We start from the raw sequence: 128,411 nt of genomic DNA on the forward strand, positions 1-128,411 counted from the left end.
GCTGCAGATTTCTTTTCCAGTAAGGTACTTGCTTTGGAGAAACTAATTAAACCCTGAATTTTTAGAAGGTTTAGGATTTTGTCAACTTCCAATTATAGATCCTTCCCAGCATGTTCCCTGAGGGAAGGACTCTGCCTGTGCAGAGGAACAGTCGACACTTCTTTGTTTATTCCTCTTTCTGTCTCCCCCAGGAGTCATCTTCTTAAGAATAACATCTGTGTTTTGTGGTGTCTTGACTCTTCCATGATTGTCCTTCCTTTTGTTGCATTTGAAACTCAGGCTGGAGACTGAAAACCTGGAATAGAAACGTTTTTGACAGCTTGCATGCAACAACTAACTCAACAAGAGGTAAGCACACTTAAGGGCTGGAGGGAACATTACAATACCACTTTATTCAATGTCTGAACCACCCCCAAGACCTAGAGTTCTTCCAATATCTTCCAGTATCACTTTTATAACAGCCTGTTTGTTCTTTGCTTGGCTTTGGTTATTCAGAGTTCTTTTCTTTTTTCATTGTTATTATTATTATCATTGAGACGGAGTCTTGCTTTTTCGCCCAGGCTGGAGTGCAGTGATGCAATCTCAGCTCACTGCAATCTCCACCTTCCGGGTTCACGCCATTCTCCTGCCTCAGTCTCCCAAGTAGCTGGGACTATAGGCATCCGCCAACACGCCCGGCTAATTTTCTGTATTTTTAGTAGAGACGGGGTTTCATCATGTTAGCCAGGATGGTCTCAATCTTCTGACCTTGTGATCCACTCGCCTCGGCCTCCCAAAGTGCTGGGATTACAGGCATGAGCCACCGCGCCCGGCCCAAAGTTCTTTTCTTTTTTTTTTTTTTTTTTTTTTTTTTTTTGAGACGGAGTCTTGCTCTGTAGCCCGGGCTGGAGTGCAGTGGCCGGATCTCCAAAGTTCTTTTCTTATTGGTGTGCAGTTTGTTCCCTTATAGATTTCACCATCAGATCCTAGTTCTTCTCAGTCACACAGTAGAGTATGTCTGTTCTCTCCTTTCCATGACAGATGTTCAGAGATTTTAAGACAGAGATTATGTCCCTACTTATTATTCCATTTTTCTTTCTAAAGAGGTGGAGTTTCTGGTTTCTCACTATCCTTGTGGTCTAAATATGCTCCATTCTAGGATGACAAATATATTAGTAAGACACATATATTAATTGAGTGGAAACTTCTTTCCTAGTAGGCCTGGTTGTGATCCCCGAATCCTTTCCAATAACTTCCAGGCAGTTACTGTACGTTTATTTCTTAATAAAGAGATCTTATTTGTGCAACTACTATGTTCAAGTCCTATGTACTGGGGATGCAGCATTGGAGATGGAGTGCTGAACACCACAGCCTGCTCTGGAGCTAACCAAGACTTACAAAAGAAAGATGAGCACTGAGTTGAAGCCTCTTTGATACCTTTGAATGTGGCTTTTTGGTGGAGACACATTTTTCAAATCTGACTCTGATGATCACCCGGAGGGTGTCCAGGTGGAGAGTGGTCCTCAGCGCCTGCTGAGCTGGGTCTACTGTGTCTCTTTCCCAAACCACTTTCATACCCAGAAGATCTGCTCTGCCTTGTTCTTTGCTGGCTGCTCAGAAGGCCCTGGTAGAAAAATACATGAAAAGCTGATGCCTCTGGCGATAATCAAAGCTTCATTTTACACTGGGAAACAGAGGTCTTTATTGGAGAAGCTCTTGAGAACATAATCAAGTAAATCCAGTGTAGCTACGCTCCTACCGTACCTGGGGAATTCCCCCTTGCTCTCTCCCCCCATCATCTGAGTACTCTATTTTAGTTAAAGACGGTAAATCAAAGCCTTGAAAGGTCAATTAATTTTGCCCCCTTTCCCACTGATCCATGAGAAATGGTGATTCTCAGTGTAGCTGGCTGGTAGGGACCTCTGTCCTAAATTGGAAGAATGCTCCCCAAGAGACCACGTATGAAGTCCCTGGATAAGTTATTCTGGTTGGAAATATAACAGGTTCTGTTTTAGAAAAGACTGATATTTACGGTATTTTTTTCTCTAAATATCCTGCTGGATCTCTCAGTTGTCAAACAATCTCTGCCCATTAACTTGTCCTTCCTTAGCAGAGGCTGCCTCTGTCAGTTCTTGGTAGAACAATTCCTTTGCTGTTTCTTTAAATTACATTCTTAGGCTCCTATCTGTTGAGTTCATGGTGTGGGTGAGTGGGAACTGAATTCGAATCTACAATGATTACCTGGTGGCTTCAGGAAGATCACTTCCTTTCTGAGTTGGCACTCAACAAATTGATGATCTGGGAATATAGTTGGCACTCAACAAATTGAATAGACAATAAGTGAGGCTACAGAAGGCCGCATTCTCCTCTTAGGTCATATATTCAGTCAACACGGAATGATTGAGAAATAATAGAACAGGCTCTCTTCTGGGTGCTGGGGACACGACAGAGGTGAAACACACAAAGTGCCAGCTCTCATGGAGCTTGACTCCTAGAAAACATGCACATAAATAGGTAAGCCAGTAGTGTGTCAGGTGGAAAATGCACTATGAGTACTGGGAATGGGGAGGGTTGTGTGTGTGTGCATGTGTGAGTGTGATTTTACACGTATAGGTGTGATGTGTGTGTGTTTATGTAGGATGATGAGGATGGTCTCACTGAGGAGATGACGTTGGAGACGCCTGAAAGAAATGAGAGAGTGAGCCATGCATGTGTTAGAGGAAAGAGTATTCCAGGAGAAGGGTTTGCTGTGGGAGTGTGCTTGCTGGGTTTGAAACAGCAGGGAGGCAGCGTGCCTAGAGTATCATGAGAGAGGGGTTGAGGTCAGGGAATATAGGCCTTGGAGGCTACTGTGATGTCTCAGGCCACTTTCCTCTGAGCCATAAGGCCGGCATTGGAGGGGGTCAGCAGCGGAGTGGTAGATGACAGCTCAGTGTTCCTACAGGATCACTCTACAGCTCTTTGGGGCATAGACTGGCTCTAGGAGGCAAGTGCTAGGGACATAAGGCTCTTGACTTTATTCTCAATGTTGCACAAGCTGCTTAGAATAATCCACAAGGATCACCACCTAAACCAGACTTCAGAGATGAAAAGGAAGACAGAAGCAATAACAACAGGAGCAAGTGCACATTTTTAGATGTGCTAGTGAGTTAAGTGGCAGGGAGGGAAGATCAAAGTCTTCTTGCTAAGGGGCCAGAAACAAACCAAAGGGACAAGCACAGAACAACAAAAAATGTGCATGCTGGGCCTTCACAACCAACAATGAGGGGCTGGCAAATCAGGTTAATGAGTGACGGGGCATGGATACGATGGAGGCCTTAAACATGTTAGACAAAGGCTGGTAGTCCTTGAACTTTAGAACAGGCCAACTTTAGAACTTTAGAACAGTGCTGGGATTATAGGCATGAGCCACCGCACCCAGCCAGAGTTGCTTATTTTGACTGCATGTGTGTGGTTTTATTTTCCTGTAAAATATTGAAATCTACATTACATCCTGGTGGGACTGAAACTTTAGAAAGGCCAGAAACTCCCTGTGTCTCATGTTCCTGTGCCCCCACCCCAGTGTACATCTGCAAGAGGTGATCAGTGAGGCGGTGGGGTGGGGGTGCTCATTTTTGTGTAGCAGATGGGGAGTCAAGAACATAAGAGGAGGCCTGCCAAGTTCCTTCCCACTTCTGGGAAGGGTTCTAGCCTCTTATGGAGAGAAGAATTAGCATGAAGGCAAAGTTGTTTACCTAAAGGTGTCTATGAGCCGAAGAAGTGCAGTAGTCATCTGCCCCATCCACTTCAACACATCTACCAGGAGTGCCCAGTTAGTGCCCTCCCGAAGCCGGGTGGAGGCTGCCATCTGCTGGTTGACTTGAGGATTTTTTTACCCAAATGTTTAGTTTGTCTTTCAATTTTTAGGGAAATCTGTGTTGACAGCATTTTCTCAAGACAAGATGCTGTCCGTTTTCTCTTTTAAACTATCACAGATTCTTATCAGGGTGGGTACTCTTCATGATCATTTTGACGGATGCTCAGAAGAATTAATCAATTAGACCAAGATGATTCCGTAACTGGAAAACATGTGATTTGAGCTCAGCTCTCCCTACAAAGATGGTGACTGTAAATAAATTGTTATAATCACATTGGCTTTGCAAACTGTCAAGTGTTATGAAGGAACCAGTAAATGGAAGGTGCTCTGAGTGTCCTAAATGGAAGAGTGGAGAAAAGAATAAATGTGCAGATGGATGTTCCTCAAGGCATTGTGACTTAAGGAGTCGGAGAACCCAACTTTGACACTTGGAGGCTGAGTGAACTTGGGGGAAGTCATTTCACTACTCTGAGAAACAATTTCTTAACCTGTAGTTGCAAATGTGTGGGCAAATGTGAGAGCTTTTTTTTTTTTGACTGAGTCTCGCTCTGTTTCTCAGGTTGGAGTGCAGTGGTACAACCTCGGCTCACTGCATCCTCTGCCTCTTGGGTTCAAGCGATTCTCCTGCCTCACCCTCCCGAGTAGCTGAGATTACAGGCATGCACCACCACGCCCGGCTAATTTTTGTATTTTTAGTAGAGATGGGCTTTCACCATGTTGGCCAGGCTGGTCTCCAACTCCTGACCTCAAATGATCCGCCCTGGCCTCCCAAAGTGTTAGGATTACAGGCCTGAGCCACCGCACCCAGCTGGAGCTGCTTATTTTGACTGCATGTGTGTGGTTTTATTTTCCTGTAAAATATTGAACTCTGTGTTACATCCTGGTGGGATTGAAACAATTCTCAAGAAAGCCTTTTTACTTACTTTCCAGAGATTGTAATTCCTTTGGGAGCTCCCTAGGGAGGGAAGAGGATAAGGGGAGTGAGCCCTCTGCAGGTTGCTAATATGTCCTGCCAGCCCAAACCTGGGCAGCAGGCACATGCAGGGCACCCCTGGTACCCCACGGAGGCCGGGGGGCACAGGTGGCCAGGGGCAGATGCATTTCTACTGATGAAGCAGGCTTTCTAAGGAGCAATTTTGATGATGCCATCTGGGGCTGAAAACTCTTGGCAACTCTCAGCTGGGCTCCAGGACCCCAAGCCTTCAAGGCAAGGGCCTATCTCCACCCTCACCTCTGCTCCCCATGCCTTCATCCCTTATGTCCAGCCACAAGCCTCCCCTTGGCCTTACCACCGTTCTTCGTTTCTAGCTGCAGTCACCTTGAAGGAGGCTTCCTGATTCCTTCCCCATCCTAAACTACAGCTCCAGGAGTTAATGGGCCCCTGACTCCAGTTTCCCATATCCCTAACCAGCCCACCTCAATTAAAACTGACACCCACATCCAGGAAAAATTAACTATAGGAGTTGAGGGCTGCTCAGGAACAAGGGTGGGGACATAGAGAGCTCTCTGGGGTTGTAAGTCCCATGAGTTTTACTTTCTAAATATCTCTCAGAACCATAGCTCTGTCTACACGACACCACACTTAGCCAAGTTCCGTCACCTTTCACCTGGATTCCTACAGTACCCTTCTCGCAGGTCTCTTCCCACTTTGCACCTCCCAGCCAAAATCCAAATGCAACAAAAATGGTGACTTAAAGAAACAGACGTGATCACAATGCTCTCCTCCTGAAAACTTCTCGGTAGCTTTCCATTGTATTGGAGAAAAAGAGCAAAATTTTCATTCTGGACCAGGAAGATCTGCATGGCTGGGTTCCTACTGACTCCTGAAACCTCATCTTCCACGATGCATCTTTTGCACCTATGCCTCTGGCTTTCTCTGTGCACAGCATGACAGCCACAGGACTATAGAGATACCTGCCTTCTGCCTTCTGCCTCTCCCGCTTCCTTCACCTGGTTAACTCCTACTAGCTCTTTGGATCTGGGTTCAAATGCCTTTTCCTCAGAGAGCCTTCCTCATCAGATCCCCTTTAGACATCTTCATAGCTTTTTACATTTGCTTCCAAAGCACAGCCCTCAGTTTGTAATCATACATTTGCTTGTCTGATCATGTGTTTGTCACTGACCTCTCCGGGGCACAGAGGCTGCACGGAGGCAAGTAATGTGGTTGTTTTGCTCACATTGTGCTGAGCATAAGCGGGGAGGTGCTCAACATTGATTTTTAAGTGAAAAGAGAACTGAGAATCTTAGGAGAAGGGGACCGATGAACACAGCCCACAAAGAGCTCTCGGATTTTCCAGGCTTAGGCAAGGCATGGTGGGAAGACCAGCTGGGGTGGGGCAAGATGAGAATGGGGAAGGAATGGGCTGTGTAGCCAGCAGTTTTGAAAGCATACAGGTCATAGGAGGCTCAGTGAGGAAGAATCTGCAAGGTGTGTCTCCTTCTGGAGAACAGACAGTCATGCCACACTGCAGAGGAGTATGTAGCCTGGGTTTTCATCAGAATCTCCTGCCCGGTTGCTGTGGTGCTTGGGGCAATCCCCAACCTCCTCTGGACTGCTGCTTCCTCAGAAGGAAAGAAATGAGCACGAATTCAATGCAACAAATATTCATTGAGCACATCTTCTGTGCCTCCTTAGGGTTTCTCACAGACCCACCCTGTGGGATCACCCTACTTCAATACTGCAACCCTGTCTCCTTACCCTGGTCCCCTTTGTCCTTTTTTCCCACAGTGCTTGCTACCCTTGAATATACCATTTAATTGGAGCATTTATTACATTCATCGTTAATTGTTTTTTGTTAGAATATAAATGCTGTGACCGCAGGGACCTCTTCGTCTTTTTTCACTGACAAATCCACACGGTAGGTGCTCCACAAGCATTTGTGAAATGAATAAAGTACTGTTTTCCATATAGTGTGGCTTGTTTGAAATGAATATGATATCTTCACTGAAAAGAACTTGGATTTTGGAATCAGGCAGCCTGGCTGTGAATCTTGGTCTGACCCCAGTGGCGTGGCTGCGAGAAGCCACCTGACCCCTCTGAGGCCTAGTTTTCTACATGACATGGAATAGTTTGATTTGTCTCACAGATGACTGTGATGTTTAGAAGACTTTGGATATTTAAAGTGTCAAACACAGTGCTGGGACTACAAGAGGGTCAGTAAATGTCATGGGCTCATGGTCTAGGGAGGAAAGTGTCAGCCAAGGTATCTGGCTTCAAGCACCTGAAATAATCTAGGACTACCTAAGCAGAAAAGGAATTTTCTGGAAGGATATCAGGACGCTCATAAAATTGACAGAAAGTTTGAAGAAGCAGGCACAGAAAATTATCAGGAACCAAAAGAAGCCAGGTAGCAGGAACCATCAACCAGTCTGCCTTTGTCACTGCTGGAAGCAGCTGTCACCATTAGAGAGAGACATGGCTGTACCCTGCATGGTGCTGGGCCACAGATCCCACGGATAGATGGCCCCATTGCTAGATTCTATGGGGGAGCCAGTCTCCTACACTGTTTGTTTTGCATTCCTTGCTAAAGGTTAGAAATCCCTCTGTGGGCATCCAATTAGCAAAGCCCAAGTTACATGCCCATGCCCTGGCTATCAAGGGGAGGAGGAAAAGAGTATTTTCCTCTATGGCTTCCTTGCTGGGAGGTAAGGTTCTCAAATTTCCTAAAACTGGAAAGGTGTTTGGATGCTGGGAAGCCACTAAATGACCAATAATTACTATAGGAAGAGAGGCAGGAAGTAGAAATCGTAATGGATAAGGCCAGCAGGCAGCTCTAACAGTGGCACTCAGTGCTTCCAGGGATGGGAGAGCCTGCCGGTGTCCCTGAGGAGAGTTAAAGGAGAGGGGCTTTTCCAAAAGCTGTGGGCAGGGTGGAGTAGAGCCACAGAGGCTAGCACACATGACCACTCCTAGGCTAGAAGGAGCAAGTGAGAGAGCAGTTTTCTAAACCTGAAGAGAGAGTTGCATGGAGACAGCCAGTTGACAGTGGCTATGGCTCTCTTATATAGATGCTGACAGCCCACTGTGATGCTGTATAGACGGAGCTGGGCAACAAGTGTCCTGACCCACCCCCACTCCTGGCCTCCTCCCTTCAATGTCCTGCTGGCTCCTCCCATTTTGACATCCACCTGGAAGCTGGGAATCATGGATGCAATCCAAATAGGGTGGTCTGGAAGTGCACAGAGCAGGGAGAAAGGGAGCAGATGAGAGAAGGAACAAAGGGAAGGTCGAACACCCTGGCAATTACTTCCTAATAGAGGTATTTAGACTGTTTCGTGGGGGCAGAGGTAGGGCCCAGCCTTGAGGGTGAAGTGGAATTTTAAGAGAACTTTCAAGATGGAGGAGGTTTCCTGAGCCAAGCCACAGCGCCAGAGGTTGAAGGACACGTTTGAGAAATGATTAGCTTACACTAGAGACTGTGGTCTTTGAATGCCATGGCCTCAGACCCTGTGGCCTGCCCTGTCCCCATTTGGATTATTACTGACTCCTGTTTGATGTGGCTTCTTCACCAATCCGAATGTGATTCTTGTGTGGCTTGTGGGAAATACCTTCAAGCTTAGGTACATCCACAGTTCTGTAGAGGGGATAGGGCTTGGGTTTAGAGACTTACAAGTCAGCAGCCAGTGGAGAGGTACGCCTCCAATTAGAGGCCTGGTTGCTACAGGGAGCCCGTTTGTTTGGATTTATACAGCCAGGAGAGCGTTGCTATGACTGAACTGCATTCAACAGTTCTTATGATCTGGAACAGCACATTGTGTATATAACATGACAGCATTTATTAAAGCAAGATAAACTCAGCAACAAAGGATATGGCTGAAGCCATAAATTCCTCTGATCCTTGCTCCAGAGCCATCACATTCCATTTGAATGAGGCCTATCAGCCCAAACTTGACTTATTTTATTAAATAAGTCGATTTTCTGAAAATCCCTAAGAGAGTAAACTGGGAATTACTCTCCTCCCATATACCCTTGTTTCAAAAGAGAAATGCTATGTGTTGAGCAGTTCTGACTCACTATATTTGCTGAGGACTAACACACCTGCCATCCGGACAATGGGTTCCCTGTCACTGGATGTGTTCAGTCTGAGGTTGGGGGAATATGGGCTTGCTCCCTTTTTGGGGACTGCAATGTAGGGGAGAAGGCAATATTCCTAACAGACATTCTTCCTAGTTCTAAGAGTTCAGGATTGTAGAAGCCTGAGGAAGCATCCAGTTGAACTTCCCCCCATATCCCATTCTGCAACCTTCACTCTCTTGCCACAGCACACATTTCTCCAAAGAAGGAGAGATTTAAGGGACTGGGAGAGAGCAGGAACATTGGAGCCAGAAGACCTGGGTTTAAATCCAAATTCTATTATTTATTGAGTAGTAACCACTATCAAGTAAGTCATTGAGTTTCTATGAATCCCAGTTCATCTCATGTAAAGTGATAATGGTGATAGCTAACACATACTAGCACTTAATATACTCCAGGCACCATTCTAAGGGCCTCAAATGGATAACATAATTGATTCTTCACAAACATGTTCTGAAATAAGAAGTGTGAGTATCCCCACTTTACAGAAGAGAAACTGAGGCATAGAGAGGTTAGGGAACTTGGGAACGGTGGAGCCAAGAATTGAACTCGGTAGTCTGCCTCTGGGGGTCTTAGTCCATTTGTGGTAACAATCCTTACCTCAACTATATCATAGAATTTCTAGGAAGTTGCGTTAGAAAATGAGTATAAAAACATCTTTTAAACCATAATCTATTAGCGTTAGAAATACTGAGTAAGATGCTGAATCTCAAGTTGTAAGCTTTTTTTTTTTTTCTTTTTTCTTTTTAGAGACAGGGTTTCCCTCTGTTGCCCAGGCTGGAGTGCAGTGGTGTGATCACAGCTCACTGTAACCTCGAACTCCTGGGCTCCAGCGATTTTCCTCCCTCAGCCTCCTGAGTAGCTGGGACTACAGGTGTGCACTACCACACTTGGCTAATTTAATTATTATTATTACTATTTTGTAGAGACAAGGTCTCACTATGTTGCTCAGGCTGGTCTCAAACTCCTGGGGTCAAGCTATCTCCCACTTCGGCCTCCCAAAGTGTTGGGATTACAGGCATGAGCCACCATGCCTGGCCCGTAAGCTTTTCACAAGCGTGTTCAATTTTGTCTATAAAAGTGCTTTCCTTCCTTCCAGTCTTTAGTCTCCTTTCCACCCCTCCTGCTTGACCACCACCTCTACTTACCTTTCCTATCCTAACATTCCCCGCTTTGTTCAAATGATTGGCTTTGGTGAAATTCAGACTCAACAAATTAAAAGCAAAATAACAAACTCAAAAGTACTTGTGCTTTTATTAAAAAAAAAAAAAATACAATCAGGTACTGTCCAGAAATGTTTTGGAAAGAAAGATCTCTTGAAAAACCCTTAGTTTTCATTACCATCATCATTATTATATTAATAATATTAATCATATCCTTAAAATGAAAACAGTATTGCTTTTCTGGTTTCTGTTGTATGAAATGTAAAAAGAGGGACAGCTTCCAATGACACATTTAATCTTTGCTAACAAAAATAATGACAATTAATTATATAGCTTCATGTAAAATATGGCTGGTTCTAAAACAAACTACCCCTGTACATCCTACCCCTCTCCCATTCCCAGAGCCACCCAAGAGAAGTAAAAAACTATTGTGATGTTGTCACTGGAAGATTTTTGCTGAATCAAACAACAAAACAGAAATATGTTGGAGACTGATGTCTTTGGTGCAAAGAAAGAAATCACAGAGGAGGTGAGGCCCATGCTGTCGCTGTTGGCCCCAGGGATCCATGGTCAGCTTTGACTCTCACCAAATGCCCAGGTGTGGACCGATGGTTGGGCTGGTTGTATTGATGCTTTGGTAAAATCCTTTCCTCTCTCTGGGCCTTATTCCTCTCTCACCCAGTGGTCCCTGGAATTTATGCCCGTTTGCGCCTGCCTTCAAGATTTCTGAAGTTGCTTGGTCTCAGTTTCATCTCAGCAAACTGGATTGAGTGTTCATGGCCCTTCCAGTGGAACCAGTTAACGCCCTGTAAAAAATAAATAAATAAATAAATAAATAAATAAATAAATAAATAAATAAGATGGCCTCCAGGTTGGTTACTGTTAGGCAAGGTATTCACTGATGATTGCTATTTAGTCAAACTAAATGAGTTCTGCTTCAATTTGACCATTTGGTATATCACAGCTGCCTCTTGCCTATTTCTCTGTTGGTCTGGGTTGTGAAAACTTTCAAAGGAACTGACTGAATCTGACCCAAGTTTTCACCCAAGTCGAGTTGCCTGAGTTTGCATGGAGCCCTGGTTTTCCCTCTTGAAGCAAAATGGTAGCTGATGAAACCTGCCATCCTTCAGAATAGGTTCTGAAGGAATTCAGATCATGATCAGAAGTTCTAGAATTGAATAGCTATATACAGGGTGTATGTGTGTGTCTGTAATTCACAAGATTCCTATGGAGTATTTTAATAGGGGTTTGGTAGGGAATAGCAGAAAGAACATCAACAAAACACAGTTTTACAACTTGACGTACAGGGTTAAATGTTAGTGCTCTTACTTGAGAGATAAATAGTATTAAACAAGTTCTCAATATTTTCTGAGCCTCGGTTTTACTATGTTTTTTTTTTTTTTTTTTTTTTTTTTCCTTTCTTTCCTAAGATCTGACAATGCTAGCCTTAAAAGATAAGACGAAGATTAAATGAGTTTGTAAAGGAGCTATCACAGACCTGGGCACATCATAGGTACTTGGTAAGTATTACTTCCCTAGTCTTAAGTAGGGGGAAATATCCTTGAAATTTTGGCCAAGGCTTTCTACAAGAAAAAACTGTATTTGCGTCTTCGCATCCAGGTTCCAAGTTTGACTCTTTAGCGAAGTCTGCAGATAGTAGAGTCCACCCATGAAACCCCACATGGCCCCTTGCCCCACTGTGGGGAAGTTAGTGGCTAGTGAGATGGGAGAAAAATAGAGACACTTTATTTGCTTCTAATTGTTTGGCATTCACTGACATGGGCAGTTTCTGAGTCTTACAGGGATGTGAGGTTTAATAATGGCTCATTTGGCCAGGCGCGGTGGCTCACGCCTGTAATCCCAGCACTTTGGGAGGCCGAGGTGGTTGGATCACAAGGTCAGGAGATAGAGACAATCCTGGCTAACACAGTGAAACCCCATCTCTACTAAAAATACAAAAAATTAGCCCTGTGTGGTGGCGGGCGCCTGTAGTCCCAGCTACTTGGGAGGCTGACAAAGGAGAATGGTGTGAACTTGGGAGGCAGAGCTTGCAGTGAGCCGAGATTGCACCACTGCACTCCAGCCTGGGCAACAGAGCGAGACTCCGTGTCAAAAATAAATAAATAAATAAAAATAAATAAACAAAAAAAATAATAAAAAAGGAATGACATTCATTTCATGGACAAATCCGCTTGTAATCACTCAGTTACAGTGAGTATGGTAGTCCAACAGCTTGGTGCACACACTGCCTGCCTTTGCCCTGGTTCTTTCCTCTGACAGTTCAGGGATGGAAGCCACACCTTCTTGTACTGTGGCAGGCACTAAAGCCAGAGAGGGAGAGTGACTTCACAGAGGCCACACAGCAGCGGGAGCAGAGCCGGAGCTGGGGCTCTGCTCCTGTGGCTCCTTTCCATGTCATCTCTTTCTTCTTCCATAATTGAATGGAAGGATGGAAAGAGAGGCTTGCTTTCTGACATGTAGCTTGCTTTTTTTGTTTTTGTTTTTGTTTTTTTCCCAGAAGAACTTTGTATTATACAAGTATTTTGAGACAAGGCAATAAAGATGATAAAATAGTGCTCAGAATGGAAATATTGATGAAGTAACATAATAAGATGGAAACAACACAGGACTGCTGTCAAGAAATGTCCTGTGACTCTTACCTGCTCTGTAACACAGGCATGAAAAACCACATCCTAATTCCTGCACAGGGTAAAAGTGATAAGCACTTGAGGTACAGAAGGTAAGAGTGCTTTGAAAAGTGCCAGAAATTATGTAAGGTAAGGTCTACACTTAAGGTCGCAGGTGTCATTTGTTAGCAGTTAACTAGAGCATAAACACATGTATCAAAGTTACTAATATTGAAAAGCAATACGTCCCAACATCTGCTGTATGTCAGGAATCACTTGTGGAGTATATCAACCCCCCATTCCCGCTGCAAAAGCATAACAACAAAAATGCAAATATGCAACAAAAAAAAAAATGAGATGCTGTGTCTTGCCTGAGATCATTGAATCAGAATCCCTGAGGTTATCATAAAGTGGAATTTGGCCCTTTGCATTTTTATAAAGTCCCGGGGATTCTAGTCAGCAGACCTCATAAGAATCCTTGCGGTCCAGGGATCAGTGTGGTGTGGCCTTGAGGGAAGACCCATCTCTCCTCCCTGGGATGATGACTAAGTTCTGTAGAGGGACCTGGGCAGGAGTTTGGTTATGATTAAGTGGTTAGTCCCAAGCAGCTTTATACTTTTCAGGAATGTGCCAGTGTAGGCAGGGCTCAGAGTAAGGGAGATTACTGAATTTGATCCGTTCGCCTGTTTCTAAAGGGGATTGAAAAAAATCTGTTTCTATGATTGCAGAACAAATGCTAGAGGTGTGTGTGGTGCAGGGAAAATGCCAGGGGCTGGAAGTGGGGAGAGCTGGCTCTGCTGCCAACTTCACTCTGTGACCTCAGAAAAATCAGCTTTTTCTGGGCCTTGGTTTCTTCACAAAAGGTGGAGATTTAAAGTCTGTGGACTTCATTTCAAGGTATTCTTGGGATTCCAAAGGTGTCCCAGGCAAGGGATTCTGTGTCATCAACCCTGCTTCGTCTAAACGGCCTCCACTTTTATCTGCTTTACTTTTGGGGTTCAGACAGAGATTTTGTCTGAGCAAAGCGTTCTGTTTTTGGAATCCATTTGACCAGTGTTTGTCCTTGGGATCACCAGGGGTTAGCCTGTGCTGTTTCTATTTTACCTGGCCTGCAGTGTCCTTGAGAGTGCTCATTGTCTTGGGAAAAACATGTTGTCGTGTAAGTAGGGTTCCTGCCTCCTAGTCTCTGCTAGGATAGGGGGTTAAATTGTACTTCCATCAGCCCCCTCCTGCTTCCCAAGCCTGGCCTGCTCTGGGCCCTCATGGTCCACTCACCTGACTGTGGTTATTGTCCCCATATCTCCCCATCAGGTTGACACGGTGACAGTTCCTGTACCAGAAAGCCCCCTTGTAGGACAGAGCACAGTTGGTGATGGCTGAATCCGTGTCCTTGTCGAAGGTGGAGAAGGACCTGCCGTTGTGGTAGGCCATGGAGTCACCTGGGAGAGACAGAAAATATGTACCTGAGAAATCCCAGCTGAAATTTCCCTCCTGGACTGTAAAGGGCAGAACCAGAGGTGACAATTGAAAGATTCTGGGGGTGGGACTGGCCTTGAACATTGAATGCAGAGTCAGCATTGAATGTGGAACTGAATGGGACATGAGTGTCATCCCGCCTATTTATTTCCAACAGAAGCAGCTTCATGTGGTGGGAAGAGGGCTGTAGCTGGCTTTGGAGAGTCCCACCTTTTCACTTTTTGGCTGTGACTTTGTACAAGTCAAGCCTCTTGTTGAACCTCAGTTTTCTCATCTACACAATGAAACTAGCACTGTGATTCTATATACTGAGCAGTGCCATTGTGACAATAGATACAAAGGCGTATGCTAAACAGGTGGCATGGCATACAAATACTTACTTTGATTGTTGTTATTTTTATGACTTTTCTGCATTCCCTTTACATAAAAGATTTCAGAGAGTAAGGTGAGAAGTATGCATTTAATAATGGTATGCTTTTCTCCCACAGACAAATATTTATTAGTCATAATTAAGCCCTGCAGACATTAGATGTCCCTAAATAACCTCTGTATCACATAGTTACTTTTTAAAGTGTTTATCAGACCAATGTTCTGTGATTCTTAGACAAGAAGCCCATTTACATGTAGTACTATTTGGAAATCTAATTTGTAATTTAATATATTGAATTTCTGAAGCATTTCAGTGCCATTGCTTTGTGGGTCTCCTCACTCCCAATCCAGCAATCCAAATGTTTTGTTGTGCACAAACATTTCAAGACTCTGAGGCATTCTACTGTGATAATTTGGAGCAAGTTGTCGAAGGGACCCAGATACCTTTTTAAATGATGATGCTACCCAGAGCATGAGGACAGCATGTAGATATTAATGAAACAGGATGCTCTCCTGCAGAGGGCATAGGTGCAGCCAAATCATGCAAGAAAATGCAGCCTTACAAACGTTATCTCAGTAAAGGGAAATATTATGGCTCATTCCTCAATGGAAGTACAAAGAAGAACAGAGGTCACATTCCTGCTGCTTAACGAATTTGCTTGCCCTATAACATTATTCTGCTTGCCTGAAGCTATCTCAACCAAAGAGGTATTTATTTCCAGGTAATAAAATGCCAACATTCTTTGAAGGATTCAAGAACTAAAGCAGTGTTTGCCCCTGGGTGTCTCTCTTTATTATCACTAAATTGCCATCTCAAAAGAGCTTTGTGCCTCCTTAGGCTCAGCCTGGCTTTTGGCAACCTTTAATCTGGCAACCTTTTCACTTTATGGTTGTTTTCTTTCAGGGCTCAGGGAGGTTGGAAACGTGCCAAGCATGTGTCTCTTCTGCTCTCACAAACATTACAGAAAGCCACCGAAAGTGGGCATGGGTTGCATGAGGGTGGTCCACACTCTCAGTCCTGACCCTTCTTTGTCACCAAGAACACCATCGGATGCAGTTTTCTGCAGCTGGGCTTGCATCCACGTTCTACAAGCTGTTTCACCTTGGGCAAATCACTGAGCTCTTCTGAACTTCTTTCCTCTTCTGTATAAAAATAACATCTTCATAGAATGGTTTTATGAGGAATAAATGAGATGAATGCAGGTGGAATGTCTACAAAAGAGCATGGTACCTAGTAGGCCTTAATACATGTTGTTTCCTTATTTATTTCTCCTCTTATGTGGAGCCAGGAAACCACACAAAACCACTTCAAGTCCAAGAAATCTTCAAAACCGGAATGAAGGTTATGAGCCAGACAAGGAACGAAGGGGCCACTTGAGAGGCAGTGACCTTCTATTCATGAGGATGTAGGCTGAGACTAGATGATCACATGGCAGGAATGTCTTGGAAGAGATTCAAGCAGTTAGGTGATGGAGTGGGTGGTTTGCTACTCAAAGTGTGGTCCACAGACCAGCAACACCAGCTACATCGGCATCATCAGGGAACTTGGAGAAGATGCAGAATCTCAGTCGTATCCCAGACAACCTGTGTCAGCATCTGGACATTCACAAGATCGCCAGTGGGTCCATATGCCCAGAGAAATTGAGAAGTGCTGGATTGGATGAATATTAAGGCCTTTGGGGGATTTTATTTTTATTTTTATTTTTTTTTTATCAGTTTACAACTGATACCTAAACCTGGGTAAGGAAGACACACTTTCTCTGAAAGATGGTCATTAGAAATCAATCCTGATTTTCCTGATTCCCAACCTACTCAATGTTTCAGGATCCAAATATCTACCCAACACTTTTGAATTGCAATGTTTCTGGATTGGCACTCAGTGGGTATTCAAATATTTGTTGATTTAATAAATGGCTGGATTAATGAGGAAGGAATAAAAGTTAGAGAAATAAGCTGTAAATGCCAAGGTCTCCATGACTTTGTAGGCTCTAAGTGCAGCCACTACTGTACCTGCTGTCCCGCTGTACCCCTCCACCTTCAGCTTGTAGCGAGTCTTGGCATCTCCCACGCTGAACTTGTCATAGACAGCAAAGGCTGTCTCCCCATGGTCCCGCAGGTCCACCCGGAGCTCGTACTGCCCTTGGGCTGTGATTTTGTTCAGGTTGTCCAGCCCTGCGGATGACAGGCAAGGGTTGCTAAGAAGCACAGGTGACTGAGGCCCTCATTTCTATTTCACTCTGTAAAAGCAGCAGCTGGGTACACTTAAAAGGGGGCCAACCGGGCCTGGTGGCTCATGCCTATAATCTCAGCACTCCGTGAGGCAGAGGTGGGGTGGGGGTGGTGGGAATCACTTAAGATCAGGAGTTCATTATCAGCCTGGCCAACATGGCAAAACCCTGTCTTTACTAAAAATACAAAAATTAACTGGGTGTGGTGGTGGGTGCCTGTAGTCTCAGCTACTTGGGGGGCAGAGGCAGGAGAATCACTTGAACCTGAGAGGCAGAGGTTGCAGTGAGCCGAGATTGTGCTACTGCACTCCAGCCTGGGTGACAGAGCAAGACTTCATCTCAGAAAAAAAAAAAAGAGGGGGGGTGCCTATCATACAGGCCTGGGCTGGAAGCTCGGTCTTATGCTTGCTGGAGTAATACTAGGCCAAATATGCGATGTTTCTAAGTCTCAGGTAAAATTGGGTTGACATTTTTGCCCCACTTCCAACCTTCCAGTGCATTAGTGATGATCCAAGGAGATAAGGTGGTGAAAGTACTTTTTAAACTCTAAAGTGCCTTACAGGCCAGGCGCAGTGGCTCACACCTGTAATCCCGGCACTTTGGGCAGCTGAGGTGGGTGGATCACCTGAGGCCAGGAGTTCGAGACCAGCCTGTCCAACATGGTGAAACCCCGTCTCTACTGAAAATACAAAAATTAGGAGGGCATGGGGAGGGTGCCTGTAATCTCAGCTACTTGGGAGGCTGAGGCAGGCGAATTGCTTGAACCCGGGAGGCAGAGGTTGCAGTGAGCTGAGATCACACCACTGCACTCCAGCCTCGGTGACAGAGTGAGACTCTGTCTAAACAAACAAACAAACAAATTAAAAAAAAAATAAAGTGCCTTACAAATGAAGGGCAATGAATAATATGGATAAATGTTTATTATAGTATGATAAACATTTTCTGACCTAGGCAGTGGTGCACAGAACAATGTTCTCTGCAGTTAGGTGGTTGGAAAGTGTGGGTTGCATGGATGAATGGATGGGTGATAGGATTAGAGTGTTGACTTGGGAGATGCCAAATTTCAGCTCAGCTGTTCATTGGTTAGACTCCTATGGGCAAACCACTCAGCCTTTTTGAGGCTGTGATTTCATCCATGGGAGGTGGTGAGGAGAGCAAAAATCACCTGGTGACCATCAAGTAGGCCTCGGAGACAAAAACTCCTTAACTGAGGAATTTAGAGGTAATTAGGCTTCCCTATATCTCAAGGAAGCATCTGGTTCCAGGTTTATTTCCTTAAAATGTATAAGTAACTAGAATTTCTATACATCTCTGGAATTTGTGCATATCGAAACTCATTTTGCAACCCTTGCTGACGTTAAGTCACCAAAATGTCCACAAATGTAATCATTTATCATGTTCTACATGGCCAATAAGGTCCAAATTACACTTAAGCTCCTGCCTTAAGGTCCACAAATACCCCTAAGGAAAAATCCACTGCAGAGCTCTAAGGCTTTTTGCAGCATTCTTTCCTTCTAATAAACCTTCCTTTTTCAAAGCTATATCGTTGTTGGTAAATTCATCTTCCCAACCTGCTAGTCAACCACTTCTGACACCTGACACCTTGCCCACCAGGTGGCAATTGAGTACTTTGTAGGGGTGCTCTGGGGGTTAAAGGTTATGGCTCTAAGAAATCCATCTTAGCACCTGGAGCACAACCTGGGGCACAGGAGGGAAACGGTCAATGATATCAGTGAGGAGGGTTCTATGACTGGTCCAGAGAATGACTTAAGGCTAACACGTAAGTTTTGGCTCTTCCTTAATCAGATTTTTATTTTTATGTGAAAGGAAAATAAAATCTTGGGACCCCAATTTAACTCTGGCAAAAGGAAAAAAATAAACTGAAAGCCGAGTCATGCAAGAAACTGCCTCTTCTTTTGTCCCCAAGCAGATGCTACAGATAAAAGGCCAGATATCTCCACAGGTCTTCACTTTATCTTATGTAAAGTGCCGATTTATTGAGTGTGAGATGAATACATAATTGACCATTCTCTTTTTTGTCATTCTGCTTTTTAAAATCATTCTGCTTTTTTTTTTTTTTTAATCTTGCAACATGTGGTTTCAGTAATGTGACCATACCCTCCCTCTTTCCCCTCCAGCCCACTTTTCCCTTTAAATACTAAAGCTCTCATTATCATCTTTCAAAGAAAAAAAAAAAGGCATGGACCACAGGTTGTACCTGTGGCTTTTCCCCTTTAAATACTAAAGTTCTCAATACTATCTCTGGGCGGGGGGGGAAAAAAAAAAAAAAAAAGGCATGGACCACAGGTTGTTCCTGTGGCTTTGTGTTCTTCTTTTCTGGGCATGCCTTTAACGTTGGCTAAGTAAACCTCTAAACTGATTGAGATCTGTCTCAGATAATTTTTGGTTTACATTTTAATGATTCAGAGCATTTAAGTAATAGTCGTTTTCATTAAGAATTCGATATTCTGTGTCTGCCACCAGAACTAGTGCTTCTTCCTCATCTCTTTCTCTCCCATGGGTCCCTGGGGGTTAGGAAAAATGACAAGGAGGGCAGAAATGGGCATTTTAGATACAAACATGCAAAGCTGCATTACCAAGCCAGAATTCTTCTCTGCGGTCCCCAAATCCAGCAGCATAGGCCTTCCAGTTTTGGTAGAAGTTCTCATGTCCGTTTTTGCGTCTCAGGAACACCTATAAACATATCAATGAATCTGGGTGTACTTAAGCTATTGCAGGAAAGAGGGCATCGTTCTGAGAGGAAGGAATGTGGCACTGTGGAGAGAGCATCAGGCTCTGCTCAGTCCATCCCTAAATTGCCATGCGACTTTGGGTGGTCACCTCCCCGTCTCTAACCCTTGGTGTTCTCACCTGAAAAACAGGGATTAAAAATACCACCCAGTTTTGGGTGATAATGATGTGTCAAAGTAGGTTCATTGATTGTAAAAAATGTACCGCTCTGGTGCAGGATATTGATAATGAGGAGGTTGCGTGGGTGGGTGTGGGGTGTATATGAAAACTTTCTCTTCACTTAATTGTGCCATGAACCTAAAACTGTTCTAAAAAAATAAAGTTTATTAATTCAAAAATATACTACCCAGCTCCTATGGTAATGGGATTGGAATAATTCATCTAGAACTCTTAGCATAGTGCCTGGTAGATAATAAATGCTTAGTCAGTGCTGATTAATGTAAGCAATGGGTTCAATGATCAACTGTCATTTATACATCACAGAGTTATTTGATGAGGATCTGATGAGATAAACTACAAGAAACTTATCTCCCCGTTTCAAAAAGTACCCAGCGTGTTTCCCATTCTTTTGTTTAAGAGAGAATTCCTGAGTGCCTCTGTGTGACAGGCACTATCTTGCAAGGCCTCACACATGTGGGTATCAGAGTGCACCAGGAGGAGATCACTCTCTTCTCCTCCCCTGCTTTGCCCTCTCCCTTCTCCCCTAGGCCTGAGGGCTCTGCAGTCCCTGGTGGTACTCACAATCCATCCACCCCCATCAGAGGTCATGTCACAGAAGACTTCCAGCGCCTGGTCCTTATCACCATTCAGATAAATGGTGTAGAGGCCAGAGGTCGTGTCTCCATTCAGCATTGCTTGGGAGCAGTCCTTGGGGAAGGGGTACAGGAGTCCAACTGTGGAATAAGGAGAAATGGTGATGCTGTCAGAGCAGGATGACTGAGCTGGAGCTTAATTCTCAGCTTAACTCTATGGACTAGAATGCCTGGGGAATTTCCAAGTGCAATTATGTGATGCAAACAATTAAAAACTTGTAGAAATGGACAATTTTGGAACTATGCCTAGTAGATAAGTCTTAGATGTGATGATCATAGCAGTTCTTCTTTCTGATCCGAGGACATTCATCTGAAGTTGTATCATGAGCTGTTTTCTTATTTATTTCACAGCCCTAGTACAAGAGCATCTTTAGGATACAATCATAGCATCTGGCATAAGATCTGGCAAAGAGGAAGCACCTTCTTTGGCAGATGTGTGCAGAATGACTGTTCCATGAATTGTAAAAGGCAGGGCTCTCCAAAGACCAGCTCCTCTGATCCTCGGGAATGGATGCTACTCTGACTTATGAAAGGAACAACTTGCAGGTTTGCTATCTGCAGAAGATACTTTGTGGCAGGGAGGCTCCCTGGGCATGGAATATCTGAGCCAAACTCTGTAACTCACAAGATAGTCTTGAACACGTCATTTCCTCTCTGAAAGCCTCTGCTTCCCTACTAGGATTTTGAGCATAGGGCCCACTATACCAGCTTGGTGGAAAGACCATTTGTGATTTCGAATGTGGATGGGCTTTGTAAACACTGGCATGATGAAGGAGAAAGAAAGAGACTTTGAGCTCATGTTGGACTCTGACAATAAAAGGACCACACACTTATATGGGCCACATGCTGGGCTAGGAGTTCAAATGCAACACCTCACGAACCCTTGCAAGGTCCTGGTGACAGAGGGATTCTTATTAATTGCCCTGTATAAATGAAGAAGGTAAAGATTATAGGATGGAAATAGCGTTCTTAAGGCCCACCTAGCAAGTGATAGAAATGCGGATTGAATCCAGATGGGCTCCCTCCTTTCCTTTCACCGGGATGCTCATTACCCTCCCATACTTGCTTTCATCAGGCTTCCAAGTATTAACAGTGAATCAATTCTTTTCAGAAGTTTGTTTGAAAATTTTAAGGTAGAAGTCAAAGGGGAGGTCGAGGGTTGACTCAGTCAAAGTTAGATCTCAAGGCTGGGTTGCACCCAGGGCCTCCTTACTTGTGGTGAAGATGGTCTGGATCATATTGCTCCTTAGGGGCCCATTGAGTGCCTGGATCTTGGCAGTGTAGTGGGAGGACGGACTTAGGTCTACCAGGCTGTAGGAGGTGGTGTCTGGACCCACAATGACTTCCTAAGAGCAGAAGAAAGAATATAATGGCTTTTGGTCACAGAAATTCTCAGGGTATAGATAACAAGTCATTCTGTTTTTAAGTTCATTTACCCATCCACTCACTTATTTACTTGACAAGAATTCATTGAGTACCCACTCTATGCCAGGCTCCATGTGCACTGCTGAGATATCAGAGATGGGGAGAGTGCAGCACAAGCAAAGGTCCTTGGGCCAGAAGGTGCAGAGCAAGTTAAAAGAATATGAGGAGGGAGGGACTACATCTGGTAAGCATGAGAGCACTGCCGTAGACTCCAGGGCTGAGGCTACCACCTGCCCAAGGCCCTGCCAAACTACGTTGGGAGAATGGGATTGTAATGGTTATATGTTAAATTGGCTAGCCATGGGGCCCAGATATTTGCTCAAATATTATTCTATGTTTCTGTGAAGGTGTTTTTTTCTTTTTTTGGATGAGATTAATATTTAAATCAGTAAACTTTGAATAAAGCAGATTTAAAACATAAAATGAAATAATATAAGGAGGCAATAAGTGACCTCAACCATACTTACTTCAGGTGTTAGAACAGTGCAAAATGTTACTAGATTATGAAGGGCCTTTAAATGACAAGCTTTGAAACTTAAAGTTTATCATTAAAGGGAGTGAGGATCCCTGTAAAGTATAAATGCTAAGCTTTGGAACTTGAAGTTTATTATTATAAGGAATGGGGAGTCTTGAAAGATGTTTGGACATGCCAATGACATAAACCAAGCTGTGCTTTAAGAAGCTTAATCTGGTGGCAAGATGAATCACACAGGGTAAGGGACTTTGAGGTCAGTTAGGTCAGTGGTCACTAAATATAGTTCTTTATCACTCTGAGAAGCTTTCAAACAATATGATGCCTGGGCCTCATCTCAGACTGACTGAATCGTCAGAGCCAGAAGTTGGGCCTGGCTATATTTAAGAAACTTCCCAAGTGATTCGAATGTGCAGTCAGTTTGGGGATCTCTTGTGTTAGGAGATGATTAGAATAGCCCCATAGGCGTGGTATGATGAAAACTTAAGCTGACCCCACGTGTCTCTCTTCTAGAACAGGGATATCCATGAGAGACAGATGTTGACCAACTCTAACTACACTTACAGTCTGTGGCTGGTCTCTGGGCTGCCGTACAGAGGAGGTGATTGGTTTCAGTTTACAGGAGGTCCTCTTTCCACATCCTCTTGCTAGCTTCCAATTCTTTTCAGCAAATGACCTTAGTGTCTGGGATTGGAATTCAACCTACACTCCTAGTAAACCAAACACAACGCTGTTCTCTACAATCTGCAAACAGTCAGCTGAGTTTGGGCAGTTATGAATCAGTGCAGATGCCCCGGAAGGTTCTCCTGTATCCTGGGAACTGGTAAGGTACCTTATCCTGTTTTTATCAATGGGAGAATTGAGCTTCAGAGAAGCTAAAAGACTTGCTCTCATTCCATAAATTGTTGGAGGCAGAGGATGCTCTTCCATCCCGGTTTCCTAACACCCTGTCCAGGACTCTTTTCTCCTATACCAGGTTGATTTTTTTTTTTTTTTTTTTCTAAGACATACAAAGCTGGTGAATGGACCTGCAGAAAAGTAAACTTGGATGAGTGCTTGTTTAATACCCAGAGGCCTTTGTGCGGCCCTCCAGTTCTACTCCCTGGGGGAAAGATCAACTGTCAGGGATAAAGCTGGACTCATTGCATTACTTAGGAATGCAATTACCTGTCAGCTCTCCAGGCTTCTGTGCAAAGCCATTTTCTAGGCAATTAGGGTACTCTAGATCAAAACGAGATTCATGATTCAGGTAAACACAGAATCCTAGAATGCCTGACCAGGAGAAGACCTTAAAGATGGGTAAGTTCAAGACATTCATTTTACAGATGGGAACACTGACACCCAGAGAAGATAAAGGACTTGCTTTAGCTCACACAGTGAGATAGTTCATTGTTATATCAACTCCAGAAAGGGGCATGATAGTAATTAGCAATGTGCCCAGTTCTTGTTAAATATGACAGATTGGATATAGCCACTCATCTCTACTTGCTTCTGAAACCCACTAAAAAGAGAGCAAGAGAATGTGAGGTATAAATCTACAAAGATGAGGGGAATGGGAACGGAGACAGCACCAGGTGTGCTGTGTCAACAGAATCTTGGTAGATAGAAAAATGAGTGGTAGAGAGACCATGGAGGGGAATGAATGAAGAAGGCTGAGGTTAACTAAGGAGCATGGGCAGAGCTAGTCAGAGGCTGCTTGGTGCAAGTCACAGAGTCCAGCAAGTTTAGGAAAGGAATGTGTACAAAAGCAGAGATGTCTTTAAAGGCCAATGTGGAGTGTGGTTGAACAGAAGTTTGGTTTGTTTGATTTTTTGTAACAAATAGACTCTGAGATCTCCCCATTCCCTCCAATAGTCTAAATGACTGCCCTTTCCCATTCAGATGGTAGGCTGAGGTTTACTCTCTGGAGAGGATGAGACAGAGAGGAAGCTCCGGATTCAAATCCACCAGGCTCAGCCTTCAAGGAGGCCGAGGTGCTACACTGGAAACATAGTGAGATGAAAGTTTGTACACAGTGAAAGCCCAGGCTTTAAGACACTGTTATTTGGGGGTTCCCCAAGAAAGCTGTTGGGTACTTGCCCAATCATTCTGCAGGGAGCCACAAAGTTTACAAGCCCTGCCTGTGCAGGTGGAACTCCCAGTTAGCTCTTTCACTCCTAGTTCAAATACAAAAAGACAGACCATGATCAACAGACGTTGGGTGGATGTCTCCAATGTGAAAGACAGACACCCAAACCAAACCAAACCTAACAACAGCAGCAAAGCAAAGGAACTTAGAACAAACACTGTGCAGGATATAAAATAAAATACCAGCAAAATATTCTTAGAGATAAAGAGATGATGATATATGAAGCACAAACAAAATGCCAGAAAAACATCAATGTGTGGAGAATAAGCAAAAGATATTGGAAATATAAAGTAAGATAACCAAAATAAAAAATTCAATAACAAGTTTGGAAGGCAAAGTTTAGGAAATCTCCTTCACTTGTCTGAAGATCTAAAGTTATTTCAAATTAAAAGGTAAAAGAAAGAAAATTCTTGGGTAGAGAATATAAATAATATAAACACTGGATAAAAACAGTATTAATAGTTGATATAAAAAGAACATGGTGAAACATATTACAATACATAACATAAAGATACCATCTGCGAGATAATACATATGGCAAACATGCAGAAGAACCTTTTGGCCTTTGTTCAACAAAATATTAAAGGATCAAGATTCCAGCTCCTAAAATGTCCTCAAGTCTTGTAAGCAGTGGTTCTTGATCTTGGCTGGCTATCAGAACTGGAGTCTGGTTAAAATGAAAGAGACTGGAGAGTATGATTCAGAAGGTCTGGCATGCCGTCCAGTCTCTACTGATTTTTGTTGTTGTTTTTTTTTTTTTCCAGCTCCCCAGATGCACTGGGGTAGAAAAACAGCATCAGGTAATTCTTCTGTACTTTAAAGATCATGAAAATGCTTCAACTAGCATTGAGGAGTTGTTGTATACTTAAAATACCTTGACTGTGCCATCCACCGATTCATAGACCAGCAGGTAACCAGTGACTGATGCCCGGGGGGGTCGCCAGGTAAGGAGGGCAGTTTCTGACTGAACCTCAGTAGCAGTCAAGTCTCTTGGAGAATCGAGGTCTGGAGAAGATAGGACAATTAATATCGGATAAGGTCAGCAAATGTAGGGCAGAAATTCGGGCTAGGTATCAAGAAGACCGGGTTCAAGTCCTTTCTCTACTACTGAACTATGTGACCTTTGGCAAGAACCTCCTCTTTGTATAAATAAGGTGGTTGAGCCAGATGACCTCCGAAGACGAATTCTCTATGGTTTATCTCGTCCTAAGGGCTGGATGTTTCTAGCTGGCCTTGGATGGATTTAGAGAGAAATATACAGCTGTGAACATCATTATCAAGCCCCTTGTTTCTAAATAAGAGGACAGATGAATGCTAATATCAATACCCCGACAGACAGGATGGTTCCTCTGTTTCCCTGTTTGCTATAGTTTGTAAAAAGCTCTCAATGTATAGAAACCTAACAAACATCTAGGAAAAACTGCCTAAAAAAATCTGCCTCTTCAAAAATATTTTCCTGCCTGGAACATGGATCATTAAATACTAGGTTTAGGGCCAGTGGGAACTGTTTTTCCACTTACAAAGCCCTCCTCTTAAAATCTTTTCCTTGCCCGTGGGGAAACCAAGGTCATTTCAGTTCAAAAGGAAATGGTGTGTTTCTTCAGGCCTTGACTGAGTGGGCACTGGTGAATTTAAGTGATGCTGATGTAATCACATTGCAAGGCCCTGACTTAAGAAAGAACTGGCTAGCAGTTCCCGTTTAAGATGCAGGCTGTGGGTGGGCATCTCAGAAGGGAGAGCTTCCAGCTCTCAGTGTCTTTGTACCTGTTGTGAACTTGGCAGTGACGGTTGAGCTCTTCTGGGGCCCTTTCTCTGCAAAGATTCTCAGTGTGTATTCCGTGGCAGGCTCGAGGTCGGTCAGAGCATACTCCACTGTGTTCCCGGACACCGTGCGTGTAATTTCTGGCACTAAACATGAAATACACATACCAAGGCAGTCACCTCTCACTGTCTGAGCCATGAGTGGGCTTGGAAAACCACATACACACCTCCTTCGAACATCAAAACTTTCAGTGACCCTGCAGAAAAGCGGGTCTGATTTCTGAAATGACTCACACTCTCTTTCTCTCTCTTGAGCACTCACCTCATGTGTAAAGGATTTATCATATGGAGACTTAATTTTTCCAGGCCCCAAATCAGAAGGAAGGGGAACTGGGGGTCAGGAGATTTTTTTCCCACATGGTACTGGCTGGAATCACTTTGCCACTGAGACCAAGGTAGAGGACGGTCGGAGGGACATCCCTAAGCCTTGTGCTGCCCAAGCTTAATTTGTCCTGGGGCATGCTCTCCTCTCTTTGTCACTTTTTCACATGCCTTTTTATAATTTACTAAATGTTTTCAAGTCATTAGACTGAGGGGCCACAAAAATTGGACAGCAGGCTGGGCACGATGGTTCATGCCTGTAATCCCAGCACTTTGGGAGGCCAAGGCAGGCGGATCACGAGGTCAGGAGATGGAGACCATGCTGGCTAACATGGTGAAACCCCGTCTCTACTAAAAATACAAAAAATTAGCCGGGCGTGTTGGCAGGCACCTGTAGTCCCAGCTACTCGGGAGGCTGAGGCAGGAGAATGGCATGAACCCAGGAGGTGGAGGTTGCAGTGAGCCGAGATCACGTCACTGAGCTACAGCCTGGGTGACAGAGCGAGACTCCATCTCAAAAAAAAAAAAAAAAAAGAAGAAAAGAAAAGAAAAAAAATTGGACAGCGGTAGCTGCAACAGAGCCTGACCACTATGTCTCGGGCCTGCTGGGTCATGTCCAATGGTGGAAAGCAATACCGATCGCTGTGCCCAGGGGCATGTGTTTATTTTCTATTCACAGGTGACAAACCATCCTGGTTTGCCAGGGACTGAGGGGTTTCCTAGGTGTGGAACTTCCGGTGCTAAAACTGAGACAGTACCAGGCAAGTGGGGACAAGTTGGTCACCTTACCTCATCATTTGTGAGCACCCCCCCTCTTCTGAACCAAGCCCCTTGTTTGCCCTGAATCTGCAATCTCCATGGTTCCCATGAACTATACCTGATTCATTTTAGGTGTAACACCGTCTTTCCTGACTCAGAAGAGTTTGCTCACAGGGACTATTTAAGAATTAAAGAGTAAAAAGAATAAACCCAGCATCCCTCCTCCCTGTCAGTTACCCACCCCCACCCGTGCTCTGTCCTCAAAAAGACCTCTCTTAGTTGGTTACCAGAACTGAATTAAAATTTTCAGAGCTCCAGGCACAGATGCTGGTGGCTGCTCATATTGTCACTGAGAGCAAAACAATACCAAACCATAAAATATGAAACTTACCTATACCTGGAAAGTAAAATTATACAATTCTTTCTAGAGTAGATCATTACAAAATGATGGACGGGTTCATTGAAAAGGACTCTCTCTTTCTCCTGTCTCTTACTTACATTTGATTTTACTTTCTGGCGGCTGTAGTTTGCTGGTGCTCAAAACAAGTGTTTAATCTGCCAACTGGGTAAATTAGCACTGGTGGTTGCCAAACAAGAAAACATTTCTGATTTTTTTTTTTTTTTTTTTTTGTGAGACAGAGCCTCCCTCTGTCGCCCAGGCTGGAGTGTGGTGGTGCGATCTCAGCTCACTGCAGCCTCCGCCCCCCAGGTTCAAGCAGCTCTCTTGCCTCAGCCTGCCGAGTAGCTGGGACTACAGGCATGCACCACCACACCCAGCTAATTTTTTTATTTTTACAAGAAACGGGGTTTCACCATAGTGGCCAGGCTGGTCTCAAACTCCTGGCCTCAAGTGATCCACCTGCCTCGACCTCCCAAAGTGCTGAATTACAGATGTAAGCCACTGTACCTGGCCTAAAATTTCAGACTTTTTAATAGAATCTGCTAAAACTAACTTCTTTTGTGATCTCTGAAAAGTTGAGACTCCTCAGTATGGCCTGAAGTGGTCTGGTTAAGATTTTAGATTCTGGTTTTCTTCTTTGTAAAAGATGACAGCTGCTTCCTAAATGGGGTGTCTCACACTGGTGGGCAGAGAGACTAACAGGAGAGGAGGAATGGCCCAGGAAAACATGTACAGGCTGGAGATGTATTTTTATTTTTATTTTAAATGGCCTACCAGACTCCCTTGAGGTTTCAGTTGGGAGCCACAAGAACATTACTGGACTTTTCAACCTACCCATGCATTTTTATCATCTTGTACCAAATGTGGCAGGGAGAAGAGTGAACGGGAAGAGTTTACAGCAGGAAAGACACTCCTCCTTAGAGTGAGGAGAGACTTGGACAAAACCTTACCTTTCTCCCCTGTGTAGGAGATGACATAACTGTCCACAGTGGCAATGGCCGGCTGCCACCTGGCCAAGGCTTCCGAGTCAGTGATATTGGCTGTCACCAGGCCAGATGGGCCATCCAGAGCTGCAAAGAAAGATGGTGGACAGGAGGGAAGTCACTGGATGGAACATCAGACCTCAGCTGCTCAGCTGTCCACACTGCTTATGGAGTCCTGATGTTAGGACAGTGTCAGCTGCATGGAATGGTTCAGAGACCTGAGCCTGCAGCCAGGCTGACCTGGCTTTGAGTAATGACTCCCTCCCTTGCTGGCTCAGTTACTTTGGGCCTCTATGTCCTCATGTGTAAAACAGGGATAGTAATTCTGGCTGGCTTCATGCTCTGTGTTATTTTGATTTTTCCATTATATTATTGGTGGAAAGAAGCTACATAAACTGAACAGGGCTGAACACATGACAAGAATTGTTATAGTTTATATTACTTTCCTCAGGGAAAGAAGAACTTACACAAACAGAGGGGACTTGCATAGTTAAGACTGCCTGTGCCTTTTTCTTCCCTTCCCTTCCTTCCTTCTTTCCTTTTTTTTTTTTTTTACACAGTCTCACTCTGTCTCCCAGGCTGGAGTGCAGTGGTGTGATCTCCGCTCACTGCAACCTCTGCCTCCCAGGTTCAAGCAGTTCTTCTGCATCAGCCTACCAAGTAGCTGAGATTACAAGTGTGTGCTACCAAGCTGAGCTAACTTTTGTATTTTCAGGAGAGATGGGTTTCACCATGTTGGCTAGGCTGATCTCAAACACCTGACCTCAGGTGATCCACCTGCCTTGGACTCCCAAAGTGCTGAGATGGTGTGAGCCACCACGCCTGGCCCCGAGCCTTTTCTGAGCTTTAAGTGGTATTTCTCATTAGATGGCTTGCAGAGAACATAAAGCCAGGCTCTGGAGGCCAGTGGTCCCGGGTTCTACCACGGCTTCTCTGCCTGGTGCCTCTGTGCCTTGGGAAAATTCATTTCCCTTCTCCAACTTCACTTTCTTTAGTTGCCAAAGGGTGACTGTTTAGTTAATAAAGACTAGCTAAGGAATGTGTGGTGTGTAAAATGTACCAGGGAAAGCTCTCAATAATTGAGTTGTTATTAAGATCTCTATTAAAGGTATTTGAAGTCTTAAGTATGGTTTTCAAATGACTTGTGCTGAGAAAGGATGGATATTCAAAGGGTATTTATCCCTGGTCTCTTTTAACTGACCTCTCCTACTACCCAACATCACTTTCTCAGAAGCCAACCTGAATCTGACCATTTCCTCTTGCTTTTGCACTTACTACTGAATTATGCCCATGCCAGCAGCCCTGGCGGGGGTGGAGGGAAGCTATCCTCAGCTCATTTCACAGAGAGGCACCTGAGCCTCGAGGGATGAAATGACTGGCCTGAGAGCCAGGATGTGGCAGGGCAACTGGGGAGCCCACATTGTCCACTCTCAGTTCCTTCCTGCTTCACTGTGCATGGATAGAATCTCCTTTAACTGGTGATGACAATGGGGCATTGGGAGGAACTACGTCCAGCTCTTGCCATCTGTTGCCGTGGAGAATCCATTGATGAAAGATTTCTTTGGGGAAATAAGGGCCTGTGAGGCAGGGTGGATGGGACTCTGGGTTCAGATGGGATGTTTTAATTGTGTGTTGTCAACTCTTTTAGGCTATGAGGATATTTTTAAAATTTCCTATGAGGCCCATTCTTTGTATCCCTTAATGAGTTGGACTGGATAATTGCTCATATATCAAAGGATAAATTGTTTAGAGACATGGCTGTCTGAAGAGAAATTTTCCACTTCATTCTCCTTCAATGCAATTCATTATTTTCCCCTCTTTACAGTGTACTGTACAAATCAGGTTATCCTAGGAAAGGAACTCTTTATTCTAGAAGGATAGAGAGTTTAGAGTCAGACCGATCTATGTTCAAATTTGGTTCCAGCCTTTACTAATTATGTAGGCTTGGCCAAGGTATTTCATTTCCCCAAGTCTCAGTTGTCTCCTCTGTAAAATGGGGATGATAATAGCTGTGGGGATTAAATGTGAAGGGTTTAGTAACAGTGCCTGGAATGCAGGAGCCACCAAATAGACAGGAGCTACTTTGTGGCTGTCACCATCACATGCTCATGTGAAGCACCTGCTTTGAAGGACCCTCACAAGGGTTCCAGGCAATAGGCGGGGAGGGGAAGGAGGTGGTGGGCTAATGTGAACAATTGCATTTACAGATGCTTTACAAATACAGCTTCATGTGATCCTTACCATACCCTGTGAGGGAAGCAGAATTGTGTCTGTTTTATAGAGGAGGAAAGTGGACCCTAGTAAAATGGACTGATAGCTCATGTAGTTGGTAGAATTTGGATATTAATTCAGGTAAGTATGACGCCCAAACTTGGACTTTTTCTTTCACAATAGTCCAGGAAATGGAGGCCCAACAAGGTTAAGGTTACCCAGCTCACCAGAGGCTGGGATGGGCCAGAAGAGAGGAATCTGGCATTCCAAATCCAGTTCACTTTCCACTAGGATCTCATAAACAAACCCCCCCTTTTTATCCAGCTGCTGAGTCATGAGCTACAAGGTTGAAGGTGAGAAATGACGTAGGATGCACAAGTGACCTCTGAAAAACAGTAACACACACACACACATACACACAACCCCACCAACTCACCTGTGGTGAACGACCCTGAGACAGGTTCACTTTCCTCAAAGCCCTTCATGGCAATGATGTTGACAAGGTACTCCACCCCAGGTACGAGTTTCACCAGCCTGGTCTGAGTCTTGGTTCCATCCACAGTTACCATGGAGGGTGTACCTGGAACACAGTAAAAGCAAGATGAGGAATAATGAACCTCATGCTTTTTCCATTGGTGCAGATGCCAAAAACAAAGCCAGGAGGTGGGAAAAAAAAATATGAAGTCACAACGTACTAAAAATGGCAAGTTTCCATTTAGTAGAGAGCTGGCACGTTGTGCAAATTTTATTTTATTATTTTTCCCCACAAAGAATATGGGAAGCTTACTATGTAACATTTATCAGATCTATTTCACCCATTATCTTGGCTTAGGATTATACAGACTCCCTTACTGGAGGAAATTCTACTTAAGAAAAGATAGTTGATCATAGTCAAGTTTGTGCTGCAGTTTTTATTAATAAACACAGAAATTGTATTTCTTAGAATTTGGGGGCTAGTGAAGAGCTTGCACATCAGCTGGTCAGACTTCCCACAGAGATGAAAGAGCATTCCTGTGAAGAGGTTATTAACCATCCTCTCTTTACACACTTCCAGCAACAGGTAGCTTACTACCTGCCAGAGTGTCTTTAGGCAGATTTGACTGGGCCTCCTCCCTGTGGTCTCTATTATAGCCCATGTGCTTTGAATTAGAATTCACAAATTTTCTAAGGCACAACTTGCCATCATTTACTGAGACAGACAGATTTGGTACCTAAAGGAAAAAATCACATACATCCAAGACTAGCTTTTCAGATGAGTGTGCTCAGGAAGAGAAATGTCAATATATTTAGAGTCTTTTGTCATTGTGTGCAAACAATACTAGAGATGTATTTCTCATGGAATTTTATAATTTCAAGACTAAAAAAGGTCTTGTTCAAATGACCCTTCACAAGATAGTTTCTTCTAAGAATCTCATAGCACTTTATAAATGAGATCTCTTCTTTCCAGATGGTCTCACAAATAAAGAATTCATTTTCTTCGATCATGATATTGGGGTGATGAAAATTATCAGGGTCTCTTTCATGCATCCGTCCAAACCCACAACACTCCTCCTCTCTCTCCCCTTTCTGAGTCTCCTACCTCCTGTAATGGGCACATAGGTAATCCGGAAGCTCTCCACCTGGGCAGTGGGTGCCCTCCAGCTGACAGTAGCCGAATTTTCAGTGATGTCCGAGAAAATGACTTCCTTTGGAGAGCCCATGGCTGTGAAGAAGAAAACAAAAGAGAAACCCAGAAACAGTTAACTATCTTGTTCATCAATGGTTCTTCTTGAATTCCTTATTTAGGAAAACTCAGTGCTTAGAATTCATGTCTGAGCCAAGCCCTTAGGATGGAGAATGTGGTGATCTGTGGTTAAGTTGTGACTTGCTAGGACCAATTGTTGTTTCATTTCAGTTATAGGGCCCAGGGTTGTAGAAGAGTAATTTGGTTTAATTCAAGGAGAGTGATAGCACCATAGCTGACTTCCAAGGAATTGAGGGAGAATGGTTTCCCAGATTGGAATATGTCCCCCTTTCATTTTTGATTTTTAACATTTTCTTAAATCTTTGCTTTCTAGTTCTTTTTATTAAATAATACTAAGACTTGACAACTGTACAGTTCTTTGCAATTTATAAGGCTTAATCCTCACATAGAAACCCCCGAGAAGATGTGATTGTAGCCATTTTACAGAGGACCAAACCAAAGTTTCCATGAACATTCTTGTGATGCGATCTTTCTGGGTCCCAGGAGTAGGCAGCAGAGCCAAGCACAGCCTGGAATCCTGGAAATAATGTTCACACAGACACTGACCCGGACAAACCCATTCCTAGAACTGGAAGGAGGTCCAAAGCCAGGAGAACAACCTCAGGCCCATCACCAAAGCAAACATCCAGTGGACACTGGGTCTACCTGTGAGGAGAGCCATACCCAGGGGAAGCTTCTGCCTCCCCAAATACCTCCCCTCAAAACCCAGTTTCCTTTGGCTTTTCTCTGTGTATTTTTTGGCTTCGATTTTTGCCCTCTTCAGCTGACCATGCCTACCCAGAGAATTCAGGAAACAATTTTCAGGCTCTGGGGAGCTCACTTCCTCATCTTTTCCCCTCTCCAACCCACAGGGATTATTACATGCTGAAACCCACAGAAATTCAGAAAGGGTTTTTTTTTTTCTTCCCCTTTCTGTATTTTTCTCTCATCCAAGACATCTCCTCCTACAGCTTTCTTCTGTGGCCTGGTAGCCACCCCCAGACTCTGTGGCTGCCTGGGTTTTTGCCCTGTCCATGGAAAGTTTCAGAAACCACATGGGTCTCTGGAGCCTGAAAGATCTTAATTGTCCAAATACCACTGAGAGGCTGCGTGACCTGGGGCAGGTCCCTTCACTTCTGTGAACCTCAGTTGCTCCATCTGTCCAGAGGGAAAAGTGGTACCCACCCACAGGGATGTTTTGAGGATTAGCGGAGATAACAAATGTGAAACGCCCAGCACAGCATCTGGCATGCAGTGAGAATTCAGTAAATATGATTGCCCTCTCTTTATATTCTTTCCCATGTCCGTCTTTCCTCCATGGGCCATAATAGACTTTAAGGTGTCCCCTACGAAAGATCGAGATGAGGCTACTGGGAAAAAACAAAAAACCAGTGAGGTGTATAAACTCAGGCACTGAGGACCTCCCTCTGCCAACCTGGCATACTCACACTTTTGCTCCGACTGAAAACCTCCTTGGTGTAGGAACATTTTAGTAAGTGTATCTTATGGCCAAACACATTAATAGCTAACATGGTTACTGTGGGTAAAGAAATTCTGCTAAATACTTGATATTCATGATCTTATTTAAATCTCGTGGCTGACCTTTGAGTTAAATTCTATTTTCCAGATGAGGGAATTGAGGTAGAGCCATGATTAAATTCCAAGGACACTGCCCCACGGTGGTTGGCTTAACCAACAGGTAGCACTGTCTTTCACCGCCCTTTCTACTGCCCTGGGCACCCAGGGCTGGCAGCTTTTGCTGTGGAGAGGTACCTTGTGAGTGACAGGAAGAGCTAAAGCAGGGCCTTCTCAGGAGGAACAGGGATAGGACATTACAGAGAAAAGTTTACAATGGTATGAGGGAGGAAGAAAGGAGAGGAGAATGGATTAAAAAAAAACACACAAAAGGGGAAATTTATAAACTTAATGAGGTGAAGATAGAAATTAGGCATCTTCTGTGCTCAAGAGCCCCCTTTCCTGTCTTCTCCTGGTCCTGGAGCACAGGCATGTAGAGAGACACACACACACGCACGCAATTGCACACACGCGTGGGCTCCTGTCTGGCTGTAAACTACAAGGCTCTAGAGAAGAAAATCAAAGAGAGGGCTTTCCAAAAGAGCAGGGTCTGCCTTGCCTTTTTTGTTGTTGTTCTTAAAAAAAATTTTAATTCATGATTATTCATTCTCTTTTTTGCTTTAGAACTGCAGGGCTTCTAGAAAAAAAAAGATCAGCAAAACAAATCAATGATCAGAAGTAAACTTTGAAGAGTACTGTTTACAAACCAGATCAAAATCAAGGCTCTGTCTCTGATCTGGAGTCGTTTTATGGGCAGTCACAGGGAGGAGGGTACTGAGACCTGCATCCCAGGATAGAGTGTCCCTGTTAATAAGAAACAAGATTTTTCCCTCTTACTAGGTTGCTGCCTGGATTCTAGCATTTTCTCCAAGTCTATAAATACTGATTATTATTTTTACATGGGTGGTTTGTTGCCACTTGTTAGGTCTTGAAAACCTGACAACATAGAATATCTATCTTTAGACAAAAAGGAGAGGTTTTGGCAAATGTCATGCCTATACCTGGCAGAGATGGCAAGCAGCTATAGGCATTGGTTTTCTCTCATCCAGACTGCTCATTTTTAATAGTATTAGAATAAACTGGTCATTGGGTTTTACTCCAAATCTAGTTCTATGACCATAGAAAAATAATCTCATCATTCTGGTCCTCAGAGTCTTCATGCACAAACAGAAGAGGTTGAGCTACATCACCTCTCAGGTCCCTTTTATCTCTCCTGGTGATTTTGTGGTTCTGTTCCCTGGTTCCCTTTGAAGCAGCTGTCTCCAGCAAATGCTATGTCTGTGCATCTCCCTCAATTTCATGAAAGAATTTACTCTACTTGTTGGAGGTCTTTCCTTTTCTCTTTAAAAAGTCATGTTCATCTTAGTATTATTATTATAAAGAGTCATATTATTACTACTGTTATTATTACTATTAGTTGAGACAGGGTCTTGCTCTGTCATCCAGGTGGGAGTGCAGTGGCATGAACATGGCTCACTACAGCCCTGATCTCCTGGGCTCAAGAGATCTTCCTGCCTCAGTCTCCAAAGTAGCTGGTATGAGGCACCACACCTGGCTAATTTTTTAATTTTTCTTTTTTTTTGTACGGGCAGGATCTTACTATGTTGCTTAGGCTGGTCTCAAATTCCTGGACTCAAGTGATCCTCCTCCTGTCTCAGCCTCCTAAAATACTGGGATTACAAGTGTGAGCCATCACACTGGGCCTAAGAGTCATATTATTAACCATCTTTTTTTTTTTTTTTTTTTTCTGGAAAAAAGTGATTAAACTCCAAGGACACTCTAGGTGCCTTTCAGAGTTGTTATGAGTATCAAAGTTAAACAGCTTCATAAACAGTAGCATGTTAATCTTGCCAGCTCTCTCCTTTATCCTTGCTGATCACCGTACTGATTATTCACATGTAGCATTTTATAAATGTTAATCTTTTTAGGTAGAGGTGCCGCTTCTCCATTATCTCCCTGCTTGGTGTAGCTCAAACGTTTGGCCAAAGAACAAGGAGGTGTATCTCTGGATAAAATATGATGAGATAATAGATAGAAGGAAGAATCTTTGGAACATAAAAAAAAAAAAGACGATAATTGTAATGATGATGATGCATTAATGATAATGTGAATAGCTCTCATTTGCTGAGCCCTTGCCATGTGCCAGGCCCTCCACTATGGGCTTTACATAAATTATCTCATTTAATCCTCACAACCTTATTAAGTAAATGGTATCATACTTTTTTTTGCATAAGGACTTAGCCAAATTGTCCAAGGTAACACAGTCTATAATTGAAAGAGCCAGGATCAGAGCACCAGCCTGCCTGCATCCAAAGCTCCTGTGATTACTGAGCCCTGTGAGAAGAAGACCCCTGAGTCATGACTTTTCTCTGTTCTCTCTTGTTTATTTACAGTACCTGTTGTTGCTATAGCACTGACTGGCTGGGATCGCCTTCCTTTGCTTATTCCATACAGTTCAATTTCGTATTCAGTAGCCTCTCTGAGACCTGTTATGTCCCTGGTACGTTCGGGGGCAAGTAGGGTTATTTCCAGTGGCTCAGACTGCTTTTTGGTATCTCTGATTTTGAGAACAAAATTGTCGAAGACCCCTTCATCAGCTGTCCAGGACAGACGGAAACCGTCTGGGGTGGCATCTGAAACCAGAAGGTTGTCAACTTCTGGTTCGGCTTCTAGAGGGAGAGAAAATGGTGGGAGAAGGAGGAAAGACAACATCATTTACCAGTCCGTACAATCTTCTCTCCAGTGGGGGTATCAATATGTAGTGATGCCCCGGCTTTCAGAGATAGAAGTGTCCTGAGATACCAAAAATAAAATCATTCAACATTAACAAGTCCAGTAGAGTCAGGAGAGGGGAAAGATGGAGTAGACACATTCAATACAAATCAAGTATGTTTGCATATGTGAGTTTTGTCTAAAAGCAATTCTGTAAATCCACATCTGGACTCAGTATCGGCCCCTCCCACATATTATTAAATAAGTTCAAAGCCAGTAACTTGTTTACATTTGCTCTCTGTCTTCCAGTGGCTGAGTGCCCATCCCCTGCAAGACCCTTTTCTTTTCTTTTTGAAAAGACAAATAAACCAGCATTAATGATCTGTAGAGCTGCTCATGATGATACTGCTGATTACATTCCCCTTGAGGCTGCCCAAAATGGCTTTTAAAATGTTATGGTCTTTTTGCTTTGTTCTTAGTGCTGTTTCATTAAAGAAGGCACCTACCCTTGACATTTTTTTTTTTTTTTTTTGGCATTCTTCCTTGTTATTTTATTAACTATTAGATAAATGTTCAGATGGTAGAACTGAGGTTGGAAACTTTTGTGCTACATATTGTAGACCCAGGGTTTCATCTTGTATTGCCTTAACTAGACAAAACTCAATGTCAACGTAGATGTAGAGCTGAGTTTCCCAAAGTGCGCTCAGAGCGAACTATTCCTGTTTGATCCTCTTCCTTAAAAAGTATCCTTTGTCAATTAAGTTTGGAAAATACTGCCTGGATAAGTACTTCTTGGAGAAAATGCACATTAGGGTGTTCTGAAAAGCCTCGCAGTTAAAGATCCTCTTTAACTTTGTTTAACTCAATCTTTCCAGACTTATTTGAATGTGGAATTTCCTCACCGAGTAGGACCTTTGAACATTCTGTGGAGCTAGTAATCTCTAGAAAGACTTTGGGAAACACAGATGTTTGACTGTTACAGTTGTTAATTTCTGTAGGAATTATTAGTCTTGAGAAAATTATGGATTTAGTCTGTGTTGCAGAGTCTCTCTGATATTAGTGATTACCAATAAAATAAGTTCACATTTGGTTTTCCAATGGCGAGCCCACTAGGTAAGTTTGTTAAGATCGTGGTTGAGACTTTGAGATGGCAAAGGTTTTAAATACGTTTTGGAAATATACTCATTGGTATATTTCTTTTGAGAAGGCTGAAATGTAGCTGGGGACCAGCCAGGTTGATCACAAGGGAAGATGATATGAGGTAAGCACACAAGAGCTATGGACAAGACAAGGTCTAAAGGATTTTGAATACAAAGCAGAAATATTTCGACCTTCTCATTTCTAGGGTGGGAGTGGGGCGTGTTCATTAGGTACATATGACAAGAGGGAGTATGGGGAGAAGGTGAAACAGTAGACCACATGTATGGATTAAGTAGGCAATGTGAACAAAGATGTTAAAGTCATGGCGATCTGGCAGACAGATTACACAGAAGGGGACCAGGAAGAGGAACGAACGGCTCACTTGATTTGAAATACCTGTAACAATCTCAGCCCTCAAGGGCTTGGTTTGGTGCCCTTGGGTGAAGCCAGAGACCATAACCTCATAGCCAATGCCAGTTATGAGGCCTCTAAGCTCCAGCTTCCTCTGGGTTCCTGAAAGTGTAAATTCCTGGGGGTCCAGCAGCTTCCCAGAATCCACCACCGTTACTAGAAAGCTGTCAAAGGCATTCTCCGATGCCATCCAGGAAACTGTGAACCCGTAGGGATTAATGTCGGAAATGGTTAGGTTTTCCAGAAGGGGCAGGGCCTCTGAAAGAAGGGAGGAGTGAAAATAACTCAGGTTAGCAGCACTGACTCTGTCAGGATAGCACACGTTTCCAAGAACATCAATAGATACCCAAGTCCATCATTCAATTTGTGTTATATGCTCAGCAAATTAAAATTCAGCAAGAACTTATTGGGCACCAGATAGGGTTATCTTGTGCAATTCTCTTAATAGCCTATGAGGTAGGTATTATTCTCATTTTACATGTGAGCAAACTAAGTTTCAAAGAAGTTGATTGACTTGGCTAAAGTTATAAGCTTGTAAGAAGAGATAGAGCAAAGTTTTTAGTCAGGTCTGACTCCAAAAGCCATGTAGTTCTCTATGCAAATAGGATGCATTGTGTTGAGTTTGGATCCCTTTGTCTACTTCCCACTGCTTTCAGGTTTTTTTTTTTTTCCAAGTATAATTTATTTCCGGTATACTTCTTGTGTTTCTATCCCACTTCTAGTGCACATTTTGAATCAAATTAATGAAGTCAATTAGTGACATATCCTCACAAGCTGAAATAAAGGGAGGAGGTAAGTTTTTTCTTAGGTGTCAAAATTAATAGCTCATGGTTATAACCCACTAAGAAATTATAAGATTTGCTAAATCTTTTGCTGTTTATTTTCCTGGATAAAGTTAGAAAACAAGAACACATCTGGGTCTCAGTAAGTTCTGCCATCATCTTTCCTTCCTTCATTCATTCACCAAACATGTATGTCCCAGGCATTCTGATTTCTCACGTGCTAAATGGCCTATTCACACATCGGGATATCCAAAAGGAGTGAGCTAAGTTTCCGCTGATACTTTCCAACTGACAAAGCTTCACATCATTATCCTAGTTAATCTTCAAAATGATACAGTAGGGTAGATATTGTTACCTGCTTTCCAACCTCTATCACATCTTAAAAAACCAGAGAGGTTAATGACTTAACCTAGGTCATACATCTACTAGGTGCCTAAGCTGAGATCCAACCAGGTCTTCTGACTCCAAGTTCTGTGTTCTTTCCATACCCAAAGTCAACCCCAATCAGTGATGGCAATCCTAAGGGAAAAGGAGGATTAGTGGAGAAGGTCCAGCGTCTCTTTTCTAGGTGTGTGTGTTTTTTTTCCAACAGTACTGGTAAATGCATTTTATTTTTTAATCAGAAGAAAAAAAGGAGACAAGAATTTCAAATTAGCTGCATCTAGTTTAGAGACTTCTTTTCCATTGCAGCTAAATGGAAACTTTCAAAGCTCTTGCATTAATTCACTAATGCCTAGGGTCTAATCCATGAGACATAAAGAAAAATGTTTAAAAAAGAAGTGTTTGGTGACTGAATGAATAAGGGAATTAATACCTTCATCTCATAGAGATTTAAATTTTGTCGTGGCTTGGACTTCCTGTACTTATTTTGAAACACTTGGTGTTTATTCTGAGGCATTTTTTCCATGTAAAAATTTCCCAAGAATCATAATTCTATCAAAAGCGAAGATGAAATATCTTATACTGAGAAAACAATCTTGGTCTGAGAAACAAGGGTCTCAAATTCTGTTCCTGGATTTTGTTTAGATAAGTGGCGTCTTCCTTTGATAGTTGGCCTCTTAGCACCTCCACACCAACAAAGCAGTGAATTCCAATGAAAGTGAGGGCATTCAGGATAATTAGTCAATCGAGGGCTTGTTATTTAAGAGTCCCTCCTGTTTTGTTTTTTTCTTTTTTAATATGCTTCTTTTAAAACACAATCTTTTCACATCATGGATTAGCTGAGGCAATGCTGTAACGGGATCTAGGATTCCCGACTGGCTCTCTCAGCTTCCCTTTCTTCTGTTATGTGGGAGGTCCTGCAAGCAGCTACAAGCAATGGCCTGATGGGATCTGTGGCCATTTCTCCTCTCCTGAGCAGTGAGAATCTCATCTCATACCTCCTTGTCTCAGTCCCTTAAGAAATTACCATGTTCTGCATTTGAAGACTTATCTGAATGATTTAATTCACATTAGGTAACTGGATAGGAAAAAATAATCACTTTTTAATCTTACATTAAAACGCATCCAATATTCTCTTAAAAAGGAGAGGGAGTTCATGATTGCATAGGTCTATTGTTCTATCTAAGCTTATTGGTTATTTTAAAGAAAGCCACTTTCCTAATTATGTTGGGAGACAGCAGAAAGAACCTAGCATCTGTAAAATTCTTACTGGATGCTAGGCAGTTAAATTTCATCAACTCTATTTAATCTCTGAGACAAGGCTCCCAGAAATACCTGTGGTATCCTCTCTCCATGCATAAGGAAATTAGGGTTCAAACAAGTTAAGAACTTGCTAAAGTTATGTAGCTAAAAAACTGTGGGAGAGGTTTAGAAACCATGCAAGCTTGATCTCAAAATCCTCATTCTTCCAGGACATCATGCTGCCTATAATTAAATATTTAATTGTAGTAATTAACATGTCTTAGTTATGACAATTTAGACCCTGGGAGAGACCTAGTTTAATGTGAAAATCAGATGGCAAAGTCCATCTTCTGAAAATTATCACTAATGAAAAAGGAAGAGACTTCTAAATATTTTCTGAGGCTTTTTGGGCTAGAGATTTAGTAAACTGACACCATGTGCAGCCTTTGCCATTGAAGTTTGTGCTGCCACCATTTGGAAGCATTTGCCAAATTGAACACTGGCAAATGTTCAAGAAGTCAAGTTGAATGAATGGGTAGGGCTTAATTAAACTTGAAATTTATCTGTCACCTGAAGTTGAACCTTCATCAATCTGTTGTTTTGTCAATTTTAAGAATAATTATTTTCTAAAGAAAAAGATGATTATACTTTTGGGGCACATATATGAACTGCCTTACCTAGCATGATTTATGAACAGAATTTCAATCTTAGGCCTTTACTAACTTAGGAGTCACTTTTTTTTTTTTTTTTTTTTTGAGACGGAGTCTCGCTCTGTCGCCCAGGCTGGAGTGCAGTGGCCAGATCTCAGCTCACTGCAAGCTCCGCCTCCCGGGTTCACGCCATTCTCCTGCCTCAGCCTCCCCAGTAGCTGGGACTACAGGCGCCCGCCACCTCGCCCGGCTAGTTTTTTGTATTTTTTTAGTAGAGACGGGGTTTCACCGGGTTAGCCAGGATGGTCTCGATCTCCTGACCTCGTGATCCGCCCGTCTCGGCCTCCCAAAGTGCAGGGATTACAGGCTTGAGCCACCGCGCCCGGCCAGGAGTCACTTTTTAGGCAGAATCTCTAAACTGTGGATAAAACAGCCAATAAAACTGGGCACAAAAAACCCTAAAAGCTTTATACAACTCTTGAGAACGTTGTCTCCACTTCCTAAGAGCAGCTGTGAAAGTCCTCTCCTTTATAATAGTATCTGCTTTCTCTTTACTTAGAAGTTTACATATATTATCTTGGCTGTCATGAGTAATGTAACCTGTGTCTGTCAATGGATGAAAGGATAAAGAAAATGTGGCATATAAATAGATCACATTTATATATAAATAGATCACATTTATATATAAATATATACATTCCGTGTGTGTGTGTGTGTGTGTGTGTGTGTGTATAATGGAATACTTTATAACCTTAAAAAACGAGGAAAATTCTGTCATTTTCAACAACATGGATGAACCCGGAGGGCACTATACAGAGTGAAATAATCCAGGCACAGAAAGACATATGATGATCTCATATGTGTAATCTAAGAAAACTGAACATATAGAAGCACAGAGAAGAATGGTGGTTACCAGTGGGGTTGGGGAGATGAAGAAAGGGGAGATGTTGGTCAAGTAGTGCAAAGTTCAGTTAGACAGAAGGAATAAGTTTTAGTGATCTACTGCACAACATGGTGACTGGCCATAGTTAATAATAACACATTGAACACTTCAAAATTCCTAAAAGAGTAGATTTTAAATGTTCTCACAGCACAATAAATAAATAAATAAGTAGGTGAGGTGATTGATATGTTAATTAGGTTGATTTAACCAATCCACAATGTATATGTATATCAAAACAACACGCTATTCTTCATAAATATATACAGTTACTATTTGTCAATTAAAAATAAAAGAGTGTACATTAGGAGTGAAGATTGTATTTTTGTTGAATTTTCCTTTAAGATAACTTATCTCCTTTTCTCTCTGTGTTAGACAAGTGAGAACCTCTGATTGAGTACCTGTAATGACAAAGGCAGTGAAGGGTCTGGTGGGATCCCCAGCCCAGGTGGTCCCTGCCACACTGACGTCATAGCCAGTGTTCTCCACCAAGCCTGTGACATGAGCTTGCTTTGCATCTCCTGAGACTGTGAATTGCTGGGACTCATGCAGTGAGTGAGTGTCACTCACATTGATAACAATCTTTGCAAAAAGCCCAGCTTCAGTGGTCCACGACATGTTGAAGCTGTTTGGAGTAATATTGCTAAGGATTAGCATGCCCAACTGTGGCTCTGGTTCTAAAGAAGGAACACAGGCAGAGAGAAAGAGAGAGACATTATTAGAGGAAGCAGTGGATTTTTCCAGAATGTAGCCATAGAACATGAAAGCATCAATATCTCCAAATACATGCAGAAGAGACAGTATGTTAGGCTGTGTCTACACCTGCATTGAATATGATGATAGAAAATATATTGCTTTCTCTGCAGGCATAGATTTGTGTTCTTTTCTTATTTTTATTTTTATTTTATTTTTTAGATCTGTGTTCTTTTAAAGCATAGACACTACCATTTGCTAGTCATGTATGAAGAAGAGTAGACAAGCCATTAGGGTGGTAGATTGGAATAACGTGAAGGGTATTAAGGCTACATTTTCTAAAGTCTGTAATGGGGACACAAGCCCTGTAAGATGTTCCAAGAAAAGACAGCTTTATGATTAAGTATGCATGGCAAACACTGAATATTATGTCTTACCATAGAGATTCACAAGGTGAGTTTGCATTTTGAAGGCTCTGACAGGCTGGTTCTGTCAATAAACCTATTTAACTTTGTTTAGCCCATAATTTCATAAACTTATTGATCAATGCATACCCTAACTGAGGAATATTCTTTGAACATCTCAAGGAGCTGGTATTCCATTGAACATGTTTTAGAAAATGCTTCTTTGAGTTTCCTTATTCAGTATTCTTTTTTAGTATCTATTGGTTGCACAAATTAAAGGCTAATATCCATACAAGATACATTTTTACAGTACTTAATATGCACTGTAGGAAAACCTATATTTCACCATTTAATACTGTAAAGGTGAAGATGGCTTCCATTAAAAATTCCTGGTGAATGCAAAGATGAAAGAAAAACTTGAAGTTAGGCATTGAATTTTCTGTTCAGGAAACTCACTTATTGGATAATTTGGACAGATAGATGGTTTCTCTGAGGTTAAATATCTCTTTTCTGTTAAAGTCTAGACATTCATTTTTGAGAGCAACTCATTTAATGTTAAGGGGCCTATATGGCTAGATGTTCATGGGGCTGGCTTCCTAAATGTTCATTTATCAAATAAAACTAATTTTAAAGTAAGTGTGGCCCAGATTGTATTTTAGAGAGAGGCAACAGTACTGGAGGATTCAGATATTAAGATCAGGATTTAGGGTTGGGAAAAGGCACAATATTTCTTCCAAGGACTTGGGAGTTATTTTGCTTCAGCTCCAAAATTTGGAGGAAAGAAGCGGCTCATTTGGATAAACTTTAACTGCACAATTGTACAGCATAACTCGATGTCATAAAATCTCTAAGAACAAAAAGGATTTGGTTCAGAAGCAGAATATAGCCATTAGCATTGACATGGGATTTCCTCCTTATCAATTAGTTTCAGAAGGTAACAATGCAATCATTTTCAGCTATAGCTTTGACAAATTCCCTCAACCACACAAAAGACTAAAATCTTCCAAGTGGAACTCTGTTATTTCCCTATATTTTGCTGTAGAAACAATCTCCCAAATTAAGGATGCATGCTGGAATTCTTCTCATGCTACCAGACAGACTGTCAATGCCAACAGATTCACCATGCAGAATAAGACTCTGGTTCCTGAGGTCAGCTTTACCTCAGCTGTCTCTCAACGGGTGCAACCAAGCTTAGAAATGAGATGCAAGAAAAAACAGAGAAAGATAGTGGCAATTAGGGTATGGTCAGTGTTCCATGCAAAACGAGGGGCATTTTTCTCCCACCACTTTTAACTTTCTGAAATGATTCATTGACATGCTAGCTGCTTCCAGGAAAAAGAAACATTTTCAAAATTTAATGCTCTGAATATTCATCACATGCACCAAGATTTGGACAAAATGATGGCTTGAAAGAAGAGCCTGAGACTTTGTGACAGCTATCAGTGGGTGGCAAAACATGCTTGACAAAGTACATGTCAAAAAAGAGTAGTCTTCAGACAAAAATCTTGAGAACAAGATAAGACCACTGGGTCCTCTCATGCAGTTCTTGGGTTGTGATTCAGAGTCTATTCTCAGCATGCTCAAGGCACTCTTATTTTTTAAAATCCTGCTAGAGAGAAAGAGAGTGTAGATCTTTCTGACCAAGGCACCAGAAATGGCATGCGCATACCTCTTTGAACATGACATAGGCAAACTTTGATTAGAAAGACCACAAGCAGATGATAATGGGTGGGATTGAGAAAGATTATTCAAGATCAGATGAAAGGATGGTTTAGAAATTCAACCAAAGCAAGTCAGGTTAACTTTATACAAACAAACAGAACAACTCCAGATGTGAATGGATATTTAGGAAAAAGAGGTTTGACACTGAAATTCTTTAATTTGGGATGAGAGTTATTTTAAAGCCTTAAACCTTTGATGTGGATGGCTCTATCAAATTTGAGAAGGATTGGGAGCAACTAGGAAGATGAAAAGTGGGTAGCGGGTGATTTTTGGAATGCTATTCAGAGGAAATTCAATGAAGAGTGAAGAAGCCATAATAGGAAATACCTGTGGTTGCTTGGACCATCAGGGTCTGAGCACGCTGCCCACCAATCAGCCCATGAAGGTGGGCAGTGTAATTAGAAGAAGCTTTGAGGTTGGTGATGACAGAACTGCGAGACACCCCAGGCACAGAGAGCACTATGGTCTCCTGGGGGTGATCGGAATTACTAACTTCTATAAGAAAGCTATCAAAGGCAGACTCCTGAGCTTCCCACGAGATGGACACACTGCCCCAGGTCATGTTTGAGACAGTGAGGTGGCTAAGAAGTGGTTCGGCTACTAAAGCAAGAAAAAAAAAAAAAAAGAAAGTGTGTCAATTTAAAACACCATTATAAAGTCAAAATCAAAACACGTAAGACTAAATCCATAAAGTTTTAGACTTTACCCTTTGTTAATGGTAAAATAATTTGTCCGTTGTTGAAAATCAGTTTGAGCCATGAGAAACAAACACATATGTTTGTCTAATTTTCTCCTCTAAGATTTTTTATACTTGAACCTGGCTGAGATAGGAACTGGATAATGTTGACTCTCTACCTTATCTGTGGACCACCCTGATGATAATTTGTAGCCTCATGTAGAATGAGGACAGACCCTCTCTCAACCATGGGTGAGGCCTAAATGACAGGCAGTTTTGATGCTACAATGTCAATCTTTTTCTTGGATTTCCCAGACGATGAGTCCCCTTTTTGTAAACTATAAGGAAAAATTATCCTGTGTTTGTTCTGTACATATTGTTTCTTTTTTTTTTTCTAGTTTGTGTTTTCTTCATTTCTCCTGTGTTTGTTCTGTAGATGTTGTTTCTCTTTTTCTGGTTTGTGATTTCTTCATTTACCTCCCAAGAAAGGGCACTGTCTAAATTGTGCTAAGAATGCTATTTTGAATGCATAGGGTTCCCCTTTCTAAATTCACATAGGGTTCTCTTTTACTGCATGGCAAAGAGCATCTGACTTAGTGCACATCTCACAGATACCACAAATTTAAAGTGAGAGCAGTTCATTCTTCTGTTTTTTAAACTAAGTCCCTTGTTTGAACACAGCTATTCTACTTTTATTTTTGCCATTTATCATTCACTATTCTGAGGGCAAGACATCATGGTCTGGTCTTCTAGAGGTGGTGTTGGAACTGGTGTGATCTGACTGGCATGGCTGCCTCCTGCACTCATCCGATAAGCAATCTTTGCTGTTTCTCTTTACTTTCCCAATTGGAAAAAAATACTGAACACCATCAACATGATTATTAAATCAGTGGGATATTTGGGTATTGCGAGGTCCAAGAGACTAGGAAGACAAAGACACTAAGATAATATGAAAGAAAATTTATAAGACCTCTTCGACTGAGGTAGACATCTTTCAAAGTCAAGAATAGCTCTTATTATGTAGCTTTTTAGTTATCAGAGGTTAGAATTCCTTTCTCTAGATTCCGTACGGCAAATTAGACTGAACTACATTTTATGCTGTAAACGTCCTGGTCAGCAATAAATCAGGCACATGGCTTTATGGCAATCCATTATTTGGGCTGCTGTTGGAAAAGAGTTATGTTAAACAGCACTTCAGCCTAGCACCATGGAAGAGTTAGTGCCCCATGGCTTGTACATCAGTGGGCGAGGAGAAGGACAGGCTTCACCCTGCAAAGAAGACTGTGGAAAGACTGTGTTAGAAATGGGAGAATGCACATATACCTGTTGTGGCTGTGGCACTGATGGTTTTGGTCCGGATGCTGGGAGCAAGTCCAGAGAGGTAGACAATAAAATCAGTACTAGGGGGTAGCCCTGAGATATGGGCAGTTCGTTCAGCACCAGAGATATTATATTCCACAATCTCCAGCAACCTATTGGAATCAATAATTTCAATGGTAAAGGTCTTGAAGATCCCATCGGTAGCTGTCCAGGACAGATTGAAGCTCTCAGGAGTTATGTCAGAAACATTTAAGTTTCCAATTTCAGGTTCTTTGGCTGAAAAAGGAAGGGGTAGGGGGGAAGAAACAAATAAATTTGAGTTAATTATGTGGCTGTGTTTTAAGATTGAGGTTGTTAATGGAATCATTGCTGGGTAGAAAGATCTGATAGTTCACAGCTATGATGGAAGGAAGCAATGTTACCAATTAGTGCCAAAGAGAGAGAAAAAGCAGTTTTGTTAAAAGAAAAATTAGAGAAAGGAAGGTATGGCAATTAGATTTCTCTACATGCAGTTGCCACATATAATCAGGCCCTGGCCAAGAAGATGTGCTGAATGATCTTATCAGGAACTGTTGCATCTTAGTCACATATGCCCCTGGGAGCCCTCCCTCAGGGTTGCTGGCCACTGGTCAAAAGATATGAGTCCTGACAGCTTCCAGTCTCTTGAATTGCATTAAGGAAACCAAGATTACTCGGATGCCCCCCACAGACATTCTTTGCTTTGAAGGAGCTCCCATCTATTCAAATGAGAGCTAAATAATTCTGATGCCATTACCCTCCCAAGGTGGTAACTTGAGGCTTCTGATTTTGTGACTTAATGGGAATTACCAATTTCTCAGTGTAATTCTTGGTATTTTTTTTCATGCTTTAGACAAGGACCAGCCAACCATTCTCCTATTCTGTTAAAATAACTTGTCCTCTCTTAACTGCTGCTATGCAGGCCAAAAAGGCTAGTATTGCATTGCCAACCAAGAGGGCTAAGCCAAGGCAAGGCAGTTTAGGCCATCCCTTTCAGCGAAGAAATAACATTTTGTTTGAAGATGGTGCTGCCAGTGCTTTCCCCAGCCATAAGAATAAAACATGCAGAGGGCAGGTAGGAGCAGGGTTTGAAAAGCTAGTACTGTCTCTTTAGCAAGAAAGAAGGCTTCTGGTCTCTGAGATCCTTCTAATAGATTTGTTGAGATACAGTTCAGATGGGATGATGGACCTTCCTGCCCATAGGCCAATTCATCAGTGGCAAGAATGTTGCTATTGTTAAGAAGAAAAACACACACACATAAAAATGCCGAGGACACCCAAGCCACAAGATCTGCAGAAAAGATCAGAAGTGATGGGTGATTACTTTGCCTTCTGGGAAGGGATGGTTTATGGGTCTCAGAAAAAGGAGGCCCGGGTGCCTTCAGAGTAGCCTCAGCTGCAAATTCTAGGCATTTCAGGGTCACTGTCCTGGCAGTGGTTGCCTGTGCTTTATATTTCTTTATCTCAGTGAAAATTAGTGAAATGACTGAGGTTCAAATGCAGAGCTATGCTCTTGCTAGATTCAACTGGGACGTACAGGCATGCATCAATAATTATTTTAAAAGGGGGGCAGTCATATGCAAAATGAAGCAATAGTCTCTACTGAACTTCAAACCCATGGTGTCACATAATAAAGATGAGCAATGGAAAACTGTGTTGGGGGAAGACTGCTGACTTTAGCAGGCTCCCGGGAAACACTGAAGCCTTGTAACAGGGGTAGAGTGACGAGTAAACTATAACGCACCCTCCTGGGTCTGGGGCTGGGAGTTTGCCATCCAAAGGCCAACACTCCAGAGAGAAACTCTTGATTAAAACAGCAAAAAGGGTATCAGTTCTTTGACATTCATAGCCCAGGACATTCCTTGTTCCAAAAGCTGCTGTGTGTACTTGTGCTAATGAATGGCTTTCTCTTTGGTACAGTCTCCAGTCATAATTGTGTAATTTCTTTTTTTTTTCCTTCTGGTCTAGCTATTTGCTAATTTGATGTTCTAACAATGACTCAGTATCTGAGAGAATTGCCCGGAGGAGGGTAATTCAGTTCTCTTATTATACTGGCTACGTTTTAAAGAAACATTTCTTAAATGCAAGAACCACAGTACCCATATCCTTGAGGGATTTAGAGATAGAAAAGCACCGTTTTCAACTAGTAAAAGACTCTCTAAAGTAAATAATCTGTGTTCCACCAGAACTCATATATAGGGAGGGAGGCTTTTAGTTATATCCAAGCACTGGATAAGTGAATTAAAACCATCAGGCTGATTCCTGAAACCAAAATTCATCATTCAAAAAAGTTGTAGAATCAGGTAAAGTATGAAAGGCTGAGGGGCTGGAGATCAGAAAGGGCAACACCTGTATCATTTGCCATCCACATGGCAAAGGCATGAGGACAAAGGCATAGCCCACAGGGAGGTCTCTGAGCATGCACAGCCGGCCACTGAAAGGCACATGGAAAGGATTCAGTTATGGCGAGATGCTGACTCCGCGCATGATCTCTTGGAGAGGAAGCAAAGAACCTTGGGGAGAAAGGAAGTACCTGACAGGGAGAGGAAGTACCTGTGGAAGCCTCAGCAGAGAGTACTGGTGTTCTATAGCCCCGGATCACCCCATAGATGGAGACTGTATAAGGCGTGGCAGCCTTGAGGCCCGGGATGTCCATAGCCCGGAGGTTGCCAGGCACGGTGAGGTTCTGAACTGCCTCCACCTTGTTGGCCTCCTGCACCTGAATGACAAAGTGCTCATAGGCCTGGTCAGCTGCGGTCCAGTTGAGTCTGAGGACATCCCAGCCAACCTCAGACATGGCTAAATCTCCCAGCTGTGGGAGCTCCTCTGAAGAAGGATAGAAAGGTATTTGTCAGTTCTGTAAACCAAAAATTAGGAAACCAAACATCCCACAGCCTGACTCTAGGAAAGAGAGAAAGGGGAAATATAATTATTTTTTTTTTTTAAATTCTTGGTCTCTAAGCATTTGCAGTTTGAACTGTGGTTCTCTGGCCACAGTAGTTTTCCAGGTGTTGAAAATGGCCAGAAAGGGGAATATCTGCATGGTTTATCCTCGAGATGGCAAAGACATCTGCACCAATGCACAACCCACAGGGAGCATGTATTACCAGCAGCTTAAGTTCACATGGAAAAGTAGGATTGTGGGTTAGGGTAAGAGATATGGGAATAGCTATAAGTTCAGACTTTGGAGGCAGGTGGTCCTTGATTGGAATCCCAACACTAGTGTTTGCTGGCTGCGTAATCTTGGGCATATCACTCAGCTTCTCTCTGAACCACCCTCTCTTTACCTTTAAATGGAGCTGATGGTACTATTTCATGGGATTGTGTGATGATTAAATGGTAATATTTATCAACTTCTTAGTATCATACCTGATACATGGCGAGTGGCCAGCTTAATAAATAAATTATTGTTTGGGTGTTTTCCTTTGGAATTTCTTACTCATGTCGGGGAGAAATGTCTGCTTTATTTCATTATTTGTAATTAGAAAGATAATCTCATCACTAGCCACTGACTACCTGCCTGGGTTGATAAAGTGTATGCTATCTCAGGTGTGAACAAGTATGATGTTTTTTCTTTGGTCTTTTATCAGCTTTCAGGGATCAAAAGTTGTGTCCTGGGTTCCCAGCTTGTTTCTTCTTCCACCTTTTTCTGCTTGTACTTTATGTCTAAATGAAGAATGGCTGTATCACGGAGCAAAGCTGTTTGTGTGAAATGAGTGTGCCTACTTTTAATTAAAAGAGAGGATGTTTTTCTCAGTAAATGGTGCAGAACAGAACCCACTATTAGTACTTCTACAATGTAGAAAGGAAATTTAACATAGTTGTTACTGGTGATTTAGGAAGTTTGGATTTAGGATATGGAAAATCCCATTGCTTTGTGGGATGCTTCTGAGGGTTAAATGCAATCTCTCAGAGCCACTGTTTTGAAGGCTGAAGTGGCCATGGGTTAGAAGTTAGGGAGGAGAATATCTGCAGGCATTTCAACCAAAAAAAGGTGAAAGATATAGGTACTTGTTCTTGGGTGTCCAAGGATTCAACGCACTGTGAGAGTCTGAGCAACCTCTTCCTTTTAAGAAGAGTTATTTTCAAACTGTGTTCCACATAGATCTGGGGCTTTTCTAGAAGAACTGTGTTGAGAACATGGGTGGCGGTATCTCCCTCTTACTTCCAGGCTCACCAAGAACAGCTGTTCACTTATCTGTCAAATAGTAGGGTTCCTTGGAAGATTTCATTTGCAAAAGGAGTTGTACTGCTAAAAACAAAAGTTTGCAGACTACAGAGGAAGATCATGAGCATCTTGCACACAGGCCACACCTGACTCAAAGGCCCTTTTTGCTCTTGTTTGATCTGAAGATATTCCAGGAAACACAGGAATACAACCTGGCCCCTTTATTTTTGGAATTTTGTGTGGTTTCTAGCAACCACCAAGTTTAATTTGTTATATAAGAGCAAGGAAAACAATTTTTTTGAATTGGGTGATTTGGGTTGCATTATCAAAAGGCAGGATATGTAGAGTGGGCCATGGGCTTAGGGCTCAGCACAGAAACCCTATTACCAAAACGTTGGCCCTTTTTCCCATAGCCCTTTTGGAAGCTATTTCTAGATACCTCATGTACAGCACAGTTTTCTATAACAGATGGAGCAGCACATTTTTTTTTCCTTTTTTTTTTTTTGAGATAGAGTCTTGCTCTGTCACCTAGGCTACAATGCAGTGGCGCGATCTCGGCTTACTGCAACCTCTGTCTCCAGGGTTCCCGCCATTCTCCTGCCTCAACCTCCCAAGTAGCTGGGACTACAGGCGCCTGCCACCATGCCCGGCTAAGTTTTTATATTTTTAGTAGAGACGGGGTTTCACCGTGTTAGCCAGGATGGTCTTGATCTCCTGACCTCGTGATCCGCCCATCTCAACCTCCCAAAGTGCTAGGATTACAGGCACGAGCCACCGCACCCAGCAAGCAGCACATTTTTGGTGGAAAATTGAGAGGAATTGTTTTTCCTTCCCAAATTGAATGAAAAGCATTGAAGTCAAAGGTGGCTGTCCTTTCTTGGAAATGTCCCTACTTTTTGTATCTGTTGAGGAGAGAGTCTTAGATAGTTTTAGCAGAAGCTAACTGCATCATTTCTAAAGGTTATTATGTAGAGATCTACCTATCAGTTGGGTGTTAGTTGGTGGCTCTGAGGCTAGTGATAAGGTTTTTCTAGAAAGTTCTGATCTTATGTTTGTGCCACAGCCCTAATGTTTGTGCTATTTTAAAAATCATGACTCTGTTGCTATATGATAAATTTAGCTATTTGATATTCAGTATTTACTACATGATGGGCACTTTGCTAAGCACTGACGTTCATTAGCTTATTTATTGCTCATGACAGTTTCCTGAAGTAGGGGTCATTGCTGATTTAAAGATACAAAAAGGAGGCTCAGGGATGTCAAGAAATATACACAAGAATAGAGGCAGGGTACGCTGGCTCATGCCTGTAATCCCAGCACATTGGGAGGCCAAAGTGAGAAGACTGCTTGAGCCCAGGAGTTCGAGACCAGCCTGGGCAACATGGTGAAACTCCATTTCTACAAAAAATACAAAAAACTCAGCTGAGTGTGGAGACTCACACCTGTGGTCCCAGCTACTGTGGAGGCTGAGGCAGGAGAATCACTTGAGTCTAGGAGTTTGAGGCTATGGTGAGCCATGGTCACACCACTGCATTCTAGCCTAGGCAAAAGAATGAGACCCTGACTCAAAAAAAAATTATATATATACTAGCTATATAAGTATATATATATACACACACACACACTATATATAAGTATATATATATACACACTATATATATAAGTATATATTTGTGTGTGTGTATGTATGTGTATCTATATAGATACATACATATATTCCCAAGAATATTTAGTCAGTGAGGTAGAATTCCAACACAGACCTTCCTGAGTTAGAGATTCATTCTGTCTGTCAACAACACTGAGGTAGGATTCTGCCTCACAGGGGAATTTTCTCTATTTCAGTGACATGCTGGCTCCTATCACGTCTCCAGTCTGGAAGGAGGGTCATATACCTGTGATGACCTCTAAAGCAAGGGGTCGAGTGCTGTGGCCCCTGACCTCGCCGTGCAGGGTGATTGTGTAAGGAGTGCCAGCCCTGAGGCCTGGGATTTCCACGGAGCGCAGGCTGCCAGGAACGGTGAGATTGTGAGCCTCTTCCACCTGGTCAGCCTCCTGGACCTGAATGGTAAACTGGTCATAGGTTCCATCTGGCGTGGTCCAGTTCAGTCTGAGAGCATCCCAGCTAACCTCGGTCACTGTGAGGTTTCCCATATCTGGAACCTCCTCTGCATAAGGACACAGAGTTGCTGAGTTACTTAAAAAGGCAATTGCACTCTGAGATTCAGGTGAGATGGCATTTTGGCTAAGGTTGGGATGAGTTGTCTGGTTAGTGTTGATTATAGACACATGATTTACAGCAGGTGTTGAGCACACTCAAATTGTTGGCACTAAAGCCAGGGTTTTTCTATTCAGCTTTTGGGAATGAAAAGTAGTTTTAGGAATTGTTCACAATTTCTATTCTTGACATACAAATAGGGCTATGGGGAGTCCTTTGGTGTTCTTAAAATGAGCTCATGAGCTCAGAGCTATTTTTTCTTCATTTACAGGTTGGGCTTTCCAACTTTTTAGATATTGTGACTGAAACTTACTTTGAAAGAAAAGTCACCTCTCACTTTTTAAAAAGAAGAGTAGGTGGAATTTTCCATAGAACTGGGCTACAACTAGGACTTAGCCAAATAAGGGATGTGACATTTAGGAAGAAGCAGAGATGATTCACTGGTATTTCCCCAAGGTGGTAGGAGCTGATCCCAGTTTAAAGCAAGAAAGTGCTTTGATTCCTCCTGAGTGGAGACAAAGGGGAGGAAGTGAATTAGTGAATTCATCTAGAATACCTGTCAAGACTTCAACAGAGAGGGGGGTTGTGCTGAAGTCCTGAGTGACCCCGCGGATGGTGATGGTATAATGAGTGGCTGCTTTGAGCCCAGGCAGGTCCGTGGACCTCAGTCCTCCTGGGACCGTGTGGTTCTGGGCTGCCTCTACTGTGTCAGCCTCCTGCACCTGAATGAAAAAGTACTCATAGGCCCCTTCCGGAACAGTCCAGTTGAGTTTGAGGGCATCCCAGCCCACCTCGGCCACCATGACCTCTCCCAAATTGGGAGTTTCCCCTGGAGAAGGACAAAGAACTAGTTTAGTGATCAAATCACACAACAAGATCCAGGGAATCTTTAATGCAAGAATAAGCTGAATAATAATATTACTGAAAAAATGTGATTTTCTTTAGATAAACATGCATCATGCAACTCTTTAAATTTTAGAAATAGAGCAAAGAGAGGGAAGTGTTGGAAAATATTTTGTTTGTTTGTTTTTTAAATCTTAAAGAATTGCCTTAACCCTCAGTAGATGAGAGAATTTTGTGATTTTCTTTCCCTTTCATATACAGAGCCTGAACGTCCTTTAACAGGAGGGAGGCTGTTTATGGAGCTAAAGACCCTCTCCATGGGAGCTGTGTGTTTAGTCCCTCAGGTTGAGCTCTGTACAACTCCCAAGGGTGTCATTCATGTGGAGTGAAGCATTGGGGTTCTGTAGTATAATGGCCTGGTGCCACAGTTAGACCCCATAGACATAACTAGTGGCAGAACAAGTCCATTCCAAAGCTAGTCGTGTCTGATTATTCACAGGCAGTTTCCTGCTGGGAAAAACAGAAGCTATAAATAGAAAGGAAAGAGATACCTGTGGAGGCCTCAGCAGAGAGCACTGGTGTTCTATAGCCCTGGATCACCCCATAGATGGAGACTGTATAAGGCGTGGCAGCCTTGAGGCCCGGGATGTCCATAGCCCGGAGGTTGCCAGGCACGGTGAGGTTCTGAGCTGCCTCCACCTTGTTGGCCTCTTGCACTTGAATGACAAAGTGCTCATAGGCCTGGTCAGCTGCGATCCAGTTGAGTCTGAGGCCATCCCAGCCAACCTCAGTCACGGTGAGGTTTTCCAGTTCAGGGGCTTGTTCTGAATAATGACAGAGATGGGGTCAGTTAAAGTATTCCTCAGAAAGTCTTGCTTCTGAGAACCTGGGAATGGCAAGCCCAGTGCCACATCTACAGGCCATTGCAGTCCGAGTGCCATACTTTGTTCACTGCATCCCCTACTGGTGCTGTCCCTATTAAAACACAGTAGGACAACAATGTAATATTTCTATTGCGGCCAGCCACAGTGGCTTACGCCTGTAATCCCAGCACTTTGGGAGGCCGAGGTGGGTGGATCATGTGAGGTCAGGAGTTCGAGACCAGCCTGGCCAACATGGTGAAACACTGTCTCTACTAAAAATGCAAAAATTAGCCAGGCGTGGTGGGAGCCTGTAATCCCAGCTACTCAGGAGGTTGAGGCAGGAGAATCGCTTGAACCCACAAGGCAGAGTTTGCAGTGAGCCAAGATGGCGTGTTGCACTCCAGTCTGGGGGATAGAGTGAGACCCTGTCTCCAAAAAAAAAAAAAAAAAAAAAAAAAAATTATTTTTCCTTCACGCATATTTGGGTTTTTCTCTTGGAAATGGTGTTTTCCTATTGATCAGTGTCCTGCAGATTTAGAAAACTATACGTCTTTGTTAGCAATGCTCTGAGCTTCAGTTTTCATTTCGGAACATGTCTTGCATCATAAGGGGGTGGCCCTCAGTTATTCTGGGGGTCTTGATTTGAGCTGTCCAACCTTCTGTATTTTGAGACAATTGGCTCCTCTTAGATTCCCTTCTTTTTTGAGAGGCCAAGGTGGGCAGATCACCTGAGGTCGGGAGTTCAAGACCAGCCCGGATAACATGGCGAAACCCCATCTCTGCTAAAAATACAAAAATTAGCTGGATGTGGTGGCATGAGCCTGTAATCCCGGCTACTTGGGAGGCTGAGTTAGGAGAATCACTTGAGCCCGGGAGGTTGAGATTGCAGTGAGCCAAGATAGAGTCACTGCACTCTAGCCTGGGTGACAGAGTGAGACTCCATCTCAAAAAAAAAAAAAAAGAAAAAAGAAAAAATCCTCTTCTTTTTTGTGCTGTCTCAATATCCTATGGGAGGTCTGCTTTATAGTTTATATTGGGATTTCATCAGTTTCTAGGGTTCAAATCATTTACATAGATCATATTAGTAAAGATCAGAGACACATTGACACAGTATTACTAAGCCTGAGCTGAGGAAAGTGATGACGCTTTGAAAAACTGTTCCTTAGTAGAAAAAAGAAAGAGGTCCTGGCAGAAGCAGATCTTATGAAGCTCAAGTAAAACTGAACGCACCCTCTTCATTCATCTCCTTAATGCACAAAATTCCATAAAAACTCACTGGTCTCAACCTGACTTAAGGGAGATAATTTGCCCAGGGCTGAGCTTAAGTGGACTTTGCATAGTTGAGGAAGGAAAGTATTTCTCTGGGAATGGATCCTGTAAACTAGAGAGTAGAAACTGCTTTTAAATCATTTAAAAGAACAAATTGTTTTTTTCTATTTATACTTCACATTGCTGCTAATTTCAAATGAGTCTTATGTGTCCATTAGAGCCGGCTACTAACTTGAAAATCTTAGCTTGGAATTTGATTGAGGATATCCTTTCAGAGGAGAAAATATTTCTTTTCTAGAATTGATTTAACTCAGACGTTTCCAAGTTCTGGGGAACATTCTTCCTACTTGTTTCACATTGTCAGAGCATATACTTCTTCAAATTTTGTTTGATTGAGAACAGAGGTCCACAAACTGTTACCCAAGGCCCACGTCTGGCCTGCTATTTTGGTAGTCAGCAAGCTAACAACAGTATTTTTAACTTTTTTACATGGTCGGGAAATAAATCCAAAGAAGAATATTATTTGACGGTGCATGCAAGTCATATAAAATTCCAGTTCTGGTGTCACAGATAAAGTTTTATTGGAACACAGCCATGATTGTTCACTTCCATTGTTGATGGCTGCTTTTGTGTTACGAAATGTGCAGTTGAATAATTGGGATGTAAACTGCCTGGCCTGTAAAGTCTAAAATATTTACCATCTGGCCCTTTACAGAAAATGTTTGCAATGGTTGATCTTGAATGACAGTCTACAGACTCCTCTTTAACCCCGACTCATGTCCTGAAGCTTACCCCCAAGGCTCCAAAGCAGTTCTTAACCACCTAAACATGGTCTTTATGAGAAAGGAAGGACCCCAAACTGCAAGTGATGTATCTAGATTTAGGAAAAGAAAGGAGGTGTCAACTACCTTTAATCCTGCTGGGCATTGTGAGGTCAGAAACAGTATCTGATATAGTAATTTAATCCTGCTGGGCCTTATGAGGCCAGAAACAGTGCCCTGATATAGTGATTGTACCCTTGACCTTGGGATTTAAACACAAATACACTCAAGAGCATGTCCTTCTCAAATACTCCAGCAGTTCTGATGCAGAAAGAGGTATAGGACAAAACACAGCTAAGTGAAAATTAAATCAGTCCTATGTCTTCTTAGCTCTCCTTCTTATCCCACTTTCCTGTTTTTGTTCCTCTGCTGTCCACCTGTCAGGAACAAATCTGTCATTGACAACATACCCCTTCATGTGAATTAAGTTACTTTCTTTCTTCTGCGGGTGTCTGTCTTTTAATCTTTATCTCTAATTGTTACATAAAACATATTTTTTTTCTATGAAAGAAATTTTAAATGCCCCCTTGCAAGAAATATTGGGAAAGTTACCTTACGGGGGGTGGGGTAATGTGATTGTGGATTGCTCATTAAGCTGTGGCAAGAGATGGATGGAGAGAAAAGATGCACGTTGGAAAATGTCTCTTCCTGATGAGAATCATCTTATCTCTTTGAATCAGATTTTTAATATGCCACTGATACTTTCACCTAACGGTCTCCACATCCTGTCTTATCTGTTCATATAGTCGATAGAGTGATTTTTTTATATAACGTCGTGTTGTTCAGTAAATAGTAATAGTGATGGTGTTGGTACTTCTGCTAACACTTTTGGCTATTTCTCTACCTTTTTTCTTTTTTTTTTTTTGGTAGACAAATCAAGAAAGAGCATTGGTTTATAACTCAGAGAGGCAGTATGTGGCCAAACTTCCACAAATAAAATCAGTGCCTAAATTAAAGAGAGAGGGGTCAGAATTATGAAAGAAGGGGGAATATTATGAATAAAAAATACAGTAGAGAATAGTTAAGGTGAGGACCAAGAGGCTTCACATAAATGCTGGCTCCACATTTCAACCACAAATGACATACTGTGAATTTACTGCCCTAGAAGCCAAGTGTTTCCATTATAGATTCCACACTGAATTTCTTGGCATTTCTTTATGAAAAGGCTGTTGTCTTTTTCTTACAGCTGTGCACTGGAATCTACCCTCTAGACAATGTCAGTGGGCTTGGGAAATCAGAATTTTGAAACCCCACTGCTGTAGTCCTGGTGGGTTGAGCAGCTGGTCTGGAGGAATTTCTGACAGTGCCAACTTAAAATCTGTAGATTATTACCATCTTCTAGATAGTGATGACCAAGTGCTGGCTTGATGAGGAACCCATTTCAGTGGCCACTTATGGGAGAAAGACTGATTCTCCCATAGCAGAGGCATGGTCATGTCCAAGTCTGACAACCCCAAAGGATATATTCAGTGGCTTTACTCTCATCTCACAGAGATAAGACAATTGAAATGAGAAGCCTTGGCTGCCTTAAAACATTCAGTGATTTCTTTGTAACTGCCCCTTTGCAGGTGCCCCTGATGATGCCTCTAGCCTCCTACCCTACTGTTTTCCCACTCTATCATGTAGTAGGACTGTATAGCTTGCAATTCACTAAGGTAAAGTTTCTCATGCCTTTCAGCTTTTTGGATGCTATTCCCCCTGCTGGAAATGTCATGACTCTTTCTCCACTTGCCCAACCCCTTTTCTTTTTCAGAACTCAACCAAACACCACTTCTTCCAAAAAGCCTACTCCAATGCTCTTCATTCATTTTGCTTAGGTCTGTGATGCTCCTGTCTCTATGCTCCTGCAGCCTCCCACAAATCCCTCTAAAACAGATAAGCTCCAGCATTATAATTTTGGTTTTGGTTCTCTCTCTTATAGCAACGTGCACCATTTCTTGAGAGGAGCTGTTTCTTTCTGTTCTATACACCGGCATCACCTGACCCACAGTAGGTATGAAATAAATATTTGTTGGATGAATAAATATTTGAATAAATTTCAGTTTGGTCTGTGAGAAAACCAAAATAGCAAATCAGAGCAGAATGTTCTCTATTACTGGTAGCTGTGGCTAAAAACAAAATTCCACCTCTCTTCTTCCAAAATTCCTGAGAGCTACTGGGGTGTCACTGTCAAGGCTTATGTTGCCATGAAAAGATGCTTTGCTGGCTTTCTACCTATCAACCCTGCCTCCTGTCTCTTACGGCATGCAGCAAATTCCTGGCGTTGACCTTAAGCAGGGTTTAGTTGGGTTTATGAAAGTACAAAAGCAGAGAGAAAAGGGAGAGAGAGGAGAGGAGAGAGAAGAGAGGAGAAGGGAGGAAGGAGAGGGAAGGAGAATAGAATAGAGTGGAGGAGAGGGAAAGAGAAGGGAAGGAATGGGAGAGGTGGAGAGGGAAGGATGCCCGGTACATGCTCATTTTTTTTTAAAATGCCAACACACCCAGTACCTTTCTTTATTCCCTGCCTCCCTTCTTTCCTCCTTTTGCCTGCCTGCCTTCCTTCCTTCCTTCCTTCCTTCCTTCCTTCCTTCCTTCCTTCCTTCCTTCCCTCCCTCCCTCCTATCCAGATTAAGCTGAATTGAAGACTTTCCAAGGGAATGATTTCCCTTCCCTTCCCCTACTCCTTAAGGAAAGAATTGGGGTGTTAATGCAGAAGTGGAAAGGAAGAATCAGAAGATTCCATGGAAATGCTGACTCCGGGGTAGCCAGGGTCCCCAAACACTCATGAAACTCATACCACAAACTTGTCTGCCTTCAGGGCACTGGGATGGGATGCAGCAGTGGATAATGGAGTTGGTCCTTACATTCTGCTCACTGATGGGGAGGCAGGCCATAGGTATTAGAGTAAACCACTACTTGTATAATATCAAGGCAGGTAAGTATCACAAGGAACTCTAGAGCAGCTTGAAGGGGTAGATCAGGATGGGAGTGCCTTTTTAGGCTGGTGGTCAGAGAAGCCCTCTGTTCTGGGTCACACCTGAGCTGCTCTGTGAAACGCTGGGAGAAGAGTGATATCTAAGCAGTGAGAGCAGCACACGCTAAGGCCCGAGGAGGGGAGCAGGCTCAGCAAGCTTAAGAAAGAGTGCAAAGGCCGAAGAGGCCACGGTGAAGTGAGCAAGGGCATGAGTAGCAGGACTGAGGTCAGAGGATGGGCTGGCCATGCCAGATTCTGTAGGGCCCTGTAACCCATGGCTGGGTCTTTGGGTGAGAGGTGCAATAGGTGGCCAGGTTGTGCAGACTTTTAGTATGGTGCCACATCAAGAAAAAGGCTTACATTATGGCCCAATCCATCACTAAAACCCTGGAATTCCCTGGGGGAAATTCTTCAGGGCCACTGATTCTCCAATTTTTTCTGTAAGCCCCACAGACATTGAGTGGCGCCTTGCAGGCTTCTGTTGATAAGAATCCAGTGATACAGAGCTGGAAGGGTCTTGCTTCTGAGGGTTGAACCTAAAACTCTGCAATATTTCAGGACTTACAGCCACGTGGTTCCTTCACCCAAGAGCTCTCACTTTTCCTGTTTTCTTTCTTCCTATATGCTTACCAAGGCCAGGTGCCTGGGCTTCTACTTCTTTACCTATTCAGTTTAACACATCTATGTTTGCCCTTTATATGTTTGCCCTGTCTGTCCAAAAGCACCTTCCCACTGTAAGCCTTTCCTGATTCTCTGAAGTTAGATCCAGTGTCTCCTGCACACTGGCTGCACCCTCTGTACCCTCGATCGTAGTGAGTAGAATGTTGTCTCATTGTCTATTTGCTACACAGTGAGTTCCTTGGAATTAGATACCCATTTTCTTTGCCCTATTAACCCCACAACTTAGCACAGAGCATGGTGATATATTTTATTGACTTTAAAAGTTAGAATTCAAGAGAGGGAAAGAAATGTTTGCTTCACCTTAAATGAAACATATATTTTTTTTTCTGTGGAAAAAGGGATGGGGGAAATATTCTGTGGACAGTGGAGAAGAACCAATAAAAAGAACTTTGCACATTTTTCCCACACTGAAGAATGTCTTTAAATATGAAACATGATATCTTTGAAATGGCATTAAGGAGGCATGGTGGGGAAATGCAACTGCTAAGGCTTTGGAATGCCAATATTGGGCTCTCATTCAGATACAGAATAATTCTAGCTAGTAAATCTCCTGGTTATAGCCACATTGCCTCCTTTCTCTAGTGGAGAAGCCCCATACCCCAGGATCTTAGGGAGATAAAACCTCTTCAGTGACTGCGGAGGTGTGGGGCTTTCTCACTGGAGGAAGGAGGCAATGTGGCCATCACCAGAAGGTGGAATGACTGAGGGGCAATAGGAATCTCTCTTAGATACAGCATTTATCAAACTTAAGGGAAAGCTAAGACAGATGGGCAGAGGAAGGAGGAGGAGGAAGAGGAGGAGGAGGGAGGGAAGAGGGAAGAAAGAGAGAGAAAGAGAGGAAGAAAGAGATAGAAAGAGAGAAAGAAAGAGAGGGATTTCATCTTTTGTGTATTTCTGATTCATTTGTTGCCCCTTGACACTTTATAACAAGCTCATGTTTATAAAGCTGAAATTAAATCTCTACTATAGATTTATTTTTTCTTGATTCTATCCCCCTCCCTTATTTTTGATTAAATTACTCTTTCAGAGCATCCTTGACAATAATCTTATAGTTGGGTGGGAAGCAGTCAATGCAGAGTCAGCAGAATTGACCACGTAAACTCATTTCAGACTCTGGCAGGGACTGCTCATTGTCTGCCAAATTTCTCTCTTACAAATAACCTCAATTTTGTATGGAAGCAACATGTTCAGACAGAAGACTACCTTTCCCTGTCTCCCTTACAGCTAAGAGTGGCAGTGAACTATGAGGAGAAGTGATTGGTGGAATTTCCAGAAAGACTCACCTAGAAGGTGCTCCTCTTTGGGAGTTTTGGTTCTCCCTCCCTTATGCTGCCTAGAACACAGATGTAATGGATGTACTACAGCAGCCATGTTGTGACACTGAGATGACTCTGAGAATGGAAGCCAAGGACTAAAAATGGTGGAAAAGAAAGACAGAAGCAGCCTTGGTGCCTGACAATTTGAAATTACTGTTATCCCTGTACCTCCCAGCTCCAGATTCATTTTATAAGAAAGAAAACCAACTTCTATCTTGTGTAAGTGACTGTGATTTGAGACCGAAGATACTGTGAGAAAGACTCTTCAAGCCATTTCCAAATATATCCATGCTTCTAACCCTTTTCTTGCATATCAAGCTTCAACTGGAATAACATCTCTTGCCGTAACACCTTTGTCAGCTCTCCTGATTTCCTTGGATCACTCTTTTTCTTGAGTTCTGTCTAGCATTCTGAGTATCTAGTCTTCCCCAAGCACTATGAGCAGGCACAAATTAGTCCACATAACAATGCTGACTTTGGGAACTACTTTTCCTCAAATATCTGTACTGCACAATGTATGCAGTAGGTACTCAAAACATGCTTACTCATTAAATTGGAAGTAAAGACTGTTACTTGCCAAACCCTGGAGAAGTAACATTTTCCACCTATACTTTTTGAATATTTGGTGGCCAAAATTGAATAGGCTGATTTTTCATAAAGGAGGAAATATTTTAAAAACCTGGTTGTCTCTTCAGTTTAGCCACCAAGTAAGCATGGCAGCAGGTTCAGCGAACAGGTTGCATGGGCCAGAATGGACACAGGTTGCATGGGCCACAATGTCAGGATTCAGCTGTCATCATAGACAAACTAGGTTAATGTCTTAATGATTAAGAGAAAAGAGAAAATGAGAGGGCACCGTGGAAGTCTCAAATGGCCATATGCCACTCTTCAGGGGTAACCTTGGCAGAAAGCAAAAGACCTGGAATAAAAACAGTTTGTGTAAAATAACCAAAAAAATATTATTACCAACATCTTGACCATCTTTAAATGAAGTAAAATGAAAGGTAAGTTAATTGTTAAGCTAAAAGAAGGAAATAAACAAGAAACAAAAGATTCTGTGATGCACACACAGTTAAAAAAAGAAAACAAAAATCATAGGTAAATTGAAACACAAACCCTGAGGTTTTAAGTTCTCCTAGGAAGAAATATTTTATTTTAAAACCCCTATTTCCCAGTGGGGGAACTTTGCTGTATCAATTGACAGGAGGCAGGAAAGACGAATAAGCAATGCTTTCAAAGTGGTGTTTAGGGACTTCAGGGATGGACAAAGTGGCTTGCTTTTGCATTTGGCTTTCTCATGTAAGGACACCCTGACTGAGCAGATCTGCTAACCTCAGAATCAACCTAGAGTTTGGAGGAAGCTCAGGGCAGACTCACCAGTGGATGCCTTCACGCTTGCGGGCTTGCTTTTGTGCCTGCCTTTCTCGGCTGTCAGGAGGACATTGTACTCCTGTCCTGGTTCCAGGCCTCTCAAGACATAGGAAGTGGTGTTTCTTGGAAGCTGCACTCCCACCCACTGGCCTGTGGGGAGGCTGTAATTGAGGCGGTAGCGGTCAAACTTGGCCAACGGGGTCTTCCAGAACAGGGTCAGGCTGGTCTCTGCAGTTTCAGAAACCCGAAGGTCCTTGGGTGTGTCCAACTCTGGGAGGAGAACAGAGAGATGAATGCTCTTCAGGCTGCAAGGCAGGGCTGCTTCTGGGGTTGAAAGTCAACTGCCCCTGGGCTGGAATCCTAGGTTTGCCACAGAGGAGCTGAGGGACCACAGGAGAGTCACCTCTCTGGGTCTCTCTTTTTACTTTTGTAAAATAGGTCTAATTATACATTATCCACATGACTCCACTGGAGTCTGAGAAGATTAAAAATGTCATGGAATATCCATTCCGTGAAATGCTAGTCAAATTTGAAGCGGTTAAAAGGAATCAACTATTGATAAAAGAAGCAATTTAGATGAATCTCGAGAGTTATGCTGAAGGAAAAAAAGCCAGTTTCAAAAGGTTACATGCTGTATCGCTATGCACTGAATGTCTGTGCCTCCCTAAAGTTCTTATGTTGAAACCTAATCCCCAGAGTGAAGGTATTTGGATCTAGGGACTTTTGGGAGGCCTCATGAATGGGAGTAGTGCCCTTATAAAGGAGGCCTTGCCCCTTCTGTCCTGTGAGGGAACAGTAAAAAGATGGCCCGCTGTCAGCCAGAAAGCAGGCCCTCATCAGACACCAAATCTGCTGGCATCTTGATCTTGGACTTTGCGCCCTTCAGAACTGTGAGAAATAAATTCCTTCTGTTTATAAGTTACTTGGTCTAAGATATTCTTGTTACAGTAACACAAATGGATTAATATGTGTAGGATCCCATTTATGCAGCATTCTTGAAATGGCAAAATCATAGAGATGAAGAACAGATAAATGAATGCCCAGGGTTAGGCAGAGGGGCAAAGGGAGGGAGGTGGCTGTGGCTGCAAAGGGTAGCACATGGGATTCTTGTAGTAAGACTGTTCTGTATCTTGAATCTAGTGGTGCATTCACAAATCTACATGTGCGAGAAAATTGCATAGAACAAAGTATGTACACACACATGAATGAGTGTGTGCAAAACTGGTACAATATAGAGTTGACAGATTACACCAATGTTAATTTCTCAGTTGTTATATTCATCTACATTTATGCAAGATGCTATCCTTGGGGGAACCTGGGTGATGGGCACAGGGAATCTCTCTGTATAATTTCTCAAAATTGCATATGAATCTGCAATTATCTCAAAATCAAAAGATTAAAAGAAAAAGAATTGGCATGTAAATGCCCAGCCTTGCATCCTGCATAATGTAGAAGCTCAATGATGCTCCATCTCCTCTTTATACACCAGCCTCCCTCTTCCTCATAGTGTCTGCAGGGAGGTAAGCTGGGGGCTGGGGGCTGGGGGCTGGGGGAGAGGCAGAGGAGGAGTTTTCTTTTTGCAGTGCACACTTCTTAGAAAAATGGAAAAAAAATCTTGAGGAAAGAATCAATGACCTCAAATCAGGTAACCCTTCAGCATCTTCACCTACAGGCTTGGCTACAGGATATGACAGGTAAGTGCAGAGCCTGGACTTAAACTACAATCCCGTTACTTATAATCTGCTTGACAGGGGTATAAAAGTTAGGTGTTTTCTCAGAGAAAACCCCACAGATGTGTTTGGACTAGACAATGGTTTATTTAAAAGATGCAATTGATTACCAACTTAAAAATGTTCATGAATTTCTTATAAAGCCTGGTTCCAATTTTTCTTTTAAAAACTCCCTGCTGGGCATAGTGGCTCACGAGTCCAATCCCAGCACTTTGGGAGGCTGAGGCGGGTGGATCATGTGGTCAAGAGATCGAGACCATCCTGGCCAACACGGCGAAACCCAGTCTCTACTAAAAATACAAAAATTAGCTGGGCAGGGTGGCACACACCTGTAGTCCCAGCTACTTGGTAGGCTGAGGCAGGAGAATCTCTTGAACCCAGGAGGTGGAGGTTGCAGTGAGCTGAGATCACGCAGCTGAGATCACGCCACTGCACTCCAGCTTGGTGACAGAGTGAGACTCCATCTCAAAAACAACAACAACAACAACAAAAATCCCCAGTCTCTCTTTCCGTACAGGGGATGATGTTGGCATCATACAGATGGACCACACTTACGTTCCTTTTGAATTTTGACATTGGGGCTAGATGATACTACAGGGCCCTTTCTCCTCTGGGCTTCTACTTTTTCTCTTTGAATAGGTTTTGGTCACATGGGCCCTGTCTCATCTGCCCAGCACCTGCTCAGTGGGATGGGAATCCCAGGTGTGCCTCACCTGTGGCTGCATTAATGGTCGCTGGATTGCTCTCCTTGTCTTCCTTCACAGCAGAAACTCCAATCCCATATTCAGTTCCCGGCCTCAGACCTAAGGAGAGAATGTGCAAGTTGAGATTCATCCTGAAATCAGAAAGACTTTCAGAGGATGATAAAAATGGCTTTGAATTGGTCTCTGGAGGCGACGACCAATGTTCAGAATGTTTTACAAAAGAACTCGCTGCAATCCAAGTAAGCAGTATTTCTGGAAATCGGACTTATTTCTGAGGATTGCAAATGGGGACACATGGGAGCAGGTGCCCATCCTTTAAGGGCCCTCTAGGACTGGCTGGCTCAGGCTTGCAGAGATGCAGAGCTCACCTGTGAGTGTGGTTTTGGTTGTGGCTTGTTGGCTCTTTGGAACATCAACCTCAGCGTGGTCCCCTCCAGAGATGGGAGCATACTTAATTCTGTAACTGTCAATAGCTGCCTTGCCATTCCTCCATTCAAGGGTGATGCTGTTATCTGTCTGGGAAACACGTCGAAGATTCCTGGGAGCATCGAGGCCTGTTTGAGAGAAGAAGGAACATTTGCATTGAACATATCAGTCACAAGAGAGCAAGAGTCTTTGATAGCCCAAGCTGACAAATGAAATGTGCCTGGAACTGGAGATAAATTACAAAATTCTCAGCACACTCATCTGTCCCCATAGTTGATGTGCAAATCTAAACAAGTGCTACAGATTTGGCACCTTTCCCTATTATGGATGAGTGCGACACTTTAGTCATTTGTGTTTTTCTCAGACTTTGTGGTTAAAGAACAATGCAAAGACTTAAAAATAAGCTCATGCGTGTAAAAGCTGGTCTTTTGCATTTTCTCATCATATTTCTTTCTTTCTTTCTTTTTTTGAGACAGAGTCTCGCTCTGTCACCAGGCTGGAGTGTAGTGGCACGATCTCGGCTCACTGCAACCCCTGCTTCCTGGGTTCAAGTGATTCTCCTGCCTCAGCCTCCTGAGTAGCTGGGATTACAGGAGCACACCACCATGCCCAGTTATTTTTTAAAATTTATTTATTTTTATTTTTATTTTTATTTTTGAAACGGAGTCTCACTCTGTCACCCAGGTTGGAGTGCAGTGGCGCAATCTCGGCTCACTGCAAGCTCTGCCTCCCGGGTTCATGCCATTCTCCTCTCTCAGCCTGTAGCTGGGACTACAGGCACCCACCACCATGCCTGGCAAATTTTTTTGTATTTTTAGTGGAGATGGGATTTCACTGTGTTAGCCAGTATGGTCTCAATCTCCTGATCTCATGATCCGCCCGCCTCGGCCTCCCAGAGTGCTGGGATTACAGGTGTGAGCCACTGCACCCGACCCCAATTTTTGTATTTTTAGTAGAGACAGGGTTTTGCCATGTTGACCAGGATGGTCTTGAGTTCTTGACCTCGTGATCTGCCTGCACCAGCCTGCCAGAGTGCTGCGATTACAGGCATGAGCCACCGCACCCAGCCTCCTCATCAAATTTCTAATAATTCACAAAGTACTTACTGAGCTCTGAAAAAATATTTACTGAATGAAAAATGGACACTTTCGAGCTTTTAAAATAATGCCATAGGCCAAGGTGCTAGCAGGCTCATTTGTCATATATGTTTTCCACATACTGTAAAAATATTTATTTGAACTTTATTTTAATCAGAACTTTTGTCTGAGAATATCTGACCAGCATCTTCTATATAGGCCCCCCAGCCCCAAAAGTGCTTTGGAAGGTTATTTGGAAATTTTTTTTGAAAAATTAATTAATAAGTTGCTACAATATTTTAAAATTTACATGAGTAGAAATACTCCTTTTTTTTTTTTAACTGTAAAATGAGCCTGGAAGATACCCCAACATGGAGTGGGATGGAAATCTTTCCATCTTTCCTTTACTGTATCTGTTAACAGGCGGAGGCCTTTTACCTGTTGTGAAGGTCTCTTTGGCTGGGTTGCTTGACATGTCGCCTCTGCGGGAGATGAGGGACACCTCGTACTCAGTGTCAGGCTTCAGGTTCCCGATGGAATACTGATTCTCGTCCTCTGTGAGATCGATGGTGGTACGGTCGCCTGGCACATCTTTGATGCCGTAGGTCAGCTCAATGCCGTCGATCTCAGCCAGGGGCTTGAACCAGGTGATCAAAGCAGTGGTGTCTGTGACATCTTTCACCTCCATCTGGCTGGGGGCATCCAAGCCTATGATGGGCATAGGACAGAGAGGTTTCAGAGGTTAGGGCCAGTGCCGGAGGCTGAGCAGAGGGGACTTTGTAACTCTCCAGATCTGTGGGTGAATGCTTAGATAGATACTAACTGCTTGACTTTATTTTACCTTTCTGAACCTCAGTTTTTGGTTTGATAAACTATAAGTAGGGATAATAGCAGCTATCTCTAGTGTTTTTTGTTTTTGTTTTTTGTTTTTCAAATCTTAACAGAGATAAAGCTTGCAAAACATCTAGCACAAAGCCTGGCCCATGGAGTCACATGAAAACAAACAAAAAAAAAAGGTTGTTCTTTTGTTATTATTATTATTGCTATTATTACGGTTCTCATAAGTTGAGGAAACATGCTTTGGGGATATTTTATTTGAAAAAATGAACTTAGTCTCTTTAAATTTTTAATCAGGCAAAACTTCCTGAATGGTTGAAAACTTTTCCAACAGAATTACAAAGCAGAAAAGTGAGGCAGTAGACTGTCTTGATAGTGTATGAAAAGTTATTTTTGATGAAAAGGAATTCACACAAGAAAGTCATTGCTATGTCAAGCCGTGCCTATCTTTGCATGCTCTTCTTGACCTTTTCTGCCCCACCCACTATCTGTTGTACTCTGACAGATGCTCAGAGCTCTGGAAGCACGTTATGCTGTTGGGCACCACCTGGTCTCTGTACATGCTGTTCTCTCTTCTTTCTAAGATCACACTTCCCTGTAAAAATCTCCTATGCATCCTTCAAAATACCACTTAAATGTTGTCTCCTAATGAGAAGCCTTTCTTAAACCTGGCTTCAGTAAGGTAAACATGTATTCCCTCCCTGTGGCTGCTACTGTCCTTAAAGAGCATTCTAATATCACATCTGTCTCATTGTTTCATAACAGATTTCTGTACAGTTTGAGTCAATTTAGGTGGGGTTATTCATTCATTCAGAGAGTGAGTCTTTTTAAATTCCCAGTATAGAGAAAGGCACATTCTGGGTATTCAGTGAATCTTCTTCTTCTTCTCCTCCTTCTCCTTCTCCTCCTTCTCCTTTTTCTTCTTCTTCTTCCTCTTCCTCTCCTTCTCCTTCCTCTTCCTCCTCCTTCTCCTCCTCTTCTTCTTCCTCTTCTTCCTCCTCTTCTTCTTCTTTTTACCCTTCTTCTTCCCCTTCTGCTTCTCCTTCTCCTCCTCCTCCTCCTCCTCCTCCTCCTCCTCCTCCTCCTCCTCCTCCTCCTCCTCCTTCTCCTTCTCCTTCTTCTTCTTCTTCTTCTTCTTCTTCTTCTTCTTCTTCTTCTTCTTCTTCTTCTTCTTCTTCTTCTTCCTCGTCATCGTCTTCTTCTTCTTCATGTTTGTGTTTTCAGCATTTGTTCGGTAAACAATAACAAGTGACAGGAAATTGGCTTTATATGGCGAATGAAAAGGAAGAATAATTCACAGCTGATTGTGAGAAAACTGCAGAGTCTGTTTTTGAAGTCTAGCTGTTGATACATCAGTCTCAGCTCACAGATGATATAAAATGCACAACGAAAATGATGCCACAAAAATGGACAGAAGCTGCCTGCTCTATGTCATTATAGGTGCTAGCAAGCACTCAAACCGTACCTACTGCCTTCCTTAGTCCCCTTACATTAAAGAAGTGGAGATTCGGTCAAGGACACTGATATGCCCCTAGATTTGGGGCCCTTGAATAGCAGAAACTAACAATGCTCTGTACTTATCAGGTGCAAACATGGTGCTTTGTTATTTATGTCTTGAGTCTTATGACAACCTCACAAGGAGGATACTGTAAACCCATTTTTCAGCTGTTGGATCTGGAGCTTAAAGAAATAGATTTTTCCAAGGTGATGGTGAATGGTAAAAATGGAATTCAAACTCAGAACTCATTGAATCCAAAGCCCCTCCTTTTCCCCCTTTACATGACAACACCTTTCAAAAATATTGACCTCAAAAGTAAATATAATACCACCTTGATATAGATGCCAGACAGAAGGAGCCAAATGTGTTTTGAACTGGAAATTTAAGGCCCTTTAAATCTGGAAAAAAGGTTAAAGGTTCAAAGGTTTCAGGTATATGTGGTAAATTGCGGCTGGCCACAGTGGCTCACGCCTGTAATCCCAGCACCTTAGGAGGCCGAGGTGGGTGGATCACTTGAGGTCAGGAGTTCAAAACCGGCCTGGCCAACATGGTGAAATCCTGTCTGTACTAAAAATACAAAATAAACAGGTAAATATCTGTCCCCCTATGTTGAAATTTATATGATTATGCAACTTCAAATGTTGGAATGTTTGTTTAAAATAAGAAGAAATAAAGCAGACGATTCCCAAATTTTAGATTTTAAAAAATCTAAAATAAGAAGAAATAAAGCAGACAATTCCCAAATTTAGATAAAAAAGAAAAGAGCAGTGAAAAAAAAAAGTCTTTTGTATTGTCAGTGTACCTCCTCCATAGCAACTAAGCATTTGCTTTGTCTTTTCTTTGTCTTTCTGGTGATCTAATGATTTTTTTTTTTTCCTGTTGGTACCTGCTTTTCTACCTACCACAGAGAGATGTTGTCAGGATGATGGAAAACACTTGCTTATGGAAGAGAAAATTCTTTGAATTGGCTCTGAGCTAGGCAAAATGTGCAAATATTTAAACGCAAGATGTTCTTTCTTGTCATTAGCAACTGATTTAATTTTTCCAACAACCCCTGCCAAGAAGAGTCAATTACTTAAAGAGTTGGCGCATATGTTATCTTGAAGAAAATAAAGAGGTTTTCCTATATGGAAGTGCAAAATTATGTACGTTTTTCTTTTTAAAACATTGCGGCCTGGCACGGTGGCTCACATCTGTAATCCTAGCACTTTAAGAGGCTGAGGTGAGTGGATCACTTGAGGTCAGGAGTTGGAAACCAGCCTGGCCAGCATGCTGAAACCCCCTCTCTACTAAAATACAAAAAAATTAGCCAGGTGTGGTGGCGGGAGCCTGTAATCCCAGCTAATTGGGAGACTAAGACAGAAACACCACTTGAATCCAGGAGGCAGAGGTTGCAGTGAGCTGAGATTGCACCACTGCACCCCAGCCTGGGTGACAGAAAAAAAAGAAAAAAAAAGTCGCTCCCTGTTGGAGCAACTCCAAATTCAGGTCTTTTTCTCACCAAATGATCTAGTACTGCTAAATCCTATTCTACTCCCAAGAAGTTCTGACATCATTAGTATTGAAAGAAATTTTATTTAGGTTTCCATTGAAGAGATGGAATCAACATTCTGCATAAACCAGAGCCTAGTCAATGTTAGTGGAAATGGGGTAAAATTATAAAACTTACCCTGGCTTAAAGTTATGCCCCGATAGTGTTACCTATGTGACGTTAAAGTCATTGAGCTTCTTTAAGCCTTAACATTAATATTTTTCCTTCCTCTGTCCTAGAACTGGGTGCTAATATTAAACTAGCGATATGGTAGATTGTTAGCAATGGGCTTAATTATCTTCAGGTAGTCACGCCCCTTTGAAAGGCGATTTTGAAATTCCTTTCATCAAGAGATGGATCTGTTTCTCTATTCCTTAAATATAAACTGGCCATGGGATGTGCTTTGATAGAAGTGATATAATGCCAATTTTGAACCTGTTCAATAGCTATGTGAACGGGACCAGCATCCTGGAGAATGAGAGATCCTGTGAAACAAAAAGACACCATCTTGGCTAAGGTCATCCTAGGCCAATCCACCCCTAAAGCACACGGATATATGAGGAGTGCAGCCAAGAACAGATAAACTGCTCAGCTGAGCCCAAACCCAAATCACCAACATGCAAAGAATTGTTATTTTAGACCACTGTATCTGGACTTTTAAAAATGTAGCAAAAGTTAAATGATACAGATGCTATATGAGAAGGCACTTTCTCAACCAGGAGGCGCTATGAGGTACAATCAGCCTTATCATTCTATAAGTATTAAAGGTGATACTCACGTGTGGTGGTCACCCTCTTCAGGCCAGGGCCCCGGGTATTGTTTTTCACTATGTGCAGAGATATCTCATACTCTTGCCCAGGAGCCAGACCAGTTTGCCGGTAAGAGGTCTCTGGCCTCCTCAGGCTTTTGGTGATCTCTCCCTCATCTTCTTTATTCTGAGAGATAGAGGCAGCTTAGTAAGACTTAGGGGAGGTGTCAGTCTCTTAATTTATGTGATTCATTCACTCTGCATTCATTCATTCCTCTTTTATTCTTTATTAGGCACTATCTATTCATTAGGCACTTACTATGCATCAGATCAGTATGTGAGCTACTGAGGACACAGAGATGATAAAGACATTTCTCTAGTTTGTTTCTCCCTCTTGTAAACATTTACCCCTTTGTCATGCAAGTCAAATGACAGAATGTGAGAACCAAAGGAATTCTGAAAGCACAAGCTCAATCCCTCCTTTGGTAGACTGAGGCCAGCATCAGAGAAGCAGGGTGATTGTTGCAAAGTCACACAGCTAGTTGGTGGCAGAGCCTGGGCTTAAATTCGGAGAACAAGTTCCCTCCCTCACATGTACATTTGGGTCTGGACAGAAGGGTTGCTCAAATCTGAGATGTACTGTAGTTTGAGGGAGAGACCATTTCTTCTCTTCTTTGCATCTGAGTAGAGATTCCCAAGGTGATGAGGATAATTGGAACCTTGAGGTGACAACTTCTCTTTGTCTAGGGTATCAGCCCTAAGTGCTAAACTTACTGACTTACTAAAATCAGGGGAAAACCAACATCCCTTAAAATATAGATGCAAACACAAAACATGCTAATTAGAGCCTTGTTCTCCACCAAAAACTAAGGAAAATGAGTTGACACAGAAGTCTTCAGAACCCTTTGGTCATCTTTCAAATTCTTGAGATCAAATGGATCTGCTTTTTTGTATTCCTTACCATATTCCGGAAGATGATCTCCCAGGTTTCAAAAGCGATATCTAGAGGATCCCACTCCACTTCCACAGATGTCTCCTTGATGGACTTGAATTTCAGGCCTTCAGGTGCAGGCAAGTCTGTAAGTAACAACACAAATAGAACATAAGGATAGGGCAGGTGTGTGCTTGGGCAACACAGCCACGATTCCACTAAACCAGACTGGATGTCTGCAACAGTCAGGGGCTGACAACCAGAGCAGGTGTCCTTTTAAAGCTTCTTCTGGGATGAGGTCTATTATGAGGTTGTATAAAAATTATTATTAGGATAAACAGCATGATTAATTTTGGCAATTTCATATGGTTAAATCTAAAATGAATGCAGGCTTTGGAATCAGACAGACTTGGGGTTAGAATCTAAGCTCTACTATTAATGTGAACTTGAGCAAATTGCACACAATGTTCTAAGCCTGAGTTTCTTCACCTGGAAAAAGAAGGTAAATATGTCTACTTCTTGGGAATGCATTGAGGAGTGAGTGATATACTCCACTCCAGTGTGTAGACTGCTGGGCCTGGTTTGTGGCACACAGAGCAAGTTGAATAAATGGCAGCCAATGTTATTATTAAGCAAGAAAGGGTCAATTTCTAGCCAGAACTTGCTTTTCAGATATGAAGATAATTATACTGATGCTAAACTCATAAACCAGAATGTTTCCACTTAAAAAAATAGTCAGTGAGCTCCACTGAAAAGTAATAGAGTGGTTAAGAACATAAACCTGCCAGGACTGCCAGGGTTAAAGTTTTGCCTCTACTCCTTGTTAACCGCATGATTTGGGATAAGATGCTTAACCATGCAGTCTCAGTGTCCTCATCTGTAAAATGGAGTTAACAATAGATCCTATTTCATACATATACTAACTCATATAATGAGGACTCTTTTTTTTTTTTTTTTTTTCTTGAGACAAAGTCTCATTCTGTCGCTCAGGCTGGAGTGCAGTGGCATGATCTCGGCTCACTGCAACTTCTTCCTCCTGGTTTCAAGCTATTCTCCGCCTCAGTCTCCCGAGTAGCTGGGATTACAGGCATGCACCAACGCGCCTGGCTAATTTTTGTATTTTTAGTAGAGATGGGGTTTCATGTTGGCCAGGCTGGTCTTGAATTTGTGACCTCAGGTGATCCACTTGCTTTGGCCTCTCAAAGTGCTAGGATTACAGGCATGAGCTACCACGCTGGCCCGGCCAAATGACCATTCTTGTACTAGTATGTAGACTGCTGACAACAAAGTCTGATACATAGTAAACACTTGCTAAATGTTACCTGTAATGATTTTCTCTGGCAGGAAGTATACAGGAGAGCAAGGAGAAAGATTTCATGGAAAACGAGGGATTTCTTTAAGAAATGATTCTATGGACTTAATTCTAGGCTCTTATTTGGTATAACTATAAAGAACAATATAGGATTGTAGGGGGCCGTGGCAAGGGAGGGTTATATACTGGGTGGGCTGAGGTCAGGTGAGGCTACCCTAAAGAGCTATGCTCACTCACACGTGGCCACCCTGGCACTGACAGGAATGCTCTTCTTGTTCTCCAGGATGGCAAATACACGGATAAAGTACTCCACACCAGGCTCCAGCTCCCGGATGATGGTAGACGTCTGGTCCCCAGGCACACGGAACTGCATTTCCAGGCCGCCCTCGTGGGTGGGCGTGTACACAACAAGGTACTCCGTGACCCGCATCTCATTGTCCCAGGCCAGGTTGACCGTCTCTTCCGTCACTTCTGTCACGATGAGGTCTTTGGGAGGAGACACTGGCAGGAATAAGAAAGGACATCTGGTGTCAACAATATGCCCTATAAAATCTCCCTAGGTTTGTTTCTCTTGACCTGTCTCTTCCACTGTCAGCCACAGAGCTCTGAAGATCTTCCACTGCCTCTAAAATGCAGACAGTATCAAGGACCCCCTGCTGTGATCCATCTTAAGACCTGTGGTGGCTGTTCCTTAGTCCATTTCCTTCAGGCTGGAGTCCCTTTGGTGTTTTGGCCTCTCCAACTTTCTCTGCTTCCTGAGTCTTAGTTCAGATGCAGGCTGTTGGCATGGGGAAGTGCAGTCTGAGCCTGACTCCCTGCTCTGAACTTCGAGTTACATGTCCCTAGCACTGGGAGGGTATTTTGGGTTCATCTGGTCTAATTCCTTACTTTACAGAGGTGAGTAAGGCAGAATGACTTGACCAAGCTTGCTCACGTCATCAAGTTTAGAACTTATATCTCCTCCCTGCCAGCCTGGTGTTCTTTCCAACCAGGCTTCCCTGCTTGGGCCGCACTGAACACAAAGCCATTTATTCATGTCTAGATTCCAATAACTTTAGTAAAGGCAAAGATTCTCTATTATGACAATTATAATATGGGAGGATGAGAGAAGCACAAAGAAGACACTCATTAAACATGAACATTATATTTCTCTCCTGTGTTTTCATTTAACCAGGGTTTCCTCAGCACTTACTATGTACCAGGACCCTTACTAACTGCCAGAAGTAGTGCCCTTTTAAGGATAGGAGCTTACAGTCTTTAGGATTAAAAAAACGAAACAAACAAAAAAACAAAACCAGTTACAAAAGACAGTTAAAAGACAGGTCAATCTTGCAGATAATAGGCATTTAGTCTTTAGCCGAGTATGCATTTGAAACAGTTGTTTTTATGTAATCTCACTGCATATTCAATTTGGCTGAATTTTTATGTCCATCCAAATAGAGAGACTTTTTTACTGTTGATTTGATGTCAGTGGAGAGTAGGAAATAAAATTGATATTTAGCAAAAGAGAGGTTATCCCTTTATCTACCTCATCTTGAACACTACATGTTAAACTCTATGTAGATGAGTTAGGTAGACTCGAATAGCAGCTCTGTGATGTGTCAGCTATGTGTCCCTGGGACAATTATATAACCTCTCTGAGCCCTTCAGCCCTTAAATAGGTCACCTTGTAACAACTGAATGACAGGGCCCCCTTCAAGAGTCATTATGGGTGTGTGTTTAAATGGATATATTAATATGTGCAAAGAATCAGTGTGTATGTATGTTTATAAATATAAACATAGTTTTCCAACTCATACTAGGAGTCCACTCCATCACAGCCATCATGCTTGTCTGCACCCTGGGACTCACCCTCTGAGCAGTCTTCTCCGGCGTAGCCCTCGTTGCAGATGCAGCGGCCTGAGACGCATTGTCCTAAGTTGCTGCAGTCACTGGGGCAGGAGCGCTGGCCACAGTCCAGGCCTGTGAAGCCCTCGTGGCAGATGCATTGGCCGTCCATGCAGCGGCCCTGGCCATGACAGTCACTGGGACATCTTTGCTCCTTGCAATCTTTGCCCATGAATCCTTCATGGCACACGCACTGCCCGTTCACACAGCGACCCTGGCCATGGCAGTCATTTGGACAGGAGAGTTCTGCGCAGTCAGGGCCGGTGAAGCCGTCCTCACAGACGCACTGTCCATCCACACAGCGGCCCCTGTTGCTGCAGTCCCGGGGGCACTGGCGATCCCGGCAGTCTTCACCTGTGTAGCCGTCATCACAAACACACATGCCATTCACACAGCGGCCGTGCTGGTGACAGTCATTGGGGCAGCTCATGTCACTGCAGTCATAGCCCTTGAAGCCTTGCTCACATACACATTTGCCCTGGACACAGCGGCCCCGACTGTGACAGTCGTTGGGGCACCGTAGCTGGCTGCAGTCTTCCCCAGTATAGCCCTCATCACACACACACTGCCCATTGACACAGCGGCCATGGCCACTGCAGCCATTGGGACACTTGAGCTCCCCACAGTCAGCTCCCGTGAAACCATCATCACACTCACACTGCCCGTCTACACAGCGGCCACGATTGTGACAGTCAGCAGGACACCTCTTCTCGCTGCAATCCACACCGGCAAAGCCCTCATCGCATACGCACTGCCCCTCCTCGCACCGGCCCTGGCCATGGCAGGCATGCGGGCAGGTGAGTTTCCCGCAGTCTTCACCTGTGAAGCCTTCTTCGCAGTAGCAGGTGCCATTGATGCAGCGGCCCCGGTCGAAGCAGTCATTGGGGCAGATGAGCTCACTGCAGTCTTCGCCAGTGAAACCCTCATCACACACGCACTCATTCTCCACGCATCGCCCACGGTTGTAGCAATTGTTGAGACACAGAGGCTTGTTGCAGTCATCGCCTGCAAAGCCATCGTGGCACACACACAAGCCATCTACACACATGCCGTGCTCCTCACTGCAGGGCACCGGGCAAATTTCCCGGCTGCAGTCAGCCCCGGCGTAGCCTTCGAAACAGATGCAGACTCCATTCATGCACTTGCCCTGGTCATTGCAGTCGCCAGGGCAAGCAAGCTGGCTGCAGTCCTCGCCCGTGAAGCCCTCGTCACAGATGCACTGCCCATCAATGCACTGGCCTTGAAGATTACAGTTGCCTGGACATTCGGGCTCAGAGCAGTTGGGGCCTTTCCAGCCAGGTTCGCAGACACAGCCACATCCTTCAGTGCTGAAGTTGCCCCGACCGCTGCAGAAGGGCCTGGTGTCCACGCGGCCTGCAACAAAAGAAGCAGAAGTTCTCAGCTGGGCTTAAGCAGCCATATTTCTCGGCATCTACCCAGGGCACCCAGATTCAAATTCAGCTGAAGGATGGTTGCATCCTCAGGCTCCATCTGGCTTGAGAACCATTTGTTGTAGTGTATGAAATCAGATGAGACTCACATCCAGTTATACCAGGTAGGAATTCATAACCTGAACTCCCCAAAATTATAGGCTTGTATGCCAAAACAGTGTGTGATTATGCATAGGGGTGTGTGTGTGTGAGTGTGTGTGTGTATTTCCACCCCTGGGGAGTGCATTCATAGTTTTTGTCACATTTTCAAGAAGTCTTACTATTTCTATGATGATTATGAGTCATACATTAGGCTGGGCTGTGTTACCATATATATATATATATATATTTTTTTTTTTTTTTGAGACGGAGTCTCGCTCTGTCACCCAGGCGGAAGTGCAGTGGCACCATCTCTGCTCACTGCAAGCTCTGCCTCCCTGGTTCATGCCATTCTCCTGCCTCAGCCTTCTGAGTAACTGGGACTACAGGAGGCCATCACCACGCCGGGCCAATTTTTTTGTGTTTTTAGTAGAGACGGTGTTTCACCGTGTTAGCCAGGCTGTTCTCGATCTCCTGACCTTGTTATCTGCCCGCCTTGGCCTCCCAAAGTGCTGGGATTTCAGGCGTGAGCCACCATGCCTGGCCACTGTGTTACTATTTCTTTAGTGTGTGGTCAAGGCCGGGCACATAAAAGATTCCCAAGAAATAGTTGTTGAGCTGAATGTAATTCTAACTTTTTGATTCAATATCTATGCCACATTTGGCAAGGGATTTAGACTATCTGGAGCTTAGTTTTCTTATAGATGAAGTTGGGCCAATAGCCCACTTCCCTGGGGAATATCCGAGTTAAGTGAACCCCTTAAGAGCTCACTCTTGTGTCCTTGTTATTTTTTTCTGTTTTCTTTTCCAAAGTTTTTGGTGGAAGGTTGGCTCAAGTTGGTATGTGGGTTTATATAACCAAAACATTCTAATTTTCCACAACTAAAATGAGGTAGCCAATGGCTTTCTAATTCTATAAGGACACCTTTCAGTTTGGCTCTGTCACCAGAAAAGTATCGTGCCTTTATCTTTTATTTATTTCTATCCTGAAGGCTAAGTGGAGGTCAACCTGGAGAATGTGGGGTCAAGGTTGACATTACTCGAGCTCCTTGAGGCCTAAATATTGCCTTAGCTCAGTTTGCAGAAGTCACTGGTCTGATCTCCATGGAGCTTAAGGAGAAGAAACAAAACCCACTTCTAAATAATCTGCACTGGAATATATTCACTCTATATTCTCTGTACCTAGAAACAGCTTGTATTAATATATTTTATCTCCTTCTTGACAGCAGGAAGTAAGAATATTTTTAAAGCTGATTTGTAAAGTGAGAGTCTAAGTCTGTACTGTCTAGTATGGTGGCCCTTGGCCACACGTGGTTATTAGGCATTGAAACGTGGCTAGTCTAAATTGAGATGTTCTGTAAGTGTAAAATACACATCAGATTCCAAATAGTATGAAATAATAGACTGAAAAATATCCATTAATAATTTTTATATTGATTTCAGGCTGAAAAACTGATATTTTGGCTACATTGAATTAAATAAGAGATGATTAAAATTGTTTACCTGTTTCTTTCTCTTTTCACACGACTGCTAGAAAATTTAAGATTACGTGTATGACTCATATTTTCATTAGAGAGCACTGCTCTAAATAATCGTTTTAACTGACTACTTAGCATGACTCCTGCTGTGTATTCTCATCTGCATTTTTCCAGGGAGTTGGCAGAAGTGGAAGATAAACTAACTTATGCCTAAAGAAAATGTTTTCAAATGGGTTTAAGCGATTCTCCTGCCGCAGCCTCCCGAGTAGCTGGGATTACAGGCGTGCACCACCATGCCCGGCTAATTTTTTGTACTTTTAGTAGAGACAGGATTTCACCGTGGCCAGGCTAGTCTTGAACTCCTGACCTCAGGTGATCCGCCCCCCTCAGCCTCCCAAAGTGCTGGGATCACAGGCGTGAGCCACTGTGGCCAGCCAGGTTTACTCTTGAAATAATTGTTGAAGAACATTTTGTTAATTTTTTTCTGAGTGGTGGACACAGATTTTCAGCTCTGATTTGAAGTTGTTGAAACTCCTGTAGCTTTATCAACTTTAGTTATTGGAGATAAAGACATAATTCTAAAGCAGCAAAATTCCTTGAAGTAAGATGCATGTGGAAACAGGGCATCCATGGGGCATCCATGGGAGAGTATGAGCTCTGGAGACACACAGGCACATGCAAAGTCCCTATCTCTCTTTCTGTCTCTCTCCCTCTCTCTCTCTCTTTTTTTTTTTTTGGATGGTGTTTCGCTCTTGTCACCTAAGCTGGAGTGCAATGGCACGATCTCAGCTCACTGCAACTTCTGCCTCTTGGTTTCAAGTGATTCTTCTGCCTCAGCCTCCTGAGTAGCTGGAATTACAGGCATGTACCACCACAGCTGACTAATTTTGTATTTTTAGTAGAGATGGGGTTTCACTATGTAGGCCAGGCTAGTCTTGAACTCCTGACCTCAGGTTATCTGCCCACCTCAGCCTCCCAAAGTGCTGGGATTACAAGTGTGAGCCACTGCACTCGGTCAAAGCCCCTATCTCTTATTGCTCTTTGTGTCAACTTGTGCCAGTGGGTCATCTTGTGCCAGTGGGTTAATCCCTTTGAGTCTCATTTCTTTGATCTGCAGAAGAGGACTTATCTTCCACTTATCTAACCGTATTACAGGGCTGTTGGGAGGATTAAATGAGATAATACAACAGTGCCTGTTACACAGAGGTAGCTTATATGATTGTAATCATTATAATTGCTATTAAATTGAAACTTTTTTTCTAATTCTTATAGACTCAGCATTATCACAGGCAGCACTGTGCATTTGTAAGAATACTGAAATGTGAGGAACTTAACTCCTTATTGGAGGACCTTCAGGAATCGCATCCTCCTTCCAGGCCTCAGTTTCTGTATTTGTACAATGAGGTGATGGGGCCACACCAATACGTATCAGAGAGTGCTCTCTGGGGAGAAATTTCATGGCGTACTCATAGGTTTTGGGGTAGAAAGTGGGTAGATTTCATGGTCAAATACGTTTTAGAAATTTATAATTAAAGTGAAATAGGATTTTTCAAAGCAGGGTTTATCAGAAGCCTGAAAATTCCTCTGAGAAGCAGTTGTCCCCATGACTCCTCCAAGCAGGAGAGAGATGGCTGCAGTCTCCACATTTATTTGAACGTAAAATCTCTTTGTAATGAACACTCTGGAAGCTAGTTTTCTAGTGAGCCCACTTTGGAAGCAAGTGATGGATGCTGCTATGCTCTTCATTTCTCCGTATTTGCACAGTGTGGGACTGGGCCGGTCGCCAGCTCATACCTATGGCAGACTGGAGACAGCAGCCTGCTCCTGCAGCACATTGCTCCCTCAGGGAAGACACCAGGTTCTCCAGCTCCTCCAGTCTGCTCAGTAGCTCCTTAACATCAGGGGCTGCGGCACAGCCACAGGCCCGGCGGGGGATGTTGATGCGATGTGTGAACACAATCTGGTTTTCCCCATCCACTGTGTGCTCCTGGAAGCTTTCGCTGGGCTCTGAAGGTGGGGCCAGGTCTTTCTCCCCACTGGCTGACTCCAGATCCACCGAACACTGGGATCCCACTGGCAGCTTGATGTTGTAGACGTGGTTAAACACCACTGGCTGGTTCTCCTCTGGCAGGGTGATGTTCACCCCACTCTGTCGCTTGTGCCGGATGACTTTCTTGAGGACCCCACCTTCGGTGAGGAGGGCAAGCAAAGCAAGAAGGACACCTGCCGACAGCCGAGTCATGGCCCCCATGGTGGAGGTGGGTTTGGCTGGGTGCTGCTGGGGTTCTACGGTTCTGGGGTGTCTCACTCTCAGCAGAATTGGGGATTTAGAAGCACAATGTAGACTTCAAATCCGTTGTCCCTGATCTTCTTGAAAAAATTATTTTCTACAAGCAAAGATGAAGAAAAAAATTATGAGTATCTACTATTGAATATATTGAATATCTGTAATTCTAAGTGAATTTTGATTTTATATCCCTGTATTTGAAGCTCTCCTGATAATTTTTCATTACATACCCTTGTAAAAACATAAAATGGTCTCTAAAAGAACTTTGTCACTTGAAGGAATGATTTCACTCACTATTCAACTTCTGGAAATTTAAGGAGACAGAAAAATAGAGAGAAAAAAGGTAAAATATTGAAATAAAATAGACATAGGTTGGTATCTTGGCTGTAGCTCTGGTCCCTTGGATAAGTTATGTAATTTTTCTTTGCCTTATTTCACTTTCTGTATAGTGAAGATCATAATTGCTAATGACAGGGTTAAAAGAATGATGTAGAAGTTATTTTGTATTCAGTAATTCCTTCGGTATTTACAAAGTCCTCTGAATGAATTATTACAGTGTTATAAAGGCCCTAGTCCCGGCAGATGTTCAGTAACTCTTGCCTCTTATTATTGATCTTCAAAACTGATTTTCACACCATCTGCTGGTTCTCTTCTGTCATAAGAGGTAGAGGTTAATATAAAGGACGACTCTAGGAGGCAAACTGAATTTTAATTCCAGTCGAGTTTCTTACTAGTTATGTGACTGTCAGCATAGCATTCAGTCTACTCCTCTGCACCTCAGTTTCCCTGCTCCTGGATTTATTTCCAAAACCTTCAAAAGTCCAGTTTTTAGAAGAGCCTGACAGAATATTCCTGAACCAGTTGTCTAAACTGAAATTCACAGCTCAGAAAGGATGTCCAAGAGCCTCTGATGTCTTCTCCAATCAACAAATACTTAGAGCATTTTTACAGAGGTCTGAGGGTGGGAGAAATAAATATAAGACCAGGTGTATATATACCATCAGGGCAGTTAACAATAGAATTAAGAAGAAAATGGAATAATCCATTCAGTACTTAAGGAGCAAAGCAAGAAAGAATGTATAGGATTTGTTTTGTGGTATAGTGTATAACTGCCTATGGGGTTTGAAAATAAAAAGGAATGGTCAAGAGAAAGGTGGGGCATAGCTTATGGGAAAGGGAGAGTAAAATTTAAACTGAGACTTAAATAGTGAGAAGAATTAGATGGGAACAGAATATGGAGGAGAATATGCTACCATGAAGCAGTTCTCACTTTGCCAAGTTATCTTATTCATCTGTCTTGGAGCTATTCACCGGTAGGGGCAATCAGGCCGCAGAGAAAAGGGGACTTGTCAGAGGCAGTTGAGAAACTAAATAAAGACAGGAAGAAATGGCAGTTATAATATTGACTAAAACAATGCCATGGAGGCATGTGAAAGTGATCTACACATGATATGAAGTCATTCATGGTTTTCTTTAATTAGGGAATGCACCTGAGTAAAGTTCAAATGATAATTGAAGAGCTATTTATTTATTTATTTATTTATTTATTTTCTGAGAAGGAGTCTTGCTCTGTTGTCCAGGCTGGGGTGCAATGACGTGATCTCGGCTCACTGCAACCTCCATTCCCCAGGTTCAAGCGATCCTCCTGCCTTAGCTTCCCAAGTAGCTGGGATTACAGGTGCATGCTGCCATGCCCAGCTAATTTTTTTTTTTTTTTTTTTTTTTTTAGTAGAGATAGTGTTTCTCCGTGTTCCCCAGGCTGGTCCCAAACTCCTGAGTTCAGGCAATCCACCTGCCTTGACCTCCCACATTGCTAGGATTACAGTCATGAGCCACCGTGCCCGGCTGATATTTGTTTTTTAACATGTCATTTAGAAATTGACACTTCCCTATGCCCATGATGTTCTTATATTTGCACATTGTAAGTTAGTTGTTTATGTCAATTAGTGGTGGTGCTTGGATTGCTCAGCCTATAAGAAGGTTTCTAACTTTTTTCTGGAAAGATTTTATCCTAATGATAGAATGCATCAACATGATCCCAACTGACTATCTCCTTCTTCATGACAGAAAGCCTTTGCAAAACTTAGAGAGGAATTGCGGCAAAGAAAATTGAACTGGGAAACATTTCTATATGACTGATCAGGGGCCTAAAGACTGAGAAAGCATAGTGCATTTAACCAAGAAGGTCCTATCCACATACCCACCACATTCTAATTATATTCTTATTGACACTTTACCAACTATTCCCGTAATATATATTTAGGGCATCTTCTCCTAGTTAGACCAAAAACAAACAAAAAAACAAACAACCCCCCCCCCCAAAAAAACAAACAAACAAAAACCAAAAAAAAAAAAAAAAACAAACCCAAAAAACAAAGAAACAAAAAACACCCAACCTTCTTTTGAGCATGCTTTCTCATTGAAATTAGCTCCTTAACTAACAATGTGTGGGTCTGTAATGTAGGTAAGGCCACTGAATGAAGATTATTATAAAAAAGGAGACTTGGCATGTTCTCTCCTTTCAAACCAATTTGGCCATCTTACGTGTTTACTGGACAAATATTTATTGGTTGCACAGTCTACTAGAATAGCTGCTCTAACTCTCTTCACCTTCACAAAGTTCTACTTTCCTACTCGTTTCCCATCAATTCTTAGCATTTTTTTTTTTTTTTTTAGAAAGGGCCACGGGCCAAGCTTGAAATGTTTTTGGACTTCTCCCTGACACTTTTGTGTGTGTTGCTAAATGACTTAAATTTCCATCTAAAAAGCCATTATAGTTGCTGATTGAGACTCCAAGGCAATGAGTTTAGAGTAATAATGACCAGAATGTGAGTAGTGTGAGGATTTCTCACTGTGTGTTTAAGAGATGTGCACCGGTACCACCAAATGTTGCATCGTTGGGGGAAAGAGTATGTTATTCTTGAACATTGTGTATTTCCTATTGGCTCATGGTGGTCTGAGGGAAGGCGGGTGTTTTTGTACTTTGGGAAAAATCCATTATATTTTCAGTGTTGTAGAAAATGATTAGGCTTTGGAATTAGACATACCTGGGTTCAAATGTCACTCATCAGCCCTGTAACTTTGGCAAGCTACTTATCCTCTCTAAACCATGACTTCATTTATAACACAGGAGTCAAAACCTTTCCAGAGAAAATTAAGGATTAGAGACCTGTACATAAAGTACCCAGCATGGTGTCAAGCCCGTAGTAGGCACTCATTAAACAGTAGTTCCTATTTTGTTGCACCCCTGGGAACAAAACCTAACAAGAGTCCATGCCAATAGCCTCCTTTTACTTAAGCCTGAGCTTGACCTCCTAGTTGAATACAGTCCTAAACTCAGCAGCAACTTGGATGTAGATCAAAGAAGAGCTGCAGAAATCACTGGTGGGCGAGGAGATAAATTTACTAGAACTAGAAATATTTATATGAGAGAGGGAAAAAATAGGGAGCAAATAATGACCTTTAAGAATATGAAAAATTCTCATGCAGACAACTGGCTGTTTTAAGTCTCCTTTGTGGATGAACCCAGGGAAAATTACTTGAGATTGCCGTTGGAGGTATTTAGGTTAGACATGAAGAATCATGTTCTGATAGTAGGACTTTTGTAATTTCAGAATGAGCAACTTATTCTACACAGACTCTTTAGAAAACACAAACAGATTCTAATCTTTATAGAAAATCGATCAGCAGTAAAAGGTCTGGAAAATATCTTGTAGGAGGAAGGACTACAGACCTGGGCATGTGTATTTTGTAGTTGAGAGAACCAAGGTTGAGTGAGTCAGGGTTACTATGTATAAATCCTGGCAAAGCAGGCACTGGCTTGCCTCTTGTAGCCCCTAAGGACAGAACAAGTGCCTGTGTGTGTGTGTGTGTGTGTTTACATGATGGGGATGGGGCAGGGAGGGAGGGTTGGTTATGAGAAGACAAATTTCAGCACAACAGGAGAAAGGCTTTTCTAGTTGGAATTGGCACCCAATAGAAAGGGCTTCTTTGGGAATGTAGCAGGTTCCAAAGCACCAGAATGTAAATAGAATGGTGTTGAAGGGCACAAGTTTTATAGGCAAATTGTCTTAGGTTTGAATTACTGTTTGATCACTTCCTGTTCCTTATGCAAGATATCGTCTGTGACCATAAGCTAGAGTCTTGTCATCAATAAATGTGTTAAGGGAGTCCTCATAGGATCATTGTGAAAAGTGCATGAGATAATGTGTGTAAAAGAAATGGCACACAGTCTTCGGTAGCAGTAAGAGCTTAATAAAGGGAAACATTTGTAATGAAAAATATGGACTTTAATGAATGTGTTTTTTTTCTAGGATTTTCTTTCTCCTAAACTTTGAAAGCCCTACTTTGGCATATGTCTGTTTTTAAGAAAAGACAAGAGTTCTGCAGCAAAGTGAGAACTTTTGCTCTCTCAATGATCCCAGAAAATATGCATGCCCTGATAAATATATACATATATATCTCACCATATATAATATTATAGTTGTTCCAATTATATTATATATATTATTATATTATAATATGTGATGTAACATATTAAATATAAAACAATGAAAGATAATATAATATAGATAATATATTACATATTATGTTATATATGTAAGTGTGTGTATATCTTTCATGGTGATATTTAAGGATCTGGTAAGTCAATGATTGCAAAGAAGGGCATCAGGAAGAGACATAGCCTTTGCATTGGTGCAAAATACAGATTTTTGGAGTCACATACCCAGGACAAAGCTATTTCCAAGCTAAGCGTGTTGTGCTGCCTTTTGCTCTGCCTCAGCTTATGTATCTAATGCAAAAGAAGACACATGTGTCTTTCTTTCTTTACCAAAATTAATTTTTAGAGTCAAATAAATACCCGTGAATTATGAAATTGTTTTTGTGAGATTTTCTATGTATCTCCATCCCTGTCAATGTCTCACAAACTAATTACTCTGGTGAAAAAAATCCACAATAAAAACTTCCCCATGAGATAGAAAATTTAAAAAGAGGTAAAACACTTTGAATTCATTGGTCTTGAGCTGCTCTGTCCAATATACCGCCTGTGATTATTAAAATTAATTAAAATTAAATGCAATTAAAAATCTCATTCCTCAGGTGATCACTCACATTTCAAGCACCTAAGAGCCCATGGGGCTTGTGGTCACAATATGAGACAGTGTAGATGAAGAACATCTCTGTCATCCAAAGAAGTTTTATTGAGCAGTACTGGTTTAGAGGATTGCTTGTTTTTACTAAGCCCATGGTACAAAATGAGGAGACTGAGACTTAAAGAGGTCAAGAAGAATCTACAAGAAAGTTTCAATGTTGTTAAGTTTCTTGACCAATGAAAATGGGTGAGTACCTCAGACACAAGTGCCTGGGGATTAGGGAGAAAAAATGGCTTCCTTTTAGCAACTAATTCAATTAACTATAGCAAGCATGTATGTGCATTGTAGTTTCCATACCTTACATGTTTGAACATATCCAGGTACAAGTGAGAAACAATCCTCAAGGCTATTGTTCTTTGCAGAGCTGAAGAGATAACTACCCTGTGTCAGATCAGCATCCTTTCCCCCAACCTTGTCCTTGGATTAAGAAATAAATTTTTCTGCCTCCCTCTGCACACCTTAGAGTCTCGTGAGAATCTTCTCCCCACGTCAGACTAAAACCAAATTGCTCCAGGAACCTCTCTGGCCAAGTCTGATGTCTCTTTCTGTCTGCTTCAGCCTCTTCTTAGAAGCTGGAGGAACTTGTCAAAGACAACTCATGACTCCCGTTCCTCTGCTGTCCCTGCACTGCTGTGCTCCAGTTTTGAGAGCACTCAGTCCATATCCTTCAGCCATCTAAACATTTCTGTTAATGAAGCAGCTGGGTATGGGGGAAAGAGTCTGGTCTTTGGAGTAAAATAAACCCGTGTTCAGATACAGTTCTATCACTTTAGCAGCTGCTCTCTATGGCCAATCCCTTTCCTCTCTGAACCTCACTTTCCCTGCCTCCTCTTCCCGGGGATACATATGCCTATCTCATAGTGTTGCAGGAGAGTGGGATGAAATGAGAAGACACATGTTAAGCTACTGGCACAGTGTCTGGCACACATTAAGGCGTGCTTAATATGTGACAGCTAATGATAACAGTAATGACAACACTGATCAAATACAGAATAGATCAGAAAGAAAACCTTGTCTCCAGAAGGGTTGGGGGAATCAGGGAGATATATTCATGACTATAATAAGTAACAAAAGAGACTGGCCAACTCATATCCATTGAGGGTCCCAAGAAAAACATCTCAAAAAAGTGGCATTTGAGATGTACTAGAAAGATGGGCAAGATTCTGAAAAATGGTTGGATACAACTCCAGTAGGTGGGTTCAAATGGAAGCCTACAGCATCCTAGAAAAAAGAAACACCATGAGAAAAGGCAAAGAAGTTGGAATGCATGGGTGGTGAGGAGAATTAAGAAGATGGCTGTAATAATAGTGGCTTATCCTTGTGGGTGCCAGACACATGCTAAGGTGGTGTAGTACGCAGGGAATATGGAGAGGTCTCATTCTACTAGGGTATGAAATAATGCATAGGAAAGTGGAAAGGCAGAGACTACATGGTGTTGGCAGAAGCCATATTGGGAAGGATATAAAAGATCAACATGAAAAGCTGGTACTTAACTCAGTAAGCAGTGTGGCACCTCTGTAAGACTAGGTGCCTAACTGCTCACAGTTAGTCATCTGTTGAGAAGGCTGGGTAGAATATAGGCTTTAATATTTAGTCCCCCATTCTCCAAATACCTGGTACATTTACGGCCCAAGCGCCCTACAAAAAATAAGAAGATGAAAACAATGGTCCTGAAAGCTTTTGGGGGGAGTGTGGGGTGAGAGAGGGGTTAAATGTTAAGCTTTCATCTTATTTCAGTTGCCTTGGTATTAAATGTTATCAGTGTTGAATCATTTCTTCAGATTTTGGCATTACAGACTTTTATTCAGAGCATTACTGTGAGATAATAATTTATTTATAAGGTTGAGAAACCAAGGCCAGTGTCATGCCAGTCTTAATGGCTTTTTAGCACATAATTCTACACATTAAGATGCCTATTGGCTTGTTGTCAAATCCTTCTTTTTTTCTCTTTTCCTAGTAGAGCTGTTTGGTAGCTAACCTTTTGGAAGCAGCAGGGAATAGACTAACAGTTATTTTTGGGCACCTCACTGCAGGACAAAGACCATTGCTAGATGAAGAAATCAACAATCTGAATTTTTCCCTGGTCACAGCTGGAGAATAAACAATTTCATTTTTAGATAAAGATAAAACTTCCAACTGGCTAGAATCATGTTTCAGAATTAGTTGCTTATGACTTCATTTTTAGTACCTCATGGAATATATTTATCTTGTTGACTTCAGCACGTACATGAAATATTCTAGGTTTGGGAGGACAAGGAGAATTCCTGTCATTTAGAAATGCAGATGAATTTGTTTCCACATCATTTTGGCAACCCATGAGGCAGCTTATACCAAATTTTTCTTCTCACTTACAGGCAAAAGAGTTTTATTGTGCATGGCCTGTCAAGCATAGAGTTGCTTACATGGGCGTTCTTAAATGTCCTAGAAATTCCTCACCCTTTGTCCTTCCCAACATCCATAAATTCCTTTTTGGAATGTGTCAGGAAAAGAGAGGAGCCAGGAAACAGCCTTAAGTGTGGATTTTTTTTTTCCCTGAGGACATCTGATCTCCATAGTTGAGTGAGTCCAGCACAACCTGTGTCATTAGAGAACTGAGAAAACTCTAACTGCCAAAGTAAAGACCCTCCTAACCCTAGGTGTTTGAAGAATTCCAGAACTGAGAAGTGGTTATCCATTTAGGCAGAGCCGTGGCTTAACTGATGCCCAGCTAAGATGTTGGGGGAGCCAGCGATTATCCGAGAGGACTGAGAATTATTTTTTAAATGATTTTTTCTTGCATTCAACAGAGATGTGTTGAACAAATGTAAGAACAGGCTATGGGATAGCCTAGTGGTGGGAGGGTGTTTCAGAAGCCAATGATGGTCTTGCCCTGAATGAGCTCACAGGTTGGTATAGAAAGCAGACATGTAAACAGATACCTGTTGCGAAGAATGAGAAATACTAACATTGACAAATATCAAAGAAACATCTGTGCAATATTTGAGGATATCTGCTCTCGCATCAGTCAAACACTGCTAGATCCTTACTCTGCCACTTGCTATTAATTTGAACCACATGGAATCACCACTCTTTTTTTTTTTTTTTATTATACTTTAAGTTCTAGGGTACATGTGCACAACGTGCAGCCTTGTTACATATGTATACATGTGCCATGCTGGTGTGCTGCACCCATCAACTCGCCAACTACATTAGGTATATCTCCCAAGGCTATCCCTTCCCCCTTCCCCCTCCCCACAACACGCCCCAGTGTGTGATGTTCCCCCTTGTGTGTCCAAGTGGGAATCACCACTGTTTTAGGTCAGAAATGGCTGGGTAGTAGGAAATCCACAGAGTTCCATCCAGTAGCTGTCTTGGTTGTGTAACATTGCCTGTCTGGGCCTTAATTTTCACATCTGAAATGGTACCACTAATATCAACTGCACAATAAAGTTCTTTCAACTGAAAGTGAGAAAAATGAGATAATACAGGCAAAACATTCAGTAGCTAACACTTAAAAAGAGGGAGACCTTAGCAACTGGTGTGTTTTGGTATTATATGATTATTCTGTCTTTTGCTTGGAGACGGCATTTCTAACAGAAGGCTAGTCTCTGAAGGATAAGATCTATAAGACAAATCTGGGAAGCCCTCTCTTTCCTGCTGTTGCTTTTTCCATGGAAATGTGTAAATCTTAGAGTTTCAATTTGTCAAGTAGCAGAGACACTCTAAAATTTTTAGGAAAGTGAGGAGGCTGTGGCTACAACCCTGGGTTTCCTCCTATGCTACCTCTTTTAACTCAGTAGCAAGAAAAGCAAACGAATTAGCCTGGGGTGGGGCTCTTTTCTGGGAGGTCAGGACCCTGGCCAAGGTTTCTCAGGGGCAGTGCTGCCGTTGGGATGGCTGTCCATGCTGCTGAGCCAGGGCTTTCTACAGAATAGACTGCCTGTGGTTTAGTCTTTCAAGACTGTGTTCCTAACGGGAAATATTTGGCCCAGCTTCTCAGTACTTTCCAAAGACACAGACAGACATCAAATTATAGAATCAAAATCATGCTTGAGCAGGACTTAGAAGCAACTGTAGAAGATCACTGGGTACAGGCATGGCAAGTCTGTGGCACAAAACACTTCATTCTAGTGCATGGGGCAGACACAGCTAATCAATAAACACACTTCTGAGGAAGCCTACTTAAGAATCATTCTGAATCATCACTTCAGGCAGCCAATTAAGTAGTATATAAATAGAGGTAGGTATATCATATGAAACTTATTTGCCATACTACCTAGTTATTTAAGAGAATAACTAAATTGAAACACCCACAGAGAGTCACTAGGTAATCAGTGGTGACTTTTACTAATTAACTATTAAAGCTGATATTAAAATCCAGAGATTTTGCCTTTGGGTCAAGGAGTTCAACTGAGATTGATCTTTTCCTCTAGACCACCGGGAGGCCTTCAAAAAAGAGTGCATATGTATCACATGGTGACTACAGTTAATAATAACATATTGTATACTTCAAATTTGTTAAGACAGTAGTAGATCTTAAGTGTCTTTATCATTGACACACAAAGGTAACTATGTAAAGCAATGGATGTGTTAATTAGCTTGAATCTGGTAATCATATCACAATATATACATATATTAAATCACCACGTTGTATACTTTAAATGTATAAAATTTTAATTTCTCAATTATACCTCAATAAAGCTGGGGAAAAAAACTTTAAAAAAGTGCATATGAAAGTCATTCAGTAATTCTTAGTCTGAGGTTATTGTAATGATCTCCAGAGAGAAATATAGGTAGTGGGATCCTGGAGTGCATTTGTGTTAAAGTATTTCTAGACTTCTTGGACCTGTTGAGGTTTTTGCTTTTCTGTCTCTCTATCCATCCATTCATCCAACTATCTACTTTTTCAATACATACGTGCCAAGCCCTGAGTTAAGTATGAACAATACAACACTGAAGAAGATAAATGTGTTCTGTATAATCACAAAGCTCATAATTTCCTCTCAAAGAGTCACAAAATGCTATTTATTTAGTTATTTATTTTTTGAGATGAAGTCTCACTCTGTTGCTCGGGCTGGAGTGCAGTGGTACGATCTTGGCTCATTGCAACTTCCACCTCCCAGGTTCAAGCGATTCTCTTGCCTCAGCCTCCTGAGTAACTGGGATCACAGGTGCCCACCACCATGCCCAGCTAACTTTTTGTATTTTTAGTAGAGACGGAGTTTCGTCATGTTGACCAGGCTGGTCTCGAACTCCTGACCTCAGGTGATCTGCCCGCCTCTGCCTCCCCAAATGCTAGGGTTACAGACATGAGCCACTGCACTCAGCCACAATTGATTTTAACTCCATGTATAGTTGATTTAGTATTTGTGATATTCTTAAGTGCCACTGCAGGTTGAGAATATGGTGAACACTCCCAAACCAATAGCAAGAGTATAAATGTTTTAACATTCTTTCAAGAGCAAATTGCTGTTTACTTACTATGGACCTCCCAATGTGCTGGATACTTTGGAAAATAGGCCAAGTAAGCAGTTATTTTTTGTTCCTAGAGATCTCAGAAACTAGAAGATCATATACAAGCAAGGTCTGGTATTAATGCCAGCCTGAATGAGATAATTGTGTGTCACTTTGCACTGGGAAGTTCATGGAGGGCTTCCTAGAAAAGCAAAGACTTACAATCACCAAATATTGGTTGAAGAGGCCTTGGAAGATCATTAAGAAGTTGACATAATAATAATAATAATAATAATCAGGAAGTTGACATCGTTATCATCACCATCATAAGTAATACAGATATCATTAACTATAATTTATTAAGTGTTGATTTTACCAGAGTGTGTGCTTAGTTAGCATTTTAAATTTCCAAGTTCAAATTCACATACAATTATGAGATAGTATTTGCACCCTCATTTTGCAGCTGAAAAAACTGAGGCATAGAGTCTTTACATGGTTTGTGCAGGTTCAGACGTTATTAAGTTATGGAGTCAGGATTTGAACGAAAGCCCATCTGAGTCCAAAGTCAGGGCTCTGAACTATGATTTTATACAGCCTTTTGTGCTGGAGGGCCAAGCAAAGGAGCTGTGAGTCAAGACCAGCCCCAACCTCTGACTATATAGCTTCCCAACACCTGGCTCAAAGCAGTATACAATCAATCCCGAGAAGTAGACCATTAAGATGCTAGACAGCCTGTGACTGCTGTGGAGATGAAGCAAGCTAACAGATACCTTTGGGATGCTGCCATTTCTCAGTGATCATTGAGCGAGGGTTCCAGATGCCTTGAAGGCTTCTAGAAGCCTTTTTGCCATCTCTGGGAGAATAAATCTATCAGTCCTTCAAGATGCTACTTTAAAAAATCTACTATTGAAAGTTTTATCAGGTAACTTTGGCCTAAATTTATCTTTCTCTCTTCTGAATTGTCTAGGGAATTGATATGATATTATTTCATTTATCATTTAAAAAAAGATTTGGAATGGCTTTATTACGCATGCATAATTCCATCTCTTAGGAAATTAGCTAATTCTAGCTTATATTTGTATTAGTCTATAAACAGTTGGTTTGCATACAGTTATTCTGCATGCAGTTAGATTGTATGTAGACTATAAGCTCTATGAGGGCAGGGATATATCTGAGACATTCATCTCTGAATGCCCAACACAAAACATTTTATCTAGAACATAGTAAATGCACAATATATTTATATTAAATAAAATGAAGCTGAATGTATTTCTTGGTAAGATGTATCAAGGAATTTATCACAGTCTCAGTTCTGAATTAGTTTGTTTTTGTTCATTCAGTTATTCAGTGAGTACTTACTACGTTCCAGACACTACACTAAGTGCAGAGGGTACAAAAGTGACAAAGACAGACCTAGCTCCTTCCCATGAGATTCTAGACATCAACCCAAGGGCTTTTAAGAGCTCAGTGCTTACTACTTTGAAACAAGATTTCTTTATGACCAAATAAACTTGGTCATAAAGTTTGGCCAGGCCTAAGATGCACTCAGCATGAAAATTTGGTTTTGGTGTGAAGAAAGCATCCTGGGTTATTAGTTAGTAGCACTTTCAATTTCATTGCAGTATTTGTCATTTTGTTGTACTGTTGTTAAATCTAGGTCTCCCTTCCTCATTTAAAATTTTTACCTTCATTACTTTTTTCCCAGATACTTGGCCTTTTATGAGGCCATATAACAGGAAGTGCAATAAATTGAAGATCTGGAGGAGAAGCTCTGAGCTCCACTTCTGCCAAGCAGGTCTGACCAACAGGCTCATTGTGTGACCTTGGGCAAGTCACATCCACTCTTGAGGTCTCAGTTTCTCATGTAAAATGAGCAACCGTGTATGGTTCCCAATTCTAACATCCCTTTGGTTCTAGTGATCTGTGGTCCATTGCTAATTTCACAATATTTTTGTTGAATTTTATTTTGATTTTCACTTTAGACCCAAGTCAAATGGCCAACATTAAATACAAAACCCTCTAAATACTGTTTCTTTCCATAGTTTGGCTTAAGCATTGGTGGTGCCTCACGACTTCCTTCATCCTGCCCCTTGAACAGAAGTTCCATTACCAACCAAATTAAATCCACAAATCTTAATCCATAAAATATTTCCATCCAGACACAATAATGAGATTCATATTTGTGGTTTAGTATAGCTAAGAAATGCTCAGATGAAATATGACTAGATCCATTGATACATTCAGACCACAAACTGCCCTGGTGTGGTCTGGTTTCAATTTTTGAAATAAAACTGCAGAGCACTTGCTTTCTCTCTTCTATTTCTTGCCTAGACAGAAAAGAAAATAAAAAGTGATTCTGACCAAGTGGCAACAATATAGATTCCTGTAAAATTCTGGAAAATTGTTTCAAAAATAGATTTGAATTCATTTCCCAATGGAACAATGACCTCTTCTATTTTGGTCTTCATCCAGAATTTTAAGAAATCTAGTTGACTCTTTCACAAGCATTGGAAAGCAGTTCTCAAAGTCTTGAGCCAAGGTTAAGAAATGGAAGAGATTTATCTAGGAAGAACTGATTACGACAAAGTACAGACAGACTAACACAACCCTAAGTAAGAGAACTTCTGAATAGGGCTCTGTGATATGGTGGCCTTTGTGAAACTGTTATCAGCCACCCAATGTCAGAAATACAGTCCTGAAAGACTCTGAAAAATTTTAAGAAGGCATTGCAATGGGAGAGACAGGAGCATTGCCTTTAGAGTCAGGAAGACTTGAGATCAAATTCTGCTTATCTGCTGGGGAGCCTTGCACAACGTTCTATACCTTCTGAATTGTGGCTTATTCAACTATAAAATCTCTCCAGGGATGTTTGAGACAGTGAATGAGACAATAAAGCTGTAAGTGCCTGACATATTAATAATAAACGTTACCCAAATGTTAGTATATCTTCTCCTTTTCTTTCCTTTTCCTTCGTGTTTCCCTTTATGAAGGAGCTCCATGACATTGGGCATATTAAAAAATAAAAGAGAAATAGTGTAGAGGTGGTTCAGGCACTGGTTAAGAAGTGGAATTGGTTTGGGATCAATTACGTTTCAACTCAAAGAGCTGACATAACTACCTGGAACTGCTTTGAGAAAGATTCTGTGGCTATGACTAGGCTTTTGGGAAAAGGTGCTGTGATGGATTAGCAATATCCACCATGGGGACAGGAGTGGGGAGTGTTGATGCGTACACCAAATATTTGGCATAGCAAAACAGACAGCTCTGGAAATCTTTTCCGATCCAATGTGCTAATATTCAAATGAATGGAATCCTGCTTGAGTGGGGTTTGCATCAGAAGGAGCCAGATGGAGCCACTGACAATTACAAAATCCTGTTTAAATCAAGTTCAATAAAGTCTGATACATTTTGATAGAATATGACTCGTGAAACAAAAATACGTCTCTAGGACTGGAAGCAGGAAACCAGACTCTCAGGGAAAACTAAGACTACTCCAGTAATAAATTTGTGTGACTCCAGGCAAAGCAAACATACTTTCATTGTCTATTTTCACTTTTCCAAAATGGGACCATCTAAATGCTACAATAATAACGAACATTGATTGCATATGTCATCTGTGCCAGACACTGCTTCTTGTGTCTTCTGTGGATTATCTCATTGAATCCTCCCCAAGACCTCTGAGGTAGTTGTCTTTATTTTTCACAGTTTATAGATGAGAAAACCGAGGCTTACACAGCTCAAGATCACATAGCTCGAAAGGGGGAACAGAAATTTAAATCAAGTGAACTGATTCACTTGTTTTAATTATGTTAAAGGATGGTTTGCATAACTAAGGTTGGGGTCCAGAGAAGCTACTGGCAATGAAATATCTTTATGATCTACAGGCAGGACAGGAAAAACGGCAGAAGAACCTGAAAAATAGAGATATGTCTAACCTCCTTGACTTGGCTTTAACTTAGCTGTGTAACTCTAAACTGCATTTTCTAAAGTGTAATCTACAACATGTTGATAGGTACTAATGTGAGGGAAAAAGATTTCCTAATTAAACATGTTTGGAAAATGTTATTTTAAACCATATATGATTTTAAGCCAAACAAATTACACAACTTTCTTTACTTCAGGATTTTCCAGGGTGTTTAATAGGTTCATGCTCGTTGGAAATCTCCAAGAAGGGGACAGTTTATAGAGTGTTTCCCAAATCTACTTGATTATTCTGTTTGAAGTGAGTCACAGGATTAGGATTAGGTTTGATGGCACACGATAGGGGAAGAACTGATAGAGAACAAATCCTAGACCCTTTCTCCTTTCATTTCCTCCTGTATTAGAAGGAAGCAGCGATATACCTAACTATGACCTGTCTGGGATAAAATGTGAAGTCCTGTGTTAGAGGATCTTGAGCAATTTAAACTATGAGGCAAGTAAGTCAATATTTATACTGTGCCTGGCACTTTACAAATGTTGTTTAATCATGTTACCAACTGTGGGAATTAGGGAGCATTGTTTGTATTTTACTGGTAAGAGAACCGACGGCTTAAGAAGGTTATGTAAGTGGCCCAGTCAGCATTTATTTGAATCAGAATTAAGAACAGTCTTATAATGCGAAAGTCTATGCTCTTTCTGCTATATCAAGTTACCTTTGAAGTAAGATTCATTGTTCAAGTTAAAGAATTAATATTTATCTACTAACTATCTGAGAGAAACTCAACATAATTAATATGAATAGAGTTGTTGGATTTGCAAAATGGAACAAGGTAGGATGGTGTTTGGGAATTGGGATTCACATAACTATTTTATTTACAGTCGTGAACTTGAGGGGACAGCATAGGCCAGGCGGACTATAACATCTATGTCTTAGGCAAATCTTTAAAGCCCCTGGAGAAAAGCCTGCTCTCCTTGAGTCTGACCTGGAGAGAAGGTTAGTAAGTGAGAGGAAGATACAGTGAGAAGTAGCAGACGGGGGAGCTAAAAATCTATCATTTCTGGAAAACTGGGCTTCACACTATGTACTATCTAAAAAAAGTGTGGTTTCCAAGAAATCAGTCAAGGCAGGAGAGCATTTCAGAGGGGCTGGAAATTACCACTTTCAGTTTTGAAAGCATGGACTTCTATGAACAACCTATTTGTATAAGTAAGGAAAGGAGGGAAAATTCCTTCTAAATAGGATCATTTAATTCAGCATATGGCAGGAAATTCAAGAAATTTAGTCAGAAAGAAATACAAGTCAGAGGAAGGCAGAGGCAAATGAAGATGAATCATACAAACGAATAACTTTTAATCATTATTCTGAACTTCTTTTAGGTATAGAGTTTAACGTTATGTTTTTGGAGGGGAACTTACTAGTTGATTTTTTTTTCTGCTTCATTCTCTTTATATGCATAGGTATGATAATATCCACCTTGTTAGGTTAAGGTGACTGGAAAGTAAGTATAAAAATTTAGTAGGTTGACTGGAAGGGGTCCATAAACTTTTCCTTAAGTGAACAGATAGAAAATACGTTGAGCTTTGCAGTTAGATGATTTCAGTCACAACTATTCGACTCTGCTATTGTAGAGGCAGCAGCTATAGATAATACATAAACAAATGAGCATAGCAGTGTTCCAATAAAACTTTATTTACAAAAATAGGCTGCCACCGTGTGGTTTGCTAACCTCTGCTGGAATATAGTAGTTATTCAATAAATGACAGCTTCTATTATGAAACTAAATACAGATTGAATTAAACAGTAAGGAAACTAACATTTTTTTGAGTGGCTATTATATACATTTTTATGACAAATCTTATACTAAATGCTTTTTATTCATGCTATCATTTATCTTGTCATTTGTCATGACAACCTGGTGAGTTAGGTATTATTATGTTTATTTGAAAATTAATTTGAGACTCAGGGAGTTTCCATGACTGGCTTAAGAGGCAGAGCTAGCTTTTGAATCCTGATTTATTTGTGGCTCTAAAATGTGTGCTTTCAACTACATTGAGCTACACTGGGCTGACTCCTAAAGGAATTTTCTTCAGTTCAGATAAGGTAAAAACTTAAATTTTTACTGCTCCATAAAGAAAGAGATCAGCATTCAAGTGGATACTTTGACTTTCCATTTCCTAGACCTTCAGCAGCTCTTTGGTGGCTGTGCACATGTAAGCACCAAAATATTTGACCTTTGTTTTTCTCCCAGAACCTCTGCTGGATCTCAAGTTTTATGCACTTCCTTTTTGGAGAATACTTAAGCCAAGGTGTACTGTTTGCAAACACTTATTAGCCTTGGGTAGATATTGGCGAGTTTCCGTTGGCATCAAATGGGCTTCCAGAATCTGCTGAGGCCTGGCTGTGCTCATTGATTGTCTTGGCCAAAAAGAGCTGCTAATTAGGATGACATCCTGCTTGTCTTTACCTCTAGAGCTAGGTTTTCCTTCCTGGGCATACCTATCATGTCCCAAGCAGTATGTTTGGATTTTTACTGCAGATCTAGATGAAAAAGAGCAAATTTGCAGTCTCTCTAAAATCTACGAAGCCCTGTACTCCAGTGAAGAATTTCTCAGACTACGTTGCAAGATTGTTTTTAGGTAGACGTCCTATGGTCGGGTATGTTTGGAGATACTGGGCTAATGACAGTTGAATAGATTAATTACAGCAAGATTTCTCAGATGATGCACTCTACTTCCCTGAACCATCCATTGGCTTCTAACCACACTCAGAAAAAAATTCAAACCCCTAGTCATTGCCTACAGAGCTCCTTCTCTCTTTTCATTCAGATGTCTGCACAATAGCACATTCACCTCTCACCCCCTCTAAAAGAGCACCCCTCTCCACACCAGTCATTGTTTATCCCCTTACCTTGTTTTTTCTTTCTTTTCAGCAAATATCACTACCTGAAATTGTGCTATAAATTTGTGTGATTCCTTTTTATTGTCTGCCTTCCCCCTGCTATGGTCTGAATGTTTGTGTTCCCTCAAAATCCACACATCGGAACGTAATCACCAGTGTGATAATATTAGTTGGCAGAGTCTTTGGGAGGTACTTAGATCATGAAGGCAGAGCCTTCATAAATAGAATTTGTGCCCTTATAAAAGAGACGCCAGAGAGCTGCCTTATGTCTTCCGCCATGTGAGGACATAGAAGGTGCCATCTTGATCTTGGACTTCCCAGCCTCCAGAACTGTGAGAAAGTAATTTCTGTTGTTTGTAAGTCACTCAGTTTATGGTATTTTGTTGTAACAACTTGTACAAACTAAGATACCCCACCATAATGTAAACACCATGAATAAAGGGATCTTGGCTGTATTAGTTTCTATTGTATCACCAGCCCTAAAATTATGCATTGAATGGACATATGAGCTGTGCATTTCCAAGAACAGAAGGGTATCAAGTGTTCCCCAAACTCATTTGGCCACAAAATCCTTTTTTGGGTGATTTCCATGAGAATGCTTTTCCACATGACACACTTTTGGGAACTGCTTCTCTAGTGGGATCTTATCATCAAGAACTATTTGATCAACAAGTAACAAAACAATGACAACAACAACACATTTATATTGAATGCCAGTTTCTGTGTTAAGCAATGCTCATTAACTACATCATTTAATCATCACAATAAACTTTTAAACTAGGTGCTACTACTTTGCTTTTAATATGGATAAGAAAAAATTAGCTTAAAGAAGCTAAGTAACTTGGCCAAGATCACATAGCAAGCAAATACCTCTCGGACCCAGAGGATTCTGATGCCAAAGTCATACTCTTAACCATTATTCATTTCTTCTCATGGGATGTGAGCTTCTCCATGTCCAAGATAGACAGCTCTTTGTCTCCATCCCTCCCTTGAGCCTGTTCTTTCTTCCTATTAGTTGTTGACTGATCTTTGTTTTAACCTCCAGATTTTCAGCTATCTCTTGTGACTCAGCCTAAAATCCCCAGACAGGACTCCTCTGTCCTTGGTACTGGTTTTTCCAAATCCAAAGCAATTTGTGTTTTATCCTGAAGGCCACCTCTGAAAGCAAATACATTCCTTGAGGTCTGTGTTCTGAGACAGTTTCCTGTCCTAGGGCTGGGATGGTTTCCCCCTGTCACATGTTGTGTCACCACACTGCACATTTGCAAGCCAGTGGGTGAAGCGTGAAAACAACTTCAAGTTCTGGGCTTTCTGAGCAAACTGCTAAGGAAGAGGATGTCCAAATCTGGGACACAGCAAAGACTCCTATTAATTGCTAAAGATTGACTTTATTCTGGTTGTGCTAGGTTTCAGATAAACCAGATACAATTTTTTCTTTTAAGAACTATATTGTCAAGAGGGGCACACAGTCCATTCCAGGATGATAAAGGAGATGACAGATTTAAAAAAAGAAACATAGGTAGAATGAGATGACAGTAAAGGGGCATCCAATTTACCTGGAGGAGGTGGTGCCTGAACTGAATTTTGAGAGAAAAATATGAATAGGTGAAAAACATAAAAAAGGATATTCTAGGCATGAAGGAATGGCATTTACAAGGACATAAAAGGAATAAAAGGGTTGATGTGAAGAGTATGAATTACAGCTGAAGTACAAGATCTGTTTAGAGACCAGAAGCAAGATCATGGAGAATCTTGAATGTCAGAATATCTGTTTTTTTTTTTTTTTTTTTTTTTTTTTTTTTTTTCAGGCAGAGGAAAAGCATTTGGAATCTTGAGGCCTAGGAATGTTAGCCTCTATGACTCAGGTTGAAGAAAGGGAGGGCTGGGTTGCTGGAGGCCAGCGGGAAAGCTGTTGCAGTGGCCCATCTGTGAGGTGCCAAGACCTGAACTACAGGGGTAATGGAGGCGGGGCAGGGGATGATGATGGAGAAAGTGGGGAGGCAGTGAACAGATTTGCTTGTCAAGGCAGTAGAGACTACAATATTTTGTATGTGGGGATAGTAAGGAAAAAAGAATTAATCGAAGATGTTACTATTTATTATTATATCTGCTGAGAGGAATAGATTGAGAAGGGGGACAATGGATGAGTTTTAGTTTTGGTCACATTGACTAATAAATAAAATTATTAGAATAAAATAAATTCGGAATCATTACCTTGAAAGACCCCTCCCTGGGGTGAAATTCAGGAGAAATTATGGCTACCCAATGAGTTAAAACAGGTAATCAAAACACTTGACTCCACTATATACATGGGCGGATGCTAAATAGAAACTAGTCCACTTTAGTGGCTGCCATAATTTTTTATTACTTATCAGGGAGAGTACAGATGGGTTAAGTGAACTTGTCATTGATAAGAAGTTGCCAGAAATTGGTGACACTGGAGTGTTGGAGGCTGTGGCAGGCAGACTCTAAGGTGACCCCATTGATACTGCCTCATGGCATTTTCATACATGTGCAATTACCTCCCCTTGAGTGTGGGATGGCCTAGCGACTTTCCTCTAACACACAGAATATGACTAAAGTGATGGAATATCCCTTCCATGATTAGATTACACAGGATTGTGATGTGCCTCTTGCTTATAGATTCTCTCTCTCTCTCTCTCTCTCTCTTTTTTTTTTTTTTTTGAGATGTAGTCTCACTCTTGTTATCCAGGCTGGAGTGCAATGGCTTGATCTCGGCTCACTGCAACCTACGACTCCCGAGTTCAAGCGATTCTCCTGCTTCAGCCTCCCGAGTAGCTGGGATTACAGGTGCCCACCACTATGCCAGGCTAATTTTTTTGTATTTTTAGTAGAGACAGGGTTTCACCTAATTGGCCAGGCTGGTCTCGAACTCCTGACCTCAAGTGATCCACCTGCCTCGGCCTCTCAAAGTGCTAGGATTAACAATAGGTGTGAGCCACTGTGCCTGGCAACTCTCTTTCTCATTGGCTTTGTTAATGTAAATGGCCTTGTTGGAGAAGCCCATGTGGCAAGGAACTGAGGGTGGCCTTGGACCAACAGCCATCAAGGAACTAAGGCCCTTAGTTCAATATCTCTCAAGAAATGGAGTCCAGCCAACAACCACATCAACAAGCTTGGAAGCTAATCATCCCCCAGTTCAGCCTTTAGATGGGACATCAACCCTGTCCAACACAGACAATAACCTCATGAGAGATCATGAGGCAGACAATCCAGCTAAGCTGTGCTTAGACCTCTAAAAACCATGAGATAATAAATGAGTGTTGATTTAAAGTAATTTGGTATGCATTAATAGATAATGAATACAGAGATACTAGTCATCCTTGGCTCAGTCCATATGAGTTAAGGCTGTTGAGAGAATAAGACTCTGTTCATTTTTCTTTTCTAAAAGAATGTCTTAATTCTGAAACTTTTAATATTGTCCCTGGCTTCCAAGAGCAAGAGTCAGAAGACCTGGGATTCCACACTGACCCTGTTGCCAACTGGCGGAAGATCTTAGAAAGATCTTTCCCTTCTCTATGTCTCAGTTTCACCCTCTTTAAAATGAGGTATGCTAACCTAGGGCAGCAATTTACAAAAACATTCTGTTTTTTCCCCACAGAACCCTTTCATCAAATGAAATTTCATGAGGAGGCTCAGTGTACAAAACAGATAAGTGGAGGGGCTTTCATTGATATAAGTTGAGGAGAATCCCCTGCTTGACCTCCCTGTCTCTTCACAGCAGCCCCCAAATCTCCTCTGAGGTTCTTTTTAAAATCCAGTCTGAAAGATTCTGGCTTAGAGGCTGCCCGTGAGCCCTTACAGTTTGAAAATTCTATGTTCCCTAAGGAGATTTAAGAAAATAGTAACCTACCTAGAAGTTAAAGCACTCCTCTGCAATATCTGTGCATCGACCTTCACAAGACCATTCCACAATCCTGGGTATCTCCTTTGGGGGCTGTGCTAATGGTGCGTCTGCCCATGGTTGGCCTTTTTTTTTGGGGGAAAACGAACTCCAGCAGACAAAGCTCCTGCCTCCCTAACGTTCTTGACCTCAGTGGTGTACAGTCCAGTGTGGCAGGGAAGGCAATCATAGGGGTAATTATGACACACACAGTGGGGGACGGGTAGAGCTCAGTGGGAACCTGAAGCAGGGGGAATTCCAGGCAGCCTGCAGGGCATTCATGGCTTCCCTTGGGCAGCACTTGCTTATGTGTGTCTGTGCTTCAGGTCTCGGGCTGGTTGCGGGGATGTGATGTGGATCGGGCTTTGCTCTCATGCAGCATAAAGTCTAGTAGAGAAAATATATTACATTTATGGGTCACATGCTAATCATTTAATTACATTTTTTTCAAGAGGTGAAGCCTGAAGGAGCAAGCTGGAGATAGCAAAATTAACCAGTCTGTCAAAGAACACAAGGACCCAAAAGACAAGCTTTTGTCTCTTTCTTAGCTTTGCTGTGTCTAGCCCTCTCTCATCAGAAGATGAATAGAATTAGGGTGCTGAGCATGACTTCCTTACCGAAATGGTTATAACCACCCTCTCAGGACTGGGAACCGGGTTTGATTTTTGACTCCACCAAGTACTTTCTTCATGGTATTGGGTAAGCTACTTAAATGTTTTCAGCCTCACATTGTGCATATTTGAATGGGGTGGGTGTTAAGACTTACTAGAAGCTATGGTTGACTAAATGACATGATGCCTGTAGAGTCCTCAGTAAATATTAGCTATTATGATTATCCCCCAGGATTCTCCTAGGACAACATTTCAGACACATTCTTGTCGAAGTTAGCAGTAGCCAGCTTTAGGGTTAGAGGTGAACAATGGTTAATTCTGAAACAAAGCTATCTATGTTCAGAGCTCATGATATATCTCTGGCTCTTGGTGTAGGGTATTTGGGGAAGGTTAAAGGACCAAACAAAGCTATTTGAGTTGCCATGGCTATATCATGAAGGACCTATGAACTTCAGGAAATTTTAAAATTCTGAGACAACATGGCATGAAATATATATTGTTAAAATCTCCATTCACAGATAGCCTGAAAATGCACATGGAAGGGATTTTCCATTCATGATCTGCTTTTGACTTGGACATTTTGCTTTTATTCCATGGTGAAGGGTCAAAGAGAGTAATGATGGTGATAGAGTTATTTCTAAAGTGGAGGAGAAGCTGGAAATGTGAGACAAGGTGGAGGGAATGGAGTTTAGGCTTAGGGGCATAACTGAGAAAAGTCTGGCCACTAGGATTAGAATCAGGTTGGTACGCAGACTTTTCTCCTTTACAGAGAAGTCACAAAGCATGTATAGCCCCCGAAGGTAGGTAAGTTCACCATCTCTGTCTTTTACATTGAATAGAATTATGGCCTGGGGTTTGTAGGTGGCTGGCTACATCACACTTTGAGGGGGGTTTTCCTCCTTGGAAGGGAGCCTTCATCTAATGTTTCCCACATGTTGAAGGTGTTCAGACTGGACCGGGATAAGATTCAAGGGGATTCCCTACAATCTTCTGAGAGTGAGAAGTATTTGAATCATAATCTTCCTCTCCCAGGCTTCCCCCGAATTTGTAGCTCAATTTGTGGCTTGGAGCCTACAGCCATTTCTAAATTGTCCTGGGATTCGTGGCCCCAAGGCCGATTTCACTTTACCTACCAATCAGCCCTTTTAAAACCAGATGTTTGGCTCACCTGTGTGCCTACTTTTCTGAGACGAAAAATCAGCAGGAGTGACCTGCCTGCTACCTCTAGTTTCATTCTTCTCTCTTCCAGGGGCTGAAATTTGAACTTTCCTGTTTCCAGGCAGAGAGTTGCACCACTGAGAGCTGACCTTTGCTGAGAACCATGAAAAATGATACATGCAGGGCTATTCTGTAAAATCAATAGGCACTAATGACAGCTGGGGTCTTCTCCACGATCTTGATCATTCACTGAAAGGTTCTAAACTTGGTCAGCACAGCCTGACTTCAGAAGGCAATGTAGCACAGCAGAAAGAACAGTAGAGTATTAGTTAGAAAGCCTGGGTCAAAGCCAGCTCTGCCCCTCAATTACAGAAAGACCTCAGATGAGTCACCTAACTTCCTTGAGTGTTGATTTCTTTAGCCATAAAATTGAACTAGTAATTTATAATTTGTAGTGTTAGAGTGAGAATTAAATGAGAAATTATTGGCAAACCCTCCTATTACATATGCCACACATAGCCCTCACTATCAACTTTGTGTTTGCATGTTTTACCATCACAAAAGGACGTCTATTTTGAACCAACTAAACGTTTGCAACCTAGACTTTTTACATTTCAAACTGAAGTGGCTTCAGCATGAAGAGGGTTGCACTTTGGTCCAGTGGATGTTTTTTCTTGTAAGAAAGCACAGCTAGGTGTCTATAGAAATCTACAGAGAGAGAAGAGAATATGTGCTCTTAATTTATTATAAGCATTAGAAAGGGTAGGATTAAGGGGGATATGTTTTTCATTCTGTCATCTTGAATTCTCTTTCCAAATTCCATTCTGGTTATATGATCACGCTACTGCTGTATTTATGGGTGGCCACAGTCTGCCTGGAGGGGCATATTTAGTCAGAAAGGAAGTGTTTTCCTTCTAAAGGCAGGCAAGAAGCAGAGAAGCATTCAGAAGGAACGTGGCAGAATGTACCTCTGACTTGGTGATCACGGGGACCTGGGTGTGAAACCTGGTTCTATCACTTCGAGTTCTAGGACCTTAGTAAATTTATTCGGTCTCCCTGTTCTTGAAGCCATCTCTTTGTCCAACAGATATAGTCCACACCTCAGAGACATGCTGTGCATGATCCCACAAAGGGCTACAGTTTAGAAAGTAGGCTCATCGTATATTTTGGCTATCACTGTCATTAGAATTAATTAAAATAGACTCTGTTAAACCTTTTAAATTTCTCATATATATTCCTGTCTATTGCACTATTTGTGGACTTGCTTTTACTTCTGTTACAGATGGTGATTCAGAGGCGTAAAAATCCTTGTTGAAGGGTAGAAGGGCAACCAGAATGCACGCAGCCTGGTTTCATGATTTGTAACTGTGTTTTTTTGTCATTGGACATTCTGTGGCAATGTCACAGAGGCTAAGAGCAAAGGTATAAGTTTTAGACCCTGTGACCTCACTTCAACCAAAGCAGCCCTGCATTTACCTGTCATATACTGGGGTTTTGCCGTAAATTCATGTAATGAATATTTCCATCTTTAAAAATAAGTTTAAAAATCATGATATTAGAACATTCATCTTGGACAACTCCTTGTGAAATGATAAACAGAGAAAAGTTTCCATTTATTGAACCCTTAATATGTGGCAGGTACTATGCCAAGAGTTTGCCATCTATTATGTCATTTGAATGTCGCAAGAGCCCTGTGAGACACAGTTTGTCATCTCCATTATATGAATGACAAAGCTGATGGCTGAAAGGTTAGTAACTTCTTAGAGTGGGGAAGGAGGAGGTTAGTGGGAGATAAAATAGAGAAACTAGGTTTTTAAAATAAAGCATAGAGGAAAAAATATTTAATGACTGTAGAGCTTGGCAACATCCCTTTCAATCCTTGTCCAATTTACTCTGTTTGAGCAAACCAGAGAATACTCATATTGTGCACCTTTTTCTTCCCCCTGAAGCAGTCACCTTCCTGAAATGCAAGGGCCAAAGCACGCTAACTTACATATCCTGCAAATGGCTTGTATGTGCACAATGCCAGAAACTCTTCACTGGGTTATCTAGGACTGAATAAATCTTCAGTCCTGAATCGGGCTTGCCTGGTTGGGGTGGGTAGTAGTTTTCCTTTCTAAAGCACATATGGGAAAGCTCTGTAAAAATGGGGAAAAAAGTCTACAAAAACATGAAAAAGAGGCATTCATTCTTCAAGTGGGGCTCCCTGTCCTGCTCTCCCTCCGGACAGAAAGCTTTCCAAAGAGTTTCCAACAGCATCGTACTTCATAGCTGTCGGCTTTAGAATCTGCAGATGCCTAAACTCAAAACCTCCTGACATTCTGGAATCAGTATTTGACATTAACATCCAGCCCCGGGCTGCTACCTTTTCTCCAACCTGTGCCAACACAACCTCCTGCTTGTAAAATATAGCCAAGTCTCAGACCTGCCAGCCTGGTGAGACACCGTCAGATTGGGTGAGATAAAAAGTGGGGGTTGGGAGTGGGCTGAGGAACAATACACAAGAAACGATCCAACACTGGCTAAGTGCCTCTTTTAACTTCCAGAGTGATGGCAGTTTTTGGCAATGACAATGATTATCCAAACTTCCAGTTATTGAGCAGTCACTGCTGATCTTTCTATACCTCATTTTCTCCTCAAAACGACAGCAGACGCTATTGTCCCCATTTTAGAGATGGGAAAACTGAGGATTAAGGAGGCAATGTATCTTTCTCAGGGTCGTATGCATGGCGGTGGGGAGAATACCAAACACCTCTGGCTTCAAACATAAGCTCTTATTCCTCTTACAACACTGACGGGTGAGAAGAAACCCTGCATTCTTTCCAAAGTACACCAGGGGCAGTAGGGTTCCCATACCTGGGGGAAGTTGTTGCTCAGATCTTTCTGTGATGAGAAGTGAGGAGGAGGAGGTGATTCTAGAGACATGTGGGATGCTGCTGGCTCTAGGCACCCCAATAAAGCTGTTCTCCACCACTTTCTAGCTGCCTGTCAGTTACTCATCTGGCCCAGGAGCCACCTCCTCTCTTCCGTCCCCCAACTCTCATCTCCAGGGTGAATATTTTGAGAACCAAATGAGGGAATGGGTACAAAACTGTTTGTAAACTTTATGTAAGGTCTGTTTAGATGTAAACTTTTGTATTCTCCCTGCACTCCTCTATCAAAGTCCCTCTAACCCATCCCAGGGGCAGGCTATGAGCAAACTCTACCTTAAAACTCTACTTCTCTAACCCTCAAAATGAAATATACATACAGGTGAATCAGGCAGGCTAGAAGTAGGGGGGAAGTTTAAGAGAAAATTCTTACTTTTCCTCTGCAGAACAGCTGAAGATAACAACTTTACGAAAAGTTCCTTCCAAGTCTGACTATTCATAAAGTTAAAACAAACAAAATTACAAAACCAGAACAGTCAAGGTGCATCTGATCACAACCAATACACACTCATTTTTTTTTCCAGCAGCGGAAAAAAACAAACAAAACCACCCAAACGTTTTATAATTATAATAAAAAACCACAACTTATTTGGTACCAGGAATGCAATCCGTACATCATAAGGATCTCTAGCGATGAGGGAAAAACAGACTTACCTTTCTGATGGGGGAGAGACCTAGATCCTTGGAAGAAGTACTTGGAGTGGGAAGCAGCGGCGGTTCCCACGTGCGCGGTCCTGAGTCCCCCAGCCGCGCCGCCTTTGTGCCCACGGAGCCGGGGGCGTGTGTCTGCGCGCGGGAGAGGCGGGTGACAGTAGGCAGGCTGTGGCCGGTGCAGCCAACTTTGGCTGGCTTATATAGCGAGCTCCTTCCTCTGTAATGGGACGCCTCGCCTCCAGACATCCTTTCCCACTTTTTCAGTTGGCGAATTAAAGGAACAGCCCTCCCAGCGGAACAGGGTTAGCTCATGAAAGACGCACTCACTCCTGGCTCTCCGCCAGGGAAGGAACCTATTTGCATACAATTTATGGAGAAAGTAGGAATTCCCGCTTCCCCTCCCGCCTCCCCGCCCCCGACCCGAGTAGTTGTTAGGAAATGTGATTTTTGCTTTGCTCCCCACACGGGTTTTCTAATTGTGAGACGGATGCCCCGGGGAGCAAGAGGGAGCGGGATCCGCATCCCTGGCTCCCCTCCTGTACTAGGTCAAGCTGGAAATGGGACCAGGGCTCGCCTAGGCTCTGGGCAGCAGCTGCTCAGTGGCACCTCGGAGTGAGTACAGGGACTGAGCCCAGTTCCTGGAAAGAGGAGATAAAGCTCTTCAAAAGCCTGGGGCGTTTCAGGTTTCTCTGGGCCAGCGGAGAGATAACCCAGGATTAGGTCTCAGCAGGTGGGGACCGTGCGGGAGGCTCATATCAGCCCTGCTTTTCTTATGTGGCAGCCAGCCTTGCCCAGCTGCTGGGAGGCATCTTTGTTCTAGCCCCAGTGTCCTACAGGGCAGTAGCTTTTTGACATTGTTCATGCCCTGTGCCTGGTGTGGTCTTCTCAGCTGGGTCTCCAGGGGGAACGGTTTCTGAGGTTTTCTCTTAGTGCTGAAAGGCGTCCCCCACAGCCTTTTCTTTAAAGAAAAGCAATAATTTAAAAAGGTAACAACCTAATCCTTGAGCCATAAGCTGCGCCTTTGCTTTCCAGCCTGCCGTGGATTTCCTCCAAGCTCTGAGTCATTCGTTCATTTGGTGGTTAGCATGCACTGAGTATCCGCAGGGCATACAGGGGCATTTAAGGGAGTGGAGAAGTAGCACTTCATCCGCGCCTAGAGACTTCTGAGCCTGTCACAGAGCATAGTAGTTTGTGACCGTGGAGGAAAATGAAACATCGAATGTAATTCAAAATGCAACTACCATTGAGCCCTCCCTTATTAAGTCTTTAATAAGGTGCTGTGCAGGGTACTTTATGAACAATATTTTTGTTCACTATTTTTATTATATCCTTGCAACCAATAAGTAGGATAGGCACAAGTGTCTCTTTTTCACAGAAGAAAACTGAGGTTTAGAGAAGCAATGAAACTTCACCAAGGGAATACACCTGGGAAGTGTTTCTATTACAACACTGGGCTCCAGAGTTCTATTACACGTTACTATTTAGGAATAGGGTATGAGGATATTTAAACAATGTTTTATGCTGTATTAGATTGTTAACACGATTTGTGTAGAAATCACAGCCATATTTGAATATGGAAAATACATTTCTTTGCTCCGTAAAGCTAATTAGGAGAGACCTTTGATTTTTTAAAAAATAGCTGCAAATAATGGAGGTCTCAATTATTCACTTATTTTCAATATTAAATGATATCATCCCCACAGTTATTATTGTTGCTGTGGGCCTCAGTTTCTCTGAAAAAAAAAAAAAAAAGAGACATGATTGGGTCATCCTACCGTGCTTTGGCTGTAGTATTTTAGGATTCTCTGCTAAAGTGACCCCTCCCAGAGAGCAAGAAAGCCCATACATAGTCATGTCATAAAACTGCTCATTTGAACTTTTGATCCATTTTGGCTGATTCAAATGTTGGTTGTTTGGGAAGTTTTACATTCTGTGCTTTAGCCAAAGGATATTTCAGTAACATGAAGCTGTGTCTCAACCAGCAGTGAGTGGTTTCATGCCAGCTTTCCTAAGGCTACTGAGTTAATCTCTTGGGTTAGGGAGTAAAATATTAGAATAGTGTACAATATATTTCCTATGGTATATAAACTATATTTGTATATAACATATAATCAATATATTTATAATTCTATGTGAGTTTTTAAATAAGACAAGAGTGCATGCTAGAAAACTAGATGATAGATATGGCTTTTTTGGGGAATGTCTCAAACTCGAACTCCTTTCCCCAGTTCTCTTAAGATTCTACAATTATTGATTAGTGTCTACCACAAGTGGCATGGCCAATCACAGGGAAACTAAAGCCAAATATGACCAGGCTGGCCCTCAAAGCAGGAAAAGGCTAGTGGAGGTGACAAATAGGAATACTATTGTGGATTAAGTTAACAGCTATCATATAAGTATATTCTGATAACATAGAGAAGAGATGATTTATGCCTTTTTAGGAGAGGTTACTTGTAAAAGGTATTTTCTCCAAAAAGCTATGTGGCATCTTACCTATATAGCTTTTTGGCATTTGAGTAAGGAGGGCCCAGACAAGGACATGTTTTCCATCCCTGTACTGTTCACAGCCTCCATTTCTGGTAGATGGGTCCATATGCACCATGTACTCTACAATACCCCCAACCTTTTTTCATGCTAGGATGATGCCCTAGGCTCCTCACCTCCATGTCCTCACATCTATTTATCATCCATTTCTGATCTGACTTCACTATGGAGCTTCCTAAGTGGAAGAAATCCATCTAGGAAGAAGTGCTTCTATGCACTATGGCGTTTGTAACTCTATTAGGACATCCATTGCATTAACGTGGTATAATTAAACATGTGCATGTCTAGATTTTCCTTCTAGACTCTAGGCTTCCTGAGGTTGGTGATCACACTTGCTTTTTCTGTACCTGGCATAGAGTCTTGGGTATCAGAGAAGCTCAGTAAATGTTTATAGAATGAATGAAGTAATGGAGGAACAAATAAATGTTTGACATGTTGTGCTTTATAATTAAATTCTTCCTTTTACAACCATAGAACCTGGAAAGGAAACTGGATTATTGTGTACAATGCTTCCATCGCACAGATCAGAAAATGGGGCACTGAGAGGAAGAATGACTTGTCTGAAGCCACTATGCCTGCTTTCCAGGAAGAAAACTGTCACAGTCAGAACTGAGTAACCAAGCCACACTAGACATTACAGCAGAGGAAGTTTATGGAAATGAAGAACCATTTATCCTCCTGTTTGGCAGAGGCCATACCTCTTGGCATCTGATCCCTCATGGTTGCATCCTTCTCAGAAGCGTAAGCACTTTTTTTCCACTTGAGAGGGTAGAATGGATGCGTGTAAACACCACCTCTGCACAGAGCTTCCTGCCAAAGACTGATTTCATTGTTGCTTGTTTGCAATTTTCATTCAGGACTTGTTGGTGGAGGCTGTGGTTTGGAGGCCAGAGGAATGTCGGGGTTTGCCTCAGGTGAGATCATTCTCATTTCCTTAAAGGTCTGTTAAATGTAATACTTTTTTTTCCAGACAGAACAGCCAATGAGTGGAATTTTGGCCAGGACTAGTGCTGAGGAAGCTGAGTGTCCACTTCCCCATGGAATCCCCTGCTTCCTACTCTGATTACGTACTCCTTCACTGTTCCCAACCTCCTCCTCCTCTTCTTAGGATTCATCTCATCTGGTGTGCTAACTCCAGTCCAAAAGTCTCATGTAACTCCATAATCACCAGAAATCTTTTCCAAAGCCAGGATGGATCTCTGATCCCACACAGTGGGCCAGTCATTTAATTAAATGTATTTCGTTAGAGTCAAGGTTTCCCAACTTGCTTACAGATCATTGTTGAGTGGTCTTCTTTTCATCTGTTCTCACTTTTCCTTAGAAAACAAAGGACAAAATCAAGGTCAAAGACCATATGGAGTGTGTGGCAAGACATATGAGAGTGTCCCTGATGGATGGACTATGGCAATTTAGCTGCACCATCAACCAAGAAGCAATGCCTGGTCAGCAGAGCAGAGTGGAGAGCATTGGTTAAGTGTCCAAGTCTTGATGCTGCATCAATTCACTGTGTGACTTTGGGAAAATCCCTTTCCCCGCTGACCTCCAGGGTCCTGGTTACCAAGTGGGGAATTCCCAGGGATTATAGAAACTCAAAACTCTCAAGTAAAATCTTTAAAGAAATAATATAGAAGTCTCCAAGCCTTTGCACATTCACTTTCCTAGGAAGAACACTGCCTTATTGCCATGACAAATTCCTTATCATTTTTTTTTCAAGAGTTCCTTCATACTCTTCTAACAAAGTTTTTAATGACCTTCACATCTAGAGAGAAGGGTCTCTCCTTCATGCTCATCTACACCACCATTTTTTAACTTTTAGCATATTGCACATTTTATTTCCATTGCCTGTTTACCCTGCTAGATCATGGACACCTGAGGATAGGCACTGTGCCTTTCCGTCTGTTTGTCAGCAGTTCTGTTTGTTGCCAGCATCTGTTGATGGCTGCTGCCTATGCCATATTATTTGTTAATTATTTTGAATATTGTTCCTGCATATCATAGTTTTTAGAATAGCATATGACCTGCCTCAGATTTTGGAGGTAAGCAATAAAAACATTCTTGAAGTGACTTTTATGAAATGATTAGAAACCTTAACTGTGATCATCGATTTACTCATTCATTTGCCCAGCTGGTCTGTGAGGACTCCTTGAGGGCAAGGACTGTGCTTTTCACCTGTACAGACCCAAAACACTTGGAGGTCTATTAATGTTCCCTTGAAATGATTGACTGATCAACTAATTGGCTGCATAGTGGAAAATATATGATATTACCACACAGTTTTGTGTTCTATTTGGCCCAACTGCTTTCAATGTGAATTACCTTGAGAAAAGCACGTCCCCTCTCTTAAGCTCCTCTTCTTCTTGGGATCCATCTGGTTTCCTGTTTTATAAAACTGGGATAAAAGTCTATACCTTGAGTACCTTTCAAAATTGGTATGAAGACCAAGAAAGAGGGTATAAGCAAAGTGCTTAGCAAACTGGGATGCCCTATGTAGAGTTTTTTGATGCTAAATGATGTGGTTCCCTTCCCCGCCCCCCCAACCCCCAAATCCCAAAAGATAGCTCAATCTCTCCATAGCTGTATTGTGCTTATGAAAGCGTGGAACCCCCACTTCTATCTGAAATGCTTCTGGGCTTTACAGGGACTAGCAGCAGGAAGAGGGGAGTTGAAGCCACCTGGTGCTGTCTTGTTAAAACATTCTAAAGACTGCCTCTTTGGAGGTTGAAGGGAAAGAGGGAGAGTTTAAAAAACTAGCATTGCCCAAGCTAAATTAGAAGATCTGGAGTTGTATATTTCCAACAGAGGGATGGGGAGGCAGTTTTGATCATGTTTACCGGTCTGAGCTCAGGCTGTGGTGATGAATACAAATGGGTCAAACCATCTTGGGCTTAATACAGGTCACAGAGGGAATATATAGCTTTGAAATCAATGCAAATTGAATTTCTTTCTTTGATTTTCCACAGCTGGGTTGGATACTTGTGAGGAAGTATAATTTGCTTCTTTTCCTTCTCTCTTAGGTTTCTTAAGATTTCTTTTGTGGACCACAAAGAATAACAGTGGCTAACGCGGATTGAGTATTTCCTGTGATCTAGGCACTGTTGAAGCAGTTTGGATGTATTAAATTATTTAATCTTTACAATGAGCCTATTGGGTTAGTCCTATCATTGTTCCCATTTTGCAGATGGGGGATGTGAGACATGGAGAGGTTAGAGAAACGACCAAGGTACATGGGTAATAAATAGTAGCAAGAGGACTCCAGCTCCCAATTTTCTATTATTGTCAGTGCTTTCTTATGTATTTAATGTAACAATTGCCCAAAGGCAAAGATGACATTCTTTGATTCGTGAACCAGATTGAGTGATTTGGAGCTTGTGCATAAAGATCTGATGAGGCAAGATTTTGGTTATTTTGCTTTGTCCCTATTTGTGCTAATCTTGGAGTTTTGGGATTACCTAGCATGGACTTGGTTTCAAACCTTAATTGAACCAATAGTAGCTTCAAAAAGGAGTAGGGCCTTGGGTAAATTACTTAACACTTTTCTTATAGGTTCTCCATCTGTAAAACGGGTACAATGATAACTGATACTTCTTGGAGCTAGCGTCAGGATTAAAAGAACAATACTTAGTCAAAAGTTTATGCTGTTGCTTGCCACATTGTAAGTAATCTCAAAATGGTGGCCTTTGGCTATTGTAGATAAGTCACTTATTCTACTCTGAGCCTTTACTTTCTCATCTGTAAAATGATGGAAAAGATAATGTCAGAGGTATGCTTCATAAATGTGCTCACTAAAATAAGAAGGGTTAATAAAACAAAGGTACATGCAAATAAAAATACACAGCTCTTTTCATCATGGGACATAAGATTTTCAGGTTGACTGAACTGTCCTAGTCACGCTGTGTGCTCTAATGTTCTTCATAAATTTCCCCTCCATCCTGCTACACACATGCAACACACACACACACACACATACACACACACACACACACACAGAGAGAGAGAGAGAGAGAGAGAGAGAGAGAGTTCATTGAAATGAGTATTTTCCTGAAAGGATGTTTAGTATTGCTCTGAGAGAGAAATAGTTTGAACTTCCTTTGAAAAGTAGAACAACATTTGCCCATCCAGTCAATAGAAGGTATTATTATTTTTAATTGCCTTCCAGCCTTGTACATTCTGTTTCTCAGGTGGAAAATTTTCCCTGATTCAGAGTCAGCTGGGTGGTTTCCCTTGCCTCAGAGCCAGAAGCTCCCTCGGCAGGGTCAGAGGTTGATGGACTGGCATCACATAGGTATTTGTGTCCCTCTCTCTCCTCCTTAGAAAGTACTCTGGGCTGGCCCTTTGTCCCTCGCCCTTCCTAAGGTGGAGAGTAAATTGACCCTCCTTATTTTAGTGAGCACATACTGGGCAGTCCTAACCTTGACTACTTCCTTGCCCCATAGCCTTCCAATGGTAGAGGTGGTAACAAATACACCCACTTGTATTTGCTAATAACATGACAAGGCGTTGGCATTATCTCAGTCCTCACACCAGACCATTCCCCTATTACAAGTGAGAAAACTGAGGTGAGGAGAGATCAAGAGACTTGCTGAAAGTCACACAGCTGGTATGTGGTCTCACAGAAGGTCCGCACATGAAAATTACTGGGCTACTGGGCTCTTCAGGTTTCCATTGCAGAACCATCTATAAAGAGTATTATTTTATCAGTTTTATGGGGTATTGTGGTATAAAGAAGAAACTCATGATCTGACACTAGACAGATGGGATCAGTCTTAGCTCTGCCATTTATTGGTGTTTGACCTTTTTCAATTTCCTTCACTTATGTGACCCCATCTTGTATCTAAGTCTGTAAAAGAGGAGAATACTTACTTCACAGGGATGAAGGAAGGGCCATGGGAAACTGAATAAGGATTCCCAAGATGTGTGTTTGAATCCATGGAATCTGTGAATATTATCATGTATGGCAAAAGGGACTTTGGAGCTGTGACTAAGTTAAGGATCTTGAGGTGGGGAGTTTATTTTGCATATACTTAAAAGTGTCTTTATAAGAGGAAGGCAGAGAGAGATTTGACTACAGAGGAGGAGAAGGCAGTGTGACCAGGGAACAGAGATTGGAGTGGTGTGGCCTCAAGCCAAGGAATGCCAGCAGACACCAGAAACTGAAAGAGGCAAAGAATGGATTATCCCCTGAAGCCCCCAGAAAGACCAGGTCTGTTGACAACTGGATTTTAGCTTACTAAAACTCACTTCAGGCCTCTGGTCTCCATAATTTTAAGAGAATACATTTCTGTTTTATTAAGTCGTTAAGTTTGTGGTAATTTGTTAGAGTAGCAATATAAAACTAATACAAGAAATAAATGGGAAAGTATCTTTGCCTTGTGCATAACAGGGCCTTAAAAACAGTAATGTTTAACTTGAACTCATGGAGATAGAGAGCATAAGGATGGTTACCAGAGTCTGGGAAGGGTAGTGGGAGGGGGTATAGGGGGTGGGCATGGTTAATAGGTAGAAAAAACAATTAAAAAGAGTGAATAAGACCTAGTATTTGATAGCACAACAGGGTGACTATAGTCAATAATAATTTAAATGTACATTTAAAAATAACTAAAAGAGTATAATTGGATTATTTGTAACACAAAGGATGAGGTGATGGATACCGCATTTTACATGACATGATTATTAAACAAAACCTTTCATGTACCCTGTAAATATATACACCTACTATGTACCAACAAAAATTAATGAATTTTTAAAAATGGTAATGGTTAGTATTCGTCCAAGAGATTATTTTTCTGGGAGAAATGGCATTAACTTACCTTGAAACTGGAATGCTTTTCCTTAGAGATGTAGTTCTATGATGTAAATGCACATCGCTAGATTTTCAAGTAGTTTTTTTTTTTTTTTTTTGGTCACAGCTCCTTTAACATGACATTTTAGCTGTAGGCTGAAAGACAGAGAAGGAAAGGGAAGTTGGAGGGAGTTGCAACCTCCATCATTAGCCTGATAGTTTTGAAGTGGCCTGTTGACATGGGAACGTTGCAGTGTTGACTGGTTTAGCCCACAGTGAGGAGTAAATCTAGACTTATACACGACATTCCTATCATTCCCAGGTCAGTCTGAACCCAGCAAGTGGCAGGCTTATCTGGGTCACTGCTCAACCATAATTCAGAGGATTCACCCAGAGCACACTTTGATAAGTGTGAAAAGAGCTATGAGACAATCCTGCTCAACTTGGAGATAAGAAAATGGGGCCCAAAGCAGTTGCATCTTGCCCACTCTGAGCTAAAATCCAGGTCTGCTCATCTGTGAAACTATGTTCCATGTGGAGGAAAATGCTTGCCTAGATTAGTGTAAGACCAGCCAAAACCAAAGGAATTTATTGCTTAAAAATCCTTTACATGGATGGGGCTTCTTCGCTTAGAAAGGACATATAAAGGGGACTGAGAGGAGTAGGTGAACACGCACCAGGCTCTCTACTCCCTCTGAGCTTCCATCAGCAGTACGATGTCCCTTCTTTCTCTCCCGCTTTTCTCCGGTTTTGGATGCACGTGATGCTCTTATCGATGTGGCTGTGGCATCAGGGGGCCAAAGGAGCCCCTTAGTGAGATGCCAGGCAAGTTTCTCAGACACTGTATCAGAAAGCAGCCTCTGTAGGGGAACTTCAAAAAGACTTTCTAAATTCTTTGGAACACCTGCCCAGGCTCACACTGGACTCAACTTGCAGATGAATGGTATATGAGGAGTGCTCTTGAGTGAATATAGATAGATGACTCATCGTTTGAGGCAGATGATAGATTTCTCTCGTGGAAATACTTTATAAGGAAATTATGGTGAAGCCTTGATAATCCCCATGGACAGTAGTGGGCAGGGGCCAGGATGAATCAGTGAGACAGCTGCATTGTGGAAGACCAATCCAGGGAAGCTGACTTTGAAGTATATTCTGCCAGTGGCTCCTTTAAACTAGTCAAGTATGCCAAGGAGAGATCTTCTGAGAGTCTGGCTTAACGAGCGGAAATCAGTCACAAGTGGTTGCTTTTGAAGGAAGTGGAAGTACTTTGGCTTTTAGCAAGTTGCAATCTTGTTTGCTCAGTTAATCTAAGAAGTAATTCATATGAAATTGCTCGTGTTCAACCATATTTGACCTATAAAAATGATACTTTAACATGATTAAACCTAATGCAGTATAAGCCCTATCACCAAATCTGTGACAAAGATAAATTCCAGACCAGACCTTGGCTAAATTTAAAAAAGGTTTTGCCCACTGTCACTCTTGCAATGGAAAGACAGGCCAAGTTGGTGTGGGGCAGGGTATTTGCGAAGGACAGTGAGGTAGACCCGTACTTGCATTTCTGACAGCCATGGTTGGCAGATGATTTTTTTTCTCCCATTTGTGGATACTGTACTGTGTGGATATCAACACCATGTGTAGTACCTGGGTAGAGCAGGAAGAGCCCCAATAGAAGAGACGTCACAAGGTGATATTGCATATCAAGAGTTCAGGTTTAGGCCCTTAGAGAGCCATGGAGACAACCAGATAGCAGGGGTAAAAAGCATGGTGTTCTTGAGACTACACCTGGGCAAACGTGTGAATGGATAGTTGCTTTCTAATGAGCCCCTTGGAAGGGAATGGAGTTTTACTCTATCACTTCTATGACACAGGGGATCTTCTGTAAATAGTGATTGTTAATTTTTATTAAGCATTTATTATGTGCTGGATACCATTTTTAGAACTTTGCATACATTAATTTCATTTAATCTTCATAACATTTATATGCATAGATACTATTATTAGTCCCAAATGAAGGCATGGGAAAGAGGAAGTTACTTGATCAATAATAAATAGCTGGTGTTGGATATGGGAGTAGGACCCAAAACTCTTTTCATCTTGCACAGAATCCTCTTCACTATGTTTTCCTGCAGAGGATGTTTGTATTAATCCATTCTCATGCTGCTAATAAAGACATACCAGAGACTGGATCATTTATAAAGGAAAGAGGTTTAATTGACTCACAGTTTCACACTGGGGAGGCCTCACAATCATGGTGGGAGGCGAAGGAGGAGCAAAGTAGTCTTATCTTACATGGTGGCAGACAAGAGAAAGCATGTGCAGGAGAACTCCCCCACCACTTTTGTTTGTTTGTTTGTTTTGTTTTGAGACAGAGTCTTGCTCTGTCGCCCAGGTTGGAGTGCAGTGGCGTGATCTCGGCTCACTGCAACCTCCGCCTCCCAGGTTCAAGTGATTCTCCTGCCTCAGCCTCCCAAGTAGCTGGGACTACAGGCACATGCCACCAAGCCCGGCTAATTTTTTGTATTTTTAGTAGAGACAGTATTTCACCGTGTTAGGCAGGATGGTCTCCATCACCTGACCTTGTGATCTGTCCGCCTCGGCCTCCCAAAGTGCTGAGATTACAGGCATGAGCCACCGCGCCTGGCCTGGGAACTCCTCTTTTTAAAACCATCAGGTCTCATAGACTTATTCACTATCACGAGAACAGCATGGGGAAGACCCACCCCCATGGTTCAATTACCTCCCACCAGTCTCTCCCATGACACATGGGAATTATGGGAGCTACAATTTGAGATAAAATTTGGGTGGGAACACAGTCAAACCATATCAATGTTTTACTGCTTTACTTTCTTTGTTGAAATAAAGAAAAAGAGGAGGAAGCAAGGAAAGGGCATGGTAATATTTATTTCTATTTATTTTGTTGACTAATTCTTCCAACCATTTCTTCATTGCACTTAGATTGATGGGATACACAGGTCCTGTGCTAATAACTGCTGGCAATATAGCTACAAACACAACAGATGCAGCCACTTTCCTCTTGGGCTTACCTTCTAGGGCAATGTTTCTCAACCAGGGATGGTTTGCTCTCTAGGGGATATTTGGTAATATCTGTAGGCATTTTGGCTGTCAGAATTTAGAGGTTTGCTACTGGCATCAAGTGGGCAGAGGCCAGAGATTCTGCTAAAAGTCTGCAATGCAGAGGATGGTCTCCCACAACAAATAATTCTTTGTCCCAAAATGTCAATAGCGCTGTTGGAATAATGCTGATCTAGTGAGGATGTAGGATGTAGAATAGTGACAAATGTCCAACATAGAGATTGAAAAGACCTGAACTTGGACCCTGGAATCACTCTAACATTTATGACCTTGGGCAGAACTAACCCAATAGACATGCAGTGGGATAGTGTGTGAGAGACATAGGTTTCATGAGATGGGATAAACACTCTCTTCTAATGCAGTGTCTTAGGAAGTGAGAAGACTTGAACTGGTCATGCCACGGAGTGCATTCAGAGAGGCTGTGTCCCGAGTGAGTCTCCAGGATCCTAATATCATAGTAGGAGATGGAAGAAGCAGAACTACTCACTTCTAAGGGTACAGACCCCAAAACTGAGGATATCTGCTATGGCCAGAGAGGAAAGGGGCATGCAACTAGTTCCTAAATGTTCTAGGCCATGTAAGACCTCTAGATTTTTGAATAAACCAGTGGAAAAGAGAAGCAACACTCAACACAGCTGACACTGAATTTTCTAACAGTCAACTTGTATGAGAACTCAGAGGAGTATGGCATGGTTGAAAGAAATAAAGAAATGAGATATATCTTACCCTCAAGTATTGTAATATACCCACTATGGGGAGATATATATATATATATCTCCCAGCTTCTGGCCAGTCACAGAAAATAGTTTTTTTTTTCTTTCTTTCAAAAGACAACAATTGCAGTTGAAGTAATAGCTTTCCCTGTTTTTTATGAAAGTTGCATGATGGGGAGATGAGACCCATGGGTGTGATAAACTTTCCAATGCCTAAGCATTCTGTTTTGGATGCTAACCTCTAGTTAGGAAGTATATACGGCTTGGCTTATTAACTGTTTCCTTTGTGTATTAGATGTTCCCTTCTCCAAGGACCAGGATACTGAGACCAGAGGCTTAAGAATTTGTATCCAAGACCTCTGAGCCCCTTATTGCTGTCTGTCTCAAGCAATCCAATAGAAACAGCTGGTTTCCTTTGGGTAACTGAGAAGAATACTCAATGTCAAAATCATTCCCCAAGACTTAAAATATCCAAGATTTAACTGGTACCTTGAACAGTGGCTGACTCATAGTAAGCACTCTATAAATATTTGTTATAAGAATTAATCGCTGAATCTAATCACCTTTGAGGTGCTAGCTTGGATATGGAAAATCTGGCTCACAATTTTCCTTGCAAAAGAAGCCAATTAAATTCAATACAGAGTTATTAAGTATCTACATTTTCCTGGAACAATAAAAATAACAGCCCCAACCTTTTGTTCTTGGTCATTAGATGTTGTATGAGCAGAATTGGCAGTAGTTAGAGTTGCCAAAGCCTGGAACCGTAATTTTGTTGGAGCTCCCATTCAGTGGACTGATGCCCCCTAAGGCATCAATATCTTTATTTTATGAATACTTATTAGATTCAAACATGTATTACACCTTGGGTGCAAGTAATGGGACCATGTCATAAGAATTGAAAGTTGATCCATCCAGCCCTGAAGGAGTTTATAACCAAAGAAACAGTCATTGCAAAACAATGTCATAAGTGCTGTGGTACAAGTCACCATAAGAGGCTAAGATTGGGACACAAAGGGATAGAGAATCTTGTAGTTCCATTGCTTGAGTATTTTTAATGTCTGAAAACTCATTGTCATGGAAGGAACTAAAAAGAAAGTGCACTAATGTTTCCTATGCATTGAGCATATTTTAAGCAAGTACTTACTACATGCCAAGCACTATAGGAGATTCTGGAGAGGCAGAGAATAAAGGAGACAACCATTAAACACACAAATACATAAACAAACACGTAATTCCAAAGAGTGATGAAAGAAAAGTCAATTGCCTGTGAGATACTCTACATTAGTTTCCACTTCCTGGATTTAGTTAATCCCATAAATCCTGAAAAGTAAGTATTTTTATCTGTATTTTGCTAAGGAGTTTACTGAGGCTTCCAGTTGTAAAGTGTTTTGCCAAGAGCCACCCAGCTGGTAAGTTTTGGAGCTGGGATTAGAAGCCAGAATTGTCCAATGCCAAGCCCATGTACTTCACTCCAAGTCCTCATAAGGGAGCCTCATGAGATATGAGCCACCCCATTCAGTGACAGTTTCACTAATTTATTAGAAGCATGCTTGTTAAAACACGTTCTTTCTATTCAGCCTGTTATTTACTTTACACTCCTTTAACATCTACCACCCATATAGGGGTTAATTATATACTATCTCATTTTGATTTATAAATGCGGATTAGTCTTGTTTAAGTAAGGACATGGAAAGTCTGATTCTCCCACTCAAATCCACCTACCTTCTGTCTAGGCTGAAGTTCCTATTAAATACTCCCTGGTTTAAAGCATAGACTTTGAAAATTTTATGGTGTTGGATACAGACTCCAAAGTAATATACTAAGAGAACCAAATGGCTCTGAGTTTCTTTAAAATCATGCAGAGCTGTGTTCAAATCCCAGCTTAGTCCTTACTAGCTATATGCTTCTAGGCAAGACTTTCACACCCCTGAGCCTCAGAGTCCTTACCTATGAAACGGAGATCACACACCTACCTTCAGTGCTCTTTTGAGGGGTCAGTGAGTTAAAGTGCTTAGCACCATGCCTAGGACACAGAAAGCACTAAGTCGATGGTACTTATTATTACTTCTAGGTTTTCCTCTTTATTTGAAGGCTCTCACCTGAACCATCAAAGCTAGCTGCTCAACTTTTAATTCATTTCTAAAACTACTCAAGGAGTTGGAAACTTACTGTACTCTATTTTTTCTGGATTTTTTCCCCCTTGCTTTTAATAGAAAGGGAGTCTGATTTGTTCCACTTTTTCTGTGACAGTGGTTCTCAACTGGGGCAGTTTTGTTCCCCATTGTTTGGAAATGACTGGAGACATTTTGGGGTGTCACAACTAGGCTGGGTGGAGATGCTATTGACAACTAGTGAGTGGAGGTCAGGGATGCTGTGTACCTCCTACAATGCACACGGCAGTTCCCTCCACACTTCTCAACAAAGAATTATCCAGCTGAAAATTGTCAATAGTGCTGAGATTGAGAAACCCTGGTTTATAGCGGCCAGTACACCGGAGCCCGGGTGAGCTCCAAGATGATGTCATGCTGGGGGAGACCCACGCTGGCCTGCGGTGAGACACATTACACGTGGGGGATCGCACCATTTCCTTGCAGACCCCTCACCTCACCACCACCGCCGCCTCATATCCTGCTCAGGTCCCTCCTGGGAACCCAGGGAAACCTCACAGCAGATGGGGTTTCGTTTAGTCACATTCTCTGCAGCCAGATTGTATTACATCGTCAGCAGCTCTGGCTCTGAGAGACCAAAGTTGCTTGATGAGCTCTGGGCTGGCCTTTCACCTTCCAGGACCCAAGCTCACCCCAACACACAGGAGGAGAGGGGCTTGTTTGTGGTTCTGTCTCTCAAAAGGACAAAAGCTGAGGAACAGAAAAAGCCAAAAGGATATTGGTATCTTCTGTTGAGAATGGTGCCAGGATAATTCTGTCTGTATTTCTTGTGTTTATTATGACAGGTGATAAATATTCAGTAATCTTTTTGAAGAAATATATAATTTTAGAGATCTCCAGGGAGTCTATATTTCATATGTGTTTTTATTATAGGCTGTTATAACAGAATGCCACAGACTGGGTGGCTTATAAACAATAGAAATGTTATTTCTTATTGTTCTGGAGGCTGGGAAGTTCAGGATCAAGGTACCAGCAAATTAAGTGTTTGGTGAGGGCCTGCTTCCTGGTTCATAGACAGCCATATTCTTTCTGTGTCCTCACTCGGCAGAAGGGACAAGAAAGCTCTCTGAGCCCTCTTTCATGAGGGCATTAATTCCTTAATGAGGGCACCGCCCTCACCACCTAACTTTTTGCCAGTGGTTCCACCTCTAACTACCATCACATTGGGGATTAGATTTCAACATAATTTTAGGGGGATACAAATATTCGGCCTATAGCAATGTCAAAAAGTTAAAATGGCTGCTAATTTTTGAGCAGTTATAACAATGTAAATACTGTGTTATGTGTTTAACAAGTGTACAACCTCGTGTATTTCTAAAACGATGTGTAGATTAGCTTCTCCACTTGAAAGCAGATGTAATGGAAGATCAGCAAAGCTGGCTCACTTAAGGGCCACAGCTACTAAGTGGAAAAGCCAGGATTCCAACTCCTCTCTCACTTCCTGCAAAACCTAAGTCTTAACCACTAAGCCAGATGCTTCTCACTAAATGGTTTAGTTTGGTTCCAGTGAGAAGATAGCTAATCTTTTGCAGAAAGCGTGACTAATCCAAGATCTTCCAGCAACTGAGGAGTACTGGAAGCATTTCTGATTCCTCTTGACATTGCTCTTTAGCAAATGGGTGAAACAGGTAAAATCAGTTACCAAAACCTCTCATCTCTCACCTGGGCATGAATTCTATGCCTTTCCAATATACACATGCTACTGCTGCCTCCTGCCTCAAATTCCAGGTGTTCCCTTATACTAGATACTATGCTAGGAACCAGGCACCTTAACATTCAGTACCTGCTCTTCAAGAAGCTTACAGTCAAGGGTGAAAACAAGACAAGGAACGATATTATTACAATCCAGCAGAGTAAGTCCTGTGACTGAGGTAGGTATGTGCTAGATGAAGGTTGTCTAACCCAGGCTACAGGAAGGGTTAGCTGATTTATCTCTGAGTTTTGAAACATCCTCAAAGCAGTTTGAAAAGGGTAATCTGGTAGAATATACAGCACATGCAAAAGCAGGGCGGAATAGACGAGACTTCAGGAGCAGTGAGTAGTTCGGGAGAGATGGGCACATGATCCATAGGGGAGAGATCATGATGAGTACTGTGTGCTAAGGAGTGTGCATTTATTCAGCTTTTCTGATCTCCCCAAAATAACAATGTCCACTTAGGAATAGAGATTTTCACAATATACAATGGAACTGCCCACAGCTAACCCTTATGAGAACTTGCTGGTCTTCCATAGGGCACCTATGGCACCACCAGCCACCCCAGTGTGCTTGCCACTAGGTTAGGGACTTCTAATCATGTGATCCTTGAGGCTGTAGTCCATATACAACATCTGCTACACATTCTAGTCTCTCACGGCTATGATGCATGCCAGAGTGGGCACTGATTCTCTACCTACTTAGGTACGATTCTGTTTTGCCAAGGATTCTCCTATACAATGATGTCCTTCCTCCCTCCATGCCCAGGGAACTGGATAGATGTTTCCTTTCTTCAGAGAAGAAGATAGACTCACTGTATAGTTACTATGAAGAGATTTAGCACCTTCCTGCCACTAGCATCTGTGGAAGATACAGGGGATGAGGATGCTTTGGGAACTAGAATCTAAACTTCTCGTTTGTAAGCTGTTTTTGGATAGGAAGCAGAACCACATGGAAAAGATTTGATAATGTTAACAAATGACACAATAATGGCTAGTGAAGCCAGGAAGTGTTTCTTTTTATGCTTAAATGATGCACTTCAGTTACATAGACTTCTGAGAAGATAGCCTTCCCATTCTATCTAAAATACCATTTCATCTTCTAATGTGCAACCAAATGCCACCTGCTCCATAAATCATTCCTTCATATTTAGCCCAGAATGCCTCTTTATATTTCACTTTTATCTCTATTCCTTGGTTACCCCACTTTGCCAGGATCCTAAGTAATTGTTTTCTTATGTGCCCCTCTCATGAGATTATAAAATAAGGGGAGTAACATTTATTATGAACCTCTATGTGGCAGGCACTGGGATAATTGTTTTATAAATTCTTGTTCATGGAATCTTCCCAAATTGACTATGGGCAGATGTTACCAGCCCCGTATTAAAAATAAAGGTGGGTGTGATGGCATGTTCCTGTACTCCTGTGACTCAGAAGGCTGAGGTGGGAGGATTGCATGAGCCCAGGGGTTCGAGTCTAGCCTGGGCAACATAGCAAGACCTTGTCTCTGAAAAAAAAAAAATAGCAAAAATGAATAAAATGGAGGTTCTGAGATTTTAAACTCCTGGAGGGCTTAAAATTTATGCCTTTATCTAGCTCTGTATGTTTCACCAGCATGACTTAACAGTTCTCTGAATATGGCAAGAACAAAGTGAGTTTTATTGAAATTTTTGGACTATTTCTTTTCCCTACTGAAGTAAGGCAATCTCCATCCAAGGTTCATCTTATATTAAAAAAAATATGCTAGGAAATCTCAACAGTGTTGTATCCAAGGAGTCAGAGCGTTAAATATCTTGGGCTCCTGCCACAGGCATTTACTGTGAAGGAAAGGACATGTATTGTTCTGTGCTTCATCACGATAGAAAGCACTCCAGTGACGTCATGAAATATTTTAGGATCAGATTTGCAACACTGTGCTTCCAAACAGCTGTGTGTCACGATGTGGGGCAGGGCCTGGGCATCTGGGCCACCCGTGTTCAGCTCCTTCTCTTCTTCTCTCTTGACCTTTAGTAGGCTCCGTGTCTCTTTCCCTTGATGAAACAGCTAATGAAACACAACCCTTCCTTGAGTCAATCCCTGATTTCAGAAAAATCTTCAGACATCTGTGTGTGTGTGCGTGTGTCTGTATATGTTGGGGGGATGGAGGGAAGAGTGAGGAAATAGTTTCCATTCAGTAGTCTGGAGCCTGATCTATTGGAAAATTCCCTCCCCCCCACAAAAGGAAATGCTACAAGAGCTCTTCTTTTACAGAGTTTGGAGTGGATTCTTTTCTGTTTTGAAGTGCAGATGTGAAAAATTCATCATGTTCTCACCTGTGGTCAGACAGACTGTTCAGACTTTTAAAACTGTGGCAGGAGCATTTGCTAGCCCTAGTTGCCGATGAGCTGAATATGTGGGTTTCCCCCACTAAACGGAACTTGTTCATTTGACAATGATGAAGCCATATTGACCACACTTGAAAGAGGGAGGCTGGGGTTGGTCCTAATGAGTTAATGGCAATGTTCAAGTTCACTTAACTTTTGTGATCATCCAGTTTGCAAATGCATAGCATCTACTAGGAGAATGTATAATATTCATTAGGAATTAAAGATGATGAGAATATTTATTCATTTGTTTAATACGTATTTGCCTGTCTCTTGCTATGCGTTGAGCATTGTGCTGGGAAGTGAGGAATTTAGATGAGCCAGGGGATTTGTCCTTAAGGGGCTTATAGCTTAGAACAGGAGACAGACAAGCAAAGTGACTATTGTAACCCATTAATGTCATTAAAGGGAAAGTACAGGATCTAGGTACCAATAGTGGCTCAGGGTGTGGGGAGGAAGGCTTGCTAGAGAGGATTACACTTGAACAGAATCTTGAATACAATTTAGAGCTTGGGAAGAAAAGGGAAGAAAGGAGGCAGTGGGAGAGAGGCAGAGAGGTCTATCCATATCAGAGTGTGAAGATGAGTAGCAGCATGCTGTATTTTGGGAATGTCCGTGGAGTGAGGATCAGGAGTGGAGGGAGGGTTTGGGTGAGACAGACGAAATTGGCAGAATCTCATGTAGGACCTTGAGAGCCCTGGGAAGGATTTTGAACTCTTCTTCTCTAGAAAAGTTATAGGAGACCATTTTTGGATGTCAACAAGGGGGGATAAAGTTAGATTCATACTTTAAAAATATCATCTTGGCTATAATTGTGAAGCAGAATTGCAAGCAGATTGGAGTTGGAGAGACCAGTGAGGGACTGCTGTAGTCATTTAAGCAAGAGAGGATGGTGGCTTAAACCAGGGTGGGAGTTGCAGGGATGGAGGGAATTGGGCAGAGTATAGTGATATTAAAGACAAACTTGCAAGGGTTTGGTGATTGATGGGATATGGGTAAAGATTAGAGAGAAGTAATATCCTGAAATGGAATTGGCAGGTAGGGAGAAGAGGGAAAAGTGACCGTTGTTTGGACCTGGTAGTCCCAGCTTAGGAATAGAGGCAATAGAAACAAACAAATTCCTTTGTAGACCTGGCCTCAGCAGGCAACCATACCTGTGCTTTCTTTATCTCCAGACTTGGCCTGCCAGCACATACATATAGCACCCTCTCACTTAAGATGGAGCTAAGAACAGGCAAAGTTCATCCCTTAGAGGCCCTTACCCTGTTTGTTTGGCATATCTTTATTCTCACAGTCCACAGCAGTAAAATAGTCATATTGCTTACAGAGAGATGGCACCATGGTTAAGTACATGTAAGTCAGACTGCTGGATTTGTAAATAGTCTAATTCTTAATTAGATATGTGAGCTTGGGCAAGTTACTGAAGCCATCTGTGATTCAGTGTCCACTTTGATAAAGTACGGGCCTTAGCTCTTATTTGACAAATTTGTTTAAGAGGAAAAAAAAAAGCAGAATTATATGTAAATGAGTAGGCACCTGATAAATACTAATAAAACAAATGAATAGTTCTTATCTTATTCTTGGTTCATTTTCTCTTCTCAGTATATAATACTGGATGCACTGTATCTTGGGGATTCAGAGCCCTGCTTTCTTTAAGGGAGAAAGGGAAGTTGAA

The 128,411-nt window shown here is 42.1% G+C and overlaps 1 protein-coding gene across 4 annotated transcripts; it reads right to left on the reverse strand.

The window, feature by feature from the left end:
• Positions 1-10,144: 10,144 nt before the first annotated feature.
• On the reverse strand, positions 10,145-108,622 carry TNC (tenascin C). Of its 4 annotated transcripts, XM_007968264.3 has the most exons (28): positions 108,382-108,622; positions 81,226-81,818; positions 76,389-77,798; positions 74,775-75,038; positions 73,256-73,371; positions 72,325-72,481; positions 68,119-68,388; positions 66,547-66,732; positions 66,188-66,277; positions 63,751-64,014; positions 55,022-55,294; positions 54,184-54,456; positions 53,305-53,577; positions 49,798-50,070; positions 47,230-47,502; positions 38,402-38,674; positions 36,550-36,822; positions 32,435-32,557; positions 31,292-31,435; positions 28,612-28,731; positions 26,125-26,268; positions 25,235-25,365; positions 21,549-21,681; positions 20,265-20,416; positions 19,370-19,466; positions 16,555-16,716; positions 13,975-14,138; positions 10,145-10,878 (listed from the first exon to the last, which is right to left on the reverse strand). In XM_007968264.3, exons 2-28 carry the CDS (start codon positions 81,680-81,682, stop codon positions 10,768-10,770), a joined length of 6,606 nt encoding a protein of 2,201 aa, XP_007966455.3. In that variant the 5' UTR covers positions 81,683-81,818; positions 108,382-108,622; the 3' UTR covers positions 10,145-10,767. The 4 variants fall into 4 exon arrangements, with proteins under 4 accessions (XP_007966455.3, XP_037840175.2, XP_037840169.2 ...); XM_037984241.2 differs by lacking the exon at positions 53,305-53,577 and having other exon boundaries at positions 10,495-10,878; positions 108,382-108,620; XM_037984234.2 differs by lacking the exon at positions 38,402-38,674 and having other exon boundaries at positions 10,495-10,878; positions 108,382-108,619.
• Between the last annotated feature and the right edge of the window lie 19,789 nt (positions 108,623-128,411).

Source organism: Chlorocebus sabaeus, chromosome 12 (assembly GCF_047675955.1).
Source record: "Chlorocebus sabaeus isolate Y175 chromosome 12, mChlSab1.0.hap1, whole genome shotgun sequence".
Lineage (NCBI taxonomy): Eukaryota > Metazoa > Chordata > Mammalia > Primates > Cercopithecidae > Chlorocebus > Chlorocebus sabaeus.

Excerpts from the sequence above, each read along its gene's own strand:
- TNC (XM_007968264.3), bottom strand. The coding sequence starts at position 81,682 with ATGGGGGCCATGACTCGGCTGTCGGCAGGTGTCCTTCTTGCTTTGCTT. Across the intron at positions 68,389-72,324 it reads GAAGAGGGTGACCACCACAC|GCTTGGATGCCCCCAGCCAG; the intron begins GTGAGTATCACC and ends TGCCCATCATAG. Across the intron at positions 36,823-38,401 it reads GAGGGCTGAGATTGTTACAG|AAGCCGAACCAGAAGTTGAC; the intron begins GTATTTCAAATC and ends CTCTCCCTCTAG.